At 40.6% G+C, this 144,179-nt stretch overlaps 1 protein-coding gene across 1 annotated transcript; it reads right to left on the minus strand.

The window, feature by feature from the left end:
• Window positions 1-30,518: 30,518 nt before the first annotated feature.
• NDUFB8 (NADH:ubiquinone oxidoreductase subunit B8) lies at window positions 30,519-119,508 on the minus strand. Its single transcript, XM_044056483.1, has 5 exons — window positions 119,363-119,508; window positions 110,365-110,491; window positions 86,857-86,956; window positions 63,630-63,785; window positions 30,519-31,166 (listed from the first exon to the last, which is right to left on the minus strand). Exons 1-5 carry the CDS (start codon window positions 119,451-119,453, stop codon window positions 31,074-31,076), a joined length of 567 nt encoding a protein of 188 aa, XP_043912418.1. The 5' UTR covers window positions 119,454-119,508; the 3' UTR covers window positions 30,519-31,073.
• Between the last annotated feature and the right edge of the window lie 24,671 nt (window positions 119,509-144,179).

Below are 144,179 nucleotides of genomic sequence, written 5' to 3' on the forward strand. Positions count from 1 at the left end.
CGTATTCTTCTGTAAACTGCATTTTTCTTTTTGGCTTAATTAAATAAAAAGGGGGAAATTGATAGAGATTATATAAAGTTAAATACTTTCCCCAAAGCAATTAAATTTATGCTTCAATGCAAAGGATGTATGCTTATTACAAGCTTTTGACTGGTAAAGCAAAGGTTAACTTGAAACAAGATTTTGAAATAAATGCTTCTCTGTAATAGAAACTGCAAGGCTGAACCACATAAGACAACTTTCTTAAGCAAGCATGAAAGCAGTTAAGAATAGACAAGTAACGGCTGTGTGTCTGACACCTGCGAACATGATTTCTAAAACATGCTTAGTTAGCTTTTGTGTAAATATGTTTGTCTAGTTAACTTTTGTGTGGGCTAGACATAACTGTAAATGGCATCCTGTTATTATAATACATGGAACATACAAAGAAGGAAGTTGATCAACAGGGACCTTTTTGTAAAGTCTTCAGATATAGCAAGGAAGAAAATAACCAAAGGTGGACATGAAACAGAAATCAACCATGCAAACCGCAAGGACATTGGAAAATAACATCTGTTGCTTTGAAAAGATATATAAACTGGACATTGTTTTCTCTTCTTCAGAGATGTCTTAATCAAGGGTGCATTGATTTTGAGAGACTCACTTCATAACAGAGACTTAATTCTAGCCATGTTATAAAAGAACTGAAAACTCTGACAGTGTTAACTGCTTGGCAAGACTTCTGTTTGAATACAATAAATAATAATGGATACAGGAGTATGTTGTCAGTCTGGTCACTTGCTGTCATTTCACATAATTTAACAGGAATAGAAAGACCACCAAAAAAGAGGAAATAGATACATTTCGGGGAAGTATCTATGAAGATCCTGTGAAGCATAACTAAGATGCTAAATGGATAGAAATAAAAGAATAAGAAGTTTAAAGGTACAGGATATGAAATGAGATGAAGTAACAGCCAGAGAGATTGAAACAAAGTTAAGAAAAGCCTCTAATGAAAAAACCCCAGGCCCAGATGCAGTAAGTAACTTTTGGTTCAAAGTATTAACATCTCTGCACAAGGATATAGCCATGAGTAAGAACTATTTATATGCACACCCGAACAGACACCAACCTGGCTAACAGGAAAAACAATGCTTGTATTAACAGTGAACCTGCAAGCTACCCTAAAAACTGTAGGCCAATAACTTGCCTTCCAAAAACGTACAAGCTATACATGGGAACTGACAGAGTTTAGTCATTTAGAAGAAAACTCAATTATGGCAGTAGAACAAAGGGGCAATAAAAAAGTCATATGGAACAAAGGATCATCGGTTGTTAAAGTAAAGGTATAGTGGAGAGCTGGGAAAAAAAAAAGAGAAAAATCTAAGAATGGCATGGATTGACTACAAAATAGCATCTGATAGTATTCCACATTCATGGCTAAAAGAGTGCTTAAAAATGTTTAAGATACACCCTACACTGATTGACTACATTACAATAACCATGAAACAGTGACAGACCACTTTGCAATTAAGCCATGATAAAGGACAGTTTATCATCTCTGGGATAAAAATTCAAAGTGGGAAATTCCGGGGTGACTGTCACCATTGCTACTCTGCCTCGCCATTAACCCATTAAGCTGCTTACTTAAAGGACCCCTATGGGCAAATGATGAAGAAAAAATATATTTTTTATCTTGCCATGATTTACTACACCTCCCAAAGCTGCCTTCAGCAAAATAAGTACTCATTCCTAATTTTATTTTGTTTTTACTCTTGTCTGCCCTCATGGGGGCAGACATGGCGATTCCTTTGGAAAGCTAAATCTGTCCTATAATGCAGACTGTGAGGACAAATAGCCCTACCATTTGTTGTCAGACTAGACTTCCATTCACTTACAATGGAACTCCTGAAAAAAACTGCCAAGTTTGAGTCTGCAGCTCATGTGTCATTGACTGGTATGCGCTGAGTTTTACAAATGTTGTTCCTACTGATGTACTACACATTCACTGAAAGAAACTTGCAAAAGTGTCAACAAATTACTGAGATAAAAAAGACTTTTCGCAAGGAGCAGTTTTGCAAGTTTCAGTTCCTGGTCAGGTTACTCCTCCCATCTCCCCTCCTTCAGTCTCACATTTCAAGCTTTGCTAGATTCATAGGTTCATACTAGGCTATCTGCCCTAGGGCATTTATAAGCCTAGCCAGAATGTGTTTGGCTTTCGCCACCCATTTTAAATTTATTTTCCTATGCCCTTTTTCAAGGTTAGTATACTGTGCCTCTGTCTAACAGTGACACAGAAGTGATACCCGGGGTAAACCTACGATCTTCCATCCACTCATTAAGATTCCTCTTGAAGAGAGTCAGTGAGGGACTCTGCCTAACCTGGACTGGGATTTTATTCCAGAGTGAAGGGAGCCTCTGGGTTATGAATCTGTCCCTCCAGCATGTCCTATTTATTTCAGTGCTGAGGTTCAAGTCTCTCGAGCGCGTAGCTCGATGGGATTTGGACTTTCTGAGGTGCAGCATGTCCATTAATTCCGGGTTGGACATGGCTTTATACGTCAGGCACAGATCGCCTCTGAACAGGCGGTATGCCACTGAGTAGAGCTGGAGTTTCTTTAACCGGCAGCATATGGCATCTGTTTGAGCCCTTTGATCCTCTTGGTGAGGTACTTTTGGGGTCTTTCCAGTTGCTGCAGGTGTCTGGTAAGGTACATCCCAAATGAGGCATTGTACTCAATTATGGGCCTGATGAGGGATGAGTAAAGAGGCACGATGACCTCCCCTGATCTAGATGTGAATCCCTTCATGATTAGGTGGGCTATATAAAATGTTTTTCTAACCACTTTGGCCACGTGGTTGTCAAATAAGAGATTGCTATCAACTTGGATCCCCAGGTCCCTAATTACTTCTTCTGTACTTAATGGATTACCACCTATGTGGAAAGCACCAAATAGACCAGCAAGGCAGCACAGAGTTCAATAAATTTATTGAGTACTTGTATGAATAACAGACTAGTTTCGGCAAACAGCCTTCTTCAGTGTAATACAATGTAGTCAAGTTCCATTTTAATCATCATTTAAATACTTAGCAAGAGCCAATCAAAATTTTTTTGCTCATGAATATTCATTAGTTTGAAACATATTTCAAATTGGTCATGCAAAAATGCAGTAGATACAGAGTAAATCAGTCCAAAAAGTGAGGATAGATACCCCAAAGAAATGCAAGCATAAACTTGGACAAGTTATTAATATATTATGGCATATCCATCCAGCCATATACTCATATTAATGTTTATATCAAACTGTATTTACGTAGCCATTGGCACTAGCTACTGGACAAATGTTCATCAAAAGCACCAAGGTATAGTACAGCAAATACTTGAATTAAGTATGCTCAGACATGCTATGTCAGGAAAAATGGGGAAATATAGGGCATTTGCAGTAAGTATACATGTGTGAATGTACGTGGATGTATAATGGAACAAAATAAAATAAATAATCAGCATCATCCATAATTTGAGGCTTAAATCAAGAATTGAAACCCAAAACATACAGTATTAGCCTCCAAGACCAATAATATGATACTAAATGCAACTAATTAATAGTAACATGACATATATACTGATGAAATCAGTCCTGAACACTGAGGATAAACACCCCAAAGAAATACCTGCATAAAATTGACCAAATTATTAGTATGTTATGGCATATCCATCAGCCATATACTCATACTGATATTTGTGTCAACCTGTATTTAGGTAGCCATTAACACTAGCTGCTGAACAATTATACATCAAAAGCACCAAGGTATTATACATCAAGTACTTAGATAGAGAGGGCACAGACATGCTATATCAGAAAAGTGAGGAAATATAAGGCCAATGTATAAGGGGTTGAAGTGGATATACGCATATAAATGTATGTGGGTATGCAATTATACAAAATATATGATCAGCATAATACATACTGTGAAGCTTAAATCAAAAATTAAAACCCAAAACATACAGTCTTGACCTCCAAGACTACTGATATGACAATAAGTGCAACTGGTTAAAGTAATAAATAAAGATATGTTAAACTTGCATATATGAATGCTAGTCAGAGGACCACATATTGGGTACCTATTAGTCCTACAACCACGGGGGTTCAGATTGGTCATTAATTTCACATGGACATTGTCCATATCATATGTATTATTGAGGTAGGCCCCATGATCAATACCAAACCAAAATGTTTGTGTGTTCATTAACCGTATATATAAAGGGCGACCTGAAAACATGAGACAAATCTAATCCACTAATTGGTATCAGATTTATCAACATTATTTTTAGAGAGTAACCATGTTCTCCTATAAATGGTCATTCAGTCCAGGATGGAATAGACCCCCCAATGTAGTAATCCAATATTTCTCTTTTTGATCCAGTAACCCATGCCAACCCTGTTTGTTGGTTCTGTCTCCAGAAATGCGATCAATAACCGTAAAGGTGAACCTGGCCTGAGGATGTTTCAGTGTATGTTGGTATAAGGCACTAGTCTCCTTATGATTTTTCATATCACTGCGGTGTTCATTCATTCTAAATCTCAAAGCTCTAGAGGTTTGTCCAACATAAAATCCCCCACAATAACAAGAGGCCAGGTACACCACCCAATCGCTACTACAGTTACCGAAGATCTTAATATCAAAAATTCTACTGGTATTACGGCTGGTAAACTCCTTCGATTTAAGCATATACTGGCAGGATCCACAATGGCCACAAGGGAATGAACCAATAAGTTCATCACCATGAAGTGTCAATTGTTTATGGGTCGTCCCCCCACTTGCCATATGTTTGAAATGTGAGAAGTAGGAGCCTAAGGTTTTACCACGTTTATACGAAAAAAGACAACGGGGTCCCAAAATACTTCGTAACTTGTCATTAGCCAGTAGAATATTCCAATGTTTGTTAATAATGTTTCTGATCATATTAATGTTTCTACCATAAGTGGTGATGAATCTGACACATGTACTGCGAGATGATTGATTTTTGTTCTTATTCTGATAATGTAGTAAGTTATCCCTTTCAAGACTATTGGCTCTACTCTGAGCAGACAGAATATCAAATCTATCATATCCCCTATGGATAAACCTCCGACTGAGATCCCTACTGGCCAATTGGTATTCCTCAGTGTTGGAACTGAGCCGTTTAATACGTATAAATTGGGATATGGGAATACTTCTGATGGTGTGACGGGGATGTAAACTAGATGCGTGTAACAAGGTATTATATTGCGGGTACTTGCGAAAAACCCTAGTAGACAAGGTATTGTCTGGGTTCCTATATACAGTGACATCCAAAAAATTAATGGTGTTTTTATCATATGTCACTGAAAATTCGAGTCCCCAGACATTGTCATTAAGATACTCAACAAATTCCCTTAGGTAACCCTCATCAGCCCGCCACACCAACCAGCAGTCATCCAGGTAACGTCTCCAAATGTCCATTTCCACCTGAAAGATGTTATGTGATATGTCATAAATCATATATTCTTCGACATAGGCCATAAAAAGGTCAGCATATATAGGAGCAAAGGATGCCCCCATAGCTGTTCCTTGTAGCTGCCAGTAACATTGGCCTTGGAAATACAGAACATTCTTATTTAACACATGTTCAGACATACATATCAGAAGAGTGTTAAAACCCGTGAATATAGATTGACCCTTTCCAACCAATATTGTATGGATTGGAGACCCGCCCAGTGGGGTATGCTTGTATATAATGATTTTACATCCAAAGTACATAAATACCATTCGGGTTCCAATTGAATCTCCCTGATTATTTGTAGAAACTGAGTGGTGTCCTGCAGCCTAGATCTTATATGTTCCAATAAAGGTTTGAGATATTTAGTAAGGAAGGCCGATAATGGTTCGGTCAAAGAGCCTATTCCTGAGACTATTGGTCTGCCTGGTGGTTTTTCTAAAGATTTATGAATTTTGGGTAAAAGATACAATATCTGTTTAGATGGTTCAGAAACCATAAGTGAATCCAAACATTTCTTGTTTATAATACCCTCCTCATAGGCCAGCCTCAAAAAGGAGTCAATCTCATCCTTAAATACTGGTGTAGGGTCTATGGACATGTACATATAGCACTTGGCATCTGACAGTTGGGTTAACCCTTCCTGGACATAATCCGCAGTATTCCAAACCACAACTGCACCTCCCTTATCTGCAGGGACAATAACTATATCTTTATTGTCACACAATGTATTCAAAGCTATCCTGTCTTCAGGGGTTAGGTTGCTGGCCAACATGATGTGTCCCATATTCTCAAAATGAATATCCCTCAAAATGGTGTCCATGAAAATGGAAACGTGTTTATTCATAGGAGGTTGGAATGAGGACTTACCAAAACGGAAGTCCTCAGATGGTTCTGACCTGTTATCCTCAAAGAACAATCTAAGATTTAGTATCCTACAAAAGGCCTGTAAATCCTGTACTATGTGATATTCCTGGCTGAAAAATGAAGGAATATAGTTCAAACCCTTATTCAGTAGTGCCACCTGTTCATCTGTCAATATGGTCTTAGATAAATTCAACACATTCTGAGTAGGCCCTGATGTATCTCCTATTTCAAGAAGTTGTCCAAAAGACCTTGAAGGGAGACCGGAGTGATTGGTCTTTCTGTGCTTTCTGCCCCCCCGGTGTCCCTTACTCCCTCTAAAGGGGAAATTTTGTTAGTTTTCTTCCTGTTAGGTGAAACCCTCTCCCCTGATCCCTCAAAATCAGTGAGGGAGGATTCGTCACCAGACGTGCTAAATGAGCTGTCCCCCTTATTTTTAAGAATTGAACGGGGTCTCTTTTTGGTGCGACTGGGCCCTGTTCTAACCTGATTGATATCCGCAAATCTAACTGATCTACTGAAATCAAACGGTTTACCCCGTTGATAATCAGAAAAGTCACGATGAAACTTCTTAATTTTACGTTCCTTTAGGGTTTTTTCATGCTCCATCAATTCTGAAGATAGTTTTTTAATATTATCCTGATATTTCAAAGAGGATTCAAACTTATGAACCTCGGAGCATATGTTTTTAATTTCAAGTATGTTAGAATCTACTGTCCTTTCATAATATTGTAACAAAATGTTCACAAATGTCATGGATCCAGTCTGAAGAGCCTCTTGCCAATCTTGGTTTAGTTTCTCATCTGGCTTCCCCACTAGAGGTTGTGTTCGTATTCGTAATCCTCTGGGAGCCATGTTTTGAGCCGAATATGCTTTAAATAACTTGAGATGCCAAATGTTTGATCTAAGAGTCTTAAATGCTTTGGTGATTGAATGAAAAAACATATCACAATCTACCATAGAGGTCTGAACCGAATTAGCTGGATCATTGCTTGGCAATTTCTCAATACCAAATACTGCTATATCTTGCCGATCAGCACATAATCCAGATAGAATAGTATTTAGATCCATGTTGTGAACAATGTTAGAGTATACTACTAGTGATGACTGATGGAGCACAAAAATAACCGAGGAGTATAGTATTTAGACAAAATATGTAACACAATAGTTAAAAAACCCAGTAGCATCAAACAGAGAGGGAAAATAAGCACCAATCCTTAATAAAGAGTCACAGGGGTGGCAGAAAGCACAAGTAACTCAATAAGACCAGGACCAATAAATCCCTATGTCAGGTAGGACACCAAAAGTGGCTTAGGGGTGAATTATGGAATTGCTATACCACTTTTAACCTATATATTAAATGAAGCAACCCAACATGGAAAAAGTTCAATCCTAAATAATCCAAAAGTTGAATCACAAATTCAATAAATCAGTGCAATACACCCCAATGGGCGTAACTATCCACTATAAATAACAGCTGTAGCTAGAATATGACTTACAATGCCACAACAAACCACTGTGAGTATTGCAGAACTGAAAAAAAGATCAAAACACAATAGGCACTGAAAACACCCTATATTCAAAACCCAGAGAAAGGTTTAATAAAGGTGTATGACTCAAGTGATCAGTGATACCACAAACAAATATGAGCCTAACAAAATTCAGTTTAAATAGTCTAATTGTAAAGATTTTCTTTAATAATACGATGCCCCTCTCTCAGCCGGGTGACTACTCTAGTCACTATAAACTTTGTTATGTTCTATGTTAATATCTATATAAAGTGTTCATCCAATTAACACATACAGCAATAATAAGTGGGTAAAAATACAAATTTTAATTAAGGCTGGGGGACCGAGCAGTGGCTTGTTTCTGAATAGATAAATGGCAATAACTAACAAGTGAAAAAACCGTGAGTTCTGATATAAGTTAGTACAGCAGTATATGCCCTTTTTCAAGGTTAGTATACTGTGCCTCTGTCTAACAGTGACACAGAAGTGATACCCGGGGTAAACCTACGATCTTCCATCCACTCATCAAGATTCCTCTTGAAGAGAGTCAGTGAGGGACTCTGCCTAACCTGGACTGGGATTTTATTCCAGAGTGAAGGGAGCCTCTGGGTTATGAATCTGTCCCTCCAGCATGTCCTATTTATTTCAGTGCTGAGGTTCAAGTCTCTCGAGCGCGTAGCTCGATGGGATTTGGACTTTCTGAGGTGCAGCATGTCCATTAATTCCGGGTTGGACATGGCTTTATACGTCAGGCACAGATCGCCTCTGAACAGGCGGTATGCCACTGAGTAGAGCTGGAGTTTCTTTAACCGGGCAGCATATGGCATCTGTTTGAGCCCTTTGATCCTCTTGGTGAGGTACTTTTGGGGTCTTTCCAGTTGCTGCAGGTGTCTGGTAAGGTACATCCCAAATGAGGCATTGTACTCAATTATGGGCCTGATGAGGGATGAGTAAAGAGGCACGATGACCTCCCCTGATCTAGATGTGAATCCCTTCATGATTAGGTGGGCTATATAAAATGTTTTTCTAACCACTTTGGCCACGTGGTTGTCAAATAAGAGATTGCTATCAACTTGGATCCCCAGGTCCCTAATTACTTCTTCTGTACTTAATGGATTACCACCTATGTGGTAATTTGTGGGCACTTTGTTTTTACCAAAGGGGATGACTATACACCTTTTGGCATTTAGCTTGAGGCCATGGCTCTGGCACCAGTTGTCTGTTTCTATGAGGCCCTTTTGGAGGATGCTTGTGTTGGCTGGAGAGTCGATTATGGCGCCCAGTTTGCAGTCATCTGCGAACTTGGTCAGCCACAGTCCTTCCGTGTTGGCCTGTACCTCCGAGAAATGTATACCGAACAAGAGAGGTCCCAGGAGTGAGCCTTGTGGGACACCACTTGTAACTGGTCTGGAGTCGGACATAGCTCCAGCAATTCCAACCATGTGGGTTCTGTCCTTGAGCCAGTTTGCAATCCATCTAGTGACATAGGGGTTTATATTTAAGCTGGTGAGCTTATCTATAATGCCCGAGTGGGGTATTGTATCAAAGGCTTTTACGAGGTCCAGGTAGGCTGTGTGGACCACCTTCCCCTCATCAATGGCCTTGGTGACTGTTTCAAAGAAATCAACCAAGTTTAAGAGGCAGGATCTGACTATTTAGTGAGCTTTGCATGACAATAGAAATAAAAAAATAGCCTGGTGTTCCACTAAAACTGTTCCCTTGTTTGTCTCTTCACTTCTGAATAGCAATTCCCACGAATAAAAAAAAAAAGCAAACTCATCAGTCCAGAGCTTAGGCTAGTCTATCCATTTTTTAAAATGTGCACAGTAAAATATTCAACTTGTAATGCATTTTGGCTGCTGACATGGTTATCTTTACAGTTATTCTTTTATAGTATAACCTGAACTTATGGTATTTAATGATACATTTTACAATTCTCAGTTTCTTAACAATTACCTCCCAAGCCTCTGATGTGACCTAGTACTTTCTTACTATTACTTTATGCAGTTTGTCTTAGTTGTATACTTGTAGTGTGTTTCTCATCCTCTCAGCAACAGACTCCTGGAGAAGCATATACTTTTACTGAAAGAGTACCAGCAGCTGTAGCAGTGATACCACACTCCAAAACAATGCACTCAAACATAGTAATGACAAATACAAGGGAATGTATATGTCTGAATCAAGCAGTGATGAAATTGCTAGGGACTTCACTGAGCAAAATTTTACTCTTAATTTCTCCATTTCATAATGCATAACATTCGCACCACACTTACAAAGGCACACCTCCACCTTCCACAAACACAGCAACCCACACCCACACAACTGCTATGGTTTCTCCCTTCAGTTATTGCAAGCCAAGAACAACACTATTTAATAAGGATACCTACCAGACAAGTCTGCATAGCACACTTGGTCTACCTGCATCATCGCAGCTCGGGCACCGCCCCCCCCAGCAACTGCAACATTGCCAGATAAAACCACTGCTATGGTCCGGTTTCTCCCTACAGTTATTGCAAGCCAAGAATAAAGTACAGTTGTGTACTCTTACCATAAATGTAGATGTTAGAGTATGTTCACTGTTACAGTCATTACTGTAGGGTTCGTCCTGCTGGCAGCAGCCCTAGATCGGCCAAAGTCCCAAAGTCGGGTCCAACGTCGGCTGAAGTCGCTCCTGCCCTGACGTCAGTGCGCCAGGGGTATAAAGACCTCAGCCGACACCATTTTCCCCATTTTTTCTTGCCCCAGATGTCAGGTGCCCAAAAATAAAGGCCAAAAGCTTAATCAAAAAGAATAAGCAAACATAAACCAGAACATTCCCAAATATCACCAGCAAAAATACCTCGGACAAAAAAGAAATGTCAAGGAGACACAGACAGCACTCAAAGAACAACAAAAGAGGGGACAGGAGGGAGGGTAATCCAGACTGTAACAGTGAACATACTCTAACATCTACATTTATGGTAAGAGTACACAACTGTACTATGTTCTTCGTGGTACACTGTTACAGTCATTAGTGTAGGGTTGAATCCCAAAGCTAAGAAAGGGTGGATGGAGAAGGAACAGAAGGGGCGGCCACAAAACCCTGCAGGACTGCAGAGGCAAAACCTGCCCTAGATTTAGAATAGAAAGGGAGACTGTAGTGCTTAGAAAAAGTATGCACAGAACTCCAAGTTGCAGCTTCCAAGACCTCATTGGTAGGAACTCCACTGAGAAAAGCTGCCAAAGTGGCAGTAGCTCTGGTAGAATGTGTTCTGACATTAACAGGAACAGGCTTACCATGAGAGTAACAGAACTTGATGCAGTGGGCAATCCACTTAGAAATAGTCTGCTTAGTGATTGCTCTCCCCTGTGAGGTAGAAGCATAAGCCACAAACAATTGGTCCGATTTCCTGAAAATCTTGGTCCTGTCCAGGTAAAAACAAAGCTGCCTGTGTATATCTAAAGAATGCAAAATACGTTCCTCTTCACTTTGAGGATTAGGATAAAAGGTAGGCAAATGAATAGTCTGATTCAAGGCTACTTTCGAAACCACCTTAGGCATAAAGGTGGGATTAGTCCTCAAGGACACCCTGTCCTGATGAAAAATAAAGGATTCTACAGTCATGAGAGCTTGCAATTCCGAAACTCTTCTGGCAGAGGTAATGGCTAAAAGAAAAGCAGCTTTCCATGATAAAAACTTTAAATCTGTGGAAGCTGCAGGTTCAAAAGGAGACAAAGTTAACTTTTCCAAAACAAGGTTGAGATCCTAAGTGGGAACTGGTGCTCTTAAAGGAGGCCTTGTATTCTTCACCCCTCTCATATATTGCTTAAGTAAAGGATGAGAAAAGATTGGGGGATCTGTATTGTAATGTGCAGAAAGAGCAGAAGCATGAATTTTGATAGATGAAAAAGATAGGCCCTTATGTAAAATCTCTGTTAGGTATTGTAAAATCAGAGGAATGTTTGGAACTGCAGAATCAAAACCCTGGGCCTGAGTCCAGGAGCAAAATCTTTTCCATTTACCTGCATAAGATTTCCTGGTGCTGGGCCGTCTAGCTTCAAGAATTACGTCCAGTACCTGTTTGGTAAGGGTAGAACTGTTTAAAGACCCTGGATCCGCCAGGCTGCTAGATTCAGAGTTTTGACATGGCTGTGCAGGATCTGGCCATCTCATTGAGACAGTAGATGTGGAAGTTGTGGCAAAATCCAGGGTGGACCCTGAGCCAGGTTCATCAGGGTGGAATACCAGAATTGCCGAGGCCAGTTGTGAGCCAGTAAAATCATTCACAGTCTGTCCTGTTTGATTTTCAAAAGTACCCGAGGAAGAAGAGGCAAAGGAGGAAAAGCATATACTGATAGGTGCTTCCAACTGAAATGAAAGAGCATCCACTTTCCATGCTAGCTTGTGGTAGGTCCTCGTGCAGAATGTTTGAAGTTGATGGTTTTGGGGAGATGCAAAAAGATCTATGTCCGGGCACCCCCACGCCTCCGTTATCATCCCGAATATCCGAACATCCAACATCCATTCGTGTGGATCCAAAAGAGTTCTGCTTAGACTGCCCGCCAGAGTGTTGTCCTTTCCTGGCAGGAATTGAGCTAGTAAGTCCACCTTGTTGACTAGTGCTGTGTTCCACAGAGCCATGGCCAAACTGCACAGGGGGTAAGAATGAGAGCCTCCCTGCTTGTTTATGTACCACATCACCATAGTGTTGTCCATCTTTATCAGTAATTGCCCAGGTAGAATAAGATCTTTGAAGGCTGTCAGGGCATTCTGTACAGCTAGCATCTCCTTCAAATGTATGTGCAGATGCATTTGGTCCTCTGTACAGGCACCCTGAAGACATTTCCCTTGCATGTGGGCTCCCCATGCATGATCCGAAGCATCCGTCGTTATGACTGGATTGGCTGGAATGGGACAGAAAGGCCTCCCCTTGTTTTGGCGACAGGCCTCGGCCCACCAAAGAAACTCCTGCCGGAGACGAGGCAAAATTGCGATCACTGTTTCCAGACTGTGGCAATGTTGAGACCATACACTCTTGAGGTACCACTGTATCTTCCACATACACAGCCTTGCATATGGTATTAACAGAATGCAGGATGCCATGTAACCCAGAGCCTGCAGAACTTTTCTTGCAGACAGCTGACTCATTAAAGCCAGACTTTTGAAATAAGAAGCCAGTTGCACTTTTTTGTCTGGTGTCAAATAAGCCATCTGGGTTGTAGTGTTCAGAAGCGCACCCAGGAAAGTAATTTGCTGTGTGGGCACCAGGTTTGATTTCTTTAGGTTCACCGTGAACCCTAGGCACAAGAGAAGATGCTGCACAAATGTTAGATGCTCAAGTAAAGTCTCCTTGTCGTTCGCTTGAATGAGACAATCATCCAGATAAGGGTATATTTGAATTCCCTTCTGTCTGCAAAACGCCATTACTGGTGCCGGGCACTTTGTAAAGACCCTGGGCGTAGTAGATAAGCCAAAGGGCAGCACAGAGAACTGGTAATGCCTCAAGCCCGCTTTGAATCTCGGGTACATTCTGCACTCTTGCCGTATGGGAATATGCAGGTAAGCCTCCTTCAAGTCCAAAGTCACCACCCAAGCGTTCTTGCTCAGCATAGGCAGCAGCTGCTGCAGAGTGAGCATCTTGAATTTTGGAATTTCTAGGAAGGTGTTCAATACGGAAAGGTCCAGGATTGGTCTCCATGCGTTTTCCTTCCTGGGAACCAGGAAAAGTCTTGAATAAAACCCTTGCCCCATTTCTGAATCTGGTACCAAACCTATGGCCTCTTATCCATGAGGGACCAAACTTGTCATTGTGCCTCTGCCCATTGATGCTTTGGCAGATCTGGCCATCCGTTTGATCTTGGCAAGGTATGGAAATGAAACCTGTAACCCCTTGAAACTATGTCCAGAACCCATTTGTCTTGGGTTATGCGGCTCCAATTGTGATAAAAAAGAGAGAGATTTTTCCTCCCAAAGGCGCATCCAGGAGGGATGCCCCAGGAGCTAGTAAGGGAGAGTCATAATGACTGTTTCCTGTAAGGTTGTGACCTATCTTCCCCTCTCTTGGGAGAGGGGGCACTCCACTGCTTATTTCTGAAAGGGGGCTAATCCTGACCCCTACATCTGGAATGCCTGTATCTGCCCCTCTGAGGTCTGTCCGAGCTCGGAAAGGACCAAGGTTTAGCTGGCCAATTCCTGCTAAATCCAGGGGGTTGTACCTGTAGAAAATCTTTAACCGTCTGCATATATTTGGCTTGGTCTTCCATTTTCTTCAATACTTCCTCAGCTTTGGCCCCAAACAAAACATTGTGTTGCAAAGAGGCATCTAAAAGCTTTGCTTTAACCTGCTCAGGCAAACTTTTCTCCTTTAACCAAGTGTGCCTTCTAATAACTGCACCTGTTGCTGCAGCCCTGCAAGAAGCCTCCAAAGAATCAAAACCACAGTGCAGGGTATGTTTACCCACCTGCTCAGTAGCATGCAATAAATCCTGTAATTCCTTATTGTCTGCACCACCAAAAACAGCAGACATCTTTTGCTTTAACACAAACAAAAGGTATTGCTGATATTTTAACATATGAAATTGACAATTCAAAGCTCTAATAGACAATGTAGCAGAAGTATAAACTTTTTTGCCCCATCTTTCCAAGGCACTGGACTCTCGGTCAGAGGGAATATGATTCTTATCAGAGGCCGCTTTAACACCCTTAGGGCCCTGAGAAATAGCTTCTGGATCAGCTGAAGGATTCTTAAAAAGATATTTGTGGGAATCTGGAACCCTATAATACCTATCCAGTTTGACAGGAGCAGGAGGAAAAGAATCAGGAGAGAGAGAGATGCCTCTGTAAAAACATCATCCACAATGTCCAATACAGGGGGAATAGCCAGGTGTCTATGCTGTGGAAGCAGAAGAAAATCCCTAAGCCTTTTCTTAGATTCAGAGTATTCCTGCCGTTCCCAGTGAAAATGCTCTCTCATGTCATGCAAGGTTTCCCCAAATGAATAATCCTCAGAAAGAGAGGCCAAAGGAAGGGATTCTTCAGCATCGGAATCCTCATAAGGAGGGAAGGAATAATCCTGCTCAGAAGAAGCAGCAGAAGAAATCTAAACTTTATCCGAGGAATCATAATCGGGCTCTAGCCTAGGTCTCTTGTCAGGAGGGGGATGAGAACCCCTGATCATAGTTAACAGGTCTTCAGCCATTCTAAGCATCTGTCTTTGAGGTCTAGGGCTCTGAACAGAAGGTGCCTGTGCATGCTGCTTTGTCTTTGTCCTTGACTGCAAAACTGGAGTCATCTGTACATGAAGCTGTGTAGGCCTAAAAATTCCCTCAGAAGCCGGTGCCTGCACAGCGGCTCTGGACCCATCTGAGGGAGCAATATCCGGAGGTCCAATCCCTGAAAAGTCTGAAGGCCCCAGCGGCTCCTCATGGGAGTTGGTACAGGCAACCGGTTCAAAAGTGGCGGACAACAGGGGCTGCGAAAGCGCCTCAATGACGACAGCCGAACCGGCAACTGGCTCTGGTTGAATAAAGTCGTCCACTTTGGACCTCGGAGGCCTGTCTTTATCCTTGCCCCTCTTATACACTGCAGTAGCCGGATAAGAATCCGACGACATATTGTAATTAAATCTTTTTCCAAAATAATGGAAGGCAAAATCGTACCTATGCCTAATAGTGCGTTGATTAAACTTAGCACAAAACCTACAATTAGCTACATCGTGGTCAGGACCTAAGCAAGGTATACAGTAATAGTGAAAAATCCTTATGAGGTATTTGCTTCCCACAAGAAATACAGTTATTAACTTTTTCTGACATCGGACTGGAGCAAGAAAAAGGTTTCCCCAATGGGGTACTTAGCTCAAAAGAAGAAGTCTTCAATACAAAAGCCACCAAAAACAAACAGGAGTCGGCCGACTTGCACTTGTGAACTGCTTTGCAATGGGCACTGCACGGCAAGAAAGACTGGGGAAAATGGTGTCAGCTGAGGTCTTTATACCCCTGGTGCACTGACGTCAGGGCAGGAGCAACTTCAGCCGACGTCGGACCAGACTTTGGGACTCTGGCCGATCTAGGGCTGCTGCCAGCAGGAAGAACCCTGCAGTAATGACTGTAACAGTGAACCATGAAGAACATCACTTTTTATTAAGGATACCTTCCAGACAATTCTGCATAGGTGACTGGATATTTACAGTTCTTGTTATTAGCAGATGTGGTCCTTAACAGTTATGTTTTAACCATTGTGACTGCTTATTTACATTCCCTTTTACAGCACATTTGTTACTTTTACTAGTTATTTTTTAAACATTGTTTTGGCCGGCATGCACACCTGCAAGCCCCCCCCCACCCACCCAGGCAACTATAGCTTTGTCTATTGCCACTGGGTGGCATAACTTGCTGTATCTTGTCCCAAATAGATCTGCCTCCACACTGAATACTTGTAAAGTAAGGCATGTACCATTTACTTGGTGTATTTTGTCCCCAGATAGATTTACCTTCCTTTGTATTACTTACACACCAAGGCCATAAAGTAGTGTTTCTGCAACCAACTGCTTACACTCCTAATTTCCTGCTTCGACCTCTTCCTTGCTTACACTTACATTACAACTCCAAGGCTTCCACTTCTTATGCTGATTACTTTTCTTTGCGGTTTTCTGTGAGGGGGCGGGCCAGATCTCTACCGGCTTTTTCTGGTTATACCTTCCCCCATTTTATATCTCCCTCCTCCTCCATGCACATTAACTAGTCTATATTAGTGGGTCTCCTTGAGCGGCGCCCTTTTGAAAGTCATCTTTTGGACTGCTTGTGGTGAGGAAGCTTCCCCAGACCTTTTTCAGTGTGACTGCATCAATATAAGTAAATTTAACTAGTACAATACAGCCAAACAGACACATTTTGTGTAAACAGAAACAAGTGGAGCAATACATTTGGTGTACAAAGAAAAGAAACAAGTAAGCCCATTGATATAATTGGAGTTAGTGTTAGCCCCGCTGAGCTCAGGCTCACTCCGCTCCACTCCCTGCTTCCTATTCTCACCCGCCCCCACTAGTGCTACATTTCAACTGAACTTAGCCACGCCCATCATGCTAACCACCAATCACTGAATCTGCCCCACCTCTGTACCCATTTCCTTCTCTTCCACTATTCCACATCCTGTAAAGCACAGTCTTCCATCTAACTACCTTACAATCACTAACACCACCTCTCATCATCCACCACACCCACCCTATCCCAAGCAGATCTCTCACTCATGACCCAACCCAACCAAACCATGCCCAAACTACCCAAACCCACATACATACATACACCTCTTACTATTGCTCCTAGGTGTATCCACACTCCCACTGCTAACTTCTATCACCAACCACCAACAACTTAATTTTATCCATATACCAAGAAAAACTACTTCCACTGACATAACTACAACACACCCTTTTACTCAACTAATCCCACATCACTACCAAACCTTCTTTATTCACCACTATGCACACAGATCACAGCCATCACACTACCAGTCTCAAACAAAGATAAAGAACTTTAAGACCCTAAACAAACTACTCAATCTCTATTTTTACCTCAGAACCTAACACATTAGCTGCGGTGATATACACCCCAACCCAGGCCCTGAAAATCTAGGAGCCCCAACCCTCAACCTGAATGATACCCTACTCCACCGAGACAAATCCACGCTCATTTTAAATTTAAATGTTAGGTATACTAAAAGTCCACAACCTTCATGCACTACTCTCCTTTTATCAACCTGAGATAGTCATACTAACAGAGACTTGGCTTAAACCAGGCAACCACAACAATGAAATCACTCCACCAGGTTACAATATAATTCGTACTGATAGAATTGGTAAAAAAAAGGGGGGGGGGGTGTTGCTGTAGTGTATAAATCTCACATCATCCTTGAGAAAGTAGACATAACAAACCTAGACCTCATAAAGTTGAACTCACTCTAACAAAATTAAAAGTTAATGATAATAAACGCATCAACATCATAGGGTGCTACATCCCTCCAGGCAACAATATCCCCATTACAGAAAAACTCCTAGAATGGATATCTAACTCCCTCCCCCAGGAAAGCATAGTATTAGGAGACCTTAACACTGACTGGCAAAACTGTTCCAGTCATAAGCCAGTCTCACATATTAACCTACATGGCCTAACCCAACTCATCACTTCTCCCCACAAGAACAGACAAGAGAACCAAACATCAATCCACTCTAGATTGGATACTCATATCCCACCCATCACTGATATCCCTAGCAGGATGTCTACCAGACACCTCGTGTAAGTGCCTGTAGAGTGCATTTGTGTAGGATTCAGCAGTCATAACTGTACTGTCAATCACCATGGGTGTCATGAAGTTCACCATTTCTGTCTTAAGAAGCATGAAGGTGGCATTGGAGAAATGTTTTACTGTGGTTTCCTTAATGAGGAGTGAGGGCGGGATGTGGATATCTAGGGTGATTAGCTTATGGTTGGATCTGACCAACGAGGAGTTGACTTCAGGATGGAGCCTTGAAGTACACCTAGGGACACTGGTAGGGAGGGGGAAGAGTTGTTTTTTTCCACATAACAGCTTGTTTCCTTCCCTTTAGGTAGTTTTTGAACCAGGAGATGGCAGGGGTGGTAAGGTTTAGAGGTGCTAGTGAAAGGAGGAGTTTATTATGGTTAACCATATTGGATGCTTTGGACAAGTCAAGGAAGGTGGCAGATACAAGAAGTCCATTGTTTCTGTGAGTATTGACAATGTTGGTGAATTCTCTTAGTGCGGTGGAGGTGCTATGGAAGTGTCTACAGTCATGTTGTTGTGTTGCTTTTAGATTATTTTCTAGGAGACATTTCATTAGTTGCTTGTGTATTACCCTCTCTAAAATTTTAGATAAAGGGGGTAGTATGGCTATAGGGCAGTAGTTACAGAGTTCCAGGGAGGTTCCCCCTTTATGTAGACGGATGATATGTGATATTTTCCATAGCTTGGGTACTACGCACTCGGAGATGGACCTGCTAATTATGATGGAGACAGGATATGATATGGCTTCTGCAGCCAGGTGGAGGTATTCAGCGGGTAATTTACCTGCAGCTAGAGACGTTGGTTTGAGCTTGCGGAGTAGTTTTTCAATGGATTTGGTTGGTTCTGGGGAGAAGCTGAACTTGAGGCAATTGTTAGTTGGGGGTGTGGAGTGGATTTGCAGGGATGGGGATGTTGTCATAGGGTTGGTTGTTTGTAAGGGTCTGGATGGTTTCCGTAAAGTATTTATTAAACTGTGTGGGGATGTCTTTGTGGTTATCATCTATTTTTGAGGTTGGGGTAGTTGGTTTACCTTGTTGTAGAATAGAGTTAATTGCTGCCCAGAATTTTTGTGGGTTGTTCCTGTGCTTATCCTGTAACTTTTGGTAGCAAGATGTTTTGTCTGTTTTTGGGAGTTTTTTGGCTTTGTTATGTAGTTCAACATATATTTGTTTGTTCAATTGGGGTTTACTGTTTAGGTAGTTGGTCCAGTCCTTGTTTCTTTTTTTGAGGAGGGATTTTGTGTCTGGGGCTAACCAGGGGGCATATTTAGTTTTAATTCTTGTTGTTCTGGAGGGGGCATGATGATTAAGGGTGTTTATGAAGGAAGTATTGAAATATAGTACAGCTTCATCAAGAGGTAGGTTTTTAAGGGGGGCCCAGTTGCACATTTTTAGGTCGTTTATAAAGGTGAAGCAGTTTAAGTGTTTTTTGTTTCTAATTAGGCATGTAGATATTTGGGTCAGTTGTGGTGATTTTGATCCGAGTAAGAATGTGGCTTGGTAACTACTTGGTGTCTGGTAGACACCCTGCTAGGGATATCAGTGATGGGTGGGATAAGACTATCCGATCTAGAGTGGATTGATGTTTGGTTCTCTTGTCTGTTCTTGTGGGGGGAAGTGATGAGTTGGGTTAGGCCATGTAGGTTAATATGGGAGAGTGGCTTATGAATGGAACAGTTTTGCCAGTCAGTATTAAGGTCTCCTAATACTATGCTTTCCTGGGGGAGGGAGTTAGATATCCATTCTAGGAGTTTTTCTGTAATGGGGATATTGTTGCCTGGAGGGATGTAGCACCCTATGATGTTGATGCATTTATTATCATTAAGTTTTAGTTTTGTTAGAGTGTGTTCAACTTTATGAGGTCTAGGGTTATGTCTACTTTCTCAAGGATGATGTGAGATTTATACACTACATCAACACCCCCCCCCCTTTTTTTTTACCTATTCTATCACTACGAATTATATTGTAACCTGGTGGAGTGATTTCATTGTTGTGGTTGCCTGGTTTAAGCCAAGTCTCTATTAATATGACTACCTCAGGTTGATAAAAGGAGAGTAGTGCATGAAGGTCGTGGACTTTGTTTAGTATACTTAACATTTAAATTTAAAATGAGGAGCGTGGATTTGTCTCGGTGGAGTAGGGTATCATTCAGGTTGGGGCTCCTAGATTTTCTGGGCCTGGGTTTGGGTGTTTATCACCGCAGCTAATGAGTTAGGTTCTGAGGTAAAAAATAGAATTTGAGTTGTTTGTTTAGGGTCTTAAAGTTCTTTATAATTGTTTGAGACTGGTAGTGTGATGGCTGTGATCTGTGTGCATAGTGGTGAATAAAGAAGGTTTGGTAGTGATGTGGGACTAGTTGAGTAAAAGGGTGTGTTGTAATAATGTCAGTGGAAGTAGTTTTTCTTGGTATATGGATAAAATTAAGTTGTTTTTGGTGGTTGGTGATAGAAGTTAGCAGTGGGAGTGTGGGTACACCTAGGAGCAATAGTAAGAGGTGTATGTATGTGGGTTTGGGCATGGTTTGGTCATGAGTGAGAGGTCTGCTTGGGATGGGGTGGGTGTGGTGGATGATGAGAGGTGTTGTTTGTGATTGTAAGGTAGTTAGATGGACGACTGTGCTTTACAGGATATGGAATAGTGGAAGAGAAGGAAATGGGTACAGGGGGTGGGGCAGATTCAGTGATTGGTGGTTACATGATGGGTGTGGCTAAGTTCAGTTGAAATGTAGCACTAGTGGGGGCGGGTGGGAATAGGAAGCAGGGAGGGGAGGGAGTGAGCCCGAGCGCAGAGGGGTTAACACCAACTCCAATTATATCAATGGGCTTACTTGTTTCTTTTATTTGTACACCAAATGTATCATTCAAACTTGTTTCTGTTTACACCAAATGTGTCTGTTTGGCTGTATTGTACTAGTTTAATTTACTTATACTGATGCAGTCACACTGAAAAAGTCTGGGGAAGCTTCCTCACCACAAGCAGGCCAAAAGATAACTTTCAAAAGGGCGCCGCTCAAGGAGACCCACTAATATAGACTAGTTAATATGCATGGGGGAGGAGGAAGTTAGAGGAGGGAGATACAAAATGAGGAAAGGTATAACCAGAAAAAGCCGGTAGAGATCTGTCCCACCCCCTCACAGAAGACTGCAAAGGAAAGTAATCAGCATAAGAAGTGGAAGCCTTGGAGCTGTAATATAAGTGTAAGCAAGGAAGAGGTCGAAGCAGGAAATTAGGTGTGTAAGCAGTTAGTTGCAGAAACACTACTTTAAGGCCTTGGTGTGCAAGTAATACAAAGGAAGGTAAATCTATCTGGGGGACAAAATACTCCAAATAAATGGTACTTGCCTTACTTTACAAGTATTCAGTGTGGAGGCAGATCTATTTGGGACAAGATACAGCAAGTATATTGTTAAGTTATGCCACCCAGTGGCAATAGACAAAGCTGTAGTTGCCTGGGGGGGACCTTGCAGGTGTGCATGCCGGCCAAAACAATGTTTAAAAAATAATTAGTAAAAGTAACAAATGTGCTGTAAAAGGAAATGTAAATAGCCAGTCACAATGTTTAAAACATAACCGTTAAGGACCACATCTGCTAATAACAAGAACTGTAAATATCCAGCCACCTATGCAGACTTGTCTGGAAGGTATCCTCATTAAAAAGTGTTATTCTTGGCTTGCAATAACTGTAGGGAGAAACCAGACCATAGCAGTGGTTTTATCTGGCAATGTTGCAGTTGCTGGGGGGGGGGCAAGCTGCGATGATGCACTATGCAAACGTGTCTGGTAGGTATCTTTATTAAAAATTGTTATTCTTGGCTTGCAATAACTGTAGGGAGAAACCGGACCGTATCAGTGGTTTTATCTGGCAATGTTGCAGTTGCTGGGGAGGCCCGGGCTGCGATGATGCAAGTAGACAAAGTGTGCTATGCAGACTTGTCTGGTAGGTATCCTTATTAAAAAGTGTTATTCTTGGCTTGCAATAACTGTAGGGAGAAACCGGACCGTATCAGTGGTTTTATCTGGCAATGTTGCAGTTGCTGGGGAGGCCCGAGCTGCAATGATGCAGGTAGACCAAGTGCACTATGCAGACTTGTCTGGTAGGTATCCTTATTAAATAGTGTTGTTCTTGGCTTGCAATAACTGAAGGGAGAAACCGTAGCAGTTGTGTGGGTGTGGGTTGCTGTGTTTGTGGAAGGTGGAGGTGTGCCTTTGTAAGTGTGGTGCGAATGTTATGCATTATGAAATGGAGAAATTAAGAGTAAAATTTTGCTCAATGAAGTCCCTAGCAATTTCATCACTGCTTGATTCAAACATATACATTCCCTTGTGTTTGTCAGTACTATGTTTGAGTGCATTGTTTTGGAGTGTGGTATCACTGCTACAGCTGCTGGTACTCTTTCTATACAAGTATATGCTTCTCCAGGAGTCTGTTGCGGAGAGGATGAGAAACACGTTACAAATATACAACTAAGACAAACTACATAAAGCAATAGTAAGAAAGTACTAGGTCACATCAGAGGCTTGGGAGGTCATTGTTAAGAAACCGAGAATTGTTGTAAAATTTATCATTAAATACCATACGTTCAGGTTATACTAGAAGAGAATAACTATGTAAAGATAATCATGTCAGCAGCCAAAATGCATTACAAGTTGAATACTTTACTGTGCACATTTTAAAACACGGATAGACTAGCCTAAACTCTGGACTGATGAGTTTGCTAATGTTTTTTATTCTTGAGAATTGCTATTCAGAAGTGAAGAGACATACAAGGGAACAGTTTTAGTGGCACACCAGGCTATTTTTTTATTTCTATTGTCATGCAAAGCTGACTAAATAGTTGAATCTAGCAAAGCTGGAAATGTGAGACTGTAGCCCACTGAAGGAGGGGAGATGGGAGGAGTAACCTGGCCAGGAACTGAAACTTCCAAAACTGCTCCTTGTGAAAAATCTTTTTTATCTCAGTAATTTGTTGACACTTTTGCAAGTTTCTTTCAGTGAATGTGTAGTACATCAGTAGGAACAACATTTGTAAAACTCAGCGCATACCAGTCAATGACACACGAGCTGCAGACTCTCAAACTTGGCAGTTTTTTTCAGGAGTTCCATTGTAAGTGAATGGAAGTCTAGTCTGACAACAAATGGTAGGGCTATTTGTCCTCACAGTCTGCATTATAGGACAGATTTAGCTTTCCAAAAGAATCGCCATGTCTGCCCCCATGACGGCAGACAAGAGTAAAAACAAAATTAAATTAGGAATGAGTACTTATTTTGCTGAAGGAAGCTTTGGAAGGTGTAGTAAATCATGGCAAGATAAAACATATATGTTTTCTTCATCATTTGCCCGTAGTGGTCCTTAGGCTATGGCTACAATTTGGCTCATATAAAAAGTCTAAAGTCTTTTCATCTTCTCTTTATCAATGATTTAGAACTGTATAGCTCATCAGATGAGGCACTGAAAGTACAGCTGCAGGTTGTCGAAACTTTTTCAGATATAAGAATGTCATTTGGTCTTGATAAATGTGCAAAAGTAACCTTTAAAGCAGGAAAACTGCAGCACCAGGAAAACATCAGTTTGGGACAAGAATATGATGCAAAATAATTTGACCAAGGAGTGTACAAATATGTGGGAAGTGATGAAGGATCAGCAAAAAAAAAAAAAAAAATGAACAAATGCAAATAAAATTCAGTAAGGAATATTTTAGAAGACATAATCCTGAGAACAACATTGACATCTAGGAACAAGATCCAAGCTATAAACCAATTTGCTATTCCTGTCCTAACTTAGGGTTTTGGAGTGAGTGACTGGCCCCAAAAAGTGTTGGATAGATTAGATATTAAAACAAGAAGGGTGCTCTATGCTCACCAAATGATCTATAAAAATCAGGGATGGGCCTCCTTGAAACTGATTACATGTATGGATCTGCAATCATGGGACTCCACACATCTACTGACCTCACAAGATCCAAATGTAGTGAAAGTTTTGAAATATGAGGAGAATAAATCTAAGATGACTTCTCTGCTTAACTTAGCAGAAGCACATAGATGTCAAGCAGGAATGGAAATCAAACCAGAAGTAGATAAAAATCAGGCAGCAGCTGAATGTGAAAAAAAAAAAACAAAAGAAAGAATATAAGGTGAAGGACCAGATGAGAAGGCAAGAAATGTACAAAAAGCATAAATATAGTTGCAAGTATACAACACTTCTGCAAGAACCTCATATTGATCAGGAACTAACACAGGAATGGTTAAGGAGAGGCAAATTCAAACCAAGAGATGAAAGGTTAATATTGGCAGCCCAAGATAGTGGGCTATGTACACATCAGTTTACAAAGTCCATTGAACATGTGGGAGAAACAGACAAATGTAGGTTTTTGTAAAACAGAACTGGAAACAGTTGCACACCTTGTTGTTGCTTGTGACATACTAATGGCCGAATTGTTTACTGAAAGGCATAATAATGTGGGAAGACTGTTGCACAGGGGATTGTGCAAACATTATGGTATTAAAGTGGCTGAAAAACACAAACGCGAGTTGCAAAGCATCATAGAAAGTGACAAAGTTTATATCACATGGGATTACCCATTACTATCGGTTCAAATAATAAATGCTAGCAAACCAGCTATAGTGGTCCAAGGAAAGAAGACAAAATTAGCACTGATCATTGACATTGCTACACCTAGTGACTACAGTGTCTTGCGTACAGAGAGAGACAAAGTCATAAAATATCAGGATCTGATGGCAGAAATGAAAGCAATGTGGAAGAAAGATACCCAGACAGTTCCAACAGTAGTTGGAGCAACGGGTCTTATCAAAAAGAATTTACAATCACGTTACCAATCCATATAACCCAGTACAAATTGCAGAAGGGGTCACTGCGAGTGCTGCAAAGAGCAATTTTGGCTGACATCAAAGATTGAAAGAAGAAAGCCAACACATTCTGGCTAGGCTTATAGATGCCCTCGGGCAAATAGCCTAGTACTTACCTATGAACCTAGAATACTAATTTCTTGAAATTTAATTGTACCCTGACTTAGGAATGGGGTCCATTCCAAACATACTATTTATTAGAAACCCAAAGGATTTGGAGGAATGAAAAAAAAATGAAGTTGAGGGAGTTCCAGCCCATTCAGCTTTTAAAGTGTAATACTGTGGTGAGATCGAAATGGGGACTTGATGGCATATCTAGCAATTTTATTGCAACAGGTTTCAAGTTTTACTAGTTCAGATTTTCTAAGGTTTGTGAGTATGGGAGATGCCTATAACAGTATAGATATTAAATGAGATTGGGCAATTTTAGCTTTAGTGTTATTTGTGAAGTAGTGTTTGTTCTTTTATGTCCCAAGTTTATATACTTTTTTATTGTTTGGGATATGTGGACATCAAACAGCTTGGTGTGAGGAGAGGGAGAAATGCCTGCATTATCTAACAAAATAATGTTAAATGAGCTTATGGATACACTTGACTCAGTGGGTTGGAGTATCATGAGTTTTGTTTTTTGGGGGGGGGGGGTTCAGAATTAGTTGGGAGTTTGTTAGCCATGTTTCTACTACTAGGAAGGATTGTTGCATTAGTTTCTGAAGCTCCTCAATAGTAGTAGCAGTATAGATGACTGTAGTGTCATTTGCATACTGAATGATGCTTGTGGGGTTGAGATATGTAGGTTATCAGTGAATATTGAGAAGAGTAGAGGGCCTAAGATTCAGCCTTGTGGGACACCTAATGTAACAGGGAAGAAGGGGTGATGATGTTTGCTGACTGCCAGTGTACAGCATACTGTATAATTAAACCTGACATTTTTGTACATATTGTAATATTTTCATTGCACTATACATTTGTCCATTCTGTATACTTCACTTATTTGGGTCTATATTACATTATCGAACTTTTAAAAGTTATAACGTCATATGGTCAACACCATATGATCGAACATTTAAAAGTTCAAAAATCTAATAGTAATTAAAAAACAATAAAAAAATAAAAAAAAACCCTACCTGAGCGTTTTAAGCAGGGGCAAGCCCCCATGTGTCCCCCATACCCCCCGTTCTTTAAATATACCAACTCTGAGATTGCACTAAAGTGCAAGAAAGGGAAATCTTCCCATTCTGCACGGTACGGAGATCTGCATTGAAACATTCAAACTTTTAAAAGTTCGATCATATGGTGTCAACTATATGACATTTCAACTTTTAAAAGTTCAATAACGTAATATAGACCCACTTATTTTGTCCAGAACTCCACCATAAAGGAGCAGTTTGTCCAAGTGCACTGTCTCCGTCAACAAACATACATAAATAAACCCAGCAACAAAGTGTAGACATACCCTACAGGTGGTTGTATGTTTCTACCAGGTTAGCTTTTTATTTTTAATTAATTCTTAACCAGGTAAATATGCTAAGCACATATGCTTGTTTTCAAAGGCTAGTAGGGAGAATTACCTGGCTCACTGACTTGGTCAGGATCAGTTCTCAAGTGAAAGCTGAGGAATCAAACCGAGACCAATGGAAAGAGTTTTGCTATTAGCTCACACCTTAAAACACCTTTTCCTCTCCCTTCCTCAAATACACACATACAGACCCTTTGCATCCCCTAGTGCAACCCACGAAACACTTTACATTACATTCTCTGGATAGTTCCCTTTTACATTCTTGAGATCTGGTCTTCAGAACTATACACAATACACCAATATGTTACACTGTTTCACACAAAACATCTATTTGCTTTCCACTGCAAATGTCTTTTCCTTTATATCCAAACCTTCCTTTAAGTACTGTCTGGTAGCTTAAAAACATCTGAAACCAGGCATAAATCCCACTTCAGATTTTAGAAGTCTTCCCAATACAAACTCTTTAACGGTCATTTGATGGTGTATTACTCTGGACCAAGTTTAAGTGCATTATGTTAACCATTTCTCCAACAATATAAAGCCTTTCTAACTTTTTCCATACAATCTATATCAACCTTACCAGTCCTTCTGGGTTGTTCTCTTTTCCACAAGATGCACAGACTCTGTTGACTATCAAAGTAATTTAGGGGGAGCATACAACAAATGTCACCCATCGTGACATCACAAATGGCGCTGAACTTTATGGTATGATAACCATGAACCTTCGTTTCTGAACAGGATGCTTTGCTGTTCTGCTGAATATTAGCTATTCTGCCCTCTAGGAAAAAAGTATGGAAATTCACACTACCACCCAACTTGCTTAACAACTTTTTGTACAAGAATGTGTCAGAAGACTTAAGTCCAGACAAACAAGAGCAACTGCTTCTTCCTGGTTCAGTGTACTAGACATTCACAGAAATCAAAGTTGGCCAAGATAACTCATTCCTAGTATGAATCCACACAGCTTTGGGTCACTATGCCTTCTTCTCTGGGTATGTAAATTCAATGGGTACCATTTTTTCCCACTAAAACTGACACTGGACTAGCATGGCTGTTATGTTCTGCCTTTGCTTTGCTCACACTTTTTTTTTGGCCTCAAATGAAAAATAAATGGACTTTTTTTTGAGAGTCTGAGAAAATGGATAGAGGATGCCATTAAACAAGCAAAGCATAAAACATACATTTTGACTTCATTAACATAAAAATACTACTGCAAAATTTTACACTAAGACAGCAGAGGCTTAAGGTAGTTTAGTAGTTGCCCAAAGAGATAACACAATAAAAACTGGTGGTACGTTTCAACTCAAGATCATTCACGTCTGGAGACCAATACAAGAATACTCAAAAATCAAAAAAGGCAATTAAAAGGGCTAATGAGGTAAACAGAAGTATGTGAGGAATGCATTCCAAACACGTTATCGGCATACAATTATCCAAGGGTCCAAAGAAAACGCTAAAAATACATAAAACAAGTAAAAAAGGCACCAGCTCAGTTAGCAAAGAGACAGATAAAGCCCTACTATGAGCCAGGTGACTCAGGTTTGATTAGTGGCTCAGGGACTTGCTGACAACTTTTGAGGGAGGTTGTCTGGCGCTCAGACCTGAGGTAAAGTCCCTAGTGGAAATACAGAAACTCATGAGAGAGTCAAAGATTATGTCACTTGCAAAATGCATGACATACCCTTGCTGATATCCACTGCATACCATACCAAATCCTAAGTGTGTTATTTGGCAAGCACCATGACATTAGGCAAAAAGAGAGGGTTGCCCAAATATTGGCTTCCTCTCAGCTGGCTCTCACCCGTGATGAAGAGGGGAGTGAATGGTGGCAATGGAGAAAAAATTACCCCCCCCCCCCCACACACACACACACACACACACAAAATTGTGAAGACTGGGGTGGTTTTGGATTAAACTTTAGTGTCACTGTGATAAAAAAGTTCTCTCACAAAATAGTTTGCAGATATCCTGGACCTTTCAGGATTACCAAGTTTATATATAATGTGTAACAGGCAAGGTTTTGCTACCTTGCAGCTGTCGCCCTGTTCCAGTAGCATACCTTGCAAATGCATGAAAGATGATGCACATGTACTGAGAATCGTAAGACACACAAGGCCAAAGCCAGGAAAGCAGAAAAAGTCGAACATGGAACAAACCATGTTCTGCAATTATTTTTCATACAATAAACAGAAGATCATAACAGCTACACAAGTGCAACCGAGTGAAATCATGCACTGTACCAAAGCACTTTTAAACAAGTTTTCAGTCTACTTTACATTCAATTAATCAGTTTCATTTTCCAAGACCCACTTAATCCAACTCAGAGCCAAGGGCAGCCAGGGTTTCTTCTGGCATTAGAGGCACACACGGCTAAGAAATAATTAATGATCATTATTCTAACTCTTGAAATTAACTCACTTCATACGTCAAAAATGAATGAAAATGCCAGTCTGGTGTGTACTTGCAGGTTAGGTAGCTGCAGCTCATAACTTTTTTTTAAACTTTTCTATACTGCTGTGCAGAGCCATATGCAGCAGTATGAAACCTAGGCAGCTGCCTAGGGCCAATGCTGGCTTTTGGCAGGGGGGGGGGTCTATGCTTGGATGATGCAGGCCTGGCTTTGGTGTAAAATAAATACAAGCAATATCCATTATAACAGTAGGGCTTTAGGACCTGGTGGGAGACTTCTGTAAAGGGAAGCAATCCCCAGAAACCTCAGAGTTAGGGCAACATGCTATCATCATCTCAACAGATGCAAGTGGGATTGATTTTTTTTTTTTTTTTTTTTAAGTACGTAGAGCAACCAAACAGATCTTAAGGGAGAGGTTACCAGCAATCCATAATCCTGGATTGGGAGATGTACATATTAAGCAGTATGTTGCGTTAACGAATCCCAACATGTTGGAGCTGTAGGGAAAATTCATTAATGGAGGTATGTGCAGGGAAAGATACCAGTAAGCGCAATCATTAAACAGAGGGTGTGTGTCTGTGAAACGCTTCAGTTAGGTGGGTTGTCTAGTTAATTAACTTTGCTCAGAGTCAAACCATGAACCAAGTCTCCTTTAATTTTATTTATTTGTTTTTGTAAATCACTGCAGATTGCAGTCTGTCAATGTCAGTCAAAAACTTTCACAGCTGTTGTTCACTGCCAGTTGTGCAATGGGTAAGCACTCTTGCTTTTAGTTCAGAAGACTGTGGATTTTCTTCCTGTGCAGCAAAAAGGGAGGGGGGTGCTGCACTCCTGATGGTGTCCTTTCTTTGGCTGAGATGCCTAGTAAGTATGGACCTCTTGCTAGTTTTTGCATATCACTAGCACATCAATTTTTTTTGTTAACGTAAACAGGTAATTTATTGTTAAAGGGCAGCAGACACTGCAATGTGTAGATGAAGCACTGAAATGCAAAGTTGCTTGCCAGCAACAACCTCTTCATTATTCACAGTTCTGTTTAATGTGGAATTATTCAGATGACTTACTTCAGCACAGATTGTGCATACTGACTGATATTGGTGGATTAAAATGACAGCAGTTTGAATGCCCTATTATATGGCTGAAATGGGCATTTTTGTCATTACTGGTTCATTTTTGTTGCAGTACTTACTGGAAAAAATCTTCAAAACTCAATTCAAAACACATTATGAAGTGGTATTGTACTAAACATGGAATACAATTTAATACAATCAGGAAGGTAAATCAAAGAATGCTTGCATTTATGCATGGTCCTAAAAATGTGTGCAGGGGCCCATGGTTTTAAAACAGCTCAAAGGTGCACTTAATCCACCACTGGCCAGATGCATTTTCTATGAATGTGAGAGTTTCAAAGCAAAGAAATTTACCGTTGCTCATGTCAAGTCCGTTATCATCATGAGACTGCATTACTTCGTTTAGCAAACTGCTGTCAGTGTTTGTGCTACAAAATTTGAAATAAAAGTTTTAAACTCAATCCAAATATTTGCAAACACTGTAGAAGTAAAAAAAAACAATAGTACACACACTGAAAGGTTTGAACAGTATTTATGGTAACGGAGGAGAGAGAGAAAAGTAAAAAAACACTGGAATGGGTGAGGGTGCTTATCCATTACCCTATCTAGGGCCCCATTTCAGCACAATCCAGTTCTGCAGCTGGGAGGCTTACTCGTTTCCAAAATGTTGCATGTATTGCACACACCTAAATATCATAACAAATGGGTACAGTCACTACCACCATGTCCTGGACCATAAAATAAATGGAATTAGATGCTCTGTAAGTTCCGTTTCAAAATAACATGCTAACCTGCAACTATCCTTTCACATTCACTTTAGAACACATGCTTCAAGTCATGCAAGAGTGAGAATTATCAGTGTTTGCTGTTATGTCTGAGCCCCTGCCCTCAACAAATTTCTGCAAGAACACCACAACTTTTCTTTTATGCATTCTGCCTTCGGCTTTCAAATTACGGCTGTAATGCACAAATGAGGACACATTTATGGTTTATAATAAATATTTTTGATAAGATTTTATAAACATAGGCTTAATAACCACAAGAGAAACTGGTCATGCAGCAAAATCTTCAAATCTCATAATGCTTCACTTCTTCTGGCTCTTTATCGGGGTCTCCTCCCCTCTCCAGATATAGGTCATTGTATGGGTATTGCTTAGGGCCCTGTACACAAAAAAAAAAAAAGAGAAAAGAAAATGTCATTAAGCTCAATTTTCTTGGTATATCCACAGAAAACAAACACATTTAGCTTCAACGATAAAAGAAATTAAACTGTTTACGGACATGCACACCTTCCAGTCATGGACAGTTGTCCCCATTTATACTACCGCATACATCAACATAATAATAAAATGGATAGTTAATAATATAGGTGAGTTTTTTTGGGGGGAGGAGGGACACTCCCTCCTCAAACCCATACCCAAATGCATGAGGCATCAGCATAAAAACACCTTTAAGATGACTTCTGCAGTGTATCAGCACTTCTAGAAATCTGTCAACTTCAACAAGAGATTATTCTTCCAGACTTCAGCCATTGCCACCACTCAGCACAATCAGAAGGGTATGTCAGCAATTTATTGATGGTCACTCATTTCCCTCTAGTCTCCATATTAGTGAGGACCAGATCCAGCATGTTTGCAGCCCTGGTAGGTGAATTGACAATCTGGTCCAAGGAGTTTGTGATTACAAAATCCGGAGAATCACTGTGCCTATATGTTTAGTGTCATTTAGGATTCACAGTTAACAGTAGGGTAATTAAAGTCACCCATAAATAATGGTATTGGGTTGGATGGTGAGTGTTTACATTAAGTTTAAATACATGTTATGGGTTTCCTGGGTCATACATTAGGACCTATAGGTTGCAAGGAAGTGGGATGGGATTTTGCCTATGGTGATTTGGACATGGAGAAGTTGAAATGCATTGTCCTGTTTCACCAGCATTGATGTATATTTTTGATGTAAATCTAAACACCTCCACCTTTAGTCCCCATCTGTGTAGTAGCTGGTCATGTGTGGAAGGCATTAGAGCCTTGCACTACCTTGTGTGCTCCCTGGGCTTTAAACCATGTCTCAATAACTGCACAGATATCAGCATTCTCTGGGGTTAGGACAGTTTGTAGAGTTTTTTTTTTTGTTTAGACTCTTAGCATTAACCAGTAATGCATTTACATTTTCTTGGTTTTGATTTGCTGTGCCAAAGATATACAAGCCGGCCAGCTTCTAAAGCTTAAGATCACAGTCCAGCTTCAAAATCTTCAGTTCTCCTTCCATGCACGCAAACTGTCAAGCAGCTCAAGATGAGCTGACTAAGACAAGTTTGTGTGTGAAACCCTTCAGAACTTTCCCGCGACCGAAGAATGCACTCTGAGGCTTTTGAGGATCAATGGTTGGCTTCTGCTTTCCTTTGCTGTGCAGATAAGCTCCCTTTGGGGAAAAGGAACTTCCACTGTCTTATAATTACTGATGTTTTTATTTTTTTTTTCTTCAGGAAAGTTACTTTTCAGCTGGGAGTTTTGTGTTTTAACTGTCTTGAGACTGTAAGGTACTTTTAAATGGCACATTTGTTTGTCAGTTTTGAAGTAAAAGTAGTATAAACTAACTGGCAATATATTTTCTGTGGAGAAATTGTGTTTAATTTTATGTTACGGGGCTGCCAGAGGTCTTTGAAAGTACTTTTTACTGTGTTTTTTTTTTATGTCAATAAACAGATTGTTGGTCCCATGGTCAGTCCTCTTCCACAAAAAGAAAGAGTTAAGCAAACAGCCTTTGCCACCATAGCAGGCTAGCAATTTGCCTCAACAGCAGGTGGGCGACTCTGGTGTGGCCATTTGTTGTACCTCAGACCACTCACTTTTTACCCCCAAATCCTTCTGGGGAAGAACCTACAGTCACTATGGACTGGGGGTTAGCTGTGTCCCCTGCAGCTGTTGGAGTCCCATCAGTGGACAAGGGAGAGCCAACTCTTGTCAGTCTTGGGAGAGGAAACCGGGAAGCTTTCCCTGTTGCGTCAGAATGCTCTGCCCATCCCTGAGGGAGCAGAAACCATTAGTAACATGGTTGGCTCCATTTTTCCTGTCAAAAATACACAGAAAACCAGTCAAATATCTACTCCTCTCAAATTTCTTTGGATAAGGGTAGTTTACTGGGACGGGCTCAGGGTTTAATTAAGGCTATTGATCCTTCTTGTAGACAAGTTTCTGGTAAGAGAAAGAGGTATGCCTCTTTTCCTGAAGAGATTCAAGATTCTGAATCTGAACTTAAATATGCAGAGACAGATGCAGGGATATGTCCTAAGATTTCTGATCGAGACTCCAAGAGGAGCTCAGTTTCTAATTAGTCCTGTGATCCCCCCACCCCACCCCCACCCAGGTATCTTTCTCTGAGACTATTACTAGAATGTCCACTGTTTTCAAAGAAAGAACACTGGAGATTTCTCAGCCTCTCAGAAATTACTATACACAAGTTTTTACAGAAAGATTTTCCAGATCATATACCCATTCCTCCTGTCTTGTCTGCTTTAGAGGATGTATTATCATTATCTTACTGCCTTCAATTTTCCTGACAGTCAGCCAGCTATCCCTGAAAAGGCAGATTGATCAGTCTTTTAAATGTTTATACACTATTCACGAACCTGACCCAGCAGCTATAGCTTTAGTCGACTCCAGTGGAAAGCACTCCGTTAATTCCAATCCTACTCTATTAAGGATGGAAAAATTATTGACAGGTATGGGAAAAGTGTACACTTATGAAACTTTGATTTTCAGAATTTTAAAGTTGTCAGGCTCATATGTTAAAGTTTGTTCTGATACACTGTGAAAACATGAGGAATGTTTTATCTACAGTTTCTTCTTATGAAGAAGAAAACTGCTTTAAATAACTTGGCTTCTCCCACTGCATAGGCCAGTACTCATAGTTTGCAGTGTGTGCATATGACTATGCTTAAAAAATGCTTATTGTCACATCCCTATTCATCCAGGCTTGTGTGTGTCTGGATCAGATTATCAGTTCTCTGCCTTACCCGTTGTGAACACTGTTGGTGCAGTGAATATTCCAAAATGTTTAGCTCCAATTATAGCTCACTGCAGGCTACATGGTATCCATATTTTTCCATATATAGACTTGCTTTGTTTTGCAGAGTTGTTTTCAAAATATCTGCAGTTCCTCTCTCGGGTGAGAGATATCTTGCACAAGCTGGGATTCCAAGAAAACATTCAAAAGTTTTTCTCGACTCCCTCACACAGGATTGTGTTCTTGGGATGTCGACTAGACACCTCAGTTCAGAGAGTTTTTCTTCCACAGGAAAAAAATAGATCTTTATTTAGATCTACTTCTAAGGTTTTCCACTCATACTTCAGTGTGAGGGAATACCTCAGGATATTGGGTCTCATGGCATCTATGATTCTCATGAGATCCCTGGCAAGACTCCACATGAGAAAGATACCACTGTATCAGAAATCTCTTTGGTCCTGGCATCAACACCCTTTATCTTTTCAGATCAGAGTACTGGGGTTTGTTAGAAGAAATTTTTTTTTGGTGGAGACAACAGATATTCTTAAATCCAGGTCTCCCCTTCTCCCTCCCTGCGCCAAAGCAGTCACCACAGACACTTTGGACTTATGCTTGAAAAGCAGTTTCAGGAGATTTAAAAGTGCAGGGGGCATGGGGCATGGGACACCAAAGACAGATGCAAGCACATAAACAGGAAGGAGATGCTTGCCCTGATCAAGGCTCTCAACTCTCTGAACCATCTTAGGTCCCATGGGACCTCTTCAAATGGTTACAGACAGCACCATGGTCAAGTAGTACATAAACAAACAATGGGGGACCAAGCTGTATCCCCCTTTGCAGACTAGCCATTTTAGATTGGCATGTAGATTCACAGCACAATTTCACTCTACAGGCACCCTAAATTCTGTCAGAGCAAAACTGTGCGATAGACAAGCTGAGCAGGACCAAGGCAGACACTCAAGAATGGAAACTAGATCAGGGGGTCTTCCAAGATTTAATCTATGGGCAGCTCATCAAGTAGACCTCTGTCTCCTCTCCCAATAACCAACTGGCAAAATTATGTTCCAGGACTCGGTGAAAGAAGGCCTGAAGACAGATGTATTTTCTTTGGGCAGAAATGTTCCTGTATGCCGTTCCACCCTTTCCAATAATATCCAGAGTACATCTGAAGATTCAGAAGGCTTTCCCCAAGATTGCTGTGTTGACTCCCTTCTGGGTCCAAGCAACAGTGGTTCTCCCTTCTTTTGGAAATGAGCAGCAATTACCACAAGCTTCCTCAGAGAATGGAACGACTTACACAAGAAGAGGGGTGCTTGATGCACATCAGTCATTTTTAAATTTACTTCCAGTATGATGGAATGTTAATTCCTTTTGGACATCTATTTTCTGAGGACATGCAGCAGGTACTAATAGAGGAAAGAAAGCCTGCTACTAGAAAATCATATATTAGCAAATGGAAACATGTTTTCTAGTTGGTGCCAGCAACATAACCAACACCCATTTGGGGCTAGTTGTTCTTTGGTCTTACAGTATTTGTGCAAGTTACTGTCCTATGGCCTTTCTTATTCCTCTGTCAAGGTTCATTTATCGACTATTTAAGCATGTCTGCCCATGGATCCTCCTCTTTTAGGACAGTCTCATGAAAAAATGTTCTTGAAAGGGGTTCTGCATTAGAGGCCTCCAAGTAAACTAGTGGGCCCACCTTGAGATATTAATTTTGTGTTAGAGAAGCTAACGAAACTAACATTTGCTCTATTTGAACAAGCTAATCTGGCTGACTTGTGGTTTTTAACACAGCTAAGTTTTACTGATTGCTCTGACCTATATAAGAAGAGTATCAATGTTGCAAGCTCTTATAAGACAACCCTACCTCATTTTCCATAGGGATGGTGTTTCTTGAGGAACTAATCCACATTTAATGCCTAAAGTGGTATCAGAGTTTCCTTTAGACCAAAATATCCATCTTCCAATTTTCTTTCTTGAACTTAAAAATGAGGGAGAAAGGATACTCCATACTCTGGCTGACCACAGACAACTTGGGGACCATCTTGCTAGAACTACATCTTTCAGATCAAGTGTTCATTTTTTTGTGACTGTAAGATGGGAAAATCTGTGTCAAAACAGACTATTTCCAAACAGCTGTCTAAAGGTATTACCTTTTGTTATACTCGCAGTGAAAATCTATTCCAGGCAGGGTCAATGCCCACTCTACCAGGGCCTTGGCTTCATCTATGGCTTTTTGGAAAGGGATGGATTCTAGAAGCTGTTACTTGGTCCTCTATACATACTTTTACAAAGCACTACAAGTTCAATTTATTCTCTAGGTCTAGATCAAATTTTGCTAGGACCAATCCTCCAAGGGTTCCCGGATCCTTCTCATTCTACCCATAGCTAACTATATTTAGGAGGAAATTTGTCCATATAGCCAAAGCTACTGTAGTGGACATCAATTTGAAGAAACAGCACAATTGTGTCAGTTGAACTTAACATAATAGCAGATGTTTGAATAATCATGGATGCAGCAGCTGCTTCCTCCCCTCAATCACCTTTGATTTTTTTTTTCATGCCAGGGCGTGGACATTTATTTTTTGTCATTCCTAAAACTGTATCTTCAGGGCTCATCCTCCCTCTCTCTGCAGGCAGGAAAGTTCTGAAGGGCTTTGTGCCCAAACTGGTCTTTTAGTCAGATCATCTTGAGATGCTTGATAGGCCATGTGGAAGGTGCTCTGAAGCTTTGGAAGCTGGCCAGCTGTTCTATCCTTGGCAGGATATAACCCATATAGATAAGGCTACTGCAGCAGCAATCATTTGAGCATCTACTGTTATGACAAGTTCAACTCGCGCAACTGTACTTCCTCTATAATAATTACAATGATTCTGGCTCAATTTTCATTGTCTTTGTCAAAAGGGATTATATTTAATCCTCTAATGATTAAGCAAGTAGCTGTAGCAAAATAGTTCCCTGGGTGGTTCAAATAGCACATGTAACCGTTACCGAGTTTGCTGGTGGACGCTGGTGCTTATGTAAACTAAGAATCACATTTGCAATTATGGACTAAAATTTTATCTGTTTCTACAAAAGAGATAGTACTTAATTCTCGTTTCTTTTTAAGTCACTGCCAACTATTGATTGTTGTACATTTCTCCTGAAAGTCTAAAACAGATACTGCGAAAGAAAAAAAAAATACTTATTTAAAAAAACAACTGTCACAGACAATGATGCCTAAACCTGCGTTGCACAAGTTAGTTTAAATAAGAAAAAAAGGAGAGTGCTGCTATAACTAAACAATTACCAGTTAAGAGTATTAAGGACTTCTTGCACTCAGAAAAGTCCTCTACCTACAGGTTTCCATTTCAGGCTTTATCAGCACTGATATTCAAGTATAGAACTTTAAAAAGAATCACTTGCATTCAGAGGTAGCAAATTATGTTGGAGAACTTGGCAAGAATGCACAAACAACAAAAGTAGATAATGGTATTTCCCCACACTTTTCTGATGCTTTTGCTCTCAATGTGAAAAGTCATCCAACAGCCAATGGTCTTTCCGCTCAAACTAAATCAAGGATGGGGTATCTCATCTACTAATCATACCTTGTAGTACCAAACACTAAACAACTTCATGTCAATTTCAGCTAACAACAAGAGTTAAAGGGGACTGCAGAAATACAGGGAATTAACTTTCCCAGTCTCTGAAGAATTTTGAAATTTCTAGTACCTGGAAATTACTATACAAAACTGCCTACATTTTTTCATTAAGGTTACTGCTTGTGAATCATTCAGCAATGCAATACCAGTTCATTACAAAACTGTAGCCAACATGATTTGAGTAATATGGTTTAATATTGAATCATTAGAACTCAATGGTGATAAAACAAAGGCACTTGAATGTTGAATTACTCTTTCCAAAATCATTCATACGAACCTTAAAAATTGTCAAAAATACTGCACTTCTAATTAAATAGTGCAGCAAATTCCACCCATCATGCTGCTATTTTTTGACTCATTAAAAACATTAATCCAAACACAAGCTCCATACATCAAGCAACATTGATACAGAATAATCAAATCACTTCTCACAAGCCTATGTGAAAGAGAAAACAAGGGTAATCTATTCTAATAACTCTCTAACTTCTTTAATCTGCTTAGTATAATATTTTTGTACTCTCAAACAACTTGGGAGTTGGTAAAGCAGCAATATGAGGCTCCAAATTCTATCAGCAGTTTCAGCAGCCTTAAATAAGGGAATAAGTACTGTGCGATCACGACTAGATATTAAGCATAGAATATTTTTAATTTCAACATAACATCTAACAATATCCCTTACATGCGGTTATAAGACAGCAACCAAACAATTCTCGCACTCAAGTCCCTTATATGATCTACTTTTTGTAGAACTTGAATCAACAGCATAAAGATATTCATTATTTAAACCAAAATGAATAGTTTTACTTTAACATTAAATTTTATATAATTTGATTGTGACCAAAATACCAAATTATCCAGACATGATTGCAAGATCCTATGATCATTTAGGTTACAATAGCACCTACCCAAATCTCTGCCCGTAATCTGACTTCATTAAATCAAAATAGTTTACAAAATAAATATACCACTCAGTCTACTGTACTTCCAAGTTATGCACGCTATGGCTGCATTAATAGACTTCGAACATATCCAATAGCCTGGTCAGCTGGTTAAAAAAGAATCCCCTCCCATAATAAAAAAAAAAAAAAAAAAAAAAAAACACTATAGGACTGCTGAGACAAGCTAGATATGTATTTTGGATATTCCAATGGCATGGGTGTCTATATGTACTGGAAAATTGTAGAAAAACCAATATCCAATCCAAACAGATCAGGTATAAGCTGAATCCCAATAGCTGGCAGGAACAAACAATAAAAGGAAAATCGAACTACCAAATGCAGAAACCAAAATGATTATATTGTACAACACGTTAGCGCGGTCACGGTTCCAAAAGACCGCTTCATTAGACAATTTCAAGCATCAAAAAGAACCTATTTAAAGTTAAAAAAAACGCATTACATGACACTCAACAATTACGGTTTTAAAGCAACATATACATTACGAAACAAACTATCAAAACACATATTAAAAATATATTTGACAATGTATAGAAACAAATATATGAATATGTGAAATAAAAACAAAAAACAATCACATAACATTAAAAACTGGCCAACTCTAATATTTAAATATAAAAACTTGGATGGCATCATAAAATATGACTGTCCTTAAACAAAGAAGCCCTCTAACAAACAAAATAGGCAATATAATGCAAACAAAAACGATAGCAGGAAGCCTAGTGCTTCAAACGTTTAGACCTGAGCAAAGGTTTGAGGGGGACATTAGACACAAGAAGGTGTTGATTTTGAATGAGGTCATTCTTAAAGACACGGAACATTTTTTGAGGAACTTGTATTTTGAATTCAGTAAAGTTTCTACGACTGATGTAGATTATTTTGTCACATTAGATGTGGTGTCACTTTTCATGTGCATTCTCAATGAAGTGGGCATTACCATGGAACAGCTATGCTCAGAAGTGGCTTTGTTTTTAGGGAAATGGAATGACAACATAACCATTTATTGACGTTTTGTCGATGATATGTTTGTTGTATGGAAGGGTGACAGGGGACATCTAGATGAAGTTATGAGTTACTTTAATGATAGCAGCTCGTTCCTCAAATTTTCCATGTCTTGCTCACAGTATTCGATTGATTTTCTTGATGTTAGTATCAGGAAACTGGATGATGGCTTTTGTACCAGCATACATAGGAAGGAATGCTATAGACCCTCCTATTTATATAGGGAGAGCATGCATCTCAACCACATTTTTGGTAACATCATTACGGGACAGGCACTTAGGGTATCAAGATTAACAAGCGAGGATCATAATTTAGATAGGAGCTTGTGTGAGCTCAAAGGTGAATTCATGTCTATGGGGTACAATGAATCAGAGGTAGAAGCAGCCTGTTTTAAAGTTCGCAGTGAGAGGGAAGGGAGAGCTAGACCCTATTTTGCTGAAAATAATTCCGTAATACGGGTACGCAATACTGGTGATGTGTGCCCCCCCATTGTGCTTTCCTTTGCAAAAAGAGTAGATGAGGTGAAGAACATTATTAAAAGGAACTGTCACATTTTGGAGACAGACAATAGGTTCTTAGACATTTTAAGAAATGGTCCCAGATTTGTTTACAGCAACATGAGGAACCTGAAACAAAGGCTGTGCTATCAGAGAATAAAGATACTCAGTCCTATGAGCACTGATGGCACATTTAGTTGCAATAATTGTAATTATTGCCAATATATTGATGAATCGAGATTTTTCAGGCACCCTGAAACAGGTTATTTATGGAGCATCAAGGCGAATGCCGACTGTTGTACTAAAAATGTTGTTTACCTAGCTCATTGCCAAAGGTGCTTCAAATTCTATGTAGGGAAAACAGTCTTAAAGAGAGAATTAAGGACCATCTTTATTGCATTCACAAAGGCCACGACTACAGTGCTTTAGCAAAACATGCATCACAGACAGATATGACGCATTCATTTTTATTTCAAGTCTTACATGTAGTACATTCCAGAATACGTGGGGGATGTGGTGAATCGCAGAGAGGTAGTCAAGTTGGAATGGATATTAAGGTTGGGTGCACATCAGGCCATGGGCCTGAATGATAATGTCCCCCTCAAACCTTTGCTTAGGTCTAGACGTTTGAAGCAGTAGGGTTCCCACTATTGTTTTTGTTTGCATTACATTGCCTACTTTGTTTGTTAGAGGGCTTGTGTGGTTAATGACAGTCATATTTTATGATGCCATTTGAGATTTTATGATGCCATCCAAGTTTTTATATTTAAATATATTACAGTTAGCCAGTTTTTAATGCGTTATGTGATTTTTTGCTTTTTTCACATACTCATGTTTCTATATATTGTCAAATATATTTTTAATATGTATTTTGATAGTTTGTTTCATAATGTATATGTTGCTTTAAAATACTAAATTGTTGAGCATCATGTGATGCGTTTCTTTTAACTTTAAATAGGTTCTTTTTGATGCTTGAAGTTGTCTGATGAAGCGGTCTTTTGGAACCGTGAAAGCGCTTACGTGTGTGTGTGTGGGTGTGCGCAATAAAATCGTTTTTGTTTCTGTACTTGGTAGTTCGATTTTCCTTTATTGTTTGTTCCTGCCAGCTATTGGGATTCAGCTTGTACATGTACTGGAAAATGTTAAATGCATGAGAATATTCCATGTAAAGACAGAGTAGAGTGTGCCTGTGCCTTTGGACAGGCTACATCAAGCTGCTAAAGAATTCCATCTCTTGCTTTCCCAAATCCTGCGGTTATATTACTATTTAAATCCAGTGATTGTAACCAGCTACAGTCTGGAGCAAAGCAGTTAAGAAAACAACAATGATGGAGCCGATATTTCTGTTTTTGGATTCACCTTCAGTGGTTGTGAAAGCTAGAAAACAATTTGTTCCATTTACAAGATGACTGCAGAGGGAATATCTATTTTTTAATCCTTAATATGAAAGTATAAACAATTTGGAAACAGATTTGCTTGTACTAAATAGGATAAGCTGAAAATGAATGTACTTTGGAATCTTCTGCTGAATATGGACTGTCCAGGTTTCCTTGAGTTTCTTCTCATGATCAATGCATTTTAATTTTGTTTTTCACCAGCCTTCCTCATATTGCCATGGACGTCCATCTCTTTCACTCTATGCCCAATCTGACAAGTCTTTTTTTAAGCTTTTTAGGTAAGAATTAAGAATAATAAATGTATCTATTGATGTTTCAAAGAGTGCACAGAATCGGCTCTCTCGAAACAGGAAAACTCTTGGTTATATTAACTCACTACGTCCGAGTGATGCCTGCAGGTGGATCTGCAGTTACCTCCTACTGTATCTCTACACGTCAAATATTGCTTGTTGCGATAATTCCAAAACCATGCTACATACAAGGTATCAGAATATTTTATTTTGAAGCATACATGATGGCAAACAGTTGCGTTGATATTTGACATATGTCAGTGAGCATTTGTTAGAACTGTAAGGTGATAACTTCATTTTTTAAAGGCTCAAGCCACACCCACTGGGAGTAAAAGGTACACACTCAAAAGAGCTGTACCGGAAGGAATGAGTTAAGAGAAGGCATGAAGATCTTATTCTTGTGCTGGAATTACATATTGAAAACGTGGTCTCAAAGCACAAGTCTCTTGTGCAGACTTTTATGAGTGAAGGACTCTTGATATAAACACAGGTGTTTAAAGATTAAATAGAAGATGCCATGTCATATTTGTATCAAAACATTTGCTAAAATATTCCACGTTAACATCTGTTTTTACTCAGACAGGATTTACAGAATCAATACTTTTTTCATACTCTGATCATTTAGTTTCATTATTAACTTCCACCAATACGTCAAAAGGTACACATTTTTAAAAGAAAGCTCCTACTCTCTTTACTTAGATAGAAACTATGTCCATCAAAATGCTACTCACTTCTTTTAGCAATATATTAATTCTCCCATTTCTTCTGGCCTAAGATGGGACTCATTTAAATATTATATATTTGCTCATATTCAAATATACTCAATAGCTAAAAAGATACCATCGGTACAGATAAGTAAAACAAATGCTCGACTAGAATAAAACTGTTAACTATTTGTAATTAACTATCAATCTGGAAAACTAGAGACACAAAGTATATTTTCAGTGCTCTTAATACCTATACCACCTTACTTGTCTGCTATCCCTAAGTCTGCCCTTGCCCTTAGTTCAACCTTACCCATTACCTTACAAAATCACTTTTCCTACAAGTATTATTAAAAAAAACAAGACAGTTGCACATACTCTTTATACACCAGTACTCATACATATCAAACTAACCGCTTATCCTAGCCCTTATTCTAATCATAACCTGCAAGCATACACACACCCCAATGCCAAAATTCTCGGTACATCCCATAGTTTTGTCTTTAACCCAGACAGACACTAACTGTAACTCAAATCACACCCAAGACAAACCAGTTGACATTCCTCAGCTCCATGAACTTGGCACATAAAGTGCTTTTCTGATTTTTTTTATTTTTTAAGACAGTATTATGGTTTGGCAAAGTCAGCAATGACAAAGCCAACAGCAACTGTTGCCATCATATTTCATTATACATTGCTTCATTTCAGTTAATATTTTCCATCATTTATTCCACTCCAGTCAGATTTCATCTCAAATGTACAGTTAATTCTGGCACGGTTTTCTCTCCTACAATTTTCTCTCACTGTTGGTGGAGATGAGAATTTTTTTTCCTTTGCTCAATAAAAACATATTATTCTGGAATATTAATATTAAATGTTCACCACTATCACTTATTACATGTGTTAGACAATTATGATCACACAATTCCAAAACAAAACTATTTTGACATCTATGGTAAATGGGAAGCAAACCCTCTATCATCTTTCCTACAGTAAAATCAGTACAGTTATAATTTGAAATTCTTGGTGTTGGTAATAAGTAAAATACCCAAAATATTTTAAAAAAATATTTAACCCCCCCCCCGTATCATCTTTTTTTGTCCCAGTAGTGGATTGCTTTCCATTTGCAACTTTTTTTTTGTTAATAACCGTTTATATTCACTATTTTTCCATAATATGCATGCTCATTCAGAACCATAAAGGAACAGTTGAATGACACTGTTGCTTAATGCCCACACAGGATAACTGTTTCTTCCAGGAATAAATATATTCTACTCTTCACTAGAGAGAAAAAAAAAACAGGATAAGGGACTTAGACTATTATACTTTTCTTCAAGACTGAACACACTACTGCCTTTACAATTAAAGAATTCCCTTTAATATGTCAGTCTAAATTCTTTCACAGCTGTACTGAGGCACAAGTGCAGTTTCAAGAGAGTGAATTACATACTCTCTGAATGTAACTGGATCTTATCCATACTAAAATTGGCAAAACCTGGCCTACTTTGCAGTCTATCAAAGGATTTTTTGTGGCTTCAGTTGCAATACAAGGCCTACAAAGAGCCTCAGCAAGTAGTCTGCTTTTTAACGTGTGTTGCAAGCTTGACTCAATCTGAACAAAGACAGTCTAGCTTTCACATCACAGATCATCAAATTACCCAACATTCACAAAGCTGAATGCACTTCAAAAATGTACCTTGCACAAGTAGCCTTTTTTAATATTTATACTAGTCTATATCACCCTATTTCATAAAAAAATATTAAATACATTTACACAAAAGAAAATTGTCTTTACAACCGGTAAAGTATCAGTATTCAGTTATTTCAAATAATAAATCACGCATTTTTACAAATCTGGAAAGGAACCATGAATGTTATTTCCTTAATGATAATCATTTCTAACTTTACATGCAACATATTCTTTTAAACTCCTGTTGCTGCTTTCAGCTGGCCCCAACACATTCAAATCGTCTTCTTCTCCTTTCGGCTTTTTCCCGGTTAGGGGTCGCCACAGTGGATCACCTGTCCGCTCAGGATTGGCAATGGAGTTTTACGGTGTTGAGTTGCCAGCCTGGCGCCCAACCTTCCACAGAAGGTGCACGCACCCACGCCTAGGGCCAGTTTCGAGTATCCAATCCACCTACAACATGTCTTTGGGATGTGGGAGGAAACCGGAGCACCAGGAGGAAACCCAAGCGACCACAGGGAGGACATGCAGACTCCACACAGAAGGCACCCCAGCAGAGGATTGAACTGAAGAACTTCTTGCTGTGAGGCGGCAACGCTAACCGCTGCACCACCACGGCCATCCACAATGAAAAAGAATGAAAGTACTTATACTAATTGCTAGAGGAGCTCCAATGGTGATAGTAGAGGGAAAAAGATAGTAATGACAGATTTGCAGTAGTAAGGGACAATTTGGCAAGGGAGGAGGACTATGTTGGCATATATTTATATTCCACCTAAAACTGTTATTATGGAGCTTAAGAAACTTTTGGGAGAAATAATCAGCTTTCAATAGAGAATTATTACTTTTAACTGGGGAACTGGAACTTGATTTGCAAAACTGAGGATGCATCTGGGGGACCTAGAAGGGAAAATGGAACAAAAGATGGTAGATTTCTGAATAAATTTAAGAAAATATTTTGTATGAAAGACGTGAATTCACTAGTAGGAACTTGGAGAAATGTACATATTCCACAAGGTTAGAGGTTAAACAATTTTTCATTTCTTTATCTGTTTTACATTCATTTTAACAGTCTGCAGCTGTTTTAGTGAAGCTCTTTAAGCCCATCAGTAATTCCCAGTAAATAGCTCCACTTTATTTTGCCATTTAAGTGGTCTAACTGTTTGTATTAAATCTTAGATTCTTGTGAGGGGAGTAACGGGCTAGTTTACAAGTTGCATTTAGGTTAAGGCAGTTCCAGGTCAGTCAGCAACATAGGTAAGTATTTAAATGTCCCCATCTGCCATTTTCTTGCTGTGCTCAAACATAAATGCATCTCATCTTGTCCGTCCCATATGACAATTCAACTGTGTAATTTGCTACCCCTCTTTTACTGGCTGCTGTCAGCAAGCATACAAGTGTCATTTTACAAATTATATCCTCTTAAGTTGTTAAAATACATTTACCCTCTTACTGTATCCCACTGTGCCAGAATATTGACTGTCCACTAAGCCAATCTGTATTGCTCTTAAATTTGGTGTCTCTTTGGTTGCCAGACCTTACTAAAAATTTGTTTTTGGTAGCACCTCCCACCATCACATTATCTGCTTATACTTGTAAGCATTACAAGATCAAACTGGGAAATTCAGGTTCTGACTGCTAAAGCTTGAGATAACATTTCTTTCATACAGTCCTACCTGCTCAATGCTATATTTTCTTTACTTATATAAACACCCAAGCAATGAATGGAAGGTTGGCCTGCTAGTTGCACCTCTGTTGCCAGCCTTTTGGTACTAGTACCCTTAGAGAATTTATAAACTACTTTATGTTCTCAATAAATGAACTTGCATGCAACACTAACATTTTATCTGTGAGAGGTGTAACTACTTATCCAGATGCCTTCCTCTAACCTACAAACCTTCCTTGTGAACTTGATACACCTCTGCCGTGCTTAATCTATAATCACACCAAAATATCTTAAGCAGAGACTGTAGAAATCAATCACCTCATGATGACCTCACAGAGTCACAGTGGAGCTGACTTGTCAGGCACAATGATATGTCGCACACAAGGCTAGACAAGTAGAGGGTTATAATATGTTGCCTTCTAGTTATCAGGCCCTGAGGACCCTCACTCAGGACAAACATGACTGACATGTTACTGGTACATGTGGAACTCAATGACTTGAGACATAAAACTCTAAGGAAATTGCAGATACATATCAGAACTTTCCATGTACGTCACAAATGCAGGTTAAACACTAAACCTGAGTGGAATCCTTCCTTCACCTCAAATGACGCCATGACAAAGAGAAAAGATAATAGACTTAAATGAATTATTAAATAGCTGATGTTATTCCAGGGGGATCTAGTGTGTGACAGCATGGGACAAGATTCTCAACAGTCCAACTTACTTCTCTAAGTATGGACTGCAACCATCGTTTCACAGCTTTCACATACTGGCCAAAGCATTTCCTGCCCCTTTAGTGCTTTGCAAGAGAGTCCAGTTGATGGACATTCCAATATAATCAACACATCACCAAAAATGGATCACATTAAGGTGGCTTTCCTCAATGTCAGAAGTCTGAATGATAAATTGCCTAATCCTGAGGCACTCCTGCACTTATGGAAAAAAAAAAAAAAAGTCCGAGTAGCTACGCAGACATGGATGAAGTGCAAGACAGCACTCCCTCTTTATCGGGGTTTTGGCTTTTCATGCATTCAGGCCCAAAGGCAACTGCGGCTGAAATGCCATATTTATCAACAAACATATTCCCTCTAAGCAAATCCCCTGGGACTTGCAAAATGAACTCCCTAAACTACAGACTCTAGACAGGATTAATTAACTAATTGTTTCTTACATAACAACTTATTTGCCCCCTGACAGCCATGGAGGATTCCTCTGTGAAATAAATGACTCCTTATTTTTGATTTTAACTACCCTTCAACAAAATCTGATATATACACCACCAATGAAGGACACACCCAAAAAATTCCTAGCCTTAATAAAATGTTCCCTTGAGAAATTGGTAAATGCTACTAGATGACACAACATTCTTAACCAGAGACTTACAAATTTGGCCACTTCTTAGACTACTCCTCTACTATTTCCCTTCCCAGGAAATCTGAACAAACGTGATCTCCTCCTTTAAACTCTCAAAAAGCTCTTACACCAACTCCCAACAAATTAAAGGACTACAACCTTAAATTTGTTAAATGGCGAGAGGATTCGGAAAATTTGTATGGGAAGGCCTTAAAAATTTGAAAACTCCCTATATTAGTTTCACAATCTCAAATTGAGAACACCAGAGAAGCCAAACAAAACCTCCTTATCTAAAGTTGAATTTTTAATATTTTGGACTTTACCTCAACAAAACACTGATTATGCACCATAGCATAACATAGCACCTCCATACTGTAGCAGTGGTGCTAGACACCATGGAATTCAGATAAGGCACCACCTTTAGTTGGAAGTGCAGCAGATAGTTCTACCACTGTCTGCACAAAAACAAAAAACATCCACAGAAGTCTGACAGTTAAGACTTTGAAATGTCAACGGGGATGAAGAAAATATTCTCTTACCAAGTATATTCAATACCTTTCCTTCTTTGTCCAGAAGGAAGGATTGGAGGACACCAGACATCTGACCCCAGCTGAAGTGGATATAGCCACAGGGTCAGACTTGGTGGGAAAACAAATGTTTGTTAGGCTTTACAAAGTTCCTCAAACTATCTGCCTTTTTGGAAAATGAAGGCTGAGAATCAGGATTGTTACAACCAGCATTAAATACATTCCCCAAGCCAGACACTACTGGAGGTACGGAAGTAGAATGAGGCAGAGCCTACTTATAACATACAATATCTCAACAACTCAAGGGAAACATCCATTTGTTCCCATAAACACACTTTATTTATCCTGTCTACTTCTTAAGAAAAAGAAAATACCACCAAAAAAAGTAGTGAGGAACGAGTTTCCTCTGAATCACAGATATGGGTTTGGGAATCTCAGAAAAGAAGCGCTGCCTCAGTCTAAGTATCAGACATGTCTTTTTCAAAAATGCCTCTGCTGACATCTTTTTCAGGTAAGGATTTCTGAACATCAGTATTAACAGCCTGTAATAATTTTATTACCTTAGCTAGGAAGTTATCTTTTCTAACAGACACCATATCTTCAGATGAACAATCTTTAACCTTTTGTTTTTGTATTTACAGGAATAGCTGAAGACAGACTCAGGAAAAGTACTTCTGCCACATCAACAGGTCTCTGTCTTTGGCTACACTGAGCAGCATCTCCTGGATTGAGTACCTCCCTGTCCCAGAAAAGATGGTTCTCCCATGCCCAGACCAGACATTGAAACAGCAGAAGAGGATGTGGCTAAGCCCCAGGTCATGATGGCTGAAAAGATTACACCACAGAGAACTGGAGACATAAAGGAGTCTCGTGAGGAATGACAAACTACCATTGCAGTCTCATCCACCATCAACTGAGCCTTTGACAGCCTGTGGAGTCAGCAAGGGATTTATGGTTACGTTTTTTCTTTTGCGGTACAAAGCGAGACAGACCAGCAGAAGCATGGCAAATATCCATGCTGTGACTGGAGAGGATGCTTCAAACTCAGTAAGCTTTGCTGAACTAAGTCAGTTGGAAGGGAAGTTGTCGGTGTTCACAAGCAGCACACTTCAGCATTACTGTGCTTGGGAGACTGTTAAGCAGCACATGAAATTCCGGTCATAAAAAAACCTGTTGCAAAACTGAGTCTGACAGGAAAAAAATGTCAGGTACCTCGTCAGACAGTGAACTCATGTACTAACATAGCCCGTAATAGTTCTTTCCTGAATAAAGCACCTTCTAAATCTTAAATAAATAAATAAAAAAAAAAACAAACAGGATAACCCATGACAGGACAGACGATTTAACACATACAGGCGTGCACGTACAAATCATGGGCTTCATCAAGTATTTAAAAGCTCCAATATGTTTGTGTCTTTCGGCTTTTCCCGGTTAGGGGTCGCCACAGCGGAACTACAGTCCGCTAATGATTGGCAGTAGATTTTTACGTGCTGGCTTGCCAGGCCTAACACACAACCTTCAACGAAGGAACGCCCATTCACGCATGTCGCCACACAGAAGACGCTCTGAGAATCGAACGGGCAACGTCTGTGAGGCAACAACGCTACCGCAGCACCACCACCGCAGTTTAAAAGCTCCACTATACATTTCTTAAATAAAATAAGTTAAATCACATGATCGATGATGCAAGCTTCTCGGCTTCAAAACAAAGGCAAGACTCATTCATACCAGGTGTATTCAATGCATTTATCCTGCTGATCCATTCACATTCACAGGCTTCAGTCTTATTTACAATATCACCCTTCCTAATCCCGCAAGCAATTGTAAAACAAAAAACAAACTGTGGGATATGCCCATCAATGAAACATACTTCGCTTAAGCATTATGATATTAAGAAGTTTATATGCTGAGCTATCCTCATAGCCTTCTATTAGTTTTCCCTATATAAAATAATGTGTAAATAGTACACTTAGCCATATATACTAAATTCATACTATCGCAGTCAGCATGGTGAGAAAACTCACATGTATGTTGAGGTATAGGATATATAAAAAAATCTGTAGCATCACTATATTGGCAATAATTACATTTCATTCAAGTAACTCAAGCTACTCAACGCTAGAAGTCTAAACCTCAAAATGCACTCACTCGAGGCATTCCTGGTTCAAAGTTTTGGAGAGCACCCCTGCATTACCAGGCTATAACTCATACCATACCTTTCAGCCATCTAACCTAGACCGGAACACCAAAGATGGAGGTGTGTCCATATTCGTTAAGGATATACACACCTCCAGGCTAGATGCCCAACATAAAGCGTCCAAAACTATCCAAGTGCAAGTAACTCTGGGCAAAACTGCAATCCAAATTGTAGCTTGCTACAGATCTCCCACCATGCCCCAGGACTCCCACTCTTCTTTTCTTGATATAATGGAAAATATTATAGTTCAACCAAACATCCTAATAATGGGTGATTTCAACTACCCCACCATTAACTAGGAAAACTACTCACGTACAAACTCCTTTGCTCAATGCTTTCTAGAATTCATAAACTCCAATGCCCTGGATCAACTTATCCACACCCCCATCAGGGGCAACAATATCATAGACCTAGTCATTACCAACATGAGTGACCGGTGTTCCATGCCTGAAGTCAATTCTTCGTTGGTCAGATCCGACCACAAGCTAATCACCATAGATATTCACATCCTGCCCACCCTACCCCCCATTAAGGAAACCACTGAAAAAAAATTTCTCCAAAACCAACTTCATGCTTAAGACAGAAGTGGCAAACTTCACGACATCCATGCATATAGGCAATACAGTTATGACTATAAAATCCTACACAAATGCACTCTATAAGCACTTACATGAGTGCATGATTGTGCTATCCCTAACAGAACCAAGATGCTGTCCTCCAAAAAAAGGAAGCCGATCTGGTGGTCCCCTGCTATAAGCAAACTACAACAGAAGGAAGAAACTGTTGCAGGAGAGTGTAAAATCCCATGAGTGGAGGAGCTCCCTGGTCAGCCTCAGTAAGAAACCAAGATACCTCAAAATCCTCCAAAGCTAGCTATGAAAAGAAGATTGCCACCGATTCTAAGGACAACCACAAAGCATTCTAAAGACAACCACAAAGCATTCTAAAGCTATGTCCAGAATCTCAATGGCAACACCCAGGTCTGCTCCGAGTTACAGCACAATGGCACGAAAATTACAGAACCAACTGATACCACCAACATTCTGGCTGACAGGTTCAGTGCTAACTTTACTCCCCTCTCACCCCCTAAAGGGCCCATATCTATAATAGGAAGAATTCAGAGCCCCTACAATCACAACTGCGCAGGTAAAAAATGCACTCTCCAAAGCCAAGAACACAGCTTCCATGGGACCGAGCAACATCTCAGCCTGCGTTCTACACAAACTTCAGAATGAACTGGCCCCGTTCCTAAGCACCCGTACCTAAGCACCATGTTCAATCATAGCCTCACGTCAGGCTTTGTACCTAGTGAATGGCACACAGCAACAGTTACACCACTCCACAAGGGGGGGGCCACCACGGACCCCGGGAACTATCGCCCTATCAGCCTGACAAGCCTGGTCTGCAAGGCCATGGAACTCATAAACAGACACTGGTAACCTCCAAACTCTGGACCCCACCCAGTTTGGGTTTGTGAAAGGCATATCATGCCTCCTGAACCTGATCGACTTCTTTGACTTCTTCTCCGACCTCGGATCCGAACCGGCAGCTTTCCAAGATCTGAGCTCCTAGCTCCTCCCCCTACCCATAATCCCTTGCTACCAACCACATTACCTCAGATCGGTTATTTTGCCCTATAGGCTAAAGACGGAGAAAAATCTCCAAAGTAACAATACCTTACCGAGGTTCGGGGGATGGCGGGGGGGGGGGGGTCGGTTGCAGACAAATTAAGTATCTACTCAGATGGAACGTTATGGTGAGTACATAACTTCTTTATCTGAAGTAGTTACTTCATTTGATCTGTAACCTGTGGGACAGAGTCCCCAGCTTACCTAAGACCCTGGGTGGTCCCTACGGAAGGATATTCCGAAGCACCGCGGATCCAAAGGAAGCCCTACTTCTGGAAATCATGTCCAGTTTGTAATGAGAAATGAACGTGTGGGAAGAGGACCAGGTAGCTGCTGAACAAATATCGTCTACCGGAACTCTAGACCAAAAAGCCGTCGAGGTAGCCACAGATCTAGTAGAATGCACACGCACACCAATCGGAGCTGGCTTCCCAGATGAAGTGTATCCCTGTCTAATACACTGAGAGATCCAATTTGCCACTGTCACCTTAGAAATTGGTTTGGCCATGGCTGACTTAGCATAAGAAACAAACAACTGGTCTGACTTGCGAAAATCTTTAGTCCTATGCAAGTAAAAACATAGTTGTCTGTGTACATCCAATTTGTGCAATGTGTATTCACCCTTGTTTTGGAAATTCGGGAAGAAAACAGGAAGATTAATAGACTGATTAATGTTAGCCTCTGTGGCTACCTTAGGCAGAAAGGAAGGATTAGTCCTGAGGGCCACTCTATCCTTGTGAAAAATAAGGTATGGATGCTTAATGCACAGAGCTTGTAATTCTGAGACTCATTTGGCTGAAGTAATAGCGACCAAAAAGGCCGTTTTCCAAGATAAGAATTTCAATGGCACTGAGGCTGCCAGCTCGAAAGGTGGTCTTGTTAATGCTTGCAAGATCAAGGTAAGATCCCATGGAGGAACTGCCGGCTTAATAGGGGGCTTTAAGAGAAACACGCCTTTTAAGAAGGTCTTGCATATTTTTGCTGACGCCAAGGAATCTACGCCATCCCCCACGTGATAATGAGAGATGGCTGCTAGCTGGACCTTAACGGTGGACGCACTAGCTCCTTGTCTAAAAAGAAAGGACAGGAAGTCCAGGATAGTGGGAATAGGAACCGTAAAGGGATCCAATTCCTTCTCCTTTGCCCAGATGGAAAAGCGTTTCCATTTACTGTTGTAGAGCTGTCTGGTGGATGGCTTATGAGCTGCCACCAGAATGGCCTTAACAGGGGACGAGATACCGGGAGTCCTAGCCATTAATGGAACTGGATCAACCAAGCCGGAGATTGACCAGGTTCGGAGTGTGGCATCTCGTCGGATGCGAGATTAGGTCTGGTCTGGGGTCCAGAATCCATGGGGGAGCCACACTGTGAGACTGCAGAAAGGGGAACCAGATTTGTCGAGGCCAGAATGGGGCTATGAGAATTACTCTGCTCCCCAACCGACAGGCTTTCTGGATGAATTTCATCATCAGAGGAAGAGGAGGATACGCATAAAGGAGACCGGGCGGCCAAGCATGAACCAGAGTGTCCCTGGGGGATTCCCCTCTGGGGAACTATCGCAAAGTAATCGCTGCATTTTGTGTTTAGGGGAGAAGCGAAAAGGTCGCAGCAAGGTTGACCCCACTTGAGGAATATCTGCTTCGCGACAGAAGGATTCAGAGACCACTCGTAAGGGCTGAGGAATACCCGACTTAACTTGTCCGCTAATATGTTGGACCGTCCCGGAATGTGCGTTGCTATCAGAAAGCGGTTGGTGGAAATCACCCATTCCCACACTCTCATGGCTTCTCGACATAGGGGGTAAGATCTGGTCCCTCCCTGTTTGTTTATATACCAGACAACGGACATGTTGCCTGTCTGGATTGCAATAGTCCCCAGAGGAAGAAGGTGATGAAGAGCTTGCAATGCCAAAAGCACTGCCCTCATCTCTAGGGCGTTGATATGCAATGCAATCTCTACGAGGAGTCCACGTGCCTTGGACGGAGTTGCCTGCATAATGCCCGCCCCACCCGAGGCAGGAAGCGTCAGTGGTCAACGTGGCTTTGACTGGGGGAAATCACAAAGGGTCTCCCTTCTTTGAGTTCCTGAGCCTGTAACCACCAAAGAAGGGAGTGTCTGCACGCCCTGCTCAGGGGAATCGGCATGTCTAAGGGATGGACCGATAGTGACCATTGGACCTGGAGAGTCCACTGTAACACTCGCATTCGCAGAAGGGCATGAAGAGAAAGGCCGATCGCTGCTGACATAGACCCTAGCGCCCTCAGGACTAATTCTGCTGGAGGAGCGGGGCTCCAAAGAATGTCTGAGATTTCGAGAGACAAATTGTTCAGCCTGACAGGTGTAAGAAACACTTTGGAGATCCGAGTATCCAACCTGGCCCCTATGAAATCTAGGGCTTGAGTGGGGCACAGGCAGGATTTCTTTAGATTCACTGAAATGCCCAAACAACGGGCCAGAGAGAGGGCGTAATCTCTCGCCACAACCAGTAGATGCCTGTTGGGGGCGGTGAGGAGCCAGTCGTCTAGGTAAGGGAACACCTGAATGCCCTGGAGTCTCAGGTGGGCTGCAACCACTGCCATGACTTTGGTAAACACTCTGGGGGCTGAGGTTAGGCCAAATGGAAGAACCCTGAACTGATAATGACTGGCTCCTAGCCGGAAGCGGAGGAACCTCCTGGATCATCTGTCCATTAGTATATGGTAGTACGCATCTTTGAGGTCTAACGAGCACATCCAGTCGTTCTCCCGCAGAAGGGGGAGAATAGATTGGAGGGTGACCATCCGGAACTTTTCCTTGGGTATGAACAGGTTCAGGGACGAGAGGTCTAGGATGGGTCTGAGGTCCCCCGTTTTCTTTGGCACCAAGAAGAACCTGGAGTAATAACCCAATCCGGACTGATCTGGGGGGACGGGCTGGATGGCTCTTTTTCTTAGCAACTCTGAAATTTCCAGAGCCGAGGACTCCCTCTGATGGGGTGGAACATCGGGGAGACTTTGGGTTTGGGGGGGGGGGTGTAAATGGTATAGTGCAACCTCTGGATATAATCCGGAGCACCCATCGATCTTTTGTAATGGACTCCCAGTTTGACAGGTGCTCCGATAATCGCCCCCCGACTGCCTCCAGAGAGGAACAGTCGGGCAAGCCCTCAGGGCTGTTGCGCGGGTCTGTCAGAGAAAGGTTCTCTAGACCCGAAGTTACGCGGCCCCCCTCTGCCTCTGGGCCGGCGTCCACCTTGTCCTCCTTTGCCTCTAGAGAATGAGTTGTCCGCAGCAGGACAGGATTGCTGAAATTTACGGAACCACAGCTTCTTTTGCTCCCTCTGATTCCTGGAGAAGGATCTTTGGGGGTTAGAGAAGTGGATGCCGACGGCCGACAGCGTCTTCCCATCCTTTTCGTTTTGGACTAGCGTGTCACGAACTGTTGAGCCAAATAAGGCCGAACCGTCATAAGGGGCGTTCGCGAAGGACGCCTTAAAGGGTTCCGTGAAGTCCCAAAGGCGGAGCCAGGAGTGATGTCGCAAGACCACTCCAGCTCCGCTAGCTCTAGCGGCTCCTTCTGTGGCATGGGAAAGAAGCTGCATAGATGTATTTGATATGGACTTTAGAGTGGCCATTCGAGTCTCAAAAACCTTTTTGTCTGGGACCGACATGGACTCCGGAGGGGCTGCAGCGTATTCCTTAATTAAGTCATGCTGTAGCCTAATGGTGTGTGCCATGTAGTTCAGCGAACTTTTGGCAAAGGTTGCTGAAGCAAACATCCGCTTCCCAATACGGTCCAATGCCCGGGACTCCTTGTCTGGAGGATGGACCAAAGAACTTTCCTGGGCAAGTTCTTTCCTAGTGGCCGCCGCCACCAACATAGCATCAACCAGCGTGCCTTTGAACCAAGAAGGTCTATCAGAGGGAGGGCTGAGGACCTTGTCAGGGCATCTAGGGATAGGCTCCACGGTGTCGGGCTCTTTCCAAGCCCTGGTGGTAATTAGATCCACCAAGGGGTCGGTTGGGGGGGGGACACCCAGGAGGTAGATGGGCCTGCCTCAAAGGCCTCCAGAAATACAGACTCATCCAGGGAGGGCTTTTGGGCAGACCAACCCCCTCTTATACTCAACATTTCCATGATGTCTCCGAAGGAGACATCTTCAGGGGGTGACCTTGGGGAGCCCTCCGTATCATCCAAATCCATATCCGTGGTAATGGACTCTGGGGAGTCCAGGTGCCTCCTTTTGCACAGATGCTTCCGAGGCGCCTCTTCGGCGGGACTGTCCGAAGAGGGCTCGTCTGCAGGGTGGTGTTCCTCCATAGGAACCAACTGGAGGGCTTGGGCAGGCTGTCCAGATGGACGGATGATCGAAGATAGACCCTGATACAGTGGGGGCACGGGTGGATCCGAAGGCCCGGTCGGGGACCTGGATGACCTCGACAGTACCCTCTCCACTACCTCAAAAGCCGAGGGAGATTCACTGTCCCCAGCCTGAGAAAGTAACCTCCCTGGCTCCGAGGATAGGATCGGGGTCGGAGCCGAAGCAATCGGACCCGAGGTAGTGGTGCGCTCCAACCCAATCGATGCCGAAGACACAACCACCCCCTCGGATCCGATGCTCAACCCTCGGCCCCGAGAGCTCAGATCCGACAAGCTCGAAGGTATAGTCGGCGAAGACACAACCGCTATCGGCGCCGACGTATCCCCGGGTCCGAAAAGGCCTGGATCAGACAACTCTGAGACCCAAAAACGGGTCGGAGAAGGAGCGATTGGGGCAAATATGGGGGCTGCACTCCCTCCCAAAGGGGGGGGGGAGGCAAGAGCATCCCCATCTGCATCTGGGTCTGCAGAAATCTTCGCATCATCCGATCCATGTCTGCTTCGGAGATGCTTCGAGTAGGTCATGCAGAGGTAGTTGAGGCGGGCCCGGAGGGCCGCCTCGAAGACCTCGAGGGAGACCTATCCTCTTCCTCCGGCTCCGGAGAAAAAGAAGGTGAACGGAGCAGAGAGGACGAGGATCCGGAGACCCTCACAGGGGACTTCAGGATTTTCTCAGGCGGAGCCGAGGGATGAGACTCGGCCCGCCTTTTTGATTTGTGACCCTCTCTGTCCTTGTGCTTCTTCTCCCTGTGGGAAGAAGCACTAGATTCCACAGAGCAGGTACCTGATAAGGGAGGTTGAGTCCCAGGTACAGCTAATGGAGTAGCCGACGCCGAAGCTACAGTAGTAGCTTGAACCCGGCTGGGAGAGGAAGAAGAAGCTGATTCCTGGGGAAGTTTTCCCGCCAGGATCAGCTTGTTCTTCCTGTCCCTGAGTGCCCGAGGGTTGAAGGCCGCACATATCTGGCAGGCCTCCGAAAGAAGGGCTGCCCCCAGGCACAAAACGCACCGAGTGTGGCCATCAGCTGGGGAAAGCTTGTGGCCACACTTAGTACATTTTGAAAATATGGCCTTAGATTCAGCCATAAAAATCTCTCACACACACACCCAAACACTAGGGGGGGAGGGGGAGAGAAAAAGTTAAACTAAAGGGAAATTAGTTTATTTATTTATTTATTTTTTTAAAAGGGTTTTTAGGTTTGAATTTTAAAACATACACACACAAGTTTAAACAAGAAAAAAGAGTCTATAATTAAAACAATCTCACCAGGCCAGGAGCTCTTCACTATGAAGCAACTGTCTTTAGCCGCGGCAAAAAACGATCTGAGGTAATGTGGTTGGTAGCAAGGGATTATGGGTAGGGGGGAGGAGCTAGGAGCTCGGATCTTGGAGCTTGGAAAGCTGCCGGTTCGGATCCAAGGTCGGATCCGACTACCCACAGGTTGCAGATCAAATGAAGTAACTACTTCAGATCGCCCCTTTTGGAATGTACCTCACAAGACATCTGCAACAACTGGAAAGGCCACAGAAGTACCTCCCAACGAGGATTACAGACCTCAAACAGATGTTCTACATCAACAGTCTCAAAAAACTCCAGCTTTACTCTGTAGCATATCGCCTACTCCGAGGTGATCTCTACCTAACATACAAAGCTATGGCAAACCCAGAGCTGCTGGACATGTTACACCTAAAGAAATCCCAATCCCTCCGGGATACATGCTCTAGGGACCTAAACTTTGTCACCACAATAAATAGAACATGCTGGAGGGATAGATTCCTGTCCCAGAGACTTCTCATACTCTGGAACAAGCTACCTATGTCACGCAGAGTTCCTCATTAGCACTCCAAGAAAAATCTTGAGGAGTGGATGGGAATTAGGAAATTCACCCCAGGGATCACTTCTGTGGTTCTGCTTGGCAGGGGCACAGGAAAATAACTTTCTTGGGTGGCAAAAGTCAGGGAACCTTGTTGGCTAGGCTTACATAGGCCCTAGGGCCGATAGCCTAGTACCTACCTATGAACCTATAAAAGTACCCTTACTTGCAGACTTGCATCTCTCACAACATTAACTGCTGAATTCAGCCGCCTATAAAACATAAAACTTTCTTTTTAAATTAAGTTTGTTCTGAAATACTATCCTAGGAGATAAACCAGCAATTTTTGCAATATCAGGTGAGGTCATTAAGAATGGACCAGTTATCTTTTCTAATATTTATAACAAATATTCAACTACTCGTAAAAGCCATAATATATGGAAGACTAGTATCACAATACAGCAAGATTATTCTAAAACTAAACTTTTTAAAAAAATAAAATAATATTTACACTACTAGTATGTTTTCTCATAAAAACAGCCCCAAAATAACAAAGATACAAAATAACAGCCCCTGACAAGAAACTTAGATAGTAAAGATACTGGGTTTTCTTAATATTAAAGATACTGGGGTTTCTTAAAGGGAAAGTACCTCTAAAAAAAGTTTAAAGGGCAATATTCTGTGAGGAAGGGTTCCCCACTGGGGACTTATCTGCCAAAACTGAAGATAAGGACTTGCTGCTGCTTCTGAAAAACCTCTGAGCTGCTTCTTCATGTGGTGACAAGGAAGTATTGAACAATCTACACCCTGACTGCTGATGTGTCCTCCACAGGGCTGCCCTAACAGCAGTAAGAGTGAAGGCCTGGGGGGGGGGGGATCCAGAGCTTTTGGAAACTGGATGACTTCTGCCCTGGACAGGACAACCAATATGGCCGAAAGGAGTACTACAGCAGTGGGATGGATGAACATCTAAGGCTGTGGATTGAAGAGATTAAAAGGCCTTAAAAAAACTTTAGCAAACTTCTACCATTTATCTCAAGGGTAGGAGGAGTTGGAGGTTTCTTTGAGCTTTTTTTTCTTAGTAGTGCCCAGATTAATAACTCTAGAGGTGTTGAATATCTGGGCCTCTATGAAAGAACCTGCCACTTCCTCTCTTAATAAAACCTGTGTACCCAGTCCATCCTTTCAAACCAAAGAAAATGGTCTTCTCCTTTCTTAAAACAGATGTCAATGTGTGCTCCCCTTTTACCAAACGTCCATTCTTAGAGGCTGTACCAGACTCCTAACCCTTAGTGGCATCCTGGGAAGCAACACCAGGAAGATCAAACTAATATAGCATGAAGGTCACATAATATTAGTCAGTCCCAAACAAGGAAAGTAAGGCTGAAAGAAGGGTACCTTCTTTAACATCTTCATCTTTTTCCCTACCTGAAGGGGAACATCTGATAAAGGGGAGTCAACAGCCATGGAGATCTGAGAGAGGGATTTAAAATCTCAGTTTTCTAGAAAAGTCTACTCAGCAGAATATGAATAGCCTTTGAGGTAAATGGCAGACAAAACACATGAACAGACATGGGACGATTCCTACAGACAAACGGCATAGACTGTGTTGGAATCCTTGTATGGGTGGGGGAGGAGGAAGGTTCTCTAAAGGGTACTTATCTGCCAAACATACTAGCTGAATGCTTAAACAGAAGATGCAGTACAGATGACATCTGACTGTACTCTTCAATGGCAAGAAAGTTCTGAATTTTTGCACCCATACATCACCATTTATCAGCACGCCCTTATACTTCAATGGACACATGGTGCATGAATAAAGGCACACCTAAACATTTTGTATATTGGTCACACATCCGATCCTTGGCAGGCTACATCCCATACAGTTTTATGATAATGCAACAGTGTTCGAATGATGACCATGTACTGAAACTACCAGAAAAATGGATTCCACAATCTGACAGTGCATCACCAGATAAGTGCAAAACCTTAAAACCAGCATAAAACAGGATGGTTATTTTATTACACCTCCTCCACCAGCACATCAGTGCTTGCTCCTCAGCTTACTAAGATGAAAGCCCATTAACGAAACAGTACTCTGTTGCCTGCTTTGCCAACAAGTTAAGACAGGAGGACTTAGTTCCACAATGGCAATTCAGAATACCCAAATTCAGCCTTAGATGCCCAATAGCTCACATACACCTCTCTATCTACATGTTCAATTATTTAAGCCAGGATTGACAACAAATCATTATTCTTTGCCCGCACACACACACACACACACACACACACACACACACACACACACACACACACACACACACACACACACACACACACACTTTCCACTGCTGCTCTATTTTATGGCAAAATTTAAGAGAGCACCGCCGCAGAAATGAAACAAACTGTAGTTAATAAAAGTGTAAGGGGTTTCACTCCATCACCACTAAAGCTCAATGGTGGCAAATGGGGGGAGGAGGAGGATAAACTAATTCTGGGCATGTTAATCACAAAAAAATGTGAAGCATCTGCACACAAAAGGCAAAAAAATGCCTCGCCAGTGAACATAGCAGCTAGGCTGTAGAGACTGCTAGCTAACAGGAAATACCTGGATGGATGAGATGTGACAAAAATCTCAATGTATCACCTTATGATTTTTGAACAGTATGCCACATAAAGGGCATCCAACCTGCATTTATCTTGAAAGCAACCTGATCTCCAAGTGTGATCAAATGATCAGTCATCCCTCTGCAACTTGTGAAAGTCATGATCATGCCACTGTTCACAAGTCACAAGCGACAAGAGAATGGATGAACACAAACAGCCAATTGGATCAAACTCAGAGGAAACTGGATTGGTATAAATGGCCACCACATTACCCAGCTCATCAGCACCACAGTCCAACTGAAGCTTTATCAGGATAACAATGAGGTTACTACCTACTATATTTCATAAGTTGCTACCAGACATGTTTTTTTGAGTTCATGGTGGGGCCTGTGGTCTGCACATTCTCTCAACCTGCTGCAGCCAGAAATGCAACTTTCCAAGAGTTCATGGAGACAGCGCACAAGTCCAATTACTCATGGGCCCTTGCCAGGGAGGTGACCAGTTACCTTAAAAGTGATTAACCTTCACCAATCACTTGTGGCTAGAAATCATCCCCCCTCCCTATAAGACTTGACTATTTTTAAATGGTGACAACACACTGATGTCAGGAGGAGGATGTGCTACTTCAAAGTGTGGACGGCCAGAATAAGCAATATCCATGGCTAAAGGTCAACATACTTGATCACGCACAAGCAACATTAACCCAAATATTAAATGCTAATTAAATAAGTTTTTTTCCAAATTTTAAAATGATCATGGAGTTTCCTGATAAAAACTGCACACACACACACACACACACACACACACACACACACACACAAACACAAGAGCAAACAACTGCTTCTAGAGTCTCACTCTCGCTACACAGGAGTATTTAAAGTCGCATATAAACAGCCTAAACACAGTAATTTCATTTGGGAAGTTTGTTAGGAGGCAAACTGCCACCACAAAAAAAAAAAAAAAAAAAAAAAAGCAAATGGTGAGAGATTGCATAAAAACAGGCTCACTTAATGCCAGTCTGTGAAAAAAAATAATAATTTCATAGGTTCATAGTGCAGTAAATCCATGTCCACACAATTACGTAATAAAAAAAATCCCCAAACAGTACTAGTGGAAACTATCTAAAATAGTTCTTGGGGATTGTTTTAAGTTAGAGTGCATGAACACTTAAGCAGGGTGTACAATGAGGGATCAATATGATAGCAGCAGCTGTAAAATTCCTGCCATGTGAAAAAGAATAGAAAAAAAATATATACAGCAACGCTGCCTCTGTGGAAAAAAAAAGTATTACACTGGAAAGGGAAGAGAGTGATTAAAAATTGGCATCAGAAAATCTGTTACAGGTCCAAAAGGTGGTACATTTAAAAAATAACAGTCTTTATTATATCACACTCCTAGATGGGACTTAGATTTAACTGATAATGCTCAAAGACTGCAACCCAAGAAGCCAGTCAGCCTGGTACCTCCCAGTCATGAGGATGAAAGAAAATAAGGAAACAATAAATACAAATCAGCATATATTACGTTTTCAGTATTATCTGCAAAATCAACATGAACAGTACGGCTTCAAAGGCAATGCAAGTTTTAGTTACGGAAGGAGGCACACAAATAATGACAAAAAATGGTAAAGTAGTCTTAAATCAAACAGAATAATAATAGTCCATTTCCTAACAAGCAAAAAGACAACATATACTAATGAATGTGTAAAAGTATTCTAGTAAATTCAGCAGTGATCTTAAATCCCATGGGCAACAGCTAAAAATATCACCCCACCTGAGTACCATCTCATAAGATTACTCAACCAAAAATTATTGTAAAACAGAAGACAGAGAGAAAGATGGGGAGAGGGAGAGGAAAGCATGAGCTGGTGGATCAAAACAGAGCTGAGAGTTTACAGCAGCTCTTCAAACTACCATGTAGTCTTCCCCCTCAAAAATTAAAAACCCTATTTCGTTTTTGAAAAAAAAAAAAAGTATTTTTGTCCCAAATAAGTAGGTATTAGTACTGACTGGAAACTATCTCCAGCAGCCAAAAGCAGGTCTCTACACTGGTCCCACTACTTCTCAGTGAATATAATCCGGTCCAAGCTTTAATCAGAACAAACACGCAAGTCAGAAGTTTCAAATGCATAAAACCACCAACAGAAAGCATTTCTGAAAGAGTGGAGAGCTTTGCCCATTTATTCTTCCTACTTATAGCATGGATTTTAACTCATTGTCTGCATGACTGCAGAAAAACAGGAAAAAAGCAGCCCAAAAATGTTGAGTCATTGCTGCAACACACCTAGGGACAAAGCTAGCAGAGACTCCCTACGAAAAGCAGCAATTCAAGTGTTGCATGCTAGGGAATCAAACACAATGACTTGAAAATATATTCACTTAACACCTGACCACCAAGGAAGCTGTCCAGGGTCCACAGGTGAAAACAGCAAAAACACAAGATGAGACAACTTCATACAATCTTGTACAAATACTATTTTAGACTGATATCACAGAACTGGCTGACAATAGTACTAGAATGTAGCATATTGTGAAACACTTTCTTTAGATCTACTTCACTTGCCAAGTCAAATACAGCTGTTGTGGCTGATGTGGTAGAAGAATATTTAACACTAAACCTATTACCTGCTGGGACATCCTCCACTTAAAGGTATCCCATACTGGGGCAACTTGCACCTTTCAACTGCCCCTTCCAGCCCCCTAACCCTGGTCAAGGTTTGAGTAGGGCTCTGCCTGGTATACCATTTCTGCTAATTTTTTTTTTTTTTTGCCTTTTGGTTCCCAATGGGACAACATTTTAACTGACTCAACCCCAGTAATCCATGTCCACCCCAGATCCAGCACTTTGTCACCCTCCCAGACTTACTACTCCGTTATTACTGGGCCTAGTCATGAATCCTAAGGGCATCCTGGTGGCAAACCTTCTTTGCTTCCATCCTGTGTTGGGAGGGGAGTCATTAACCTTTTTTTGTCTGTTCTAAAAAACATCCAACACCCCTGAATAAGTGCTGTGTAATGATGGCTTCATTAAACAGCAGTGCAGCTTGGACTGATTTATTTTTTAAAGTATGTCTACATCCCAAGATGCAGGTGAAAAAGGTATGTTTTGGATTAGTCATCCTACCCAGCTAAGAAACAAGTTAAAATGTAATGATATTCTGCAGCAGCAGTATGCAGGTCACTTGCCATTATAGTGAAAATACATATACACTGATGTAATAGGTTACTGATAATAATGAAAACTGGAACATCGAGAAACAGTAGCTGACTTTTAAGTAAAAATGACTTACCACTGGCAGGTAGCTAGGATATTTTTCTCCAAGCCAGAACATGAACATCATGAATCCAATAAAGCCAAAAAGCTGTTTACACATGGATGCCCATGGTACTGGGGACGGTGAAGTGTCAACTCTGTTTCTAATATACATGTCAAAATCCCAGTGCATCTACAAGAAAGCAAAAAAAAAGAAAGATATACATATCTATTTCAAGATGGCAGGTGTACTATAAAGCACTACAATGGTGAAAGTAAACCCCGATGAAAGAGAAGAATCTAGGTTTTCATTCAGGTTTTGATTTAACACCCTCAAAGAAAAAAAACTTACTAAATGTATATGACAATATCAAAACTACAAATTTTACTCACATCATGTCAAAACATGGACTTCAACTAGCCAACTCTGTTATGCAGAGGGAGGGGTAAAATCATGACTGTGACCTAGGTAAAACAGACTTGGTTAGTGGAAGAGATGAAAGGAGGGGTGGGAGTGAGAAGCTGACTTCAGCTCTCCCTTTCAGAGAGGATGCAGGAAGTCTGCTGTAATGCTGACTCCTGATGGAAGATGGGAGTACAGAAAGCAATATTGGGGGGGGGGGGGGGCAGGGACATGCTCTTAGTTCTGAGAAAATGCAATATTTTGGTAGATTCACAGCTTTGTGAATCGCACACACACTAAAATGTTGCAAGTCTCATTTCCATTTTATGCAGGACTGCAAGTTAGAAGTCAGGAAGTATGGTTAGGCACATAACAGAAAATCAGAACCTGCAGGGAATTATACTTCTGGACATCTGAGTTTCACACCAATTACCTTGGAGAGAAAAAAAAAAAAAGATTAAAAAAATATTTCTCTCTGGAAACAAGAAACTCTTCCAAAAGAAGATGTAGGCTGCATGTGCATGGCATGAGGAGGAAATTAAGGTTTCTATAATATGATGGTCAAGACGGAGGAAGGCAAAACAATAAAAAACGTCAACTCTAAAATAACTTGATACCCTCTGCATTTCTTTTACTATTACTACAGTATATTGGTAGCCACTTTAAACAATGAATGACAGATCTCGTTTTGTTTTATTTGTAAATGTCAACAATTTAACAAAAAAAAAAAAAGCGTGCAGAACAGGCTTAGCTTACAGCTTTGGATTCCAGTGCTGTCAGTAAATTGATAGGTCTGCTGGCACAGAAACAAGGTTTAATCATACAAGACCAGTGGATTACATACGGGTAAAATGCCTAATGTAATTATGATACATGGTCTACAGTCACTGAACAGTTAAGTATACAAATATGTGCCCAGCTATTGCACTTGTATTGTCATGGAATGACCATAATGATTACAGTGATCAAGAGCAGTAAGCTTTTTTAATGTAGACGCCATTAGCATAGATCAAAATTAACTGCATCTCAAGATTTCATAATTCTAAACTTATCTTTTGCACTAACCAGGTTTCAATACTATATGCAAGGCAAGTCTTCCATAAGAAAGAGGTGTGGTTGAACTAGAAGTAATTGTATTTGCTATTCATTTTTTTTTTACTTTGCTTCTTTGTAACGTTTGGAAAAAGCATGGTGTTATGTCTATGCACAAAACGAAAATTCAACTTCCTCTAAAGCATTTAATTTCATAATTTTTAAAAATGAAGGTACCTCACTCCTCTTTCTGAACTGTTTTCAGCAGGTTTGTCTCTGTGTGAGCACACTATTTAACATCTTTTAAAGCAGACTGACAAGGGAGAAAAACATTTCTATTTACACTTTGTTGACTGGGGTGGTTCCACTAGGCAAGTGGCATCATTTCAAACTAGATTAGAGATGGTATTCATACTAAGAGAAATTTGGCCAGGACAGCGGAAAACTTTTTCTACTCTTATTTTTGATAAGTAACAAAATACAAGTAAACCTATGAAATTGAAAAATGGGACAGAATATTGTTTGTATCAATCTGAGGATTATGGAAAAAGATATGATGGATAACTAAAATAAAAAACAGAGATGATAAAGGTATGCTAGATGAAAAATTGATAAGTTTTGGAAAAATGGCTTAGAAAAAAAAAAATAAAAAATTACAAGACATATTCATCCACAACCTCTTTTCCCATTTTTGCATGTGGGATTGGGTGTCACTTCAACAGTAAATTATCTACAGCCAAGGTTTACACAGCCAGGTGGGCTAGTCCTGCTGCGGTAATTCTTCCATATCACTCGCTCATTCACACCTATCCCCAATTTAGAGTGCCCAGTCCGACTACCGCATGTCTTTGGAATGTGGGAGAAAACCAGAGCACCCGAAGGAAACCCATGTGAACACAGGGAGGACAAGCAGAGTCTGTACAGAAGGCACCCCAGCCAAGGATTTAACTGGGGAACCTCCTGTGAGGTGACAACAATTTGCTGCACCACTGTTTAAGAATATAAAGTGTAAATCATGAAAGATGTAAATTAAGCAACCCATGCCCCTTTTTACAAGTACCATGGGACCTTTTACATCCACACAAGCTACGACCAACTCAAGCTTTATTGAGGAGGTTCATCGTCTCATCTAAAGAATGGAAGCAACATATATGCACTATACAAACATTAGTAACTAATCAAGTCTCCCTGACAGAAAGGTGGGCTGGTACTCGGGACCAAACTCTATAGGATGACACTAACACATACAAAAATAAACACCACTACCAAATCCTGCAACCAAGTTTGATCCACATGGGGATGACTTCACATAGACACACAAACATGGTTAACTACAAATTCATTTAATTGCCAAGATCTTTTGTCCTTATAACACATACACAAGGACTTCGTCAGAACAAACCACACCTCTACATAAAGTTTGTTTAAACAATATACTTATGTGACCAAAGTCACAATTAAAATACTAATTACATTCTTCATACTAAAAATTAATAAGTCAACATATAAAATACATGCTAACTATACATTAATTGAACTATAAAACTACTACGTGTATTCCACATCAAAAACCTACCATCAAATAAATATACACAGTAATATTTGAAAAGATAAAATATTTTTCTAAATAGGTTATGTCTTACTAGTGGAAAATTATAACACACAACCTGAATGGTTGAGTACTAAAAACAAAGTTTGACTGCATGCAATTTACGACCACCACTGATATCACTACCCAGACCATTTAATTTTCATCGTTATTGATGCAGGTGATCTTGTTTTCATCCATACCTTGTAAGGAAGGTTTGGAGAGGTTTTCAGAAGCACTGACTGCCTGCAAGTCTTGACACCAAAGTGACGTTAACCTAGTAGTTGAGTGGGTGGCAATTATTTTATCAAATAATTTTATATTTTTTTGAGGACTACTACTACAAAGAGATAAAGGGTATGGTGATGGGGAGGCATGCTCTCCATTTATGCAAACCCCGTTACGTGGAGCAGGGGCAAAAATTTGTTTTAATTTCAGGTATTTGCTTCCAGTTGGAACACGTATGTGAGAGATTCCTTGATGACAGCTGTATACTGTTGAAAAACTCATTAAGCAAAGTTAAATGATTGTTTTGACTTTATAAGTGGTACAACATTTTAAAGTTTGCACGGTATTCAAATGATTTAGTAAATTATCCTGCAGTGCAGTAATAAAGGAGGGGAAGAGATTTAGTCCCAACATTTACAAAAAAACTACATTTTCACATACCCATCTCCATTTTGACTGTCACCCATTAGCACAGAAAAAGGTTTGGTGAAGGGACAACTTGTGATTGGCTAGGAAGATTTCAGATGATACAGTGTTTTATGAGGAGCGTGATAAATTGATGGCATACTTGATGAGAGAGGCTACTGTGTAGGTTTTTAGAAAAAAATAGAAACTGAGACCTATCCAGGGAGAAACAAATATTTAACACTGTTGGGAAAGGTACGGATAGGTCAACTGAGCTTGTTGAAACACACAAGATCAAAATTATCAACCTGATTCAGTAACTGTAAAAGATTATTTCTAAAAACTGGTGTATTTTTAAGGCTGATGAACATAAATGAATTCCTGGGGATAAACCCAGCATTATATATAAAATGGTCAAAACTTAAAATAAATTTGAAAATCTGGGTATAAGAAGTGGTAAAGGTAGATTTGGTTTTAAAGGCACAAACTTAAACCAATGTAACTATATCTTGGAGGATGGGAATTTAGTTATTAAAACCAAAGAAACCTTCAATTTTGATGAATGCTTGCAATTATAAAACCAGTGGAACTGTGTTTATTGTTTGTAACAAATGTGAATCACATTGCACTGACAAGACCAAAAGAACTCTGTGTAGTGAAATGTATGAACACTATTATGACATTGCAATGTGTAATGGAAAAATAATGCACTTTGCAAGCATCAAGTAAATAGTATATCTTTAAATCAATTAATAAAATATTGCTTTAATGGAAAATTACAGAACTACAAGACACAACCAGAATTGTTGTATACTAAAAAGACAATCATAGTTTGGCTGCTAACAGCTTAACACCTCTGATAGAAATATAGTCATCTGTCCTGATTATGGCAAGATTCTGTCTGCATGGTTAAAGAAAGTTTCCAAGGACCGAATGGGTGGACAGTGGGACACCTTAACAGAAAACAAAGAGGTAATGTTAGAGCTAAGGTTAACTACTGCAACACCCACTTCCTGAGCTTAACAATTATATTTCAAATCATTTTTTTTCCCCTAAGTTGCGAGCTGCCAAACGGATATTTTTAGTACTCTATAAATTTCTGGTTGAGGTTTATAGTTTTATAATTTTCTACTAGTAAGTCATAACCTTTTTAGAAAAAATGTATTAACTTTTTTGAAATATATGGAATATGTTTAGTAGTTTTTTTTTTTTTTTTGAGTTGGATAAAATGTATATTTAAATGTATAGTTGGAGAACCATACCGTTGTTTACTTACAGTCCCACAGCCTACCTTTAGTTCTCACAGCTTAATCCTAGATGCTTTCATAATTCCCTATCCACATAATGGAACTAAAGCAGTCATTTATTTAAAAATTTATCCTTACTACCATAAATTACTAATCTCCCCTAACCTTCTTCCAGTACATTAAGCAAACTACTAAATTTCTCCAATTAACAGCTAGTCTTGGGATTTTCAAAGCAATGTAATCACCCCTTTTAGCCAGCATCATCACCCCCAACAACAAACATTCATTTTTGCTTTGACTGCTCATTCCCCAGACTAATATCCTGCAGAAACATGACTGTAAGCCTAACTTTCAGGTATCCCATCTCACTGACCATTCTAATAAATCCCTTTGAAATCTTTCAACAGAGAACAGGCCCAGGAAAACATATAATCAGTCCTTTGTCTGACCTGAACTGCATTTTCCTCAGACTGGCTCAGCCTCTGAAAACATATACATTAACCATGCAAAGGTACAGCAGTACTTATGTAGGCACTTTCACATGAAGATTCTACATGTCCTAGATTTAGTGGCTAATTTGGACACTAAACATACCCCTCTCTAACTTTTCCCATTTCTTTACCAAAGAGCTTTTTCCAGCCAAGGTTTACAGCTTGAGCTACTGAGCTCCTCAATATACTCAGTGCTTTAAATGTCCAGACATCAAACACTTTTCCAATGATTGCCCTTTTCTAACCTCTACAATCCACTTAACTGTAGATATTCATCTTCAGTTACGTAACCTAATTAGTGACCAACTCTTCTCACTAGGTCAAGCCAGTCTAAATCCTTTGCGAGGACTGAACATGCAGTTTTACTTCTTGCCAAGGAAACATGTCCTGCTTCTCTACTCAGTATTACAATAACGAGGAATGCCCCATTCTTTTCCATTGCCACAACACTGCTTTATTATGTACATGGTGCCTCATAACCCCTACAGGGACAACTTCCTGAATCCATAACTTCAGTAGACTGCAAGCAAAAATCTCCTATGCCAATACAGTTAAAAAATCAGCCAATTATGTTGACACTCAACCCCAAAATAACATTTCCAACAGATCTACATTTTTTAAGACTTGATGACTTTACTGCAGCACTTCCTTTCAGCTAGACTTACAAGAACTTGTATAGGAAACACTGAACTGCTCTGAAATATGATGTTACATCAGGGACTGCCAGTTCCTCCTCCTCTCTAGGAAGTTGTACTCCTCCCATGCTAACTTGGGCCTCCCTCTTTCCCACAAAAATGACATCATCCACTTTAGTTTTACACAACAGCTTTTACCTGAAGGAATCCAAAAATTGCTTAACTTTTCACTTGTGTTAGAGATAACAAATTTACTACTGGACAGAAAAACATGGCTGCAAAAACTGTTTTATGGATTTGTTTATTAGGGGGGTGGGTTGTCTGCACTACTTTCTCTTATTCATTCTACCAGAGCAGGTGAGCAATCTACTTGATGCCCATGAGAGTAAACTTCACTCTGTGAATTGGCACATTTCAATCTCAGTTTTTGGAGTATATATTATGGGTAACCTTTGGTATCAGTTAACAAGGGAGACACTTTTGAGCGATGTCCAAAATAGTACAAGATTACAGTAACAACAATATAAACCACAGTGAGGTAGATGTCCACACGTATGGCTTCTATTCAGGAAAGTGCACTTTACTTGGAGCATGCTGCTGTCATGGTATGTTTTACTGAAGCTAGTTGTTTCAGCAAGTGTTTTGGTAAATATGTGCAGCAAAGATTGACAGTAGTGACATGCTTGCTTAATTAATAACTTGTCTTGATTTTCTAGTCGGGGGGGTTAACAGATGAAAGTGATCCTAAATTTATTAACACTGTAGAAGCAACATCTGAAAACGTTTAAACAAAACGTGTGTGTGTGTGTGTGTGTGTGTGTCGGGATGATAAGTTATAATTGAGTAAAATGTGGGCAGTTCTGCTTTCACAGCTGCACTGTAAGAAGTGCAAATATGGTAGTATACAGGAGTTTGAATGGAGGAAGGTGGATAAAGAGGAGCCACAGCACGAGGAGGCATTCTGGAAAGCACTAAAGATACTGGGTGAAGGCAATGAAAATAAATGTCATGAAGGGGAACACCCCCCCCCTTTTTTTTTTTTAGTGTACACATTTAAGGAGGAAAAGTTGGCCATGTTGAAGGATGGGAGGGTAATTGTAAGATACAGGAAAGGGAGAGACTGATACTTTTACACAGCGTTCAGATTGAAAAGTGGGTGGAGGGTGTGATGCTGGATTCTGGGAGTAAGCTTAGTATGACGAGTGTAGACAGTGGGCACCAGAATAGTGAAAGGAGACTCAGGAGAGGGAAGTGGTTGTCATAAAAGATAAATATGTATGGGACAGATTTGCTGCATCTCTGTGTCCTCAGTCGAACACACTGATTAAAATGTTCAGTAGACTGCTCTCCTTTGCAGACGTACCTAGGGACAGGAAGAGGTCAATAGAGAGAAATATTTGTATAAGTATAACGTTAAACAGGAAAAAAATCTAAAGAAATTGAGTTTTTAGCCTAACATCGGTGACAGGGCTATACCAGTTTTGGTTTGTTAGGTGGGAAGGTGCCTCTGAAGGCGTTTGTTATACCTTGGTTGGACCACCAGAAAAGTAGCGAGATTCCCAACGTCAGCAAATGGAATGGTGGGGTTTACCCTAGGCACAAGACGTATGGGGCTCTGCACTTCTGGAGGACATTCAAGGAGACAAGTATTAGGCTGCTGAAAGGAATCAAGAGGAAAACCAACTAGAAGGATGTACAAAGTAGAGGAGGAAAAGAAGATGACCGAAGAGTAAAGCAGCTAGAGCTCGTCTCCCAAGAGACCAGAAGGGTGCCTTCTGATATTCTGAGGATTGTAATTGCAATCCCATTAATAGGAAAACTACAACTGTGAATATGGGGGATTTTACAGAGTCTGAGATTGTGGTACCTTGGACTATTCTCCCTATTCCAAGGTATAATGATGTAGGAGTTAGTGCATACAAGTTGCAGAGGTGTGGGGAAGGTACCCCCTATGTTGTGTGTGCACGATGGTGAAAACCCACTTGCAGAAATTTAGTTTCAGCATTCACTGTATTTCTTTTGATGAGAGTGGTCTAACTTTTAGTTTTGGGTCTCCCACATCTGAAAGGAAGCCAGTCAGAAGAGAAGATGCTGGTGCAAATTTTCGTGTCTGTGAGATGTTTAGATTACTCTGAATAAAAGGGTTGTAGTCAGGGAAGAGGCATACTCAGTTTGTCTGTTTTTAAAGCAACAGCTTCTCCCTAGTTTTGTTGTTCACATAATGTTTTTTTGGATCCCAAGAGATATTCAACTTAGAATTACAGGTCTTACACTTCTTATACAGAGCTACTCAGAAGAGATGATGTAACACAATGTAGGTTTACAATAGACATAATTCTTACCTGTCATATAAATAAGACCTTCTGGGGAGACTGGTATTTATTCCAGAGACTGTCCTTTCTCCGGAACAGGCTCTCCATCCATGTGAAGCAGAGTTACTCCCTAACTCAGTCCAAGTATAACTTGGACAACTGGATGGGAAACTGGAAATTCACCACTGATTTGGCACTTACATTTCTAATGGGCACAGACAGCCTCTAAACAGTTCATCTCCCAGGCTCATGCTTCTACATGCTTCATCTCCAAACCACGTGTTTACACTATCAATGGCACCAGAATTTGTCAGAGATTTGGGATGGATGGCTAGGCTTAAAAAGGCCCCAGTAGTCGTTTGGCTAACTCGAGTCAAAAACATGGATAATGGCTAATTTATTAACTCCAAAGCTAGCATTTTCCATTTTGGGAACATGCCTTTTATTTCGGTGAATACCTACACATATGAACACTGTATCAATTATTTTATAGTGTACTACACAACCAAATCCCCCTAAACATACATGTTTCTGCCACAACTGAAATAATCTAAGAATCTGACTTTTTAACCAAGACTGCTACTGGATTCACATCCAAGCAAATAGAAGGAACCTTTATCCAGTAACCCTTGACAACCCAAACTTCTCCGAAATCCTACACAACATCTTTGTTTGCACCACAGAGCCATAATAAATCCATCTTGGTACATTTTCAAACTCATACAGAAATCTCATTTGTAATGACATCAAAGGGCTGTCTCTAGCAGACCCTATCAAATGCCTTTGCTGTATTTAGACAAAGGCTAACAGAATGCTTCTGCTCAGTGCTGTATTGCCATCAGTGCCAAAGTAACTAAGAAAACCACACTGGTCTAGATGAACTAATCTAAGTTGTATCCATTCCACTCTATGTGCCACGATTGTCACAAAAAAAAAAAATAATCATGATTTAAGAGCAGCAGAGGTATGAAAGAGAATGAGCAGAATTTTCTCTTTTCTTTTTACTCTTTTTTTCAGTAAGACTGTAATCAAGACCTTCCTCTGTGTTTAGGGAGTTCTTGAAACCAAGACTGTATTTATCAAATTAAGCCATATTGTCATTACTCCCAATCCATAATTTCCAGACCTCCATCTGTAGATGATTCCCCCTAACAACTTTCCCATCACACTTACTTTCACCGACTTCTAAGCTCAAACTACCACCTGGACCCCAGCTGCTGAGCTTGATCTTCAATTACCTCTGGCAAAGACTTCTGACTCATGTACTTGTCCACTTTCTGTACCCAAATGCAAGTCTTGATAGTATTGCTGAATATGCCAAATATGCCCTTTTTCTGGCTCATATTATACCCGGCCTCTGGGTTACTTAAATATGTCTCTCTCTCTCAGCTTTCTATCTTTCAGCTGCTAGAAAGTTCTGAACCTTTGGTGCCCTACCCACTTTTTTTTTTATTCTGCTTTCCTAGAGTTGTGCAGTGGCTAGGACATGTAAAACTTTGGAAGCTGACCAGCTGGCCCAGTTCTGAGAAGATACATCCCATATAGCTTAGGTTTCTGCAACAATTCTGTTAAGTTTACTTCCACAACTGTACTTTCTATAATTTTAGATTGTCTATTTCCACACTTTTGATTGCACATACTTCTTAGAACTGAAAAATCAGTAGATGTTTGCATCACAAACACATTACTTCTAAACCAATAATTCCATAACGTATTAACTTTATTCTAGCCCTTCATTCAGTTAATACCGGTTCAAATGTCTCTCAAGCAGGTCACCAGTGAAATGACAATTTCTCTGTTTGGCCAATTAACCCCATGGAATTACAACAGCACCAAGATACAAAACGATTTCATCAGTCCACTTAACACCTGTTGACATTTAAATGTGTAATCTGGATGGATCTACCCACACTTGCAGCCTTTACTTCCCCATGCGCCTCTATTTCATTCATCTGTTAAGGACAGGAAAAAGCTAAAGTGCCTGTTCTCTCTTTAGTAATAGCATTTGCTGCTCATCCTGCGCATCTCTCATTGGCTGTGCTAATTCTCCACATTGCTCTCCGAATACCTGGCTCTACTGTGGCATCTTTAATGCCTGTGGGGTTTCAAATGGATATGCAAAAGACTACTTCTGCAATAAATAATCATCACTGCTGATACAGCAGCTTAAAGTAGATGCCCTTAGTAGTGTACACTTTAAAACGTCCCAGAAATGCTGCTCTAGTCTTCCTCATGACTGCTGAATAACAGCAGTCTATAAATACCTGCATTTCCCCAACAATCCCATTCCTTGCCCAACTCCGCCAACAAGGGCAGCACTCATCTCAAAGGCATAGGACTCCATGGCTAGCAGTTGTTTAAACCATTTTTTTTTTTTAAACAGCCCACAGCCCGAGCAGTCCCAGTCTTCTACAGCTTGTTATACCATTTAACCCAAGAATTTTACTGCATGCCTTATTTTCATGAACAGACAGGGGCTTTTCCACACAATCTAGTTTTATCTCAGCTAGTTTTTTTGTGGAACTTTTAGAATCGAATAGTATCACAATGGTCCATAAAAGCAGAATCCATCTCCCAGTGCCTCTTCAAACTGCTGACCACACAGTCTTTGAGCACAGGGACATACCCATACCTTTCAATTTCTTAGCACAAAAAATTTGGACAAAGCCCCCAAGATGGAGACAAATGTTAAAAATTGCTCTTATAAACTTAACGATTCTAAAACAGGATTTGTGTCAACATGCATTTTCCTGAAGAAAATGAAGTGTGAAACTCAAGTGTATATCATTATTTAGTAACTTCAATCTTGACTGATTTTCTAGACCACCACAAATTTTATGAGGAACAGACCAAAATTATTATGCAAAAATATGGACAGTTGAGAGGTATGGACATGTTTGAGTATTCCTCTCCAGCTTCTCCTAAACCCTGTACTATGGTCCCAGGCGCTCTCATAGATGGCAACTACTACTTCTTTCGGCTGCTCCCGTTAGGGGTCGCCACAGCAGATAAACTGTTTCCATTTCTTCCTGTCCTCTGCATCTTGCTCTGTCACACCAACCACCTGCATGTCCTCTCTCACCACATCCATAAACCTCATCTTAGGCCTTCCTCTTTTCCTGTTACCTGTGGCAGCTTCATCCTAAGCATCTTTTTCCCAATATACTCTGCATCCCTCCTCAGCACATGTCCAAACCAACGTAATCTTGCCTCTCTGGCTTTGTCTCGAAACCTTCCAACCTGGGCTGACCCTCTAATATACTTATTCCTAATCCTGTCCATCCTCGTCACACCCAGTGCAAATCTTAACATCTTCAACTCTGTCACGTCAAGCTCTGACTCCTTTTTGTCAATGCCACTGTCTCCAACCCATATAACGTAGCTGGTCTCACTACCCTCTTGTAGACCTTCCCTTTCACTCTTACTGGTACTCTAGCTCCTTTTTACAGCAGTGAGTACCTTCTTATTGTAGTGAAGACATCCAGTCTAAAAGAAATTGTTTTGGGAACTCAGTTCAGCATCTACCAGCTTTTGACTCTGAAGGGATTGCATAACTATTCTACACTCTCAAAGAGAGCGGCAGCAGCAACCTCGGTAGATACAATAATGCCATAGCCAAACACCATAAAGGAGAAGTTTGACTTTAGTAATTCTGTGCTGTCCTTTCTAACAAATGTGTGACCGATTCCTCATTCAGATTTAGTGTTTTTCTTTCCAAAAGAAAGAAAACTGAATGATGTTACTGATTGTAATATAAAGATTAAGTATGAATGAATCTAACATTTAAAAAAAAAGTAGGGAAGTGTGAACAGTTATATCGCTTTAGAAATAAAAAAGCAAATGAAGGCTGAAAACAAACTGCAGTCTGATGGAAAAAGTCTCAGGTTATACCCTGATGTCCAACAGAGACAAACAGGAAAGCTCCAAATAAATATTTTTTTCCTCTTTCAAACTGTATATGTCAGGCCTAGATATCTGTTCTATTGTAATAATGCTAGCAGTCAGTAATCATCTCTGCCCATTTTGTCCCACCTACATTATGTCACATAGGCAAGAATGCTAGAATGGATTCAATCCATAGGGGTATGATATCTGAACTACTTGAAAATGACTGCACTCTAAATTCACCTAGACCTGCACCAATGAACAGGGACAATTCTTCAGGCAATATTAAATTATTTTCCCACTCTCAGTCTTTGGTCAACTCTCTGGGACAAGTGGTTATTGCCTTCCTTATATAGACTCCCTTCTGAGGTTACCAATATTGCTTCACAGAAGAAAAATATTTCCATCTATTCTTGCATTTATGGGGGCAGTGGACCTGCATCAGGATGTTCCTTCCTTGAACTAGGTCAGTTTCCTTCAACATTATAACAATGATTTTGAGGAGGCATTTTATTATTTCTCCAGAATCTTCATCTGCTGAAAATTATTCTAGTGATCGTAGTAACTCATAAGCTGTACAACATTACCCAAACCAAATAAAATGATGTATCTTAATGTTGTGGGAACTGCTTAAGCCTTCAGTTGTACCAGCTCTCCTTCAGTCTTTTAATGAACTGCATAATAACTCCCATTATCAAGACACTCTTCCAGCTTTTCCCAGCAGTGCACAGAAACTAAAAAGATTCAAGCTCCCTTGTGTTTTCAGTTTTTAAAAAATCATTTCCAACCAGACCCTGCTCCCGAGGCTTTCCTTCAAAAGGCAGTTTCCTTAGCAACTTTTATTCCAGGCTCATTGGCATGGTGCATAATCTCAGAATCTACTGGTTATCAAGAAGCTTGATGCTCTGGATCCCATGTTGGAATTCATGATCCAAGTAGACATCCAGTTCCTTTCTGAAGGAACATGATGGAGTAGGTTTAACAGAGGGGGAGTGTCAGTTTGATATATGAAGTTGTCACATTTTATAGTACAGTTTATATTGCTTTTTTTTTTTTTTTTTTTTTACTCGTACCACATTCTTGTGTTCAGGACACCAGTAGGAATTCATAGGCTCATAGCTATTTACTAGGCTAGCGACCACAAGGGCCTTTTTAAGCCTAACCATGCATCCCAAATCTCTGATAAGTTCTGGGATCTTTGATAAGTGCAAACAGGAGCTTGGAAGGTGAAACATTTACAAGCAGCATCCTGGGAGATGAACCCTTTACAGGCTGCCTGTGTCCATTAGAGACATAGGTGCCAAACCAGTGATGAATTTTGTGTTCTGCATCTAAATGTCCGAGTTGCACTTGAATTGGGTTACAGAGGAACTCTGCTTCATGTGGATGGGGAGCCTGCTCCAGAGAAGAGGTAGTCTCTGGGATACATACCTGTCACTCCAGCATGTCCTACTTATTTCACAGATAAGATTTAAGTCTCCTTGTGAGGAATCTTTGCATCTTCTCCCAATGCACAAGATGACATGTGCATAGGTTACAGAACAGGAAGCAGTACTCTAGTTTGATAAAACATGTATACATGGTGACTTGCACAACATACACTCTTGAATTAAAGGTTCAGATGTCAACGCCAAATGTTTTGGTTACACATAGGTTCCTGTCATTTGGACTGACAGCACTTTCGTAAAGTTATATACATCTGAACAAAAACTGTTTTCTTTTTTTTTTTTCCTCCACTGCTGTGTGATCGCCAAGCAGGTACACTTAGGGGAGTGTAGGGGGACCCCCCCCCCCAAAAACAAATTGCTTCTGTGTTTTAGCAAAACTTGTTTCACTCTCTTTTTTCAATAGTTCACTACTCAAAAGTGCTGTTGATTCATTGACATATATCTGCTATACAGGTAGTAAAATGAAAGGTTATAATTAAGGTCTTCAAGATCGTTCACAACTGTTCAAGTTTTAGCTGTTGCCCATCTGTACCATATAAAATCTAATGAGGGAAGTTTTGACAAAATCAGAATACTGTGTTTATTGATACTGCAGGCACTGTCATTTCTACTGCATAGTGTTTAATGTAACAAGCCTTTTGAAGGAAGGCAGTATCAGCAGAGGTTAGGGCAATGCTCCCATTAATGAAGTTACATGGATATTTGGTGAGCCAGACAACACAGTCAGTTTTGGTGCAAGAAAAAAAGATGCCAAGAAAGATGTGACCTCAGAACAGAGTTTTAAAGTACTTCACTAGTGACAAAGATGGTGAAGATACCCAAGGTGGGGTACCAAATTGTGGGTACAAGTTATGCCTTAATTTACCTTCTGATCCTAGAGCTTATGAACAATTCAATCATTGGGTCTAGTAGTGAATGCTTCAGCTGGAACAAAGTAAGCTGAATGGACAGACAAACCTTCATCCAGAGTAGTGGTCATGCACTCAAAGAAATTTACAAAGTTAAGCATACAAGATCTACTGTTAAAAATGTACTGGGTTAAGTCATTGCGAAGATTGTGCGTGTATGACTCAATTTCCGCAATGATCCTCCCCTATCACTGTGTACAACAAGTTTGAGACGGACTATTCTGTTACTGAGGTTTAGGAAGGAACCTTTCTTCGAGGACTAAAGCTGCAATAACCTGTTTCCACACAAGTGACAGTCAGATTTTTCATGCTGCGTTTAAAATGTGAATAAATGGGTATACTACACATTTTTAAGTGCATAAATTAGCTCCTGCTACCACAGCTGGTCCCATGAATTAGTACTTGACCTTACTGAGGGCTGAAGTTACCATTTTGCAGTAATTTATGGAATCTTGTGCATGCAGAATGTGTGAATGGGTTTCCTCTTTGTTGTTACAAACTTGCTGCAAAACCTGTAGACTAGTGTGTTGTCTATCAGTTTTTGCAAGCATACATTTTTTTCTTCCACATCTATTTACACATGTGGTTTTGTAGACCTTACTACTGTCATCTCTCCTGAGAGTAAGCTTTACTTTGGAACATTTTTCACTTCGGGTGTTTTAATGAGTTCTTCTTTGACTACTACTGAGCTTAGCCTTCTTGCATCAGGTTGGGCAAAGGAAGGTTTTGTATGCTTCTCTTGCTTTAACAAGTTATTTTTTTAACTCCACCACATCTGGTTTACTACAGAATGTTCCATTATAACCGTTTAGTCCCACAGTGTCCCTCGAACAAGTTGTGACAGGGACACAATACACAATCCTAATTAAATGACACAAGGAGATTGGGTCACCATTGCTGCCATTCAAAAACATTTAAAGATGTCAACATTTTTATTAGGTTTGGTATGCAACAGAAATATCACAGCACTGTCAATGATAAAAAAGGGGTGAGATGACATTCAGCTCAGTACAGCTATTAGAGATGTTTGTCAGGATGATATCCGATATGTTTCTACCACTCATCAGCATTTTTACCACCTGTTTGAAATTAATATGCATTAAGACTAGTTAATAATCGCATGTGAAAACTGCTAATGCATAGTATTCCTACGCAATAGATAAAAATAGGTAACTTAATAGAAAAATATTTTCTCTTATGGGAAAGGTTCGAAGTTTATCAAGGAAGGTTTGAGGTGACAAGGAGGAGGTGCAATAAGAAAGTGCAAAAATGTAATTTGGAATGCTGAATGATGGCTATGTATAACCTTATTAAACACATTTTTATCCTATACCACAACTTCTAAAAGACTAACTTACTACCTCCTTTCTCAGTGGACCAAGCCAAGTATAAAAACTGTTCAAGCTAAAGCTTGATCAAGTATGTGTAAAAAAACAGGATAAGATTTTAAACTATGATTTTGTTACGGCATATACCTTGATTCCCGCATAAGCACTTTTTTAATACTAGAGTCTGTTGAGGAGCCACACATTCACCATACCTGTGGAGTTCAAGATTGGTTTCCATTAATCTGATCCTACCTTAAAAAAGGTAAAAAAAAAACTATAAGGCCCTGCAAAACAGCAGTGGCAAAGCCATCTCTGGATTTAGAGAAAATTGGTAAGTGATGATGCTTGGTGAAAGTACGAACGGAGCTTCAGGTAGCAGCTTCTAGAATATCCCTGGTAGGAACACCTCTGAAAAAGGCTGTAGAAGTAGATGCAGCCCTGGTGGAATGGGATCTGATCCCCTGGGGGATAGGTTTTCCATGGTGCTTATAGCAGAAATGAATACAATGTCTTATCCATTTGGAAATGGTTTGCTTTGAAATAGCCTTTCCCTCTGCCACTGCAGCAAATGCTACCAGCAGTTCAGATTTTCTTCTTGATTTAGTCCTGTCCAAGTAAAATCTAAGTTGTCTGTGTACATCCCATGAATGCAGAATCCGCTCCCCCTTATTCTGTGGATTGGGAAAGAAAGTTGGCAAATGAATGGACTGATTAAGAGCCACACTGGATACCACCTTGGGCATGAAGGATATGTTGGCCCTGAGTGACACCTTGTCCGCATGAATGATGGTGAAAGGCTCCACTGCCATAAGGGCCTGTAATTCAGAAATCCTTCTAGCCTAAGCGATTGCTAAAAGGAAGGCTGTTTTCCAGGAAATAAATTTTAAGTCTGCAGTAGCAGCTGGCTCGAAAGGAGGTAGAGTGAGCTTCTCCAGTACAAAGTTAAGGTCCCAGTCAGGGGTTGGAGCTCTTATGGGTGGCCTCAAGTTTTTGGCCCCTCTGAGATACTGCTTTAGCAGAGGATGAGAGTTAGGTGTTGTAATGAGCTGAAATGGCTGAGGCATGGATTTTTATGGAAAAAAAAGACAGACCATTGTGAAGCATCTCAGTTAAGTATTGCAAAATCTGAGGTAAATTGGGCAACTGCTGTGCTCATCCCTTGAGATTGATTCCAGGAACAGAATCTTTTCCATTTGTCAGTATAAGATTTTCTAGTACTAGGTCTTCTCACTTCCAAAATGACATCCATCACAGATTTGCTGAGGGATGCTAAGGGGGAATTTAAGTGATTAGCCAAGCTGCAAGATTCAATGTTTGGAGCTGAGGGTGCAGAATTTGGTTGTTCTGCTGAGACAGTAAGGAAGGTGTCTGAGGCAGATGCCATGGAGAAATTTGTGACAGACTGTGTAGGAGTGGGTACTAGTGCTGGCGAGGCCAGACTGGAGCAATCAAAATCATTTTTGGTTTGTCCTGTTTGACTTTTAGTAGAACTTTGGAGAGCAGAGGCAGAGGGGGAAAGGCAAAGACTGATAGGTTTTCCCAGCTGAAGGACAGAGCATCCACTTTCCAGGCTTTTTTGTGAGGAGTTCTTGTGCAAAATTTGTCCAACTGATAGTTCTGGGGTGAGGCAAAAAGATCCATGTCTGGGCTCCCCCATTTGCATGTGGGGTGAGGCAAAAAGATCTATGTCTGGGCTACCCCACTTGCGTGTCAACATGATGAAAATCATGATTTAAGAGCAGCAACATTCGTGTGGGTCCATGAGATTTATGCTTAGTTCGTCTGGCAAAATATTCAGCTTTCCTGGCAGAAATTGAGCTTGTAGTTGTACTCGACAGCTCAAGGCCGTGTTCCACAATGCCATGGCTAGTCTGCAGAGAGGATAGGAATGTGTACCCCCCTGCTTGTTTATGTACCACATAACCGTGGTGTTGTCCGTCTTTACCATTAGTTGTTTTGGATGAAGGTAGTCCTTGAAGGCTGTCAGTGCATTCTGTACAGCTAGCATTTCTTTTTGATTGATATGAAGGTGCATTTGATTTGGGCTCCATTTGCCCTGAATGCACTTCCCTGCCAGATGAGCCCCCCATGCATAGTCTGATGAGTCTGTAGTTAGGGTTTGGGCAGCAGGGGGTGGTGTGAATGGCAGTCCCTTGTTTTGGTGGCAGGACTCTGCCCACCATAGGAACTCTAGTTGCAGGCAAGGTATGATAGGAATCTGTTTTCAGGCTGTGACAATGTTAACTCCATAAACCTTTTAAGTACCACTGAAGTTTCCTCATATGCAGTCTTGCATATGGAATTAGAAGAATGCAGGAGGCCATGAACCCCAAGGCTTGCAGTATTTGTCTTGCAGATAGCAGGGTTTTTGTAGCCACCTGTTTGAAGTAAGTCACCAAATGAATTTGCTTTTCTGGCATAAGGAAAGCCATCTGGGCAGTTGTATTCAAGCTTGCACCCAGAAATGTAATTTTTTGAGAGGGTATCAGTTGCAATTTCTTTTTGTTTATGGTGTACCCTAGACAAGTTAGAACCCTTTTTACAAACGCCAGATGTTTTAGAAGAATGGCCTTGTTTTCTGCCTGAATTAGACAATCGTCCAGGTATGGATATATTTGAATATTTCTTTGCCTGCAAAATGCAATTACTGGAGCCAGGCACTTTGTAAATACCCTGGGCGCAGTAGATAAGCCAAAGGGCAGTGCAGAGAACTGATAATGCAAGTAGCCTGCTTTGAAGCGGAGGTATCTTCTGCAAGATTACCTGACTGGGATAAGCAGGTACGCCTCTTAAATCTAGAGTTGCCAACCAGGCATCTTTGCCTAGCATAGGAAGTAATTGGTGAAGAGTCAGCATCTTGAATTTTGGAATGTCCAGAAATGTGTTTAGAGTAGACAGGTCCAGAACTGGACGCCATGATTTGTCTTTTCTGGGTACCAGGAAAAGTCTGGAATAGAAACCTTGTCCCTTTTCCTCTTCTGGTACTAGTTGAATTGCCCCCATGTTTAGGAGGAAAGTACTTGTTTCTGAGCCTCTGCCCACTTTATTCTGAAAGTTCCTTGGGACTGAAACCTGGTGCTTTTGGAATGTCTGGGTTTGGCTTGAGTGGCTCTGGAAGGAACTGGAAAGGACCAGTTCTTAGTAGACCAGTGCCTACTAAATCTTGGAGGTTGTACTTGTAAGAAATATTTCACAGTTTGCATAGATTTACCGTCATCTTCCATCTTTTTTAGAACTTCTTCAGCCTTATTGCCAAACAGTCAGTCCTGCTGCAAAGGAGCATCCAACAATTTTGCTTTAGCATGATCAAGCAGAGATTGCACCTTAAGCCAAGCATGCCTTCTAGGCACAGACCCAGTAACAGCAGCCCTGCAAGAGGCCTCCAAAGAATCAAAACCACATTGCAAAGTATGTTTTCCAACTTGTTCAGCTGAAAGCAATAAACCCTGTAAATCCTTATTTTCCACACAGTAAGAAATCAACATAATTTTCTGTTTAAGCAGTCCCATGATATGATGTTGATATTTTAGCATATGGAATTGACAGTTTAAAGCCCTGATTGCCAAAGTTGCAGAAGTATAAACCTTTTTACCCCATCTATCCAGCGCCCTGGAGTCTCTATCAGAAGGGGTAGGATTTTTAGCAGTAGAAGCCTTAATGCCCTTGGGCCCCTGAGAAATAGTTTCAAGGTCCGCAACAGGATTTTTGAAAAGGAATTTGTGGGAGTCAGGAACCCTGTAGTATCTGTCTGGCTTACAAGGGGCCGGAGGCAGGGAATCAGGGGCCATACTGGATTCTGAAAACACATCATCAACAATGTCTAGTACAGGAGGTATAGCCAAAGGCCTATGCTGAGGAAGAAGAAGGAAATCCTTAAGCCTCTTTTTGGATTCAGAAAAATCCTGACTTTCCCAGTGGAAATGCTCCCTTAAGGTATGTAATGTTTCCCCAAAAGAAAAATCCTCAGGGGGAGAAGCAGAAGGAATGGAATCCTCTGCATCAGAGTCCTCATAAGTAGGTATGGACAAATCCTGTTCATTAGAAGTCAGAAGAAACAGAATCCTGTTCAGAAGATTCATAGTCAAGTTCAGCCCTAGGCCTCTTAGAAGGTGGGGGGTGTTCGACTACCCCTGATTAGAGTAATTAAATCTTCAGCCATTTTGATCATTTGTTTTTTAGACATAGGGGCCTGCACATGTGGCCTGGACGTCAGTTTTTTAGACATAGTTCAAGATTTTGGCCTTAATATTGACGGTGGTGTCGGTTTAATATACAAATCTGTAGGCCTGAATACACCCTCAGAAGCCAGTGCCTGCACAGCGGCTCCAGACCCATCCAAGGTAGAGACATCTGCGGGTTCCATAGGTGAAGCATCTCATGGCATACCGGACTCCAAATGGGTCTCAGTAGAGGCCTGCGAATCAGAAGTAGCGGGTATCAGGGGCTGCAAAAGCGCCTCACTGAGTACCTGCGAACTGGCGACTGGCTTAGGAGAAGCGTCGGCGGCGGTTTTGGACCTCAACGGCCTGTCTCTGTCTTTTTCTTTGCGATTTTTCGGTATTCCGGTAGTCGAATGGCTAACAGATGTCATTTCTGGATAATTAAACAGAGAACCAAAATATTTAGAAGCAAAAAGGTACAGACGACGGATAGTGCGCTGATTAAATAAAGCACAAAACCGACAGCAAGGTACGTCCTGGTCAGGGCCTAAGCAAGGAATACAGTACAAATGAAAATCTTTATGAGGTATTTGCTTCCCACGAGTACTACAAATATTAACTTTTACTGACATTGGTAAGGAGCAAAAAAAAGTTTCCCCAACGGGGTACTTAGCTTTTAGTTGAAGACATTGGTTCTGAAACTTGAAAACGAAAATTTCAGGAGTCGGCCGACCGGCACTTGCGAACTGCTTCTGCTTCGGGCACCGCGCGGCAAGAAAGACTGATGTAATGGCATCGACTGCATTTTTTATACCCCTGACAACCTGACGTCATGGAAGAAGGGACAGCAACCGACGCAGGACCCAAGACTTTGTTAATCAGGCAGACTGAGGGCATCCTGCCAGCAGATTACCCAAATGTAATGACTGCAACAGTGAAACACGAAGAACATCATCCCTGACTGATAAGTTAGCTACACCTGCCTTTCGCTGTTGATATCACAGTATTTATCATTTCAAGTAAACACAACTAAGCCATGTCTAAAGTCTTTTTTGATGACACGAGAATATGGAGGAGAAAAAAACAACCTTACTTGAACACATTTTGTATATTTCATTTCTAATCTGCAAAGAGATTTAAAAACATGTCCATTTTTCATGAGTCTAAGAACAGAGAGAGATTCAGGATTTCAAGCAAATAAAATAGCTCCACACAAGAAGCTGCCCAAGACCCAAAATAATCAATTTCAAAAGTGCAAAGTTTCTTTTAAGGCACGTTTGAAAATGTTTTCCAAAATTTTAGTGGATGACAATCTTCCCCTTTTCCTTACTAAAGCTCCTTACACTATTTCCACCCTGATTAGAAAGTTGGCTACGTTTTTTAACTCTGAGTAGTCATGACTTTCTTTAACAAAAGGGCAAAACAAGCAAGTACTGTGCATTAAGTAAAATGCTTCAGACCCACTGGAAAATCTATGGAAAATCTAGCTCCCCTTACACTGCTACAGCAGTTACTGCCAGTTGTGCCATGGTTTACTAGTTACTACTGTTAGCGTTATTAGGCATTAGACAGACTAAAAAGGTAAAATAGGTTTCATTTAAAAGACAGTTAAGCAGAAGGAAAGAATAACCTTGCTGGTCAAGCATGCCAAATAACAGTTCCCAAGGGAAGGCTACAGACTGTTCTTTTTCAGCTCTCTTTCTTAAGGGAAGAATCAAGGAAATGGTAGATAATGGGACAGCTAAGCCCCTAAAAGACAAGACAAAGCCTGAGAGCCAAGGCTAAGAAGGTGTGTAAAACATTACATGGTTTGGTATTATTAAAACATACTTCAGATACAGTTAGGGAAGTCAGTCAGTGAGTTAGTTCGTTCGACCTGACATTACAGAGAAAATTAAGCTACAATACAGACACTCGAGCCTAAGTACAGAAGACAGGTCAAATGAAGACTATTTCGGTTTATGTTGTTCAGGACTATCGGAATATGATGTGCAGTAACTCTGAATATATTTAGCAGCATTGTTACTACTAACCAGCATTTTTACAAACTGTTATTGCTCATCGGCACTATTAATGAAGACAGTATTCAGATATTGTGAACATCTAATAAAGCCTTATTAAATGAACTACAGTGTTTGGAGAATTAATTCTGAAATGCACACAAGACTTGGACCATAAAGGAGAGAATGGCACCTGTTCAGCACAATTTTGGGTAATTAACAGATAAAGACTTTCGTTTCAGTCTCATTTCAGTTGTTTCCAGTTAATTACTGTATACTACAGTCTTATTAATTCTTACAACTACATAAACTGAAATTTCGAAGAATTTCCCTGGAGGAACTACAGCAAGTGTTTTACCTCAGTTTTTCTCCCAATTTTGTTCTGCATTTATACATCCCAAACATCTTCAGTATCTATCTTACTTGTTCACTTGCATGGCTAAGACAGCACAATTGAGCTAGAGGCTCGATAAGTTCAAAAGGAAACCCAAAAGGCAATGCCCTTAGATTTCTAATAGGTAACCGATGTCCTGGGTTCACCTCATTTTAATCTGGCATTTTTGCTGATTACAGAATGGTTATCAAACAATTATTGGGTCCCTGCTGGTATGGCTACAGAGGCATAGCAAACATGGCTTTGGTCCCAAATAACACTCTCTCCATTTTACAAGCCACAATATAAATATCAAATTAGTGACTAGGTTGAATGCACAGTGGGCTTCAACTATTGGCTATTTTTGCATGTCTGACCCATAACCAGCAGTACTACACTGTTCCTCTATTATCACTTGCTTGTAATGTGCACTGAATTATTGAATATTTCAAACAGAACAAAATTCTAAGGCCCACTACCTGGTCTTTGGACTGCGTCTTTTAACAGCTAGGTAAAAGGCAAATTAACACACTTGAACATTGTATCAAAACAGTCCCATGGGGTTAGCAAGGATTCCAAAAAAGTATTCATCACACTGGTTATTACAGAATTCAGAAATGTGGCAAGTGTAGGCAGGAATCATTTTGGTCTAGCTTTAAAGACAAATGCATTTAACTTCTGTGAACATGAACATTCTCATAACACAAAATGTCTGTACTGAGCACAATCAAAGCCTTTTCATTCATATGAAATAGGCCTGTTTTCGGAGGATATCAAAAAGTTACCATGCCTCATGGTACATAAAGCCCCCCTCCACTTACCGTCTCTCCCCAGTTTCGCCTCAAGTCAGGGTGGTCCCAGGAGTACCAGGGATCACGCTCTTGTTGGGACCGGTCTGGCAGTTTTGGATAATCTCCATACCTATTAAACAAAATAAATAAATAAAACAGACAATGACTGTTGAGATGAAATTAAAAGGCTCATTACTTATAGTAACAGTGTATGTCAACTGTATAAGCTGCTAATCAGCAAGCAATACTTGGATTTCAATGATTTATATTCACTTTGCATGACATGCAAATTAGCCAGCTTTTTAAAACTCGACTACAATTTTAAAGACTTCCTGTCAATTTTCATGAAACACAGCAGCATAAATCTGGTTTGTAGGACAAAATAGTTTTAAAGATACTGATCTATGACTTATAGAAATCAAAGATGCATTTTTTGCAATCTACAGAAGCCATGTTGCACAGAATAAACGGTTTTACTAAATACAAAAATTATTACAGTTTTGAAGTCAATGAAAAAAAATTTCCAAAGATTATTCTGAAAAAACAAATAGGGTGCAGCATTAATCGCACACATTACCAGACTATGAAAAAAAACATGCCCTCATTCAGTGATTAACTTACAGGTAGAAGAAAAAGTGGAACAAAAAATAGGTATGTCAAATTCAGAAGAGCAATGGACTAGCAGACAACATACGTAACCGAATAAAAAACAATTCAAAAATAGAGGCCAAGAGGTAAGCAAAACAAAATATAAGAATCCAAAAAAGCAACAGGAAATGCAAAGCTCAGTAGCTGTACAGCAGGGATTTTTTTTTCTGATGAAGGCATTGTTACTCCATCTGCAGGCACCTAAATAAACTTGGAAAGGAAGTCTCTCACTTATGGGTAGAGTTAACATTTGTGGTCCCTGGTCAGAAGAATCCTAGTTATCACAATCAGGGAACCTTGTCCATGCTACCAGTGCTCTGAATTCAAGAATGGCCTTGGGAGCCAAAGGGCTGGCGAGGTGGGAGGGGGGGGGGTAAGGTCTTACCAGACACAAGTAGTAGAGTTTGAAAGGTAAGTTGAGACTAAAGGGCTTACTGTATTTCTTAGGGTTGTTGGGGGTTGGTGGACTGGTGGGGGACAAACATTAAGAAGCATGCAAAGAAATAAGACTACTATCATGAAGCCACTGCAGGCTGTTGTACAATAGGGTGGGGGGTTATCCCTGGCATACCCCTTGCAGAATTCACCAATAGACTATAATAGCTGTGAGTGAAAGGGCTTATAGTAAATCACAAAATGAGGTGGAAACAGGCTGTGGGAATGACGTCTGTCACAAAAAAATTAAAACAGGTTAAAAAACGCCATCATCATTCCTAATGGCTGTCAAACATACAGAGTTCACTACAGTAGACCTCTGCAGGGTAGTAAAAACCGAAGGGTAACATCTAGCTGTACCTGCTACAATTCTTAAGCTTTTGTGAAGCAAAAAGGTTACACTATGGATCTGCCAAACTGAAGACCAAGGAATATACTGGGAAATGTCAACAGAGTAGACCCATAGAAGGCTGGTAAGGTAATTTCTGTTTAATTATTATGCAGAGAGAATGGCAAAATAGATCAAAGGGGAAAACAGTAGATTAGGTGTCTACTTTGCACAATGATGGAGTAGAAAAGGAAACGAATCTTTAGTATCATAGCAGCAGCTGCACAGAAAAGGATCTATTGTGCACTATTCACAAATAAACTAAAAATATCAGCACAGGCAGAAAAAACTTAAAAGATATGCAGATAAATATAAAGGAAAAGTACAAAATAAACAATTTGATGACCCAAAAAAAGGTTTTATAGAGAATTGGGAAACAAGGCAAAAAGAATTTAAAACACCACCAAAAAAAAAAAAAAAAGGAAGAAGAAATAGATACATTTTAGAGAAATGCCTATGAAGATCCTGTGGAACATAAAGATGTTAAATGGCTAAAAGTAGTAAAAGAAAGAATGTCTGTCTTTTCAGCTTTTCCCGGTTAGGGTCACCAAAGTGGAACTCCGGTCCGCTAATGATTGGCAGTAGATTTTTATGGTGCCGAGTTGCCAGCCCGACACCCAACCTTCAACGAAGGCACACCCATTCACACATGTCTTTTGGAGGCCACTCTACCCCGGGGAGGACATGCAGACTCCACACAGAAGGCACTCCAGTCGTAAAAGAAAGAATAAGAAGTTCAAATGCACAGGATATGAAATGGGATGAAGTCATGACCAGAGAGACTGAAACAAAGTTAAGAAAAGCTCCTAAATGGAAAACCCCAGGCCCAGATGCAGTACCTAACTTCTGTTAAAAAGTATTAACATCTTTACATGGAAGATTTAGCCATGAGTAAGAATAAAAGGATAAAAGAAAGTCCTATGGAACAAAGGATCATTTGCTGTTAAAGTCATAATGCAGAACTGTAAAAAGGGGAAGAATCCAAGTATGGCATGGATAGACTACAAAAAAGCATCTGACAGTATCCCACATTCATGGAAAAAACAGTACATAAAAATGCATAAGATACACCCTACACTGACCGATTACATTACAGCAACCATGAAACAGTGGCAAAGCACTTTGCAGTTAAGACATGATAAAGGACAAATTATTATCCCAGAGATGAAAAATTCAAAGGGGATATTCCAGGGTGACACTGTTACCACTGCTCTTTTGTCTTACCCTTAACCCATTAAGCTGTCTGCTTAACAGATTGGGTCATGGATACAGTTTGTCTCCCAGAAACCAGTGTAAAGACGTATCTTTTTCTGTAGACAATTTAACACTCAGTTTCTCATCTGATGAACTATGCAAAGGACAACTGCAAGTGGTCAAAACTTTTTCAGATGATATAAGAATGTCATTTGGTCTTGATAAATGTGCAAAAGCAACCTTTAAAGTAGGAAAAGCTGCAGCACCAAGAAAACATCAAGGAATGTGATACAAAAGAACATGAGCAAGATGGAAAGTGTAAATATTTGGGAATTGATGTAGGATCAACAATAAAACATGAAAAAGCAGGTTATGTACTCACCATAATGTTCCATGTTTGTTGTCCAGTATCTTGCCTTCAGTCTTGCTGTTGGGGTTTGGAGCTGAAACCTCGGCTCTGATACGGCCTATACTAAAGCTCGAGAGCTGCTACTGGCTCGAGGCAGAGTCCTATCCCATGGTGCTTAGCAGCTATTCCCCATCTCGTTTGGGAAAGAAGGTTCCTATGATATGTGCAATATCCAAAAGGATAATAGCTGAAAAAACATATTGTCAAAAAGATTAACAAGAAAAGGCAAGACCTTAACTGCCAATTTCTGAGAAAATATTGCTCTAGATACTCCAAGACTGGGATGGCTGGGAGGGACGCAAGACTGAATGGGAGATACTGGACAACAAACATGGAACGTTATGGTTAGTACATAACTTCTTTATGTTATGTTGTCCCATCTCGCCTTCAGTCTTGCTGTTTGGGACAGAGTCCCCAGCACATTCTTCTTGGGTGGCTCAAGGGAATAAACTCCTCAGGACAGTGGAACCAAAGGATGCCACATCTACTTTGTAATGAGCAATAAAAGTATGAGGGTTAATCCATTTAGCAGAAGCACAAATCGAGTCTAGTGGAAGTCTGGAATGAAAGGCAATGGAGGTAGATACCACTCTAGTTGAATGCCCTTTGATTTTCCCTGGTGGTTCCTTATTGTGGGAATCATAGACATAAGTGATGGTTTCAGTAAGCCATTTGGACAAAGTAACGTTTGATACTGCCAAACCTTTTTTTATTTTCTGAATAGGAGACAAACAATTGCTCTGACTTTCTACACTGTTTTGTCCTGTGCAAGTAAAAACACAGCTGTCTATGCACATCCAGTTGATGGAGATTATACTCTGCCTTGTTGCCATAGTTTGGAAAAAAAACACTGGTAATTCTATACTCTGGTTTAAATTGGCTTGAGAACAAACTTTCGGTAAGAAGGAAGGATTTGTTCTGAGGGAAACTATCTTTATGGAAGATCAAATAAGGCGGACGGATAGACAAGGCTTGCAACTCTATTACTCCCCTGGCTGAAGTGATTGCTGTAAGGAAGAGTGTTTTCCAAGATAAAATTTTAATGAACAAGATGACGCTGATTCGAAAGGGGGCAGAATCAAAGCTGATAAGACCTCCTTGGGACCTCAATCTGGTATTAACAGAAAGGTACCCTTTAGGAAGGCTTTGCATACTCTATGAGACATTAGACTAGATCCCGATTCTCCCACATGATAATTAGAAATAGCAGCTAATTGAACTCGGACAGTGGCTGCCGCTGCCCCCCGATTACAGACTTCTGTTAGAAATTCCAAGATTAGAGGTATAGATGCTGTAAAAGGATCTATATGTCTTTTGTCAGCCCCAACAAGAGAACCTCTTCCAATTGCTTGCATAGAGATTCCTAGTCGTCTGCTTGTATGGAGAGACTAGAATGTGATAAACTGAAAGTGAGAATTCCGGAAGCCTGGCTAAGAGCAGAAGTGGAGCAGCTAAGCTGTCAGCTTGAGGGTGTGGAGTGCAGGATGCAGCATTCCTGACGGATGCGTTAGAAGATCTGGCACTGGGTCCAGGATCCATGGGTCCTCCTGAAGGTAGGGCCAAAGGAAGGGGAACCAAATCTGACGAGGCCAGTATGCGCAATGAGAATTAGCTTGGGACTCAACAACTTTGCTTTCTGTATGACCTTTGGAATCAAGGGAAACTGGGGGGAAGGCATAAAGAAGACCCAGGGGCCAATCGTGAACCAATGCATCCCTCTTGTGAATCTCCCGGGGGGGGGGGTTAGGGCAAAGTAGTTACTGCATTTGGAACTGAAGGGAGTGGCAAAGAGGTCGCAGCAAGGCTGACCCCATTTGCAAAAAACTTGATTCGCAACTTCCTGATTGAGGGACCACTCATAGGGCATGAGAATCGCTCTGCTTAGCCTGTCTGCTATAACACTGGATTTCCCTGGGATATGCACTGCTGTCAGAAAGCGTTGAGAAGATATCGCCCATTGCCATACTCTGTGGGCCTCTTGACAGAGGGCTGGATCTGGTTCCCCCTGTTTGTTGATGTGCCATACCACCGACATATAGTCGGTCTGAATTGCAATAGTCCCTGTGGGAAGACAGTCCTGAAGTGCTTACAATGCCAGAAGCACGGCCCTCATCTCTAGGACACTGATGTGCAAATGGTACTCGTGATCTTTCCAAACTCTTTGGACTGTCTGTCCCAGGTAATGCCCCCCCACCCTATCTGGGATGCGTCCGTGGTTACTGTAGCGATAGGTTAAGGAAGTACAAACGGTCTGCCCACTGTTACCCGAGTGGACTGAACCCACTAAAGTTGGTCCTTCTTGTAAGAGTGAGTTATGAAAATTTCGTGAGACATGGGTAACTCCTGCATGGACCACTGGGCGAAGAATAGCCATTGCAGTATTCTCATGTGAAGTCGTGCCATGGGAAGTAGTGTTATTGTCGCTGCCATACAGCCTAGGACTTTCAGCACAAATCTTGCCTGTACTCTGTTCTGTTGAGTAAAAAAATCACTTGACTGCATAACATCTGTATCCTTTCCTGAGGTAGCCTTGCCAACATGTCGTTTGTACTTAAATCTGCACCAATGTATGTAATATGCTGTGATGGCAACAATTTTTGAATTTATAGTAATGCCTAGTTTTGAGAAGAGATGGATGGTGTAGTCTCTTGCTTTGATCAGTAGTTGCTTGTTGGTGGCAGTTAGGAGCCAGTCGTCTAAGTATGGAAACACTTGGAATCCTTGGCGTCTCAGATGAGCCGAGACTACTGCCATACTTTTGGTAAACACCCTGGAGGCTGTGATGAGTCCAAGTGGCAGAGCTCTGAACTGGTAATAACTGGCTCCCAGCTGGAAGCGTAGAAATCTTTGAGTGCCTGTCCACCTTTATGTGGTAGTATGCATCCTGAAGATCTAACGAGCACATCCAATTCTCTTTTCCCAGAAACGGGAGCATAGACTGCAGTGTTACCATCTGGAACTTTGACTTTTTCACTGACTTGTTTAGTCTGCCGAGATCCAATATCAGTCTCCAGTCCCCTGCCTTTTTTGGAACTTAAAAGAACCTTGAGTAAATTCCGGATCCTAGTTGGTCTGCGGGAACTTCTTGGCGGACTCTTTCTAGAAACTTTTGTATTTCTAATGTTGCTTGATCCCTTTGACCGGGTGGAATGTCTGGGATAGACTTTGGTGGCCGAGGTGTACATTGGAAGGGGATGTTGTATCCTCTGGATATAATGGAGTGTAGCCATTTGTCTTAAGTCAAATTCAACCAGGCTTCTGGGTACAGCGATATCCCCCCCCCCACTGCCTCCAGGAGTTGGACAGGCAGGCCTCCTTTCAGGAGCGCTGGAAGGGCCTACCAGAGAAAAGTACCTCTGTCACCCTGGTTTTGCAGACCCCCTCTGCCACGTGGATGGTGTCTTCCATTGTTTCCCCTTCTGCCCCTGAGGGAAGGATCACCACGAGTGTCAGATAAGGCTCCTCTGGATTTACATCACATTTTTCCACCCTTTTGACCTTTAGTATAAGGTCTGGTAGGGGCAGAAAAATGGACTCTAACGGCAGATAGAGTTGTACCATCTTGTTAGCTACTGGTGAGAGTTTCTTTTACTTTAGGCCCGAACAATGACGAGCCATCAAAGGGAGTGTCAATAAAGGAAGAACAGAAGGGTTCTGCAAACTCACAAAGGCGCATCCAGGAATGTCTATGAAGAGCTAGTCCTGTGCCTGCTGCCCTGCTCGCTCCATCGGCTGCATAAGATATGAGTCGCATGGAATGGAGAAGTTAGATATGGAGGTTAAGGTTGCAAGCTGGGAGTTAACCTTATCAGATAAGTCCTGGGCTGTATCACCTTGCAGGGTATTCTAGTTCTTTTAGGAAATCCCCCTGAAGTCGCATGAAATGCAACAAATTCAGCGACCGCACAGGCCGCTGAGGAGAACATACGCTTCCCGCATCTGTCCATCGTATGAGAATCCTTGTTCAGTGAATGAACAGATACAGAAGGTTCAGCTAACTCTTTTTGCGGCTGCTACCACCATTGCATCTACAGGAACCCCTTTAGTTAAATACTGCCTATCTTCCTGGGCTGTAATGAACTTATTAGGCCTCGGCAGAACGGGGTTCACTGAGTCCGGAGAGTCTCACCAAACCCAGGAGAGGGTAGAAAGGCGGAGACACCCAAGAGGCGGAGGGGCGAGAGCCAAATGCCTCCAGGTACACAGACTCATCTTCAGAAGGGGAAAGGGACTTCCAGCCACCCCCTCTGTTTAAGGATCTCCAGGAGGTCTAAAAAAGAGACATCCTCAGAGGGTGATCTTGGGGACCCTTCTGAATCCTGTAAGTTGGTATCAGAAGTGACAGACTCAGGGAAGTCTATGTGCTTCCTCTTACACTGTCTCTTCCGAGGGACCTCCTCGGGGGGGGGGGGATGTTCCGCGGAGGTATCGGAAGAGGAGGATCCACCCATTAAGGCTTCCTGGGGCACTGGCTCTGTACTCTGTGGGTGATGAAGAGGTGGACACTGATCCCGGAGAGAGAGACAGGAGCTGAAGGTAAGCGCAGACTCATTTGAGAGCACACTTCGAAGGCACCGTGGTCCTGGGCTGAGAGAGACTCCGGCCTTGAGAGGCTGGGAGATCTCCTTGGCACTGAGGAGGGTGGCTCTGAGACAGATGTGGGAGCCAAACTCACCTGAGCAGAGGTGCCGAGTGGGAGATCCATTACGGACAAGGGTCCGACTCAACTCACCCCCGGAGCCTACCCAGGGAGTGTCGGCCCCCAGGTCCCTCGGACGAAAGTGTCGGGGAAACTGGAGCAGACGTCGGAGCAGAGATATCAGTAGTGATTACTGGCTCCAGTTGATCCAGCACAACGACTTCCATACTCTCTGGCTCCAAACTCGTTAGAGTTGGAGGAAGAATAGGCATAATAGAAGGTACCATTGTCGGCTCCAAGATCCGATGGGCTGGGCTCGAGAGAATTTCAGCTAGGGCCTGGGTCCGAAGAAACCTTTTCACTACCCACTCCACGTCCTCATCCGATAACTTGGAGGATCTAGAGGAATGACTGGAAGACTTGTGGCTACCTGCCACCGACTAATAAAGGAGACACTGTCACCGAGCGAACAGGCTCCAAGGACAGTGACCGGCTCCAGAATGGCTCCGATTAGACAGATGGAGCCGAGGGAGAACCATGTTTCTTGGCTCCGACAACTTTTGTAGCCGAAAAAGCATAATGTTTGGTGCTGCTTGTCAGCTCAGATACTGGAGCTGATGAAGCAGACTTTTGAGTCGTCTGATTTTTTTGGTCTGATTTCCTTAGTCTACTTTTAATAAGCCCCTCAATATAAGCTTATTCATCCTCTCCTGCAAGACCCTGGCACTAAAACTATGACAAATGGAGCAGGAGTCTTGAAGATGGAGTGGACCCAGACAGTACACACAACTGTGTCCGTCAGTAATGGACATCTTCTAAGTGCAGGAACCACACTTTTTGAATCCTGACTTGTGCTCCTTAGCTGACTCCTTAGACATGCTAGCTATAAGAAAAAAAATTCCCAATAAAAAAGTTAGAATAAAACTATAACTTATAGAGAGAGAAAACAGCAAAAAACAAGTATCTAAAATAAAGTATTACCTTTTTTTTTTTTTTTTTTTCTCAAGAGAAGGAAAGGGGGGGTGGAGAAGTCTCCAAGTTAAACAACCATCTCCTCCACCGGAGGAGATGTCTCTAACTTAAACAGAGTACTCGTAAAAAGAAAATAAGGAAGGAAAGGGGCAAGAATCCTCCAATTTAAATGGATTCTTGAGGAGACAACAAGGCCCAAAGAAAAAGATAGCCGGAAAGATAAACTTACAAGGTTTAGGAAAGCTAAAATAGCACAAGGCTATTACGATAGCACTAATAAGTAAAAATAGCTAACAATTAGTCAGTAATTATTATAAAATATATAAAATATTAAATTTTTCAAGCCTGAGCCAGTGAAGACAATCCCACAGCTTCAAGCGGCAAACAAAATTTGGGGAATAGCCGCTAAGCACCATGGGATAGGACTCAGCCTCGAGCCAGTAGAAGCTCTCGAGCCTTAGTATCGGCAGAGTCGGAGCCGAGGTTTCGGCTCCGAACCCAAACAGCAAGACTGAAGGCGAGATGGGACAACATAACATCAAATGCGCATAAAACTTGCTAAGGAATATTTTAGAAGACTCAATACTGAAAACACTGCTGATATAAAAAAAAAGTCCAAGCTATAAACCAATTTGTTCTTCCCGTCATAACTTACAGTTTTGGAGTGACTGACTGGCCCCAAAAGATGGATAGGTTGGATAGAAAAGCAAGAAGGATGCTTCATGCTCAAATGATTTATATAAAAAAAAAAAAAAAAATCAGTGCATACTAAGATTATACATCTCCCACTCTAGAGGAGGTATGGACCTCCTCGAAACTGATTACATGTATAGACCTGCAATCATGGGACTGCATACCTATCTGCTGCTCTCGTAAGACCCAAATGTAGTGAAAATTTTGAAACACAAGGAGAACAAGTTTAAGATGACTTCCCTGCTTAGTTTAGCAGAAGCATATCCGCGTCGAATGGAAATCAAACCAGAAGCAGATAAAAATCAGGCAGCAACTGAATGTGTCAAAAACAAAAGAAAATATTAGGTGAAGGATCAGATGAGAAGGCAAGAAATGGTGAAAATGCATAAATATGGTTGCAAGTATGGAAAACTCTGGAACAATCTCATTTTGATCAGAATCAAGCGCAGGAAGGTTAAGGAAAAGTGAATTTAAACCAAAAGATGAAAGGTTAATATTGGCAGCCCAAGATAGTGGATTACGTACACATTGGTTTACAAAGTCCACTGAATATGTGGGAGAAACAAAACAAATGTAGGTTTGTAAAACAGAGTTGGAAACAGTCACACATCTTGTTGCTGGTTGTGATATACTAACAGCAGAAGGTACATATACTGAAAGCATAACAATGTGACAAGGCTGTTGCATTGGGGATTGTGTACACATTATAATACTGAAGTAGCTGAAAGACGCAGGAAAAATGAGCCACAAAGCATCATAGAAAATGATGACCTTTATATTACATGGGATCATCCATTACCAACAGTTCAAAGAACAGAAGCGAGAAAACCAGATAGAGTAGTCCACGAAAAGACAAAAGTAGCATTTCTCACTGAAACTGCTACACCCAGTGCCTACAGCGTCTTACATACAGAGAAAGAAAGTCAGAAATTTCAGGATTTGCAGAAAACAAAAAGGAGAGGACAATGTGGAAGAAAGATACCCAGACAGTTCCAGGAGTAGAAGGAGCAATGGGTCTTATAGAAAAGAATTTACAATCATACTTGGATATGCTACCAATCGTATGCAACTCCATACGAACTGCAGGAGTCATCATTACTGGACACATTGCAGGTGCTGTGAAGAACACTTCTGGCTAACAAAGACTGAAACAATTCTAATTTCATGAACTTTAATCATACTTCGACTTAGGAATGTGGTCCATTCCTGTCATGTTATTACAAACCCAAAAAACTTGGAGAAATTAAAGGGAGCTAGATATTACTATCTACCTTAAGTACAGACTTCATGGCTAGAAAACAAAGAGTGGGAACTCCAGAAAGGAAGTATTTATAAAGACAAGGAGAGGCCTCAGACAAAGACTGAGGCATGGCATCATTCTCTAGGGCATCATCAAGGCCTTCCACTGCACAACCATCAGGCAGTGGAAATATATTGTCTGGACCAGTATTGGCATTGCTGTAACTCCTTTTCCCCTCTTTCTTCCCTAATCCTGTCTTCTACATCCTCTTCCCTACTTGCCTCTCATACAAACAAATTGACAAAATGGAGGGGGGGGGGCTTCCCCAAGCCAAAAAGATAGAACTTCAGCTTCAGGCCAGTTATTTTACATTAAAAAGGTTTGTGGTCTGCACTCTTGTGGGAGGAGAGGCTTGATTCTGCCCTTCTGAGTTGGGAATTTCTGGTTAAAGGCTTACTGCGCATGCTTACTTGAACTGTTTCTTTATGAAATCGGTAAGCCTTGTTTGCTGTAGCATAGACTAGATTCAGGCCTGCTGGATCTAGCTTTGTTTTGTATAACTTGTGCACTGATTCAGGCCATCTTTTTTGGAGAAGGTTTCTCTGTACCCTAGTGGCAGGAGTCTGCAGTTAGAACTTGTCTGATTGAAGACTGCTGGAACAGGGCTCTGTTTTGAGCTTGTTAACTGGTTAATTGGGTAAAGTGTTGTTTTGACTGTATATATGTATACCTTTCTGAACTAGTATAGTCCAGTTTTCAGGTCACCGCCGAATCCAGGGCTGTGTTACTACAGTTTCTGTGTTGCCCATACCTTACTTGGATAGAAGGAAGTTTCATTGTTCACATGTGAGAGAGGGGCGCTTTGAGCAGCCTATCTGTCCCTGGAGGAGTGGTTTCAGCCCAGAAGTTAGTAGTTTATTGACCATTTTGGGCTAATTTCTCTCTCTCTCTCACTTCCCTGCTATAAAAACCGCATTTGCGCAGTTTTTGCACTTGTATTCTGCTCAGCAAATGCCTTCCAGGTGTTCTGCAGAGTCTACAGCAGCAGAGAGACAAAAGAGAGACTTTGGAGCGATTAAGTATCATTTTTCTGCTTTTCTTGCTGTCTTAACTAATTCCGCCTAAAACACCAGTTTCTGTAGCGTTTCTGTGATTTAAAAAGTTTGTTATTGCTACATATTGTACTTATTTGCTACCTGCGCCTGAATTAAGTCATTTTTGTGTTTAAATGATCTGTTTAACTATTGTAGGCTACACACTAAAGTGCGATAGCCTTTTCTGTGCATTTCAAGTGTTGCTTTGATTGTATCTGCTCTAGTTTCTGAAAAAAAAAAAAAAAAATATATATATATATATATATATATATATATATATATATATATATATATATATATATATATATACACACACACACATACATACACACACACATATATATATATATATATATACACATACATACACACACACATACATACATACATACTTGTTTCCCACCTTTCTGAACTAGTACAGTCCACTTTTCAGGTTATTGCTGAATCCAGGGCTGTGTTACAAGTTTCTGTGTTGCCCATACCTTACTTGGATAGAAGGAAGTTTCTCTGTTCACCTGTGAGAGAGGGGAGCTTTGCACAGCCTATCTGTCCCTGATGGAGTGGTTTCAGCCCAGAAGTTACTAGTTTATTGGCCATTTTGGGCCAATTTTGATTGTATCTGCTCTATTTTCTGAAAAAAAAAATACACTTGTTTCCTGCCTTTCTGAACTAGTATAGTCCAGTTTTCAGGTTATTGCTGAATCCAGGGCTGTGTTACAAGTTTCTGTGTTGCCCATACCTTACTTGGATAGAAGGAAGTTTCTCTGTTCACCTGTGAGAGAGGGGAGCTTTGAGCAGCCTGTCTGTCCCTGGAGGAGTGGTTTCAGCCCAGACGTTAGTAGTTTATCAGCCATTTTGGGCTAATTTCTCTCTCTCTTTCACTTCCCTGCTATAAAAACCGCATTTGCGCAAAACGGGGCAGTGCCAGTTAAAGTATTCTCGGCTCCACGAAGTCTACTCTTCAATTTTTCCCTTGGAACTAGACAAGCCTTCAACTTTAGCACTGAAACCATTAATTTCACAGTCAAGCACTTGCTTAAAACTCATAGCAAGCACTTATTAACCCTAGCACTAGACCCCTCCCTATACTGTCCAGAAGGACAAGGTTCTCTATTCGTCCCCACCAGCCAATCAGAAAAACAGCTTACTCTAAACATTCAGGCATGTCCAAAGGGCAGTTTCCGGTGTACTCTCCAGTCCAACTGGTGAATCTGCGTATTTTGAGGCAATGTTACAACTGCCTCATGTACACAGACAACCCTCTCCTCCTACCACCAAACACTAATATATGCGAGAGATGCAATTATACAGCCAAACTGGAGGCAAAGCTCTCTCAACCCAAGACTGGAACTGACAGTCAAGAGGAGAAGGATAATACTTGCAACACACCACAGTCTCACATAGACCTAATAAACGAACACCGGCAAATAACACACATGAATACATGAAAACATACTCTGAGGCTCTAAATAAATATCCGCAAAAGGAACAGAGACCTCCCAAGCAGACATCCAAGCAACCTCCACACCCCATCACCAACCATGAAACACATACTTCACATAATCAATCAGTGTGCCACGCAATCACAGCCCTTAAAGCAAAATAACATACCCAACACACTAGTAATAGGGGACTCTATAGTCAGGCACACTGATGTCCCTCTAACTAGGCTGGACAAGGGGAAGGTTACAGTTAGCTGCCTGTCGGGTGCCAGGATCTGCCACATAACACAAGCACTCAGGACAAGTACAAATACGACTCTGTCATTGTCCACGTTGGTGTGAATCACCTCAGACGTACCTCCCTGGACTACATGAAGAGAGACATGGAAGAGCTCTCGGATAATGTAGCCTAGGCCGGTATGACCCTGACCCTAAGTAGCATCCTGCCCTCACCAAGAATGATGCCACAGTATAAAGAAAAAAATGATCAATTTCAACAACTGGCTAAGTTTCTGGTGTCATTCAAAGGGGATCCAGTATCTGTCCGCCTGGGACGACATGCTCGACAAGCCACGTTGCTTCGCAAGAGATGGCTTGCACCTGTCACTCTTAGGCTTTCGAATACTGGCCAAGGCGCTTGCCGCCCCCATAGTGCCTTTTTTAGGCAAGGCTCAAAAGACAAGTCCACCATCATAAATAGCACAAGTAACCAAAAACTGAGGGTAATGCTACTCAACGCCAGAAGTTTAAACCTCAAAATGCACGCACTCGAGGCACTCCTCAGTATGGAGAACATCGACATCTGTGCAGTAACAGAAACCTGGTTTAAGGCTCCTGAGAGCACCCCAGCACTACTAGATTATAACTCATACCATACCTTTCGGCCACAGAACCAGGACCAAAACACAAAAGGCAGGGGTGTATCCATATTCATCAAGGATACCCACACCTCCAGTTTAGTGGCGCAGCACAATACATCAGAGATCATACATGTGCAACTAACAATGGGCAACAATCTAAATTCCAGCTTGCTACAGATCACCCACCATGACCCAGGACCCCTATTCCACACTTCTGGAGACACTGGGAAATATGAAGGTCCTACCAAACACCCTAATACTGGGAGATTTCAATTACCCAAACATAAATTGGGAGAACTACTCAAGTACTAACTCCCTTGCCAAACGCTTCCTAGAATTTATAAACTCGAATGCCCTGGATCAACTGGTCAACACCCCCACCAGAGGGAACATATTGGACCTGGTCATCACCAACATGGGTGACCGGTGTTCCACACCAGAGGTCGACCCCTTGCTGGTTAGATCAGACCATAGACTAATCACTCTGGATATCCACATTCTGCCCCCACCCCCAATCAAGGAAGCCACAGTGAAAAACTTTTCAAAAGCAAACTTCACGTTACTTAAGACCGAGGTGGAAATGTTCACAGCCCCCATGCTAAAGGACAATGCTGTCCAAGCTGCTGAAACCTTTACAAAGGCACTCTATGAGCATCTGCAGGAATGCATGGATCGTGCTATCCCAAGTAAAACCAAGACTCACTCCTCCAAGAAAAGGAAACCAGTCTGGTGGACCCCTGCCATAAACAAGCTATACAACAGGAGGAAACTAGTACAGAAGAGAGAGTAAAATCCCAAGAAGGAAAGATATCCCTGATCAGTATCAGCAAGAAACTATGATCCCTCAATTAAATCATCCAAGGCTAGTTTCGAAAGAAAAATTGCCAATGACTCCAAAGATAACCACAAAGCGTTCTTTAGCTATGTCAAGAACCTAAGTGGAAACTCTCATAACTGCTCTGAGGTAGTGCAGAATGGCACAAAATACACTGAACCGACTGATATTGCCAACATTCTGGCAGACAAGTTTAGTGCAAACTTCACCCTCCTCTCACCCCCCTAAAAGATCCATAACCATACTAGAAGAATGTAGGGCCCCGTCAATCACCGACACACAGGTTAAAACAGCCCTATCCAAAGCCAAAAAACACGACTTCAATGAGACCGGACGGTGTCCCAGGCTGTGTCTTACAAGAGCTCCAAAATGAATTAACCCCTCACCTAAACACACACCTAAACACACTGTTCAAACTCAGCCTCTCTACAGGCTATGTGCCCACAGAGTGGCGCACAGCAACAGTTACCCCACTCCACAAAGGTATAACCACAACAGACCCTGGGAACTATCGCCCTATAAGCCTGACTAGCTTGGTCTGCAAGGCTATGGAGCACAACATCATGGAACTCATTAACAGAGACATTGGGAACCTCCAAAACTTGGACCCTACCCAGTTTGGCTTTGTTAAGGGCAGATCATGCCTCCTAAACCTGGTGGACTTTTCTGAGACAGTTAACCAATGCATTAGACGAGGGAAACGAGGTCCACACAGCCTACCTAGACCTCGCAAAGGCTTTTGACACCATTCCCCCATTCTAATATTACAGACAAGCTCACCAGCTTGAACATAAACCCCTACGTCATGAGATGGGTTGCCAGCTGGCTCATGGATAGAACCCACATGGTGAGAGTTGCAGGCTCTACGTCGGACTCTAAACCGGTTACAAGTGGTGTTCCCCAGAGCTCAGTCCTAGGACCCCTCCTTTTCGGTATATACTTCTCAGACGTACAGGCAAGCATAGGAGGACTATGGCTGACCAAGTTCGCAGACAACTGAAAACTAGAGGCCATAACTGATTCTTCGTCTGATACAGACACCCACCAGAAAGGTCTCACTGAGACAGATACCTGGTGTCAAAATCATGGCCTCAAGCTAAATGCCAAAAAGTGCATAGTCATCCCCTTTGGAAAAAATAAAGTACCCGCGAACTACCACATAGGTGGTAGTCCCCTAAATACAGAAAATATAATAAGGGATCTGGGGACCCAAGTAGATAGTAATCTCTCCTTTGATAATCATATTGCCAAGGTGGTTAAAAAATCCTTCTATGTGGCCCACCTAATCACAAAAGCTCGCATCTAGAAGAAAAGAGGTTATTGTGCCTCTCTACTCATCACTCATTAGACCCATCATAGAATACAACGCTGGAAAGACAACAAAAGCACCTCACCAAGAGGATTACTGGCCTCAAACAGATGCCCTATGCAGCCCGACTCAAGAAATTCCAGCTGTACTTGGTTGCATACTGCTTACTCAGAGGTGATTTCTGCCTGACATACAAGGCCATGTCCAACCCAGAATTGATGGACATGCTCCACCTAAAAAAAAAAAAACAAAAAAAAAGCAAAAAACAAATCCCGGACAGCCATACGTTTTGGAGATATAAACCTCACCACGATGATAAATAGGACATGCTGGAGGGATAGATTCCTGTCCCAGAGACCCCCCCATGCTTTGGAGCAGGATTCCAATATACATCAGGCAGAGCCCCTCACTAACACTCTTCAACAGAAACCTTGACGGGTGGATGGGAAACGGAAAATTTACCCCGGGGATCACTGCAGTGGCTCTGCTGGACAGTGGCGCAGGGAACTAATGGCTCTGCTGGACAGAGGCACAGGGAACTAATCTAAGGGGGTGGCGAAAGCCAACACATTCTGGCTAGGCTTATAAATGCTCTTGGGCAAATAGCCTAGTACTTACCTATGACACCTCTATAGTCAATACATAGATCCATTTACATATATTTTTTACTTTATTATGAAAAACTGTATGGAGTGCCACTTGCCTTAACTGCTCATCATTAGTTAAAATGGAACTGCACAATACTACACTTGCCTACAATTTCCAAAATAAACTAAAGTCAGTGAAGACTTGACACATTAACGGATTAACTCCCATAACTAAATTCATTATTTTCCCAATTTAAGCAGTTTTATTAGTTTTTTGCACAGGCATTCACATTGTTGTAATCATGGCAAAGCCTGCATTCAGTGTATCTGCATGTAGTCATAGCTGCTCTCTGCACAGCTACCCACTCTGCAAGTGTGAACCTTGGGACTATGACTACCACTTTGGATGTTAACTCCCTCCCCAACCTCATTTCTCTTTATGAAAGTTAAAAGTTGCTGCTTTTAAATTCTACATCCCTAGTTTTCATATCATCATTCAAAACCAGTTCAGTAAACTCCTCCTTTGCATAAGCTACTAGAGCCTTACATATATTTCCTAATGCAGACCATCATATTTTAGTACTAGGTTATTAATCTTGCCTCCTTATAACCTCATCTTCTTCACCTGTAGTAACCTCTCTTGTATCCTGTTCACTACATTATCTCATCTAAACTTTCTCAATCATTAAATAATTCATTTCAACCACCTTCATTAACATCAGTTTTCCACTGTTGCTTCTTACTGAATGCTCTTCTTTATCCTTTATAATCCTTATGACACAGCTACTAACTGCTTCTTCCAATGCCAGCTTTCTTCTTGCCCTTACATTAAACTTGGCTGCCTTCTGCATAAGAAAAACGTACCGTTCATATTGCTTCATCTTTTTTCCCTCAACTCGCCTTCTAACATACTGCTTCCAGACTTCCTTCAGATTGTGGTATGAATCACTGTCCTACTTTACAGACAGGACAAATCAACAAAGTCTATAAAATATTTTTTTAATCACAGGGAAGCTTACATATGGCCTAGCTCCCAATTACTCAACCAAATTGCTTTGCCCCCTCCACTAATATATTAAATCAGAGATCACTAAACCTTGGGGTAAATTACAGAAGCTGTCAATACGAGAAAGTTCAAGTAAATGGGTTCTTCAGACTGCATCTTGATGCAAAGCTACATACTTGATCCAACAAATATTCCCACCCCCTCATAACTACAACAACCCCCTCACATTATTCTTTAAAAAGTTCCAGCATGAATACTTACTACCATACAAATCTCATGCAGCCTTCCTTTCTTCCATTTAAATTATATTATTCTTTTCCATAAGCTTTTCTTTAACAAAAAACCCAAATTATATTCCCATATTTCCCACATTTATCAGTGTAAATTGCAACCAATTTACAACTATAGATACCAGAAACCAACTGTTAACCTTCTATCACCCATTGTTCTGAAACAAAGACATGATCTACAGGTGCTTTATGCAACAACCCCTTCTTTTAAAATATAGTCTTTAATCCAGTCCTCAGATGTACTTGCGTCTTTTCCAACTCACTTTGTCCCAGCCTTTCTAGCTTAATGAAGCCCAAGTATTCCCATCTTCTTTCTTTTAGTACAAGACAATGTTAACAACAATCTCATTTCCTTTTATTAACTTTTCCTCTTTTTCTCAAGTATCCCATGCCAAAAATATTGACCATTATTTAAAGCAAAACTACTTTCCCCTTCTACTCCTATCCAATAACCATCTTCATCAAAACTGATCTTGAAGTTTTCCATCACTATAAAGCTTTCATTTAACCATGTTCCAAGATCCAGAGAGTTTAACTTCAACAATATTCTGTTGTCACATTTAGTACTAGTTACAAAATTCTCCCAAAGGTCACTGATAGTATGTAATGACATAGTATTGATAAGATGGATAGCTGCATGGCACACAAATAAGACATGGCAAGTATCATACAGCAATTGGACAGATGAAATTCTTGGTTACAGTCAAGTGTCCCACAGGTCTCTGTCCTTAGCCCTAACTTGCTTAGAATGCATTTTTCAGACCTATCATTTTCATCGGAGGTGTTCTACAGTCTATATGCAGATGACCTGAAATTGGATAAACAGATTACATATGTTACAGATAAGGCATGTTTGCAAAAGAACTTGACTAAATTGACCATTTGAGCACAAAATAATATGCTGATAAATGCACCAAAAACTAAGCATATGAGATTTGGGAGACATAAATTGAAAGGTGAATATTTAATACAGCACACAGTGATTGAAACTGTAGATTCATTTAAGGACCTGGGTATATGGGTAGATCTAGCTTTGTATCAACCAATTGGTTAATGATAGTTATAGAACTATAGCTTGTATTAAAATATTTATAAAATCCAGGAAATCAGAAATGAAGGAGCCATAATTTGTTAGTTACATTAGACCCAAACTTGAGTATGGAATAACAATATGGAAGCCTTAAAAGAAAACAAGCATGAGTAAACTGGAAAGAATACAGTGGAAATATACCAAGGGCATCCACGGATGTGAACATTTAAGTTATTCTGAAAGACAAAAATATCTGAACTTGTACAGTGTCTCTTATAGACATCCAAAAGGAGATCTTACTCAGATATACAGAACATTTAGGAGACATCTCTGGGAATGTTTGTGGTTATCAAAACTTAGTACAGAATCATCAGACAACCCATGTAGAAGATTCTACAGAAATGAGAAGTATACTAAATGGTTCTCAGAGAGCAGCTGATGCATGGAACAAACTACCAAATTACATTAAAGCAAGTAATTTACATATTTTTAAGAACAGCCTGGACACTTATTATGGTAACAAGTTTTCTGGTATACTTACAGGCTAGAAAGGCATTAATGCCTGTGCTTGAAATATATGTATGTATGTATGGCCATTTAGAACACAAACCTGTTTGAGAACTTCTCCCTTTGAAAGATTATCTCAAAAATCCATTAACATCCAAATTCATTAAAGACCTACACATCCCATGGCTTTAACCACAGTGTACCTTTCAGTGTCCTTACACACACAAGCTCTATGCAAATTATCCACAGCATCTGCATACGAAGTCCTCATAACATATCAGAGTAATGAAAAAATTCTGTCCACTTACTACACCTGCAAAAATTCTCACAACCTGAACAGTGATAGATTCATTTCCATAGATAATCTGAAAGCTTTGTTTAAAAAAAAATACCACACAGTGATGAGGGACAATTGGGAATGCTGGCCAAGCTCATTAAAGGTCTTCTGGACTGCATGCTTAGTAACTACCTATAAACCTATGTTGTACCTGTCTAGTGTCAAACCAAGCCTTCTTTCCCTTAATTTAATTTAAAGGTATTTTCAGAGAACATGTATCTGAGGGGGTAGACCCTGTGGCTTAAATTATATTTGCTTCTTGGGTAAAATGTGTACATTTCTCTATTTTTAGTACTCACTTTATCTGATTCAGGACCACAGGCCACTGAAATCAATTCATTTAAGTAAAAGCCGTGGCCTGTCCAGCATCGTATTCCTACTTTACAAGTCCATTACACAATTTGCACTCATTTGTAATGCAGAAACAACACAGAGTAATCTGAAATACAGCAATCCACAGGTACATGCCTTTGGGAAGTGATGGGAACCAGAGATTAGCAAATTCTGCACAAGAAATTAATATTAAACAGAAACCAAACCAGGCTGTCATAAGGCAGCTATACTAACTGCAATATCTAAGTAAACTTTCCTTCAAAAAATGTCTGAATTTCAATCACTCCCTTCCAATCTTACAGTCACATCAATTTACCCCAAATTCCATATGCTGCTAAAATCTTATGTAAAAATTTAGTGCTAAATGTACAACCTTATCAGTCATGATAATCTAGGCAAACCTTTACTTTGCTTCACATTTTATAGCTTCTAAATTGCTTTAGCCCGGTGATACACTGTCGCCTTTCACTATTACATTATTTTTAATTATTAAAACAGCTTACTCATTGTGTATTAAATTATAGTATACTATGACTGCATCAATACTGTATGTTGTAATCAGTGTAACTCACGGTCATTGTAGCATTGTCTAGTGCTCACTGTAATGGCCTTGGTATATTCTCCAAGGCTGACAATGAAATTAGTTGGAATTGATTTTGGACTTAGTGCTCTACCCCAGAAAACAAATTCAATAAATACATTTTCTCAACTCTGCTTTTTATACTTCTTGTCAAAGCAGTGGAAAACCTTAATTTAATACAGTAAAAAATAAGAGAAACTGACAGACATTAAAAGGAACACCAACCAAAATTATGCCAATTTATTGAGTGCTTTTGTCCCAGTAATGTGGACTTCTTCAGAATACAAAAACAAGTCATCATGGTCATTAAATACACTCAGCCCCTTCCCCCCCAATCAATCACAATTATGTAAATGAACTTAGATAATAAAGTAAAACTTCAAAAACCAAGAAATATTGATATTCAACATCCATCATAAAAAACAAATCCAAAAAAGATTAACTTTTTAAAAATACATGTAAATATAAACAGGACCCAAGACAAAACTAAACCAACATTACAGAAAAAAAGCAGCCTTCAATTATTGCACTTAAGCTGATTTGATCATTAAGCCCTGGTAGTTCTGTGGCATTGTTTTAATCTGACATTTACATTCCAAACATTCTACAAAGTCATCGGTGGGACCAACCCTACATCCTAAATCAACATGGTCGAGCACAAAAAATTTAAATAAATGTTGTGGAGGATTCTGGATATGTTTATCCAGAGCATTACTATCAACCTTGTTGTTAATATCACAAGTATGTTGGCAAATCTTCTGCTTAAGGCCCCTTTTTGTTTTTCCAATATAGACCCATCACATGCTTGGCAGAGTACCACATAAATCACTCCCTTGGTGTGACAATAATATTTAAAACTGAGTTTAATATGACCAAAGCTTTTAATAAATTCTGCATCCTGTTCTAAAATATACTTACATTGTATACAATGTCCACATTTTATTGTTCCAGCCCTTACTGTTTTATTAATAATAGATCTTTCAAGTACTACTTTAAAACTCACGTCCTTTTTGTGTACTACACTGGGTTTCTCGCCAAACAAAACCCGACTGTCATGACCAAGGTTAAAGATATGCCAATTTTTCAAAACAATGTTTCTGATATCAAAAAGTGCGTATTGCAAGGTAAAACTAAGGCTCGATGAAAACGGCCCTCGCCAGATTGGGAATTTGCCTCCTGAGAATGAAATCTGAGGCCCAAGAGGTCGAAAATGCCCCTATCAAAATCTGAGCCCCAAGAGGTCGAAAATGTCCCGTATTCCTTTTACCCTTTAGTTCATTCATAATATCCTGCACAAATTTCTCAGGGTAACCCCTCCTAGTAAACATCTGGGACAGTTTAAAACATTCCTCCTCAAATGTAGCATGATGAAACATCATTCCTACCAACCTGACATGCTTCCCTTTTACCAAGGTCTTTTTCTGATGAACGGGATGCCAACTATTGTAGTGCAGCAAATTAGCGTATGTTGGTTTTCCATAAAGAAGTAAAGAAAAAGTTGTTGTTGTTTTTCTTTCGGCTTTTCCCGGTTAGGGGTCGCCACAGCAAAACTCCGGTCTGCTAATGACTGGCAGTCGATTTTTATGGTGCCGAGGTGCCAACCCAACCTTCAACGAAGGCACGCCCATTCATGCATGTCTTTCGAACGTCACTCGACCGCGGGGAGGACATGCAGACTCCACACAGAAGGCGCTTCAGCCAAGAATCGAACGGGAGAACCTCTTGCTGTGAGGCGACAACGCTACCGCTGCACCACTGTGGCTTAAAGAAGTGAAGAAAAAGTACTATTATCATAACTCTTTCTAATAGTAACATCAAGATAGTTCACCTGGTGCTCATCAACTGTCATAGTAAAATTCAAGAAAGAAGTGGTGGAATTCAAATTATTAAGGAATTCATCAACTTTACTTCACTATCTTTCCAAATCAGGACAACGTCATCCAGGTAACTACCATACAAAACCCAACATCCACCAAACTAGAGTTTAGAACAGACAAATCTTCCCACTGAGCTAAAACAATGTTAGCAAAGGCAAGGGCGGAACTTGCACCCATTGTCACACCTTTCACATGTTTAAAAACCTGATTTTCAAAGATCAAAACATTATCCAGAACCAATTCCATGCAAGTTCTAATAGTTAGAATAGCTGAAATGTCCAAATGTGAATGGTGAGTTAAACATCACTATAAAATGACAAGCTGAAACCTTGTCCAGTTGTAACGCACCAACTATTAGGGCAGTCGTGGCTGATGTCTCACCAATCCTCAAGAAGGAATTACGACCTGTAATATTTGACACATGGGTGTACACATCCCACAGGAGGAGTGGCTCTTACAGGTCAGGCTGCAACCACACATTTCATGCAAACATGCTGGTATGATGGCAGAATCCAGACAGACCGAGAATAGGCAGCCAAAGCTTGCATGTCAAAGCATGCACCCGAATGGAGATTAGTGTAATGGGCAGCTGAACGGGGAAGGGGTCAGGAGCAAAACAAAACAGTCTCCCAGGATGACAGCCTGCAACCCTAGATTCTTGCCTTCCATCCCTGAAATCTAGACGCTGGGGAAAAAATAAGGGAATGAACGGGTCAATTGAAGACAGGGCTTGATAAGCACAAAAATGTTACATGAGCCAATAAATAAGTAACTCTATTAAGAATTCTTTCAATTACAGTACAACACAGAATCCGGATGCACTATACACTTACCCCATGCCATCATCAGGATATGGTTCATAATCTTCTACTCTCATGTTATACTTCTTTGCAGCAGCTGCTCGCTCTTCTGGGGTTTTTGGGTAAGGACCAGGAAGCGTGTCTTTAGACACTCCTGACGCTATTAATCACAAAGCAGGTTAACAAGAAAACAATGATTACGTAACAAAAATCAATGTGAACCAAAGGAAATGACAAAAAGATTAAGAAAAAAGGCTAATGTCTTCAGTTCTGAAGAAGTAACATGAGCCATCACACCAGTAAACAATACTCATGGCTTAAATGCAAACAGATGAAGTCATTTATGTTCAGTTACTTATCTGACATTTGTTAACTTGGTAGGGGGCTGCTTCAAGGACTCTTCAGTCACAATCTAAGCCAAAGGCAGTTAAAAATGTTACTACAAACAAATTAACATAATTCAGTAGAAATCTATACTTAATGTAAAACTTAATCCCATTACAGTTTTAAACAAATAGATTCAAAACTTCTAATCTGTGCAAACATTAGCTTAACATAGTATTCTGTTCCAACCTGCACACTAAATTGATGTCCACTTTCAAGTTTTTTTTCTTGTAACAAAATGAGAAAGGCCTGATGGAGACAGATTATATTACATTTGTCTGTCATCATAAGGTGACAATTAAACTAACCATATATTTTAAGTGCATTTAACATTCAACCTCCCTGATATTCTCCCCTTACCTTACACCCTTTTTTTTTACAACCGATCCCATACCCTATTGAAAGTTTCTCCATCTCTCATTCTAGCTATCATTTCCATGAGTTCACAAACCTTTTTGTGGATATTTAGTCTAGAAATTAGCTGATGAACACAAGCCAATGAGCCCCCCCCCCCCCATTCACTCCAAACTTCCTGTTCAGCAGGATCTTAAACATCTTACAGACATACATTCATAGGTATATTCTAGGCTAACAACCACTGGAGCCTTTTTAAGCCTAGCCATGCATCCCAAATCTCTGACAAGTCCTGATGCCACTGATTGTGCAAACATGGGGTTTGGAGATGAAGCATTTAGAAGCAGGAGCCTGGGAGATGAACTGTTTAGAGGCTATCTGTGCCCATCAGAGACATAAGTACCAAATCAGGGATGAATTTCCAGTTTCCCATCCAGTTGTCCAAGTTACACTTGGACTGAGTTAGGGACTAACTCTTCTTCACATGGATGGGGAGTCTGTTCCAGAGAAAGGAGAGTCTCTGGGACAAATACCAGTCTTCCCAGCAGGTCCTACTTATATGACAGGTAAGTGGCAGGTAAGATAAGTCTACTGTAAACCCACATTATGTTAACATCATCTCTTCTAAATAGCTCTGCATAAGAAGCATAAGACCTGTAATTCTAAATTAAATATCTCTCTGCGTCAAAAAAAACCCAAACATTTTGTGATAGACAAAACTAAGGAGCAGCTGTTCTCTTAAAACAAAAACAAAAAAAAACCCCCACAAGAGTATGCCCCTTCCTCACTGCAACCATCCTATTCAGAGTAATCTAAACAGCTCACAAACATGACAGTTTGCACCAGCATCTCATCTTCTGACTGGCTCGCCTTCAGAAGTGCAAGACCCATAACTAAAAGTTCGACAACTCACATCAAAAGAAATACAGTGAATGCTGAAACTAAACTTCTGCAAGTGGATCTTCACCATCATGCACACACAACATAGGGAGTACCTTCCCCACACCTATGCAACTTATATGCACCAACTCCAATGTCATTAAAGTCTTTTGGCTTTTCCCGGTTAGGGGTCGCCACAGCGGAACTCCAGTCCGCTCATGCTTGGCAGTGGATTTTTATGGTGCCGAGTTGCCAGCCCAGCCTTCAAAGAAGGCACGCCCATTCACACTCGCACCTACCTGCATGTCTTTACCGTCATTTGTCATGCGGGGAGGACATGCAGACTCCACACAGAAGGCGCTCCAACCGAGAATCGAACGGGAGAACCTCTTGCTGGGAGGTGACGACACTAACTGCTGCACCACCTCGGCCATCCCAACTCCAATGTCATTACACCTTGGAATAGGAAGAATACTCCAAGATACCAAAATCTCAGACCGAGTAAAATCCCCCACATTTACAGTTGTAGTTTAGCTATTAATGGGATTGCAATTACAGTCCTCAGAACATCAAAAAGCACCTTTCTGGTCTCTTGGGAGACTAGTTCTAGCTGCTTTACTCTTCGGTCATCTTCTTTTCCCCCTGTACTTCATACATCCTTCTAGTTGGTTTTCCTCTGGATTCCTTTCAGCAACCTAACGGTCATCTCTCTGCATGTCCTCCAGAAGTGCAGAGCCTCATACTTAGAAGTATTACTTCTCTACGTCTTCTGCCGAGGATAAACCCCACCATTCCATTTGCTGAAGTTAGGAACATCACTACACTTCTGGTGGTCCAGTCAAAATGCAACAAACACCTCAGGAGGCACCATCCCACCTAACAAGCCATAACTGGTATAGCCCTGTCACCGATGTTAGGCTAAAAACTCTGCATTTCTCTAGACTGTTTCCAGTTTCACCTCATATTTATACAAAGGTTTCTCTCTAGTCATCTTCCGGGCCTCAGGCACTTCTGCAATGGTGAATAATCTACTGCAAATCTTAATCAGATAGTCTGACAGAGGACACACAGAAGCAGCAAATCTAGGCCCCATACATATCTATCTTTTATGATATCACTTCCCTCTCCTTTCACTATCCTGGTGCCCACTCTCTGCACTTGTCATACTAAGCTTACTCCCAGAATCCAGCATCACACCCTCCATCTGCTTTTCACTGTGAACACTGTGCAAAAGTATCAAAGCCTCTGCCTTTCCTGTATCTTACAATCATTCTCTCATCCTTCATCAACCTGGCCAACCCTTCCTCCTTAAATCTGGACACAGCGGTTTTAGTTCCCCTTCATGGCAGTTACTGTGAACACCTTCAGCCAATATCTTTACTGCCTTCCAGGACGCCTCCTTGTGCAGTGCCTCCTCTACAATCCCCCTTCCTCCATTAAAACTCCTATATACTCCCACATTTGCACTTCTCACACTGCAGATATGAAGAAAGCAGAGCTGCCCATGTTTTATTCCGCTATACCATATCAACCCAACACCATACCTCTCAGCAATCCTTACCTCTGTTCTGATCAGTTTCCTTTTTATTTGTCTGTTCTTTTTACTTGTAGCCATACTTGAAAAACTCTAGCACAGAGATGAATAGCTATTACTGTTTGTGACCTTTGGAGCTTGTAGTGAAATCTTTTGTCTAGAGAGGCCTAGCTGTTTCTTCGTGAAAAGGGGAATTAGTCTTGCCTAATCTAGCTAGAGGCATTACTGCAAGGCTGTGTTTTCTTTTTTTTTTTTTTTTTTTTTTTTAAACTGGATAATTTGGCTGTTTTTTTGTTTCTCTGCCTTAAATAGCCAGTTTTTAAACCAGTTTGTACTTGTTTACTCACAGCTGCAGTAAAATAGGCCTGCTATTGCTGTACTGTGAGACTGGAAAGAGATAAGTGCTTATTTTCAACTGTTTTCTGCACTTCTGTTTTACTAAAAACATTTGCTGCAAATCTGTTTAAACTGTTATTTTAGACTTGGTGAATTCAATCCTTACCTCTGTTCTGATGTTGTGTATGCCACCCACCTGCCCAGCTGCTGTTGTGGTATTAAAGCTTGGTGGCTTTGAGTTGCCTGCCTCTAGTAAAAATTTGATGTTAGACACTCCTCCCAGTCCCATTACATCGGCTCATTCTACTGTGTACAATGAGACAAGTTGTGAAGGCTCACCCCTTCAGCTTCTAATTGCTGCTTTATTTGAGCTGTCTTTTACTGTTGTGATTGTGAGCTACTGTTTTAAAGCAATTTACTAATAAGCTATATTTTATTGCCAACTACTGCAATTCATTACTGTTTAAATGCATTTTGTTACTATTTAACTGTATTTTTTCATATTGCAAGTTCTGTTCTTTTGACTAAGTGGTTAATCTGCACTTTTAGTTTTTTACTGTGTTCTTAACCTTAAATTAAGTAGCATAGTCTAGATACAGGTTTGCCACGGTGGTGCATGGGCGGCCACGGTGGTGCAGTGGCTAGCATTGTCGCCTCACAGCAAGAGGTTCTCCGGTTCGATCCTCGGCTGGGGTGCCTTCTGTGCGGAGTCTGCATGTCCTCCCTGTGGTCGCGTGGGTTTTCTCTGGGTGCTCCGGTTTCCTCCCACAGACAGGCTGTAGGTGGATTGGACACTCCAAATTGGCCCTAGGTGTGAGTGTGTGCATGTGTGTGCCTTCCGTGGAAGGTTGGGCGCCGGGCTGGCAGCTCTACACTGTAAAACTCCACTGCCAATCATGAGCGGACAGGTGATCCGCTGGGGCGACCCCTAAACGGGAAAAGCCGAAAGAAGTCGTCTAGATACAGGTTTGCTGCATCTAGAGCTTCAGCTGCGTGTTTTTTAACCCTTTTTGAGGTATTCCAGCTACAAATTCTCCCTTAGTAGCACTTCTGTGATCACCTAGTAGTACTACTCTTAGACCTGCCACCCTTTACCATCTTAGCTCTCTCCCTCAGTTTCTGACAAATATGGATGGATAATTTCCTACGTGTTCTCCTGCCAGTCTGGTTGATATGGGCATCCTGAGACAAGTGTAGCAACTGCCTCATGTACACGGACAACCCTCTACTACTACCACCTAGGAACAAAACTTGTGAGAGATGCAATTACATCAAGCACCTAGTGTCATTGCTGTCCTCCCCACAAACTAGTATACCTGGCACCGAGAAGGCTGTCAACACGAACACCACGCACACCTAAACAACACACCCCCAGATATGCAGAGGTCCTCAACAAAAACATACTCAAACAAAAGAGACCTCCAAGGCAAAAACACACCCGAACTCCACAATTCATCACACTACACATAGTCCACACACCTATATCTCACAGCCACTACGGCCTAAACATAAACCCAACATATTAATCATAGGAGAGTCCATTGTGAGAGAGACAGACATGCCCCTCACCAGGCTAGATAAGGAGAAAGTCAAGGTTAGTTGTTTGTCGGGTGCTAGAATCCACCATATCACCCATGCACTCAAGTCTCTCAACAGTTACTGTTTTGACTCTGTCATAGTCCATGCTGACATGAATGACGTGAGATGTACCTCCCTGGACAATATGAAGAGAGACATGACCGAGCTCGCTGAATGTATCCCAGGCAGGCATGTTCCTAGCCTTAAGCAGCATTTTACCATCACCCAGAATTATGCCTCAATACAAACAGAAAATAAATGATTAACAATTGGCTTAGTTTCAGCTGTCATTCCAAGGGGATCCAGTACCCGACAGCCTGAGATGACATGGCTGTCAAACCATGATGCTTTGCCAGAGATGCCCTGCATCTGTTTCCCTTGGGCTTCAGGCTCCTGGCAAATGCTCTTGTATCCCCCATAGTGCCTTTTTTTAGGCAATGCCATGAGGTCAAAACTACCAAGATGAAACTTTCATCAAAATGTACACTAATGGTCATGCCGCTAAATTCTACGAGTCTAAACATGAAACTGCACTCAAACACTGTTAACTCTGGAAGATGTTGACATTTGTGCAGTCAGAAACCTAGTTCAAAGCTGTAGAGAACACCCTGGCCATACCAAGTTACTCGTCCTATAATATATTCAGACTCCAAACTGTGGACAGCAAAGCAAAAGGAGATGGGGTTGCAATATATAAAAGACATACACACCTCCAGGCTGGTCAAACAGTATGATGCACAGGAAACACTCCAGGTGCAGTTAACAATTGACAAGACCCCTATTCAAATTACAGCTAGCTATAGGCCTCCAACTTTGACTCAAGATGCCCACTCCACCTATCTGGACCTCTTCGAATCTATCAAGATTCAACCCTTTACCCTGATCCTGGGCAACTTTAACTATCCATAGACTAGAAGAAATACTCATGCCAAAACGCAAATGCCCAGAGATTTCTTGATTTTGTCAATGCAAATGCTTTGGACCAGTTGGTCGACACCCCCACAAGAGGAAAATATCTTTGACTTGATATTAACCAACATGAGTAACCACTGCAGCAGCCCTACACTGTCATCACTCCTGGTAAAGATCTAACCACAAAGTGGTCACTTATGAAGTCACCAGCTTCACAGCCCCTCCCCCTCGACAGAACTGGCACATATGTCAAAACCTATACCAATGTACTACATGAGCATTTATATAGCTGCATGGAATCAGGAATACCCGACAGGACAACATCCTCCTACTCAAGGAAGAGTAAACCTGTCTGGTGGACATCTGCAATAAATAAACTCTATAATAAAAGGAAAATAAAATTGCTGTCCAAGATCAGGAAGGAGTAGCTGCCTAATTGGAAGCACCATCTCCTTAGCTTGAACAAGCATATAAGAGCACTAGTGAAATCCTCCAAAGCAAACATCAAATCCAAATTGGCCACATCTACTAAAGACAATCATAAGGCTTTATTCACATAGGTCCACAATCTCAAGGGAAGCACCCAGATCTGCTCAGAACTGGTGGTCAAGGACACCGCATACATAAATGCTGTAGATATGGCCAACCTGGTGGCAGACAGGTTCAGTGAAAACTTCACTCATCTGTACCCACATCAGTAACACAGGACATCTCCAGTACCTACCCTCCTCTACTTACCTCTAGGAAGCAGGTCATCACTGCCGTCTCACAGGCAAAAAATACAGCCTCCATGAGACCAGATAACATTCCAGGCTGCATCCTAAATGAACTCAGGCAGGAGGCTGCAGCACCATTAGGCATCCTATTCAACCAAAGCCCGAGTACTGGCTCTGACCCAGCCAAGTGGAGGACAGCCACTGTCATCCCTCTGCACAAAGGTGGAGCATCCACAGATCCAGAAAGTTACAGACCCATCAGCCTAACTGATCTGCAAGGTCATGGAGCGGATTATAATGGACCTCATTAACAAGGACATTGGCAACCTCCAGATACTCGATCCCAGACAGTTTGGTTTCGTCAAGGGAAGGTCATGCCTGTTACATTTGGTCGGCTTCTTTTGAGACAGTCATCAAGGCCATGGACAAGGGGAAGACGGTGCACACCACCTACCATGACCTGGCCAAAGCCTTTGATAATATTCCCCACTCAGGTATAACAGATAAACTCTCTCAACTAGGCATCAATCCATATGTTACCAGACGGGTAGCAAACTGGTTCACTGATAGAACCTACCTAGTCAAAACAGGGGAAGCCACCTCAAGCAGTAGACCCACAACAAGCGGTGTACCCCAGGGATCGGTCTTGGGGCCTCTGCTGTTTGGGATATGCTTTTCTGAGGTGTAGGCCAAAACCAGTTCGATATGACTGACCAAGTTTGTAGAGGACTGCAATCTGGGTGCTGACATCCTCCAAGAGGGTCTCACCCAAACAAATGACTGATGCCAGAAACATGGCCTCAAACTGAATGCCAAAAAATGCATCATTGTTCCCTTTGGGGAGAGTGATGTCCCCACAAATTATCACATTAATAATAAGGTCCTAAGCAAGCAATCAGTCATGAGGAACTTGGGCACCAAGGCTGATGGAAAACTGACTTTTGAGCACCATACTGTCTCTGTTGTGCGGAAAGCTTTCTACATGGCCCACCTCATTTGTAAGGGTATCTCATCCAGGGCAAGGTGGTCATAACATCTCTGTAGTCTTCCCTTATAAGGCCCATTAGTGAGTACAATGCCCCTTATGGCATGTACCTCACAAAGCACATGCAGCAGCTGGAGAGACCACAAAGGTGCCTAACTTAGAGAATCCAGGGCCTCAAACATCTACCCTACACAGATACACCCTGTCCCTCTACTCAGACTCCTACATACTCCTCAGAGGTGACCTCTGTCTGGCATACAAAGCAATCTCAGACCCCACCCTGATGGGACTGCCACATTACCGAAACTCAAGCTCCACTCCAGTAACCTGCACACGCACCCTCAACCTGGTGTGTGACATCAATAAGACTTGTTGTCAGGACATACTTGTATCCACGAGACTCCCCCTTTTGTGGAATAGACTCCCTCTCCACACCAAGCAGAGTACCTCATTAACCTTTTTTAAGCATAACCTGGATAACTGGATGGGGAACAGAAAATGCTAAAGTGGCATAGGGTGCTGACTTGTTGGAACATGGGCTAAATTCGTGGTTAGACTTGTAAGGGCCTCAGGTCCAATAGCCTAGTAACTTCCCATGATCAACTATCTTGGTCGGGTTCTCACACAACTATAGTTTCCTGGCAAATTAGAGGGCTGAAGTCAGTAAATAATGACAGACATTTGAGTTTCAGACTTCATACCCTTCATAAAATTCAGGTCAATACAAAGCCTGTTATTCTAACAAATTCAGGTTAATACAAAACCTGTTATTCTAACAATGTTCTAAGTTTGAAAGAGCAACATTTAAAAAGCGTCCCTATTTGGGCCCCCCCCCCCAAAAAAAAAATTATTGATGGCTTTGTCTAGATTTCTTGCTTTAAAAGGTTGAGAGATATCAGATACGACTGATACTCGCATTTTGTTTCAACATTTTCAAATGTTGCTTCTACAGCGTTAATAAATGCAGGTTCACTTTCATCTATCAACCTCCCGACTAGAAAAATCAAGAAAAGTTATTAAGTAAGCAAGCATATCACCCCTTCTGTCGAAATTTCCGCTGCACCTATTTACCGAAGCACTTGCTGAAACAACCTACTGAAACATACCATAACAGAAGCATGCTCCAAAGAAAATGTACTTTCCTGAGCAGAAGACATACGCGTGAACATCTACTTCACCGTGGTTGATATTACCATTACTATAATCTTGTACTATGTTGGACATCGCTCAAAGGTGTCCTCTCCTTGCTAAAGGATACCAAAGGTTACCCATATCTATTCCAAAAAGTGAGACTGAACTATTCCAGTTCACACACTAAACTTTACTTTCACAACCATCAAGTAGATTGCTCACCCGCTCTAGAAGACTGAGCGAGAGAAAGTGGTGCAGTCCTAACAACCCGCTCCCCTAATGAACGAATCCATAAAACACTTTTTGCAGCCATGTTTCCCTCTCCTGTACTAAAATTGTTACCTCTAACGCAAGCGCAAAGTTAAGAAAACTACAGTAGCCTAACTGGGTCAAAACACTTCCTCATGAAAACAAAAAATGTACATTGAGCACGTGAATGAATCACTACAATTACGTCTTGTATTTACCCACCGTAAAGTTTAGATGTGCCAGGTATTACTACCGGTACGTTACGTTAGGCGATGCTGATCTTTTGAAGTAAATCGTTTTACCGTAAAATTGTATTCGCGATGTATTTACGTTTGGAAATGTGCATGCAATATATTTTATAGGGATAACAATAACGCTCAACTGTCCACATTTTTGCTTTGTATTTTCAGTCTCTCTTTCATAATAAGTGTGGTTTTCTTGGAAATCATTGTGGATTGAAGTTACTAAATACTGACGTACATTTTATTTTCAGACTTCATAGCCTTCAGAAAATACATACTAATGCAACACCTTTTTTTCTAGCAACTTTCTAAGTTTGTAAGAATTCTTCTTCTTTCGGCTTTTCCCGGTTAGGGGTCGCCACAGCGGATCACCTGTCCGCTCATGATTGGCAATGGAGTTTTACGGTGTCGAGTTGTCAAATATTTAAAATCTGTTCCTGATTTTGGTCCTTTGTTTCTCCATTAGCTAGATTTCTTGCGCTTAGAGGTTGGAACACATTAAAGTAACTATGTGCTCAGCATACAGTTTTATTTATATATATATATATATACACACACACACACACACACACGACCCTTAACCGGGAAAAGCCGAAAGAAGAACATATATATATATATGTATATATACACACACATATAAATACATGTGTGTGCGTGCATAGCATGTATGCATATATATGTGTATAGGCATGTACACACACACACACACATATATATATATATATATGTATATATATATAAAACATAGGGTTGCCAGCTTTCTTTGGGGCTAAAACCAGATTAAGGTTATGCCTCTCTCATCACCCATAACTCCACCCATTCCCACGCCCTCTTCCATCCATGCTCCACTCATTTTGTGACATCACCATGACATCAGCTGATGGGAAGGCCTTCTTTTTCTGTTCCGAATGCCTGCTTTCAGCCGATTTATTATGCTTTTCTGTAAAAAAGCATAGTAAATCAGCCAGTTTAACAAACACAGATAGTCTGTTTCCTTTTGTGAAACAGAATACTGGAGTTTGTACAACAGTGTTTTCCTGACTACCAGAGAATTGATTTGATATTTTTTATTATGGATAGTCCAGAAAAAAACAGGTGGCAACAGGGTTGATTTCCAATTACCTACCTATTGGTCAAAGTTATGCTTAAATAGGGGCTAGGGATGGACTCTGCTTCACATGGATGGGAGGCTTGTTCCAGTGCATGGGGACCCTCTGAGACACATTTGTGTCTCATCAACATGGCCTATTTATGTCACAAGCAAAATTTAAATCCTTGGATCTAATAGTTCCTTGACTCACATTAAATAAGAGATCTTTTCAATATTCGTTTATTTAAAGTACCACTTTTAACATGCCTAGCTTCAGTAAAATAATGCCACCACAGTCTTTTTATTAACCAGTTAGGCCTGATGTACATTCTTTTTCAGGGGCAACCAGGGAGGAATGCCTGGTTAAGTGACTTGTTCAAGGAATACAGGAAGCAAATGAGGGCTAAAATAATCAAAATCTGTACCACAAGAGCTAACGTTCACAGCCTTAATCCTCTGTGCCAATTGCAAAACGATATTTTTTTATATATCACAGCTACATGAACAGCCAACATTCCTGGAAGTGCATCACTGTGGTGCCAGTTCCTGCACTAAGATAGTTTTAATATTTTACTGTAGATCCTGACCATGGAATAAGAAAAAATACTTAGAACTGAACACGAAAGATTTTATGTACTCTTATTTTTACGTTTGTGTGACAACCGAAATGCCCAGGCTGTTAAGTAGAACATTCAGGTAAAAGGGGTTGTGATATATGGCCCGCAATCTTTCTAAATCCCTGTCAGAAGAGTGCAACATCTGGCAGGCTCCACACTGCAGTGAAGACATCTATGTCTCGAGGCTCTGACTTAGGGCAGTGTTGTCAAAGCATTGCCACTGTTTACCAAATGCACATTCCTCAGCACAGTGTCTGTCACATAAAAGAAACATATCTGCTACATGTACCAATTACTTGACATGCCTCTGAATGCCACAATGAACATATTATAATACAGGTGATTGAAAAAATAAGACAACTAATTTACAGAATCATCTAATTTAACCAATGCAAACATAGAAATGCAAAGTAACCCCAATATATTTACCTTGAACAAGTGCACAAATATGTGCAAAATAAATACCTGCAGACTCATGCCTACTGGATACATTACCCCTCACTAAAAATTTACAGTGAGTGAGTGCTTGAGGTATAGCTAGAGGAGATGTTAAAATTCAGGTTTGTACAGTTTTAAAGGAGTGATGTACTCATAGCTCTCAACCAGTCAGGGACAGATCTCAACAGAATCAGATTCACATCGAGAAATAATCATATACACTTAAAATATTAGTACTATTAACATTCTCTTATTCTGTCAATGTTTCAAGTTAATTAATATGTGTTCTGATCTTAAAGAAGTCTGTAACTGCACTCATTATCATTATTAAATGTAATTCACCACCTTTGTCCAAAATGTACCATTTCAGGAGGCATTAGGAGGGATAGAGCAAAAATGCTGAGTTCAAAATCAATCACAGTTGAGGGGTATGGTGCTCGTTTGAGTATACCCGATTCTGAACAGTAACTTGCTCATGAACGCTAACAAAATTCAGTAGTTACCAGAAAAGTAGGGCTCGTACACTAAACCAAACATTCTTGATATTGAAGAATGTGCGACAACCCATGGTCAGGTTAATCAAAATAAACTCTCAGAATAAGACCCGCAAGCAATGCCCTTCAGCAAAAGGACTATTAGAGAGATATGAATCATTTTAGAGCCTGTTATTCCCATCACCAATTAATATGGTACCAGGAAAACAGTCAAGTTGTTTGATAAGGCAATAATTATTCAAGCATTAATTGAGCTAAGTGAACAATTTTTTAAGTGACTACATACCAACGTAACGATCACTAATAAGCCACCATGACAGGCTCTGCATTCCTAAGAACTGAGGAAATTAAATATGTACTGTGGCTATGGAGTGCGGACAGGCGGAAAATAAAATGCTACCATAGTCCATTTAACTCAACCATTAATATAAAAAAATCATCAGTGCGAACAGTTATTTCAAACTTGACGAATGCAAATAAAAAAAAAAAAAAAAAAAACACATGCATATAAAAGCTTTACAAAGACAATGAATCTGCAAAAGGAATAACTCAACTCCACTAAGGCAGAACTAGGAAAAAGGGGATAATAACGCGTCCCAAGAACATATAAACTGCGTGAGAAAGGTGTTACAGTTTTTAACAAACACTCACACATACAAACTTTTGTTCACCCTTGTAAGAGTTTACTGTCCTGATCTTTGTTGTTGTGTCTTTCGGCTTTTCCCGGTTAGGGGTCGCCACAGTGGAACTCCGGTCTGCTAATGATTGGTAGTTGATTTTTACGTGCCGAGTTACCAGCCCTGATGCACAACCTTCAACGAAGGTATGCCCATTCACGCATGACTCCACACAGAAGACGCTCTAAATGAGAATCGAACCAGATAGTGTCTTACTGTGAGGCGACAACGCTACCGCAGCACCACCACCATGGGTAGTTTACTGTCCAGGTCTATTCTTCATAAAACATACCTTTGAATAACAAACAGAAACAGATAAAGACAAATATTTCCTTTTCATATGTAGTAGTTTAACTTCTCCCGCCGTGATACAAATTCCCCATATCACAGTCACTTTCCAAACAGTGTCACAGATTAGTAGCGCCAGACCAACCAGAAACAGTTGTGAAGCATTACTGGGAAATGTATTTTGTTTTTACTACCTCACTCTAAGTAAATCCAGAAAAAGCTACGTAGTGACACAAAACACGGACTTCACATGTCTGGTTTTGAATGAAATTTGTAACCGGACAATTTATCAGAAAACCGGACAGTATGGTCAAAAACTGGACAGCTGGCAACCCTATTTATATATATATATATATATATATATATATATATATATATATATATATATATATATATATATATATATATATATATATATATATGTATATATATATATATATATATATATATATGTATATATATATATATGTATATATATATATATATATATATGTATATATATATATATATATATATATATACACACACACACACATACATACACACACGTCTTGGATGCCTGTACTGGCTGTCTATCTTGCCACACTAATAAGAATGGCTAATATATATTTAACTCTGTAATAAGGATTACTAATACAAAAAAATATAAACCCTAATTAAAAATAAGGCAAGTATGATTGCAGAACAACTTAAATAAATAAGAAAGCAGAAACATAAAAGTACTAAATTATTATAACTGTTTATAGATTCAGTGATTCTTAGTTATATACTAGGCTAATGACCACCAGGGCCTATATAAGCATAGTCCTGCAATCCAACCCAGTTGTGTCCCTGTATATATCATGGGCCTTTATTAGGAGGGCTATGTTGTTTAGGGAGTTTCTAGAGATTATGAGGAGGGGGGGTTATGTTAGTTTTGTCATTACAGTCTGCATCTGTCTATCAGAGACACTGGGGCAGAGCTGGGGTAAATTTCAGATTTCCCATTCATTGGTCAAGGTTACACTTAAATAGAGTTAGGGATGGGCTCTGCTTCACATGGATTAGGAGCCTCTTCCAAAGTATGGGGAATGCTCTGAGACACATATCTGTCTCACCAACATGTCTTATTTAAGTCACAAGCAAAGTTTAAATCCTTGGATCTAGTGGCTCTGATGCTGTTTGTTTTGTGGACATGCAAAAGGTCCATCAGAGCTGGATCTGAGGATGCCTTGTATGCCAGGCATAGATCCCCTCTCAGTAACCTGTATGAGACAGAATATAGAGATAGGGCTTTAAGGCAAGCCATATAGGACTGTGTGTTTATACCCTGGATTCTCCTGGTAAGGAACGTTTGTGGACGTTTTGCATATGTTTGGTCAAGTAGTAGCTGAATGGGGCATTATATTCAATGATGGGTCTCATAAGAGACAAATAAAGTGGCACAATGACTCCCTTGGACATGGGTGCTATGCCCTTACTTTTAAGTTGGGCATCATAATAAATAGGTTTATAGGTAAGTATTAGGTTTGCTGCCTTTGCAGGCCTTTTAAGCCTAATCAATTTCCACAAGGTGAGAAACAAACCCTGTACCTTGTATCTGTTAGGTAAATATCTTAACCATTGTGTCAACCCTTTTCTTTTTGTCACAAGGTTTAGTATACTTGTTTTAAATCATTGAAATGAAAGCTTTCCTTTGTTTGCATCTTTTGATATGTCCTTTGGTATCACAGAGTCCATCCTACTTGTACTGAGAACCTATTTGTATAGAAAAGCTTTCATTTCCAACTTCTTATCAACCACACTTTACAGTATTGACTGATTCACATCTTGTAATGTTATCTTTTAATGGTCAGCCAGACTTCCTGTCATGCTCAGTTCTCCTTTCTCTATCAGTTTTTCTCATCTTGCTATACTTTACACATTCATCATTGCATCTCAAAGGTCTCAATATTTGTGCAGTTTACTGGATTTATACTTACCCACTTTTTTCTCCAAGTTTTTCATTTCTTCACTAGTCTCCTGGCCACCCCAATATTTGGCTTCTGATTTTTTTTCCACTTCTTTGTTTTCCCCTTTTTTTCTATCATCAGTGTTAGTGCTTTTACATGCAATGCAAGCATAAGTCTTCTACCCCCATCCTAGAAGGAAGCTTATCATAGGTTCATAGGTAGATACTAGGCTATCGGCCCAAGGGCCTAAGTAAACCTAGCCAACAAGGTTCCCTGGCTTACGCCACCCAAGAAAATTAATTTCCCGTGCCCCTGTCAAGCAGAGCTGCAGAAGTGAACCCCAGGGTGTATTTCCTATTTCCCATCCACTCATCAAGATGTTTCTTGAAGAGTGCTAAAGAGGAACTTTGCTTGATATAGATGGGTAGCTTGTTCCAGAGTATAGGAAGTCTCTGGGACAGGAATCTATCCCTCCAGCATGTCCTGTTTATTGTGGTGACAAGGTTTAGGTCCCTAGAGTGTATAGCTCGTAGGGATTGGGATTTCTTTAGGTTTAGCATGTTCAACATAGCTTTATATGTTAAGCAGAGATCTCTTCGGAGTAGGCGATATGCTACATTCCTTCCCAAATACCTTCTATATTCACCTAATTTTCCATATCCCCAAAATGAATGTACCCAATCTCCTATTTGATTTCTTTCAAACCTCCAGTATATCACATTAACCTCAGGAAACATTTTATGTAATTTCTCTGGTCTACTTGCATAAGTATTTTCAGGCAGATATTCTAGATTTCTTTGATCTTGTATCCACTCTAGGCACCTTACAAATATTTAACCATGACTCATCTGTAATTTTCCCACCAGGTCTGTGCTTGACTCCGTTTTCTGCCCTATTTATCTCTAATCAATTCCTCGCATATCCTACTTACTAATATCTTATTGCTTGCCTCGTTTGTGGCCTCTCTCAATAGCTTTATTAGTTCTGTTTTTTCTACTCTCCTTCTTTTCATCTTTGCCTCATACTTTGCAAGGATGTCATATATTTCACTATATTTCAACATTTGGAAATGAAATGTCTCATATAACTATTACATTCTTCTTGTCTACCCACCTCACCCCATATGTGGTTCCAGTTAAAAACATTCTCTTTCCCACCATTCCTGTGCTGTCATGGTATTAATCACAAAGGGTTGCTACCCTAATCCAATAGGCAACACCTTGTATTTACAAGCCTGATATTCCTCGGCCTTAAAAAAAGCTTCATTTGTTTTATTATAAGTTGATCTGATCTGATTGCTTTTGTATCTTTAACTAGTGCTTGTGACTATATATTCAGATTGTCTTCCCTGCAATTATGCTGTTTCTATCCTAGCATCATCCCCTTCCATTTTGAGGTATTGCCTGAGTTTTGGAAGTAATACACTGGTCTGAACTGTGCTGCTCTAAATTATTCCTGTAGGTGCGGTTCACAAAGTTCTCCATCATCCATTGACAAGATCATTTTTTTGCCATTTTACTCTAGGGCTTTTAAATGTCCATATGAACCCTATTACTTATTTCTTTAGTCACTCTCAAAACTTCTTCCCCAGGTCATATATAAAAGTTGGTACTGCTTATATTTGACAAACTGCAAATATTTTCACCACCTCTATCCTTTCTTCCATGCCACATGACAATAATTTCCATTTTTTATCAGACCTTAACAGGGAGGGCAACAGATAGGGGGTAATGCAGAGACCCCCTATGTTGGTGAGTACTAAGTCTAGGACATTCAAGTCCCTTGTAGGGGTAAAGACTATCTGTTCCAGAGCATTTGTATTAATAAAGTCCAGGAACCTTAGTGGGAGCATATTTGTGCTCATATATGACTCCGAACAGATGGAAGGATATTTGAAATCACCCATGACCAAGGTGTTCAGATGTATAGTGAGTGACTCAAGCAGGTCCAGGTAGGCAGAGTGGTTCCCGTGGGGCATGGTGGGGGACCTATAGCTAACAATGATATGGAAGGGGGTTTTACCTACAGTTAGTTGGACTTGGAGTACCTCTAGGTAGGGAGTCATACAGTTTGACCAGTCTTGAGGTGTATTTGTCTTGAAGATGGATACACCTCTGCCTTTGCTTCTTTCAGGCTCATTTTGAGGTCTGAAATTGTGGAAGGCATTGTAGCCTTGCATGGCTGGGGTGCTTTCTGTGGCCTTGAACCATGTCTCTGTGACTGCACAGACATCAGCATCTTCCCAGGTAAGGAGTGCTTCCAGTGAGTGCAGTTTCCGATTTAGACTACTAGCATTAAGCAGCATAACCTTGAGTTTGTCTCTAGTGGATTTTGTTACATAGGGAATTTTGTTGTTATGACATTCCCTAAAAATAGGCAGTATGGGGAAGCCAAGTCAATAACTGAAAGCCAAGAGGCAACAAGTGAAGATCATCCTTGGCAAAACAGCATGGCCTGTCGACCGTATCTTCCCAGGCTGACAGATAACTGAACTTCCCTGGATTGACACCAGAAGCTAAGCCAATTGTTAAGTCAATCATTCTTTGTTTATACTGAGGCATCATCTTGGGTGAAGGTAGAATGCTGCTTAGGGCTAGGGACATACCTGCCTGGAACACATAATCTGACAGCTCAGTAATGTCTCTCTTCATATAGTCCAGCGGGGTATGTTTCAAGTAATTCAATCCAACATGGACTATAATAGAGTCATAACGGTACTTGTTGAGAAACTTGACCGCATATGTGATCTGATGGATCCCGGCACCTGACACATAGCTGACCGTGACCTTCTCCTTGTCCAGCCTGTTGATGGAGACATCTGTGTGTTTTTCTATGGAGTCGCCTATGACCAAGACCATATAGATACATGCACAGTTACACACACATGCACACACACACACACACACACACACACACACACACACACACTTATATACATACACATAGAGTTATATATGTATGTACATACATATATACAGACACACCCACAAACACTCCCATATATATGTGTGTGTGTGTGTGTGTGTGTATATATATATATATATATATATATATATATATATATCCACATACACATGCACACATACATACATATTCACGCACTCACTCACCCACATATTGATAGATACATACATACACACATACATACACACACAAGCGCACATCAAGGGCCTCTGGCTAGACATGTCTGCAGATGGTTACAAACTAGATACAATCACAGAATCCTCCAAAAACATAAGTACCCTCCAACAAGGCTTGATACAGACCAATAACTGATGCCAGAGCCATAGTCTAAAACACATTACTGAGAAATACATAACAATATCCTTTGGGAAGATGGCTACCCCTACAGACTAACACATTGATAATACACCCCTAAGAGTAAACCCAATGGTGAGGAATTTGAGCCTGCATATAGACAGTAACCTGGCCTTTGACCATGATGTGTCTGCAGTAGAAAGGAAATCATTCTATTTTGCACACCTTTTAAGCAAGAGTATGGCATCTGGGTCTAAGGATGCAATTTTTATGCTCTACTCAGACCTCATCATACCAGTCATTGAATACATCTCCTTTGGTATGTATCTGACCAAGCATATGGAAAAACTGGAGCATCCACATGGGTTTCTCACAGAAAGAGGAAGAATACAGGGCATAAACAACATGCCCTATGTGGAACACTTCAAAGCCCTCTGCCTGTACTCAGTCTCCTACAGACTGCTGACAGACAATCTATTCTGGTCTACAAGGCATCCACTGATCTTTTTCTGATGGACTGGTTGCACATCCACAAAACAAATACCATCAGAATTACCTGAACTAGGGACCCAAACCTCATTTGCAGCATACGTAGAACATGTTAGAGGGACAGGTATGTGTTTCACAGACTAGCTCTTCTCTGGAACAGGCTTCCCATGCTCATGAAGCATAGATCTTACCTTACCCAATCAAGTGTGATGTGGACCACTGCATGTCAAATCAGAAATTTATTCCTGATCTAGCACCTATGTCTCTAATAGACAGAAGCAGCTGGTAAATGCTTTACAACCCATGCCCAAGCTTACATATACCCTTAAAAGGGTCTATATTAGTTCATCAAACTGTATCTTCATCGAATCACTCTCAATAGAACATAATACAGCGAAAGCTAACTTAATTGGACATTCACCACAACAAAGTTTTTACCCAGGGAAACTAATTAGTGGACCAACATAGCAACTGTCACACAAACCGCATTATTTAAAACCCACCCACACCCCCCTAACTAAATATACCAATTCCGAGATTGTACTACAGTGGGGAAAAAGGCAAATTCCTGATGATGGACAACTAGTTAGTTTCCCTGTGCAAAAAATTTGTTGAGGTGAACATTCGATTAATTTAGCATCCCCTGTATTATGTTTGATCAACAGCGATTTGATGACGATACAGTTTGACAAACTAATATAGACCCCTTAAATAACTAGGGTAGCAGAACTTGCCATTTCGAAGGCATGGCTAGGCATAAAAAGCCCCCCCCCCCCACCATGGTTGTTAGCACAGTAGTCACCTAAGAAACCATGTAATATATATTTGTCTTGTAAATCCAAAAACAGAACAGCAAACTGTAGTGATAGTCATACCTTTCAACTTCTTAGAACAAGAAATCTGGACAAAGCTATAAATAATGGGGGACAAAGGCCCAAAACAGGGACATTTTAAATATTGCTCTTACAGACTTAGAAAGTTGATAAAATAACTTGTTTTGCATTAGCATGAATTTTCTGAATGGGTATGAAGTCTGAAACTCAAATGTTTGTTGTCATTTTCTGACTTCGGCCCTCAATGGCTTGCCAATAATTTGACAGAAAAACACAATTTTATGAGAAACAGACCAAAAATATGAGGCAAAAATCAGGACATTCAGCAAGGCTCATCATTTTATCCAAAGTCAACCTTCATACCCATTACCTGTCTAGAGCATCTGGTTTGATCTTACCGGGATAAAAAACAGTGAAAGAAAAATGGTTACTGTAATGTATTTTCCCACTGGTCATATAAACAGGGGATGTAACCTGTATTCCTCCTTTATTCAAATGCTCATTAGTCTTGCAAACTCAGAACTGCAGCAAATAACAAATCTGACTTTGCAAGTCTAATCACTTTATCCACAAGTAGCCTCAATATCCACTGCATAACTAAAGTATCTGGTTTGACCCTGCCAAGATTAAAAAAATAATAATAAATATGGTCACAGTAATATGTATTTGTTATACAGACAGAGTAGTTATAGCCATACATCTCAACTTCTTAGATGAAGAAATCTGAACAAAGCCTAAAAAATGGAGGGACAAAGGACCAAAATAGGGAGATATTTTAAATATTGCTGTTACAAACTTAGAATGTTAGTAGAATAACAGATGTTATGTTAGCACATATTTTTTGAATGATATAAGGTTTGAAACTCATATGTGGGTCATTATTTAGTTATTTCAGTCCTCAGTGATTTGCCAAAATCTGCACAAATCTGGACATTTGAGAGATATGGTCATAGCTTGATTCAAGAAAATACACATTACTATGCACTCATTTAGCACTACAGGGCCATTCATTTAATCTTCAGACAATCCCAGTGCCCACTGCTTTCAGCAGTATCTGATTTAACCCTTACAGGATTAACAACAGCAACTACAACTAAAAGCCAGGTAAGTAAAAAAATTAAGATTCATCCCTGCTTGCTATTTCAGTAAACCATTGACCACCACTCTTGTGGTTTTTGTATGCAATCCACATTTGGCAGTTCTGTATGCCAATTTTTAGTCTTGAATCTATATCAAGACTAAAAATTGCCATTCAGTCTCCATGCTGGCAAAAGCAGTAGAGTTAAGAGGTAAGCTGCCAGGCTGCTAAAACTTTTAATGGGGTTAAAGCTACTGTAACTCCCTGGTAAATCGACCACTAAACAATTGCAGAAGCGATTTAACATTACTGATATGTCTTATTTAGACACTTGTTTATTAAACAATAACCCACAACTGTGCGTGGGTATATCAGGATTTACTCACTTGGTGTGGTTTGATCACACGGGTGAAGTTCAAGTGGTTAAGTGAAGTAGACCACAGGTAAATCCCAATATACCCACAAACAGGCATGGGTTATTGCTATTATATGATTACATTATTTAAGAAATAAATTGTTTACCTTTCTTAAATGATGCCTTTTTATAAAGGAGCTGTAGTGTTCCTCTGCATTCTTCCTTGTCTACTGATGTACTGTGCATGCATATGGGACTTCTGCTCTCTTTCGCTTGCATCAGTGTGGTGCAGGAGAAGCAATGAAGAAACAAGATCCTCTGCTGTTTTTTTTTTTTTGTCATATTTCTTTTTATACTGATGAGATTTCATAGCGGACGGTGCAGAAATACAAGGAAAATCAGGTACATCTATAACGCTTTAGTTTTGCAGAATGTATCTGATTTTTATCATATTTTGTTCTGTCCTCTAACCATGTACCAATAGAATGTCTGGTCGCTCAATGATGCTTTAGTGGCTGGACCTTTTTCTGTTGATATATGCTCGATTTACAAAGGCCACCCTGCTTGGTCTGTCCAATCAGTGTGCTAGTTTTTGAATAGTAATGAGTCTTTATTGTATAATTAATATTAAATCAACATTTAAAATTGTTGAGGCAATGGTTGAAAAAAAAAACTCATTCTCTCAACAGCTGTTGCAACTCTGTTGGAGCTGCAATGCTTTTAATGCAGTCATTACTCCTTACATTTTTTATTTATTTAGGTGTCTCAACTCTGTTTCTAATGATCCTTCAAAAAAGTTCCTCTGCTGGGTGTCCCTCACAGGTACTTTCCCAGTCATGATGGGGGACTCAGTTGAAAGAGTACTTAAGGTCTGACAATGAAACAGTTACTTGAATGACTCTTCCAATTGTCTCTCCCATTGTGTCGTGTAATGCACAACATGATTAAAAAAAAAATCTGTAAGTTGGAACTGGAAAATATACCACCAAATTAAGGTATGCTTTTAAATGTATACTGCTTCGGCTGTACCTTTTCTAATTTCAACAGAAAAATTTTTTTTTTCTTCCTCCTTTGTTTTGTTCTTGCAAGTGATCAAGGTGTGTGGGGAGTACCCCTGTTCTGAGACCTAAATCTGCCACTGTTCAATGTTCCAGGTATGAGAAGATACTAATAAAAACTGTGATTGTGTGTGTGTGTGTGTGTGTGTGTGTGTGTGTGTGTGCGCACCCAAATATATTTGTATGTATGAATATACAAGTGCAATAAACAATAAAAATATGATATGTGTGTGTGTGTTTATAGAAACACCAAAAGCATGGACCAGGCTGTGAACACTAGCTAACAGACACATAACAGTGGTGGTAGCAATGCTCTCAGTTCATCACCGGCCAGGTATTTTATTTTAGCATATAAAAAAAGTAAGGGAGTTATTTTCAGTAGACAGTAATCTAGCATTCCGCCTCACAGTAAGACGCTGTCCGGTTCGATTCTCAGCTAGAGTGTCTTCTGCGTGGAGACATGCGTAAATGGGTGTACCTTCGTTGAAGGTTGTGGATCAGGCGTGGCAAGCCGGTACATAAAAATCAACTGCCAATCATTAGCCGGGAAAAGCCGAAAGTCACAAACAAACAAAGTAATCTAGCATTCCCTACTTTTGTCTGTAGAATGTAACAGGAACAGGATAGAACACCATCGCAGAATAAGCTGGCATGTAAACTACATGTTGCTGCCCTTATCTCTCAAACTTCCCTGAGTTTAGCTAAAAATTTTCTTCTGTCCCTCCTAATTTCTCCTAAAACATATGAGTTTGGAGCAAAATAGGTGGATTATACTTAAGTCAAGTTATAGACTTCTTTTACTTCTGGAAATGCATGCTAATTCTCATTCTCTAACTGTCAACTTCTCAACCTGTAAGTAGTGTTTTAAAGTGCCCCTTATTTTCCCTAATTACTTCTGGATTTGTTCTTGAGTTTGGAGATAAGGTGAGAGCTAAGATATTGCTATGTACTGAACAAAGAGTAATGCATGAAAAACATGAAACCTGCAGAACTTTGACTGCAGCATGAAGTATACAGCAACCCTCCCCTTCAAAAAGAAAAAAAAAGCTGTTGGAATTAGTGTGCAAATCAATAACTCTTATTAACAATAGTTATTAAAATTGGAAACAGCAGCTGTAACTACCATTAGGAAAAACTGCACAACCGGGACTGAAAATTCAGCTATTTATATCCGCGGTGGTGCAGCGGTAGCATTGTTGACTCACAGCAAGAGGTTCTTCTGTTCGATTCTTGGCTGGAGTGTGGGGAGTGCCTTCTGTGTGGAGTCAGCATGTCCTTCCCACGGTTGAGTGGCATTCTGAAAGACATGCATGAATGGGCATGCCTTCGTTGAAGGTTGGGTGTCGAGCTGGCAACTCAGCACCATAAAAATCTACTGCCAATCATTAGCGGACCGGAGTTCCATAACCGGGAAAAGCCAAAAGGCAAACAAACACTAACCAGAATCGTGCACGGAATACCACATTTAAATACCGGCATTTAAGAAAAAAGCCATGGTGGTGCAGTGGTAGCGTTGTCACCTCATAGTAAGAGGTTCTCCCATTTGATTCTCGGCTGGAGTGCCTTTTGTGTGGTGTCTGCATGTTCTCCCCGTGGTCAATTGGCATTCGAAAGACATGCGTGAATGGGCATGCCTTTGTTGAAGGTTGGGCGTCGGGCTGGTACCTTGGCACCATAAAAATCGACTGCCAATCATTAGTGGACCGGCGTTCTGCTGTGGCGACCCCTGACCGGGAAAAGCCGAAAGAAAAACAACAAAATGCCGATATGCAATGCAAACATATTACTGCTCTGTCAAAGTTAAAGATCACAATTATATTATAAAACTAAAGGAAATAATAACTAAATAGCAAAAAGTAAACATAGTATACATAAAAAAAAAATTGTCAAAACTGTATTGCAATGGTACTTCAAACATCTTCAGGTGTTATTCCCAATAACTAATGAATATATTTACTGCAGCAGCATAAATCATTCAAACACAAAAATAGGATAAAAGTGTACCTTATGACAAAGAACTTAGTCTGAGGCAGAGATCTGAAGTTTCAGTTACAGCAATGCCCCATTAACGTTTCATATTGTTTCAAAGAAAATGCTCATTCATGGGAACCCTTTTGTTTAAAATTTGTTCAGGATCTTGGGTCTTTTGACCTTCATTTTCAGCCTGACTCTTTTGCAAAGAAGTTACGGGGTACAGCAAGGAAATGATCGAAAGGAGACAAGCGCAGTGAAAATGCATTGCCATATTTACGCATTTAAGATTTTTTTTTAATTTCAGAACTGTGATTTTATTTTTTGTAAAGCTCACAGCTTCATGGACAGAGATCAGTGCCTGTGGGAACCAAAGCAGTGTCGTTTCTGATTTCCACTGGGAATAAAACCAAGACTGGAAAGGTGAAGCAGGGTCATATTTAATGAACCAAAGACAGGAAAGGGGTGTGTATAGTGACATCATACTGTGGGTGGTACTACCTGTCAAAACTGAGAGCGGGACGCTCTAGAAGCTGAAAATGTGAAATTCTACAAAAATGATACAGAAACATCCAGGCAAAGTATGATAGGTTAAATCTATACAACGTAAGCTATCCATTACTGTGAAAAAAATAAAGTGTTCTGAAAGTTGCATTTTTGACACTCTCCCTTTAACATACTCTGAATCTTAACCCTTATCCATTCCAAACACTCTTTTGGTGAATCCACAGAGTTCCTGGTTATCCATATTCCCCTGCCTGCACAGTTGAGGGAAATCCTTCTACGAATATGTGGGTTGATGCATAATTTACACATATGACCTTTGCATTTTCTTAATTTATTTTATAGTCTGAGGTTCTCTTACATTTCTTTGGAATACTGAATAATTTAGGTAAATCTGTCTCTGGGTTAATACTGTATAAGATTTCATCATCAGTGAAGATTGCTGTTTTTTTTTCTCTGACCCATTTCAGCCCCATCTCCTTATATCTGACTAGTGTATCTTTTGCGCCAATGACTACAGGTGCACTGCAACTAATATGAGAGTCTTTGGGCAGCATTGGACATATTCCTGAATTTTATAGGATCATAGGAGGTTACTAGGCTAATGACCCTAGTGCCCTTTCAAGCCTAGCCAAGTTTTATCCTTTATCCTACCTTTATCGCCCCTGTCCAAGAGGGACACAGGTGGAGCCCCTGGGGTGAATTTATGGTTACCCATCCAATCTTCCTTGTGTTTGAAGAGGGCCAATGAGGTGCTCTGCCTGACATGAAGCAGGAGTCTGTTCCAAAGCTGTGGTAACCTCTGGGAGACAAATCTGTCCCTCCAGCAGGTTCTAATCATGTCACATACCAGGTTAAGGCCTTTAGTGCAAGTAACTCATGTATCATTTAACTTAACGGATATGCAGCGTTTCCATTAAAGCAGGGTCAAAGATTGCCTTATATGCAAGGTAGAGATCACCTCTGAGTAGTCTGTATGAAACAAAATAAAATGACAGTGATTTCAGATGATCCTCATAGGACAGATGCTGAAGACCTTGAATTTTCCTTGTGAGGAACCTTTGAGGTGTCTCCAGTTGCTGCAGGTGCTTGGAAAGGTACACATCAAAAGGGGTATTGTACTCAATTATTGGCCTGATGAGGGAAGAGTACAGGGAAGGTATAACTTATTTTTTTCTGGAGACAATGACCTTACGTGTGAGATGAGCAATGTAGAATGCCCTTCTTACCACTGTGGAGACATGGTGATTAACAGTAAGGTTTCTGTCAACCTGTGTGCCCAGGTCTCTCACCACAGAGTGTGTACGTAGGGTGTTGTTATCGAAGTGATAGTTAGCAGGAACATGGCTCTTACTGAAAGGGATGATAACACTTTTTTTGCATTGAGTTTAAGGCCATGACTTTGGCACCAGTTATTTGTTTGTGTAAGACCCACTTGTAGGATACTGACATTGCTTGGAGATTCTATGACCAGTCATCAGCAAACTTTGTCAGCCACAGACCTTTAGTTTTAGCTTGTACTATGCAGAAATAGTTCCCAAACAGTAGGGGTCCCAGGAGTGATCCTTCTGGCATACCATTGGTTACAGGTCTGCTGCTGGAGGTGGATTCCCCTATTTTGACTGTATGGGTTCTATCAGTGAGCCAGTTAGCAACCCATCTAATGATATAAGGGTTGAAATCTAGCTGGGTGAGTTTGTCAATGATGCCTGAGTGGGGGTTAGTGTCAAAAGCCTTGGCTAAGTCTAGGTAGGCTGTGTGCACAGATTTCCCATCGTCAAGGGTATTGGTGACTGTCTTGAAGAAGTCCACCAGGTTTAACAGGCATGATCTCCCTTTGACAAATCCAAATTGAGTAGGGTAAAGTGTTTGGAGATTACCTACATCTTTGTTGATAAGGTCCATGATGATACGCTCCATGACCTTGCAGATAAGGTTAGTCAGGCTAATAGGTCTACAGTTCCTAGTGTCAGTAGAAGCACCAGCTTTGTGCAAGGGGATAACGGTGGCCTTTTTCCATTCAGCTGGGACAAAGCTGGAGCTTAGACTATGATTGAAAAGAGTACCCAATGGTGTTGATAATTCTTGTCTGAGCCCATGTAGGATGCAGCCTGAGATGTTTTCAGGTCCCATAGATGCTGTGTTTTTGACATTAGAGAGGGCGTTCACAACCTACTCTTTAGAAATACAAGGTAGAGGACAAGTGGTAGGGATGTCATGGGGTATGTGTGGCAGGGACAGTGGAGTGAAGTTTTCACAGAACCTGTCAGCTAACAGGTTAGCAATGTCCACAGGCTCAGTGTATGTGGTATCATTAGCTACCAGTCTAGCGCATATCTGGGCCTTTCTTTTTAGGTTACGGATGTAACTAAAGAATGCCTTATGGTTGTCCTTAGTTGAGGAAGATAATTTGGATTCATACTTAGCTTTGGAGGACTTCACGTGAAGTCTAGCTTGCTTGTTTAAGCTGAGGAGGGAGTGTTTCCAGTTTAGGGCTCACTCCCTCTTACTCTTAGCAATTTCTTCCTCTTATTGTAAAACCTGTTAATGGCAGTTGTCCACGAGGCCAATTTGCTCTTCCTTAAGGAGCTGGTTTTGGTCCTATCAGGTATTGTCGATTCAATGCAGTTATACAGGTGTTTGTATAAAACATTTGTGTAGAACTCGTAGTAGTTCCATCCGAGGGAGGAGGTGCAGTGAAGCTATTTATACCATCCCGTAAGAAATTATGATCTTGTTTGGAGACGTTTTTTAGTTTAGTTTCTGCTGGGGGTGGGGGGTCAGCTGTGATAGTTATTTCAAATAAGACTGAGTTATGGTCAGATCTCACCAGGGAAGAGTTTTTAGACAAACTCTTATGCTCGTTATTATTTGGAAGTTAGTAGCTGATAAAATATCTATAAAGTACTATTGTGTTTTGTAAGCAGCATTAAATGATTATTACATGACTTTAGTGTGGTGACGAGTAAAACTAAATATTGTAAAGCACATTTTTACATCATGAGCATTCTGTTATTAATAATCTATAGGCTTATATAGTATGTAGCATCTATGTTTAACAACTTGCATGTGATATTAGAGGAATAAAAGCAATGTAGCATGCAGGTGGCACACAACTTCTTACTTTCATTTAGAATTAAATAAAGTACTGCAGTAACATCTTATTTAGCTTATCAAGTCATATATTGGCAACTTTTGCAGTGAACGGAATGGACATCTTTGCAAAAGCACTCAAAATAGTAGTACATAAGAAGAAGTAACCAAAGCAACTTGGATGCAAAACTGGATTACTGAGTAATTAATTGCAATGGGACTGAATATTACAGTATGTACATCACTGGAGAGACTAAAGCCAGACTGTAGCAGAGAGCAGCACTTTAGTACATTTAATTTCTCTGAATTTAATGCATATGCTAAATGATATGGATTACTTTCCACCTTGTTGTGCACTTTAACCTGAGTTTTACAGACTCCAAATATTTTTTTTGACTAGTAACAATACATATTATGATGTTCTTTCTGTTATAGCCCTTTAAATACATACTATGATATACTTTATAGCCCTTTAATTCATAATCTTTAAATAATCTAGCAGATCAGTTTCTGATATATCTGTTCTAGTTTTTTAACTTTTCATTAGACTGAGATATTTTAACATAATTATGCAAACTGTATAGTCAAGCGTCAAGTCATGACATAACGCTAATTAATAAAAGCCATTTATCATATGCCCACTAGTGGGCACTGTGGATATTTCTTGATTTTTTTTTACCTCTTTAATACACTAACGGGAATAAAGATTATTTACCAAGAACGTGTGTGTGTGTGTGTGTGTGTGTGTGTGTGTGTGTGTGTGTGTGTGTGTGTGTGTATAATATTTTGAATCAATTCAAAATATGCTCTCAGAGATTAGCTTTCTAATTAATACAAATACAGCCACTTCAGAGTTATAATATAGACTCTACAATGTATTCCTTCCCACATTTTGCATTCATATTCTGCTAAATGTATTCCTACCCAAATTCTGGATTCATATTTTGCTATCTGTGGCATCATTTATTGCTAAACTTTGTAGAAATGATACATTGTTTTCATACTTTTATCTTTTTTTTTTTTTGCCTCAGTTCCTTGAATCGTACATCATATTTTACATTTTACTAATCTCTGTAAAATAATTTGTTTGTTTTCAAAACCAAGATGCAGTCTGATATAAGCAAGCTATTAAAACACCAGGAGCCAAGAAAATAAAGTGCACCACCTGTAAATGCTGGTGTATCAAAAGAAATTCATAAACACATTTTATTCCTTAACAGAAATGTATTAAAACAATTAAGCACTTTCTTCTCTGCCTAAGACTTCTTCAGAATTGTACCAAGTGCAAACACATCACCATATATATATATATTTTTATATATATATATATATATATGTGTGTGTGTGTGTGTGTGTGTGTGTGTGTGTGTGTGTGTGTGCCAAGATACTTAGCCAGCTAATGTTTTCCTAATAACTTAATTAGATCCAATAAAAAAATAATTAAACATGCAACTTTAAATATTTAAAAGCATACGTCCTGATGTTTATATTATTTAAAAAATGTCGAGCAGCATATAAAGAAATATATATCCAGTATTGAATAACAGAAAAAGAAAAACATACTACTACTTAAAATAATTCATTAAAAAAAAACATAACACTTGGCATTGTTTTTACTTTTCAGCCTGTGACTTCAAAACTGGTTTAATGAAAAGATTCTCATTCAGACCAGGTAGTGTATTGGCATTCAGTTTAAGTTGCAATAAAAGTTCTTTGTATTCCAACTTATTTTCCTAATCACCATGCTTGGGATTTACACTGACTTATACTGACTTGTTTTTATTTGTTATATCGTGGTTGGGCTCATAAATTCTTTTCTTAGTGCCCTCTCAGTCTTTCCTACATAAAATGAGGGACAAGCATCACATTTTGCCAGATATACTACCCCCACTGTTGAACAATTCCCTTTTATAAATTTAATATTGATCCCATTCATTAATAAATGTTCTACCTGATTGATATACAAGATTGATATACAAGCACTGTTTACATTGCCTACACTTCACCATATTCCCATAAATGTTAAATTCATTTGGTGCACCTCCTTGTTCAAAAATATTTTTAAGGCTCCTTGAAACCTTACTTACTTACTAACAATTTTAGGTTGACTCCCCACTACTGAATATATGACAGGTTTGGATCACAGAATGCTCTAATTTCTCTCATTAATGGACCTAATCTCGTGGGAACTAAGTGCTGGCCACATTGGTTTGTAATTATTTTAATCTCTGTCTCTGAGAAATATCTGACCGACCAAAATGTTTATTTTATTTAGTCTATTAAAGCATCTTTGTATTTTCTGTTTATATATAAACACACACGTGCACACACACATACACACACACACACACACACACACACACACACACACACACACACAAACAGCATGTAGGCTTTTTGCTTATCAGATATCATATTTATCTCTGAGAAGGTTGTATGTTTGCAGAGTAAGCCTTTTGTTTTTGCATGCTTCAATGTGATGTGTTTTGGGGGCATGCATGATCAGACTACAAAACTGTCTACAGGCTTTTTGCTTATCAAATGTTATTTTTCATTGAGAAAGTGGTGTGTCTGCCCATTAACCGTTTGCTCACACTGATGATATTCAATGCATAGGGCTGAGAAGTGCATTCTTTTATTTAGCTGTGATATTCATGTATACAGCAAGTTCAGATTCATAAGCCTTCAGTTTTTGCAATTGCTTTAATGTGATGCCTTCTGTGTGCACGCATAATCATACTTCACAGTGTGCAGACTTTTTACTTATCAGATCTTATTTTTTACTATGAAGATTGTGTGTTTGTTTAATAAGCATTTTGATTCTGAACTGCTTCAATATTACACCTTCAGTGTTTATGCATAATCCAACTAAAAACAGTGGGCCAGATTCAATAAAGCCTACAGTAAGTGTACACTAAATATAAATTATATGTATTCAAAAACATACTTATCACATTTTTGTGCTTTCTAGTCATTCAGAAGGATTACACTAAGTATACATGTGGTCTACACTTTGTAGTAACTTTTATGAATCACTGTCAATATTTAAAGCTGCAAGAATATCAGTAAGAAAACTAAAATTAGGAGGAAGAAGGTGTGAGTTATGTCTCTGTTGTCTGTTCACTCAGAACGGTGTACACTTAGTGTAAGTTTTATTGAATCCCAAGGAGTGTGCAGGTTTGTTTGCTCATCATATGTTATATTTCACAAATAGCTTACAAATCTTCTGCAAACATGAGTGTTATTTGATGCTTAAGAATAAATCCACTTCATAAATATATATTTATGTATTCAATTGTAAAATTCATGTTTATGGGCATGTTTAGATGGCTTTGTTTATGTTATGCATGCGGTATCGGTCCTGTTGTATTGTGTCTGTCTATCATACTGTTTTTATTTCATTTGCTTAGAGTTGTGAGCTGTATTTATAAACATTCGATTTTTTGAACTACTTTATTGTGATGCTTTCGGTGTATATGAATAATAAAATTAAAAACAGTTTGTGGGCTATTTGCCTATCAGATGTATACAGGTATTTGCCTTTACTATACCTTTAGTGTGATGTCACTCATTTGTATGCAAAATGAACACATATAACAGTGTCCTGGATTTTAATACATTTTTTGGTTCTTTTACAGAGTCATTGAAGTTTATTATTATCTGCAAATGTTACAGTTTGGTGCACACACACACACACACACACACACACACACACACACTTATGTGTGTATATATATATATATATATATATATATATATATATATATATATATATATAATGTATTCTTCTATTAGTTAATTGCTGACTAGAGATACCAGATACCAAGGGCTCTTTGTTCTTTTACATGATTGTCCTACTTAATTTTGAAAGCATGCAGGTAATATGTGGCATTTACTAACGACACTGTTTTTTCTAAGCATGAGAAAACTCTGATTAACAGAAATATTAAATGCATTAGACCTTAGTTAACTGAAATAACATTATTTTCCACATTTTAAAATTATTATATTAATTAAAACACTAACCCTGGGATTCAGAAACATTTTTACATCACAGTAGCCAATTTTGCATGAAGTGCATACATGTGCCGGGGGGGGGGGGGGGGGGCAGTTCAGGGAAACACTTTGTGCAACTGAGGTAGGCAGAGAAATGCAGCAGCCTGCATAATATGCAAAGGGAGGTATAATGATACGGAGATGAGAAACATTATAAAATAAAGGCAAAGGTTGATGCAAATGAGCCCGGTCTACAATATGGTAGAGTAATTCAGAAATGTATATATTTTCTGCAGAGAGATACCACTGCCAGAGTTGCTGACCACAGCAAAATCCAGGAGTTATGGAAAAGAGACTTTGAAAACATGTATGGGATAGCCACTGCATTAGTCAGTATGTGTATGGAAGATGTTGTAGCAGACAGTAGTCTTGGATGTGCACACCATCTCCCTTGTTGCAGCTGAGACATATATCCCCACCTAACATACCATGGCCTCCATGACACAGAAATAATTGACATCTACTGTGTGAATGGAGACACCATGCAGGAGCTGGTCAAGATGTGTTGTCCTCATTTGCAGTTTTATTGGGCACATGGAATACCCATTCCTGTGGACACCAAGTTGTACGGGGGCTTTGAGACTCTTAGCAACAGAAACTTTTTAGTTGCTTGTGAAAGACACAGTGGGTATATTCCAGGTATCTACCCCAAGCATATTTCACCAACATCTCAATGTCATGCTGCAACTTGTGAGGGAGTATGTGTGGTTCCCATACACTACAGAGAAGCAAGACCATGCAGGCATTTTATGACATAGCCTGCTTCCCTGAGGTACTGTGAGTTACTGACTGCATCCACATTGCAATAGAGGTATCATCTAGGCCACAGAGAATGTGGTATATTAACCATAAGGGGGCCCACAGCATTAACTGCCAGGTAGTCTGCAATGCACAAGGTATAATATGCCATGTGTCAGCAAGCTTCTCAGGCAGTACCCACAACTCCCACATCTGGTACACATATATCAGTGTTTTGTGTGGGGTGATAATTCACAGGGCCATCTTACTGGCAATGATGGCTATGTCTTGGAGTCATGAATAATTACATTAGTTAGAAATTCACAGACCATGGCTGCGAATGAGTACAACACTGCCCTGCCACAGATGTGAGTTACTGTCAAGCATGTGTTTAAACTGCTGAAGGCTCACTTCCTTTGTCTAGCTATCTCTTGTACTAAACTGCACTGTGCTTCAGTACAATCCTGGCATGTGCCATCAAATCTTTGCAGTGTGTATTTATTTTTTTTTTTTATTTAACATTTGTTGACCGGGAATGTCCGACTAGGTTCCACAGAGCCTGTTTTCAGCGGAGGCCCGGGGAGAAATGCCTAATGAGGCGCCTGCGGTGGAGCTGGTATGCAATATTATATAGCATGTTGATACACAGACAGTAACAGCAGGGTAGAGACAGTTGGGATAAGGATGTCCTGGAGTTGGAAGTGCAGGAGGTGCCTAATGAGGCGCCTGCGGTGGAGCTGGTTGCAGGCTATGACTATGCAGGATGCAGGCAGGCACAGTCCATAACGGCACTGGTTAAGGAGCAGCATCTGGGCTATAACTATGGACCCGAATAAACATAACATAATTAAAATGATGCATCCAGTACAGGCTGTACTATATCATGCATGGACTGGCCTCACTGTGCATCAGACACAGGTTATTCAGGTAACAGAGTACTGAGGACAGGGCACAATTAAGGAAGACCACAGTGGCAATTCCCAACAGCAAGCAGTATGTGTGTGTTTGTGTGTGTGTGTGTGTGTGAGGGGGGTGAGGTTGAGAGTTACTACTGTGTGTATCAGTCAGAGACATCAGTGGGTGAATATTGGAAGTTGGGGATTGTGGCCAGGGAGGGGCTGTGTCTAGTTGTCTTATGAGTGGGCAGTGGTGGGTGGCCATGATATGTGTGTGTGTGTGTGTGTGTGTGTGTGTGTGTGTGTGTGTGTGTGTGTGTGTGTGTGTGTGTGTGTGTGTGTGTGTGTGTGGACACAGATCCAGAAGGTGATGTAGCACTGTGCTAGGGTCTGGTGCACAGGTCTCGGGCACCTACAAGAAATGAATGCACTGACTGTGCATGTCCCCACAGATGGGGTGCCTGCTACTGGGAAGGTCACAGGCACAATCCACTGCATGCGCAGAGGACAGAATGCTTCATGAGTGCAAATTGCAGGACCTGCTATAGCTGGTGTCAACACTAACATCCAGTCCATGTCTAGGTCCATGATGCCCCACAGTACCCTGAGCATTGTATGATGGTGTGGGAGTGGTGACACTACAGATCCAAGACTGTTATTTTCCTCCTGCAGTGGGCTGAAGTA

This window comes from Protopterus annectens, chromosome 14.part0 (genome assembly GCF_019279795.1).
Source record: "Protopterus annectens isolate FY-2018-M chromosome 14.part0, PAN1.0, whole genome shotgun sequence".
NCBI lineage: Eukaryota > Metazoa > Chordata > Ceratodontiformes > Protopteridae > Protopterus > Protopterus annectens.

Bases quoted from the DNA above. Each gene is read 5' to 3' on its own strand.
- NDUFB8 (XM_044056483.1), bottom strand. From the start codon at position 119,453: ATGGCTGCAAAAAGTGTTTTATGGATTCGTTCATTAGGGGAGCGGGTT. The intron at 63,786-86,856 runs GTAAGTGGAGGG...GCTTTCTTGTAG, and splicing joins GGCGAAACTGGGGAGAGACG to ATGCACTGGGATTTTGACAT. The intron at 31,167-63,629 runs GTAAGTCATTTT...TTTTGTGTACAG, and splicing joins ATCCTAGCTACCTGCCAGTG to GGCCCTAAGCAATACCCATA.